Genomic DNA, 144,179 nt, shown 5'->3' with positions numbered 1-144,179 from the left:
CTTTTTCCTTTTCACCCATTCTTGACTTGGTTAGGACAAGATGAAAAAGTAATTACTCATGGGTTCTTTATTTGTGATAAATAATGAAAAAGTTATATCCTATTCAATTAAAACAGGAAAAGAAATCATATATAGCAGGGATATACTTGATTGTTATCCTGTTAAAAAAACATAACTTGTAAAAGTTAAAACTGTTCATTTTAAAGATGACATATTTACATCAATATTTCACCATGTTCATGATGTTAACCATTACTTTGTGAAGATTACCATGAAAATAATTAATTTGCTTAATATATAGTATGTGCCAAACACTGTGCTAAGAACTTTACTTGCATTATTTTTTACCTTTTTAAACTTTTTATTATGGACATTTTCAATAATACACAAAAATAAAATGATGTAATGAGCTCCCATGTACCTCATAACCCATTCTCTACAATTACAAAATCATGGCCAATCTAGTTATTTCTATATCCCCACCCATGTCCTCACACATGTACTATTTTGACGTCAACCATAACCTTCATGTGACCTCATCCGTAAATCCGAATGTCTAGAAGAGAAGGATTTTTTTAAGCAGCATCATATTATATAATACTCAAAACAACCTTATGGAGCTGGTCATATTAATACTCCCATTTCCCAGATGAGAACCTTAAGGCTTAGAGAAGTGAAGTATCTTGTCCAAAGTACCCTGCTCATGCGTAGCCTACTGGGGATTCAAATACAGCTCTGTCTGAAGCCAAAGTCAAAGATCCTGGACCTTACATTGGTTCTCTGATGGAAAACAATTTCACTCTCTAGAAATTTTTCTGACTTTTTTAAGATCTCAATACTGACTGGGACTCCATGGTGACAACACCAAGGAAGTAAAGATTCTCCTAATCTCTTCAAGAATTGAGAATTTGACTCAAGGCACTAGAGGACATGAATTTCTGAAAACCAAGGTGGTCACAGAAATCATCACAGGCCTTTCTTTCCTCTCTTAAGTTCATCAAAACTTGTGACTTCAATACACAGACTCCTGAGATTCTGGCTCTACAGTAAGAAAAACCTCTGGTCATTGGTACTCAGAGTGCTGAAGGTAAAGAGCCCTGACATATATCCAGGCAGGCCAGGCGGCGGAAGACTTCCCAGGAGATGGATAAGTCCCAGACGTTAATACTTCACTGTAATTTAATGTTCCTCCACAGCATTGCACATGCTTTAGGTGGGGCAGGGTGGGGCCAGGGGGAGGTGAGGCATAGGTACTGCTGGCTGGTGACACTTTTAGTTATTGTTTGTTTTTAATGTTACCATTCTACACAGATCCTTATTCAAATAAAATATACCTTTGAAAATAATTTTCCCGCCTAGATATTCTTCCCTGAGATGAGTCACTTATGTCACTCTACTACTTGTAAAGCCAGCATGGAAGTATAATACTTTCATGTTCAGCTATATGAATAATAACAACTATTACATGACATAGAATTTCTCAGTTGAAATAGAGCTATATCATCACAGTGATTTCCATGCAAATTATCCTAGACATCATTCTGACCTAAAGAAACCTAGACTGCAATTTTCAATTACCAGATCACATAGAAGTAATTGTCGCAGAGGCAGCCTCATGGAATAGTCAAGGATTCGGCAAAAAAGAGTAGTTTCCTTGGGTATGTGGTGATGGGATGTCTGAGGAGGCTGAACTGAGAGAAGAGAAAACGGAAAAGTCTTTGCTTGGGATTCCTGGAAACCAACTTAACGTCCTTGTCTGCGTTAAATAAGATTCCTTTCATTTCAGCACATTTGGACCTTGACACAAACAAGTCAAAAATACACGATAATTTTTCACTTTCCATTTAGTTCATTAGCCTACTTCATTGTAGGATTTGATTCCATAAACAAGCACGATTTGCGTACATGGCGAACGCAAATAGGAACAAGTCATAGATCCGCCATTACAATCTGGTAGAGAGAGGAGTACGGCAGTGACTATGATATATTGTAGTATAAGATGTCTCTGCTATGAGAGGAAAGAAATTATAAGTAGAGAGTTTTGGGGTTGGAGATGAGGGTCCAAGGAAGGACTGATACTATTCAACTGAGATGGAATTTTAAAAGTCATGATATTTGGGCAGTGGACCTTAGGACAGCCCCTCTCGGCTTGTTTCACCCCTACTATTGCTCTGTCTCAGATGAAGGGTCACCTTCTCTGGGAAACCTTCCCTGACTCTTTCTGAATTCTTTCTTTATTAAGTCATTTTTCTACACTATCAACATTTTATTGCACTACAGCATTTTATTATACTACCAACGTAATGTGAAGAAGGAGGATGGAGCCAACCTTGACCTCAACATGCCACCCATGGCCCAAGACCCAAGCATATGAACAAATCCCATAAACCGTCAGGGTCTATGCAGGAAAAGCAGGTGACTTTCTCCTAAAGTTTCTCTATTGAGCTCTCCTCTTCACCCAAGGCATTAATCCAGGTACAAAGAGGAAGTCGAGAGCATAACCACCTGATCAGTGAGTTGAGGCTGGCCTGAATGTCTTCTAGAAGGGACCAAGGCGGTGTCATTGATCACTTTACTTAGAGTTAGGCACCAATTTCCATACCACCTTTTCTAAATGGATTTTTCCCAAGGCAGGGATAACTTCCCACAGTGTGTACATTGTAAGTCAATCATCCCTGTAGGATACCTTTCAAGAAAGAGTCATCTCATTCGGAGAGACCTTCCCCCCCCAACTGACGGCTGCATAATCTACTGGTGGTGTTTCTTCAAACCCTTGAAGGACACTTGTGATCACCCTGATGATGCAACTTACCATTTTGGGAGGAGAGAAGCAAGTTAATGCCTGGCTTTTGTACAATAAGTATAAAAGTATTGTTCCCAGTAGTGCATGTGTTGCCCCTGGAAAGAAAGTGTTGTTTACAATGGTCAGAGCTCTCCAAGTGGAACCTAGGCAGGTCACATAGCACAGGGTGACAGTCCTCCAAGGCAGCCCCAACACATGAAGGGTCGCAATTTTAGATAAAGTGACAGGGAAAGACTGAGAAGTTAGAATAAGGCCTGAACAATGTAAGACTGGAAGAAACTTTTTGAATATCTGGAGTTGTATCATTCTCTTATTCGTGCAGAAACAGAGTGAATAAAAGATTGCTAAAAAATACTTGACTGAAAACTAGGAAACCGGGTTAGAGAGCCAGCATTGCTCCTGACCATTTGTGTAAACTAGGATACAGTCAACTGGAATTTCCTGTTCTCAATGTGATCTACAGAATGAAGGGGGTAGACGAGGTACATGTGACGACCTTCCTGCCTCTGTGATTCCATGCTGATGTACACCTGCAGAAGACTGTGGCACATATGAGCAAATCTTCGGATCCTCAGCATCAATAATGTCTGTACCTGAGAATCTGGACCCTTCAAGATGACCCCCTTGGCTAAAATGGCTGGTTCCTATCACTATCACCTCATCAAAAGCTGTCAACCCCCACTGATTTATTATTTCTCATAGTAATCTTTTCAATCTGAAAGGACATTTTTTATTTCCCTCAGTAGAACGTAGGCTTCATGAGGGCAGGGATTTTGAGTCTTTTTCGCTTCCATATTCCTAGCAAATAAAATAGTGCCTAACAGATAGATATGTGCTGCATGTTATAGTTTAATTATGAAGATACTTGATTTCTCAGATTTCCTACTGAGATGCACGCTTACCTACTTAGAATCCATTTTCAACTCAAATGGATCCCAAGAGTATTCCCTACCTATAATTTAAATATCACCCATTTCCTGAATTAAAGACATTTTGCTAAAGATAATGTTATTTTTAATCATATTTCTAACTAAAAGAAAACACATAAAGTCATTTGACTGTATTGCTTTCATTGCTTCAAACAAATACACTAATTTTTAAATTTGCTAATACTTCAAAAAAATTACCTGTTTCAGTAAGGTGACTTGAGGAGGAAAACCAGGTTGGATCTCCTAGATAATCTAATGAAATAATATATTAGTTCTTGGGATGATTGAGCTATTGAACAAGGAATTTATTTTAACTATCTACTTGTATTCACATTTTCCCCCTCAGAAAAACATCAGCTTGTTGATTTTGAGAATTAACCCGAATTAACAGATGTCTTCTTTTTATATAAATTTATTTATTTATTTATATTTTATTTTTGGCTGTGTTGGGTCTTTGTTGTTGTGTGCGGACTTTCTCTAGTTGTGGCGAGCGGGGGCTACTCTTCGTTGCGGTGCGCGGGCTTCTCATTGCGGTGGCTTCTCTTCTTGCAGAGCATGGGCTCCAGGCGCACGGGCTTCAGTAGTTGTGGCTCGCGGGCTCAGTAGTTGTGGCACGTGGGCTCAGTAGTTGTGGCTCATGGGCTCAGGAGCACAGGCTCAGTAGTTGTGGTACACAGGCTTAGTTGCTCCGCAGCATGTGGGAACTTCCAGGACCAGGGCTCGAACCCGTGTCCCCTGCATTGGCAGGAGGATTCTTAACCACTGTACTATCAGGGAAGTCCCGAATTAACAGATGTCTTATTCGTTAATTGTGATAACAACATTTATCATTTTTTGATATCTCACAGCTGTTCAATGTCAAATGGAATAGATTTTTTTCAGCTTTCCATAACATGACCAACAAAACAAAATAGAAGTATACAAACAAAAATAAAACTTTGGACAGGCCGTATAATGTGTGGTCAAGAACATAAATTCTGGAATTGTATAATTTGGATTCAGTTCTGACACTAACTCATGATCTTAGAAAAGTTATTTAACCACTAGGAGCTTCACTTTCTCCATATGTAAAAACTGGGGTAATAGTAGTATTAACCAGTTGGGAAAGCCAAAGGAGATAACATTTGCAAAGCATTTATCACAGTATCTGGCAAACAGTAAATTCTCACTAAACCTTTGCTATCATTACCATTTTAAACTTCAGTTGGCTAAACATCTTAATCAAAATCTCTTCTGGCCAGTGTAAGTCTTTAATAAATATTCCACATGTGTTTACCAAGAATCTACTAAGTTAGCGATATCACAGTCATAAATATTCATGATGTTGCTGATACACCCTGTTTTATCCCAGTTCCCAGGAAACAGAGCCCCAGGCCAAAGCAGATGTACTGATGTTTGTTGAGGACTGCAATCCAGAAAGGCAGGCGTGGAGGAGATCAAATACAAACAATGTTGCACACAGCTTCATCGTGAGCTAGTCACCCATTTTCACAAGGTATCTCCAGTGGGCATCTACAAAGCTACTGAGTCTCTACTCAGTCTTTCTTTTAAAATTTATTTTATTGAAGTATAATTGATTTACAGTGTTGTTTTAATTTCTGCTGTACAGCAAGGTAATTCATTTATACATATATATATAATTCTTTATATATATATATATATATATATATATATATATACATACACACATTCTTTTTCATATTCTTTTCCATTATGGTTTATCACAGGATGTTGAATATAGTTCCCTGTGTTATACAGTAGGACCTTGTTGTTTATCCATCCTATATATACTAGTTTGCATCTGCTAATCCCAAACTCCCAATCCATCTTTTCCCCACTGCCCTCCCCCTTGGCCACCGCAAGTCTGTTCTCTATGTCTGTGAGTCTGTTTCTGTTTCGTAGATAAGTTCACTTGTCTACACAGTCTTTTTATGATGGAGGAAGAGAGTAGCATTTATCCACTAACCTTCCCATGGTTCAAAATTTGCCCAAGGTCATTGACACTTATGTGTAGCACATGCATGGGCTCCCAGTGATGCACTGGTGTCTTGCTTCTCAGTAACAGGGAAGCCACAGGGATAGAGCAGGAGGAACCGAGGAAGGAGGGCAAGCTGATGCTTTAGGGGCACATCCATGAACCACACGGGGAAGCAGGGAGCAGCTGCCACTGTAGGCCTATTTGCTTGAAAAGCAGGGACACCTCCTGTCAGAGTCGTGCACAAGCTGACTCTGATACACAAACTAGCTAAGGCAGCTCAGCGTTAAGGAGCTAGGGCTGAACATTCCTAAATTAATCAAATCATGTCTCTTTCCCTTCTAAATTATCTGGGCCTGGGGTATATCAACTTTCTCTGAATATCTAAAGCACACCCCCGTGGACTCTATATGAGCATCTGCATTAGGCTCCAAAAACATCTGCTACTGTAATTAAGCTTCAGTCTTTTCAAATGCCACTTCATTCTCTGGCATGTGAATGAGCAAAATAACAAAAAGTCAAACACAAACCAAAACCAAATTAGCTGAAACCGTCTATAGCCGCGCAGCTAGAAAATATGTTATGTGTGAAGAACAAAAACCATGTCAATTATTGTTTTCAAGAGTGATGCTAAAAATTGTTCCTATTAAATCAAGTGTAGAGAAAAGTATATTTAAGCCTTCCATACAAGTTAATATTTGACACATATTTTACTGAGATACTATGATCCCAAGATATAAACCAGAACTATTTGGGGGTGTATCATATCATTCTCTATGTATAAAGTAGAGAATATCTACTTTACCACAAAGAAAATGTAAAATGATGGGAAATTTTTGAGGTGTATTCTGGTTAAATTTGAATGGAAGGATGGGGGAAGGATGAAGTGGGAGTTTGGGGCTAGTAGATGTAAGTTACCATATATAGAATGGGCCAATAACAAGGTCCTACTGTGAAGCACAGGGAACTATATTCAATATCCTATGATACACCATAATGGAAAAGACTATAAAAAAAGAATGTACATATGTGTGTGTGTGTGTGTGTGTGTATATATATATATATATATATATATATATATATATAAAACTGAATCACTTTGCTGTACAGTAGAAATTAACACAACATTGTATATCAACTATACTTCAATAAAAATAAATAAATAAAAAATAAAAATTTAAAAAATGTGAATGGAAGTTGGAGGGTGAAAAGGGTGAAAGGGTGAAAAGGTGAAAATAAATAAAAAATAAAAATTTTAAAAATGTGAATGGAAGCTGGAGGGTGAAAGACATGAAGATTTTTAAAAGACAATGCTTAGCCCAGAGGGATTCTGCTTTACTCTGTTAGATCAGCTTCAACCAAAGGTAGATAAGTTGCCACTCTATCGAGGTAAGTTTGATTATAAAATGGACAAAAATAACGTCAGTTTTAGGAATTATAAAGAATTAAAGGGAAAGTGGTAGGCTAGATAATTTAGAGTAGTTCTCTGCTATGTATTAGGAAAGGTGGGCCAAACATATAAAACATCTGCTTTAAGGCATGGGAGAGCGAACATGTGAGGGAAAAGTTACTGCTTCAGGATCTTGAGGTATAAAAGGGAACCAGAAAAGTGAGCACAGCTCTGTGACCACTTTTCATCTTTTTTTTCTTAATTTGAAAGAGGAAGAATGAGAGTGAGAGGTGCTTTTGACAGAACAGAGACAGTCCAGAGCCTGCCAACGGGAGTTCCCAGTTGAATCCCGTCCCTTTTGGTTGGAAGGACCACACCTTCAGGTGATAAGGGTGAAGAATAAGATAAGAGTGAGGGGTGGGGTGTGGCCATTGCTGGATCTACAGCTCAGCTTAAAATCATCTCCATACATGAAATTGGATTAACATGATCCCCACCTCACAAGTGCTCCCGGATGCCTGTTGGAGGGAAAAGTAAATCCTCTCTGGCCATTGCAACATTATCTTTTCCAGAATTTTTTTTTTTTTTTTGGCTGCACCTCAAGGCATGTGGAACTTCCCTAACCAGGGACCAAACCTGCTCCCCTGGAGTGGAAGCGCAGAATCTTAACCACTAGATCACCAGGGAAGTCCCATTTCCAGAATATTTTAAAAGCAATCTATAAACATTATGGGCAGGGGTTATGCAGGAAGCAGGCACAGAAAAGTGACACTACTGAGAAATAACAAAAATAAACAATAGAAACAGTCCCACAGGGACTCCAGACTTGGAGTTAAGCTTATTCTGTTCAAGGACATAAAAGATTAAGACTTCGAATTTTAGCAGAAAACTAAAATCAATTTTTTAAGATAGAAGTTCCAAAACAGCAACAGCAAAACAATTACCAAAGTTAAAATTTCAATGAGCAGGTTTTATAAACAGTAAACTAAAGACATTGAACAGAGAATTTGTGAACTGAGATGTAGGTCAGAAGAAAATTTTCAGAATGAATCATGGAGAAACTAAAGAATGAAAAATAAGAAAATAAGAATTATAAAGGGATATAGTATAAAAGCCTAACATAAATGTAGTGGAAGTCCCCAAATAAGAACAGAACGAGAATGGAGAAAATAAGAACAGAACGAGAAGAGAAAATGACTGAGAATGTTTCCAAACTAATGGAATAAATCAAGCCCATATTCAAGAAGCCATCAAAGTTCAAGTAGAAAAAGCTGAAAAGAAATCAGTATCTGTTCACAGCCTGATAAAACTGATGTTGAGAACCAATCCTAAGAGAAATCTTAAAAGCAATTAAAAGAAAAAGGAAGCAACAATTAGACTGACATCTGACAACTGCCTTCTCAGCAGAAGCAATATAAGCAAAAACAAAAAAGCAAACAAAAATCCAGAAAGCTATAAAGTATTTAGATAAAATTAGTTCAAATTAAAATTATATGCATGGCAAAAATACCTTCCAAAACTAAAGATGAAATTAGGGCATTTTTCAGAAAACAAAAACTGAGAAAATTTATCTTCTGCAGACTTACATTTAAAATCTTTTTCAGGCTGAATACAATTTACCTCTGAGGGAAACTCAGATATTCAAGAAGAAATAAAGACTACAACCCAATAAATATGAGGATAAATCTAAATGAATTTAGCACCTGATACTCAGCCATAAGAAAGAACGAAATAATGCCACTTGCAGCAACAGGGATGGACCTAGCAATTGTCATACTGAGTGAAATAAGTCAGACAGAGAAAGACAAATATCATATGATATCGTTTATATGTGGAATCTTAAAAAATGGTACAAAAGAACGTATTTACAAAACAGAAATAGAGTCACAGATGTAGAAAACAAACTTATGGTTCCTAAGGGGGAAAGCGGGGAGGGGGGAGAGACAAATTGGGAGACTGGGATTGATAAATACACACCACTATGTATAAAATAGATAACTAATAAGGACCTCCTGTATTGCACAGGGAACCCTTCTCAATACTCAATGACCTATATGGGAAAAGAATCTAAAAAAGAGTGGATATATGTATATGTATAACTGATACACTTTGCTGTACAGCAGAAACTAACACAACATTGTAAATCAACTAGACTCCAATAAAAATTATAAAAAAAAAAAGACAAGAGAAAAAACAAAGACTTCTGTGGTGAATGTCTTTATGCTTTTGCTCTCCAAGAACTAAAAGCTAGAAGCATATATCAGTTTCCATCGTGCATTTAAGCTGGCACACGTGATCATGAGTTCCGCTCTCTCACTTGAGTACACTGCTAATACAGTGGCCACTAGCCACATGTGGCTAGTCTAAATTCAGATAGGTTGTAAACATCAAATGCACACTGGATTTAGAGAGCTTAATTTTTTCAAATATATATATTATTAATATTTGACATTGATTAAACGTTGGGATAATATTATGGATCTATTCGGTTAAATACAATGTTATTGAAATTAATTCCACTGTTTCTTTTTGCTTATTCTAATGTGACTATTAAACCACTACAAATTTCAAAATGATATATATGACTCTCATTCTGTTTTTGTTGGGCAATGCTGCCTGAGAGCATGAATTCCATTACTTCCAAATGGAAAGTTTCCTATCTGATATCTACTCTCTGAAGTCCCTGTATGGAGTTTATTCATAGCAGAGACATAGTAATTCATGAACACTATGACTTCTCCTCTCTAAGATAAAGTCGTTTCTTAAACTTATTTATCACTTGAAGAGCTACCTCCATCCTTCAAACAAGAGTCCTTCACAAACTAGACCTGCTTGCTTGTAAGGACATAGTTGTACACAAATATGCAGATTTGCAGGGGTAGGTGCATCCCCAGCACCACAGAATCTCTCCCTTGAATCGCTATGCCTGGTGGGAGTTAACCATATCCACACTGGTGGAAGCTCCAGTCACCTTTGGAATTATAAAACATTCAACCACTAAAAAAGGAAAGCAGTTATGACTTAGGGATGGTTCATGTTTCTTATTTATTACAGTCTCTTGGTAAATACTTCAAGGTTTTGACATGTGAACAGCACATGGGAAATGAAATGAGAAACGAAGACCAGCCCATAAACTGTGACTGTGAGTGTGCCCCGCGCAGAGAAACCAGACACACAGCCCCAGGTGCGTATCTACGTAAGGGTATGTATATTAACGTATATGCACAAGTCTCCCGTCCTGAATTTGAAAGGACGTTGAATGTGCTCTTCCTCACAGAGTGCTCAGTGATCAGCTGTCTGAGAGGCAGCTTGGTGTCCCTGACATTATCTTTTTTATCTACATTCCAGACTCTGTTCCCTTGGAGGTCAGTGTGTGCCCGAGATAAAGCAGTGATGCTATAGAAATCTTACCAACTCTTGGTGGGAACAAAGTAGTTCTGCGCTTCTTTCAATTCATACCAAACCTGAAGCCAGGGAGATGATGCAATGGGCACATCGTCATCTAAACCTGGTAGAGGAAGAAGTTGAAGGGAGAGAAGTGATTGAGAAAACACTTTCATGTGCCCATAAATTAACCCCTGGAAGTATTCCAATGTCATTTCTTAAGATTACGAGTCCTAATATCTGTGCTTCTACTTTGCATGTTAAGGTCCTTCACAACCTGACTCTTGCTGCGGTGACCTCACCACTTCCCCTGGTGGCTTACATCTATTTATTCCATATAAGGAAGCTCAAACCTCACAGCTCAGTAAACCTTCACCTCATAAAAAAATGATTTTTGAAATCCATTTTAAAACAGGGTAGTGGAAAACAGGGAGAAATAATGTCATTCGATCTAGAATAATTTTTTAATTTAATTTAATCCGTTTTTTAAATTTTTATTGGGGTATAGTTGATTTACAACGTTGTGTTAGTTTCTGCTGTACAGCAAAGGGAATCAGTTATACATATGCAAAGAAAGCCAAAGCCAAAGGAGAATTATAGAATAATTATAACATAGTATCATTATAATATTCTCGTTCTTTTTTTTTTTTGGATTCTTTTCCCATATAGGTCATTACAGAGTATTGAATAGAGTTCCCTGTGCTACACAGCAGGTTCTTATTAGTTATCTATTTTATATATAGTAGTGTGTATATGTCAATGCCAATCTCCCAATTTATCCCACCCCCCAGAATAATATTAACAATTCCATTAACATTTATTCAAATGCAATGAGTTTGTAAAACAACAAAACAAAACCCCTAGACTATGCATACACACATCTATTAATATATATATACTTTCATAATTTCTCTCTGAAGATGATATGAGGGATTCAGTGTATATCCGTACAATATTAATGTTAACCAAAAGGAAAATTTTGCCACTGTATTTGTTAATGTTTTGGAAACAAAATCATATTTAATAGTCACTGGAGATATATTTGCTCTTCTTTTGTTGTTAGAAAATTTCCTCACTAAAATGACTAAAAATGTGAGCTTATGATGAAAAAATAAATGGCGCAGTATGCAAAGGGACACCAAATTAAAATCTCAACTTCAGTCATGACAACAAAAACATGTTTCTCGGGCTTCCCTGGTGGCGCAGTTGTTGGGAGTCTGCCTGCCAATGCAGGGGACACGGGTTCGAGCCTTGGTCTGGGAGGGCCCCACATGCCGCGGGGCAACTGGGCCCGTGAGCCATAACTACTGAGCCTGCGCGTCTGGAGCCTGTGCTCTGCAACAAGAGAGGCTGCGACAGTGAGAGGCCCACGCACGGCGATGAAGAGTGGCCCCCCACTCGCCACAACTAGAGAAAGCCCTCGCACAGAAAACGAAGACCCAGCACAGCCAAAAATAAATAAATTAATTTTTTTAAAATTCCTCCATAAAAATACCACTAAACTTTTAAAAAAACAAAACAAAACAAAACAAAACAAAACATGTTTCTCTTCAAATTTAATTTCCATGAGAAACTATTCTAAATTAAAACCTTCCAGTGCAGTGTCCTTCCATTTTTTGCATTTTTACTACCTAGAGATCAAACAGTTTGACACTGCAAAAATTCTGGTAAGTTAGGAAGAAATGCTGATTGGTTTGTTGGCTGGTGGCCGGGGGAATGTTATGACCGAGTAATTATGTGTTCTGGACAGATGCATTAACCAGGCTTGGGGCTGGAGCCACTGGATATTATTTTAGTCATAAGGGTAGAGGAACTGAATCATTTTCAAAGCATTGGCTGGCTGACATTGTCTCACTGATGCCTGTTCCAATGACTCTTTGGCAGTAACTTCCAATGCTGCACTTATGACATGGTAAACAAAAACTACATTAAAGGTTTGCTTTTTAATCATGAAGGAGTTCAGCATTTCCACTAAGCTCTCTTGCTATTCATCAAGTCACATTGAAGGCCATTGCAGATTTTCACAGCCCTGTCTTCCTACGGAAGAATCTTAACAGTGTAACAGGCAGAAAGGCTTAGATTTTTCATAGCAATCAAAAGGCCCATGATCAAACTTCAAAATTGTGATACATTTTTTACAATTGTTCTCAGCTATTAAATAGACTGACAGTTGACGATAACTTTCACTTTTACCAATGACTTATTTCAATTCATAAATTGCCATTCCTTATAAAGCATCTATGTTTAATGATTAGAAAAATATACATAATAAGAAAATCATACAGTCAACATGGTAACTTTCTGCTTCTAGGAGAAGACAGTAAGTCCCATAATAATCAATTGGTTAGCTTTAGGCAACTTTTCTTTTTATGCCATCTAGACTTGAAATTTTACTTTGACATCTGGTACTAACTATACATTTAATAATAATTTAATTGGAATATTTTCATAATGATTATTTTAAAACAATCTTTTTAACATGATTTAAAATAGAAGAATTTTTACTTTTTTTAATGTGTTTGAATTATGAGCGCCTAGTGACATTTCTCTCCAATGTAGCACTACTGAAGTAAAATGCAAATAATAGTCAGGTTTCATAACATTTGAAAGACTTGAATTGTTTTTTCATATCAGCAAATGATTGATTTTGATAGATAGCAAGGCAGGTGATAGATGGATGAATGGATGAATTAGTAGACAGACATAAGTAGGTGAGAGCCATAGATAAAGGTGGGAGTGTTTCATTGGGTTTTGTTTTTTTTTTGTTTGTTTGTTTGTTTTTTGTATTTTTAGAATATAATGACTACAAACTTTAAAACTATTAAACAAAAGAAGTATTGGAGGATATTCTCCAAAATCAGATGTGCTTAAAAACATTCTTTGGAGATTCATCATTTTGTTTCAGTTTCATAATATTATTGTGATTTTTAAAATTTTGATTACTCACAAATAATCCACCTGGGGAAAATGAAAAATCACTTGCTGATAGAATTTTTTTCTTTAATTACACATAAACCCTCAGCAAATTATAGTATTCGTGCATATGCTATAGCTAAGTTATATGTCTCAAGTAACTGCAATGGAAATTTCTCAGAAAAATACTTCATGCAATAATTATAAATTAGCAAGGAAATACATTACTGTGATCATTGCAATCATTGTAACCATCTTATTATTTTTATTAACAAATTTCACTATTTAAAACGTTGTTTGTTTTAAATGAGCTCATCCAGGAAATGCTATTCCTTTTTACTAAAGAGTTATCAGAAGTCTGGAGGCCTCGGTTAATTGGAAGGTACTTAATTAACTTGTTAGGAAAAATTTAGAAAAACTCCCTCCTAAACAATCAAGCAGCTCCAAAAATATGAACTGACTCTTCTTGTTATATCCAGGAAGAATTTACTGAAAGAAAACTTTAAAATATATCTGAAAAGCAAAAGACATAAATGAAACCATGATGATGAAAACTGTATTTCATAGAAAATGGAGAATGCAGAAATAAAAAGGAGACAACTAGGTTGGTGAAGAAAAGGCAGAGGAAAAATCACTAGTTGAAATGTCTTAAGTCAAAATTATACCATGTTCTAAGAAATGGTTGTTTATGATTCAAAAATACAGGATATATCAAAATACAATAAATCTAATTAGATTAAAATTTGAAATATATAATGAAATATTATAATGATACTATGTTATAATTATTCTATAATAAAACATTTTAGTCCATTATAATTTAACACATAACCAATCTAACAGAAAAGCTTTTACAGGGAAAGAATATGTGCTATAGCCTAACATCAAGAACACACTGTAGAAACATCTCATTTAAAAATTTCTGTTTCCTTCTTTGCACTAGGAATCAAACATTTGCATAAAATAAAGGGTTTTTTCTTACTATTTTAATCATTTTAATAAACTTATTTTGCTCTGAATTGTTACTAATTTTACTAATAGTGTTAATTGGTGGAACTAAGTAATTGCCAATCATTGGATAAATGAGTAGAATATGAATTAGTGCTATTTTATCATATGTGGCATATTCAGTTCCTTTCTGAAAAACAAAAAATCGAAATAGTTTGATAGTGTTGTTTAGGTTGTAAAATTAAAATACATAATGTAACATCTACCACATAACAACTATTTACAAAATATCACAAATAAGTAAATCTGTTCTTAATAAATGGGTTTTTGTTTGTTTACAAAGTCTAGTATTCAGGACTTGTTGAACCACTTACTCTTCCCTCATGTATTGCTTTCATTCAGTATATATATTGGATATATGCATTAGTTATGATAATTCCTGTTCAAAAGTTTTTGTTTTTTGATTTTTAAAAAAGCTATACAATCAGACGTTCACCTAGTTGAAGTATCCCCACCTACCCCCACAACAAAAAAGGAAAGAAACTTTGAAAAAAAAGTCTTTGAACAAGCAAAGTATAAAATATGGTGAAAATGTTGAAAGGTATTTTATTACCACAGAGTGTAGTAAATGTGAATTTAGCATAGAGTGACCTAAATTAAATACAGAAACTTATACAATATATTCTCTGATGGACCTAATGAAAATACAGTTTTTAAGTAAGATTTTAGAAAGAATATCAAAATTGCATGTTAATGTGAAATGATCCTTCACTAATGATTTCCTTTAAAAAAAAGAAAAGAAACTTTCTATAAAGCCTGAACAAGGCAGAAAAGACACACAGACACACATCTGTCATACGTTTGCTGCTTTATAGTTACTGCTTTAAGAAAGGATGTGAGTTATGAAGTGAGTCCTTTTGTAAACATTCTAATAAACTCTGGGTAAGATATACAAGGCATCAGAACCCTTCAAGCTGCTGTTCTTTAAATAATACTAAGAATTATATGAGAGTCTCCAAGTTCTTTATATAAATTGCTACACCAACTCAAAACACTAGGCTGCTTTATCATTTTTTCAATCTTTTTAAGAAACCTGCATTATTCTTCCACTTTATAGAGAGGTGAGAACACAGCAGCGAAGAATCTACATTTTATAAGATGCTTTTTGGAGAAAGGTGGTCAGTACATTTAATTTCTGAGCCCTATTTCATTCTCTGTTTTTTCCTCCTAAAACCTCAAGTCTTAAGCTCTATTGAGGGAGATGGCATGGGCACAAGCACATTCTAGGCATTTATTCTTAAGAAAGAGGTTCCTAAGGGGACACAGAAAAGCCAGTTAACCTCTGATTACTTTATTAACCGTAGTCTTCCAAAACTAAAATGAAAAGACACTAGATTTTAAAAGCTCAGAGCGAACAGTAGACTATCTCCTCTTGTTCTCACCTGTCTTTTCTACTGAATACTTCTGAATCGAATCACTTAAATCCTTTGGGATTAATTTCCACAAAGACTGTTTGAAGAACTTATACCCCTTCCTGTCTTCAGACTGTAGTAATGCTAGTTCAGCCCTATTCCTAATGACTCTTTCACAGCTTATTCTTATCATTCACTTCCAAACTAAAACCAACTCCTAAAAAAGAAAACGTTAAAAATCTAGTCCACTAATTGAAGAAAAGAATTTTTTTCTTGGTTTCTAAAAATACCTAGGGAAGGCAATGTGAATATTGTAAGAAAATCTGAAGCTAAAAAACTGGACCTAACTCCAGTGAACAAGTTATTATCAAAGTATTGATTGTTAACAAGCTTTCACTGTTTCATGACTAATTACAGTGTTACTAGTTGAAAGCAACAAAGAAATATAAGCATAATGGCGGAAAAAATAAATTTAAAAAACAACAACTAACAGATTTGTTTATGAGCTCATGTAGAATGTGGAACTGTAATCAACTTCCTAAGACATTCTAATTAGTGTCTACTGTTATTTCGTAAGGATTTATGTTCCTTAAATTTACTGTTACATTGAGTCTGTGAATCTAACATCACGAATTTATTTCTCTTTTCTTCAATAGGAATTCCCTGTGGATAAGTGTGGCTACTGAAAAATTAGATGTTAAGAAAAATAGAGAGAGCAAAGAGTCTGAGATGATAGAAGTTAGAAGGATATTTTAATTCTTACTTTCCTTTCTGTTAACAACACCCAGAAACTCTGGGACTCACCTTCTTTAACTGATGCTATGGAATATTTATGCGTGCATGACAACAAAATATGTTTCAATAAAAATATATTTGAACGAGCAAAGCAAAATTGCTTTAAGCTTTTGATCTGTCTCATAGCTCACATGGCTGAAAGTCTTTTCCTTTCAACAGTTACATTCAAAAAGTCAAAGATATACAGCTGACGATTCAAGCTGAATGACAGCACGATAAACTATGGTTTCTCCTGAAGATAAAATACATCATAAATCCGTGCAACACTTACCTCATTTTAAATATTACTGTCTCCTTTTATCAGGTAACACTATATGACCTCCCCTTACCTCCCTTCTTCCCATATTTTACATGGGATTTTAATTCTAGGCAATGATCACAACCAGAATTTTTTTAATTAAAATAGGATATATGGCTTTAAAGGCTTAGGTTATCTGATAGACAGATTTAATTAAAAAAAAAAAACAAGGGCAGTCTGACTTCTGATGCCGTATAAAATGTGGCAATAATGGAATTATATCTATTTTTAAACGGCAATAACGCTTTAAACTTAGCTGCAATTTATCACATGATATAAAATGATAGGCAACACGTTTTAATAAAATAGAAATGCATTCACGACTAAATGGCAAAGAGATATTTTTTGCAGGGAGTGTTATGACAACATAACGTGTAGTTTTTTCTCATTAATGTATCTACTCATGAACTATCGCGACCTTATCAACACCGTATTTCCAGTGAACTGCTTGGTTTATACTGTCCGGTCTCCAGCCAGAAGTTATCCTTTCTCTGGATACTCAGATCTGGATTACACTCCCCGAACTATTCAATGCATTCAGTTACTAGTATAAATGCTGATTTTCAGCTGCACAGCTTCACGATCGTATGCTGCATCCTCCCAGGCCTGTGGAGAGGTGGGCTGTCTTCTCTGGCTGCAGGGGAGAGGAAGGGGGGCTCCCCTGGTCAGGAAGGGGGGCCCCCAACAGCAGACAGTGGGGTAACCAGGCTGCCCTTTTCCTTCCACAGCTGCTCCAGAGCAGACGTGAGCACGGCCCTTCCAGTCACCTCCACCTTGTCCATCACTGGGAAACATCCGTCACAAAGACTTTTCCCATTTTCCAGTTGCTCTTATCTGAACCTGGGGTTGGGCATAGAGACCTGTGGACTCAGGCCCCCAAACTACTCCATCTTCTGTGTTCTTTTCCTTCCAGAACACCTCAGACAGAAGCCACGGAACGCACTCTTAACCATATCCTTTCATCAGGAGGGTCATGCCACCGGTAGCTGAGGATTATGTTAATATCACACGTGGAGGGAGATGCCCAAGCTAGCTGAAAATCTCTTTATTGATTTCACCGATCCATTTTAAAATGATTACCTTTTTGTTCCTACGCAAGGACTGCTGACTACGTGAGACCTTTGCATACACCAGTAAGTAATACATCCTATTTTCATACAATATGAAAAAGAAAGAAAATGCCTTTGATTCCATTCTATAGATTTTAACGGTTTCCACTGAGGGCATGCTCTGTGGGAGATTTGTGTTGATGGATGTCAGAGTGTTTCACACCCCAGGCTCTGTGAACCGTTCGCCTCCCCACTACCTCGAGCTGACATGGGCTTGACAGTGCAGCCTTTACCCTTGCCTCAGAATAAGGCCAGTTAGTGCCAGCATACTCCCCCAAGGGCTTCCCAAACCCATATTCTCGAAGCCCCAACTTTACCCCAAGGGTGAGGCACCCAGTCTTGAACCCTGCCAGCTCTGAACAGCATTATCTCTATGCTGTAGTTTTCTTCCCCTTGCCTCAAAAAATCGACGTCCCGTCTTCTCCACAAGTAAACATCTCCACCTGGGCTTAATTCCATCTTCTCTTTTCTCCCTGAGGACTTTGCACCATCAATTATCTGCCCTTGACCTCCCCACGGACCCCTCCCAACGTGTCTTCCAAGACACATGGATCCAACTGGAAAAATAAAATTATTTCGTGTGTTTCTACCACATTCCTCCAGTTATTTTTCCGTTTCTATCCTTTTCACTGCTATAAACTTCCCAAGCACTCATTCTTCTTCTATGGCACATAATCTATACATCATTAATGACTGGTTTCCTGTGTATCTTCACAAGAGATCTATAAACTCTGTACAGGCAGAGATTAAGTTGTCTTGTTCAAGGCTCTACCCTCAATGCCTAATACAGATTCTAGCACATGGTAAGCATTCAAAAACCATTGATTATTTTTTGGATTATTTAACTTTAATAAGTGCTGCTTTTTTCCTCTTACCAATTTCACCGTAAATCTTGAAAATCTGGTTTCCACCCCTCCACTCACATGAAAATGTACACTCATCAAAAATACATGGTTTATACTTTCTCAACAGTTACTTAAGAATCAATAAAAACAAAAGCATTGTCTCAGCCCTCTCTCTTTATGACCCTCAAGAATCGGAGGTTGATGAGCACTGTCTTTGGGGACCCTCCAGTGCACTGGCTCTCCCTGCATTCCAATCGCTGGGGCTTCATCTCTGTCTCCTTCGTCAACTTTACAAACCCTGGGAATTCCCTGGCGGTCCAGTGGTTAGGAATCCACACTTTCACTGCCGAGAGTCCAGGTTCGATCCCTGGTCGGGGACCTAAGATCCCATAAGCCGCATGACGCAGCCCAAAAAATTCAAAAAATGAACTTTACAAACTCACCCCACTGTTTCCACCACAACCTCCTTGCCTGGGATGTTGTCTTAGACCCCAATCTCCCTTGTGTCAATCCACACTGAACATTATTAGGAGACATTTCCCCTGTTCAAACTTTTCAAAGCTTCTCTCTGCTTGTATTATTAAGTCTAAATTCCTTATCCTGGCATTCAAGGCCCTTCACAATCTGTATCTTAATCTCTCCAACCCAAATTACTTATAGTCACCCGCATCTACTTACTAAGACCACAAATATCTTATGTTTTCCTCTGTAGGACTTTCGCTTAATGTCAGTTGAATTCAGAATGCTTCCCCCTCCTTTCAGACTATCCACATCGTATCCATCTTTTAATATTCGGTCCAGATTACTATTTCTTCATTAAGAAGAGTTCATAATTTAAAAATTTCAAGTACAATGGTGTCCATTTGCACCATTGTTTTGGAAACCAACCATGTACTTAAATATCGATTTTCTTTTATTTTTTTAGTTTTGGAATAATTTTGTAATACATGCTCGGTGTTCAAAAATCAAGAGGTGCAAAAGCATATACCAAAAAAAAAAAAAAAAAATGCCTCTGTCTCTCATCCCCATCCTTCAACCAGCTAGGCTCCCTCCTGGAAGTAACCACTGTTGTCAGCTTCTTGTGTAGCCTTCTCGAGATATTTTATTAGAAGCAAATAAAATTCACTGCCTTTTAATATGTTTTACATTTTGTACCAAACAATATGTATCTACTTATCTCCTTTTATAGATATTTAACATCTTATTTACTAATGTATTATCTTCCTGCTTATGGAGACTGTGTGTCTTGGCGTCTTTATACAAAAAAACTCTGTCACACAAATATTCCTTGATTGTGCAATTCTTTCTTTCAAGTTTGGGATAGAGTATTCAATGGTAAGACTGAATCTCCACCACCTCCTCCTCAATTAAGGATAAAAATGTAAGCAATAGGGTTTTTTTAAACACTTCCTCCCCATATGCCGCCATTAAAGGAAAATTAAAGCATGACTAATCACATATGCAGATGTGCATTGTTTTACTGCGATAGTTTAATGCATTCCAGATACAAGCACATATTATCATATTTCCTTTGGTTCTGATACATCTGCTGATACAAAGATTAACAAAATCACTGATTTGCAATGGGTGATTCTGTTTCATTTTAGAAATCTTTCATTCCTGCAGCATTCCGAGTTCACCAAAGGTATGTTTGCATTGAAATTTTTGTTTCAGAATTGCGTCCATCTCCATTTCACATTGCACATATGAGAAATGACATGAAAGCCCACCCACCTTGTTACTGCTTCCTAAGTGCCCTACAGTTTCCTATAATTATACTAAACATTTACACCAAACTGTGAAATGATAAAGCCCCCAAATTTTTAAAATACAGTTATAAAATAATACCTTAGGAGTCAAGCATTGGAATCAAAGAAAGTTTCACTCATAGCTAAACATTGTACCTAGCAGTACTAATTTACAGCATTACCTAGTACAGAAGAAAGTACATGTTTGTAATCAAATGGTTTGTTTGGTCAATACGGAGACAAAGCAGATAAGCCAGAATCCCTCAGAATCCATTAGGTAAAGAGTCTTTAACTATGGAATTGGCTGTTTTTAATGGATCAAATTGAATAGATAGTTTCAGATACTCACTTTAGTTCACATCATACCAAACAGAAACTTAATGTATACCCCACACATGTCCCTTGAATTACGATATTTCTTTCTGATTAATCTTGTATTTAAATCAATATCCAAGGTTTAAGTATTAATTATAAAGCCCTAATTTTTCTTAGAAAAAAAGTGTCTTGAACCAATAAATAAAATTCTAGTTTTAAAAAATTAATCTAGATTATTTTTATCTACACTAGTACTGATGCTTTTTAAAATTTGAAATTGTTTTCCTCAGAGCTCTATGGAAAACACTAGCATCTCAGGCTTAAGAATTTTAGTAACTCATTAAATCACATTAAATCACCCTAATTGTAACAGTTCTGGTTCATGTTTTTTTTTCTTAATGGCATATGTCCTTCCCAACTAAATACATACAAATAGTCATAAGTTTGCTTTTATTCCTATGGACCTTCTACCTAGGAGAGTCTCCTAAGTATGAAATTCATAGTAAGTGATGAAATACTCAGGTGTGAGTGAGATTAAGTGGGATTCAATAATTCTGATCATCCTCAAAATGATTGAGTTTATTTTTTTATCCTCAACTTGGATACATTTTGGGTTTTATTTTAGGACTTTTGCCAGCTAAGAAATGAAGTAACATTTAACAATTGAACATAATGCTCAAGTGAGATGTTAAGACACTCTGAACTACTTAGCTTTGATAGGCATGATATATAGCTAGGGAAGTGAGTGTCCCCAAATAATTACGCTGTCTTTGAAAGAGTGGCCTATTTATAAGTCAAACAGCCAATGAGACTGAGGTAGTAGTTGTCAACTTCACAGGAAGTAATTAAAGGAGCAGGATTCTCTTCTTTTACTGGCTGTTTCTGGATTACATAGAGCTTATGAAGACAGACAAGAAAAACGACAGAGGAGCCTAAACAGCCCATCAAACTTTCTACTAAGAAAATTGTTTTTCTCCCCAGATAAACTTTGTAATTAGCAAACACTTACAGTTTTTATTTGATACTCTATCATGATTTTTCTCACACAAAAAATTTGATTTCTACATTTAGCAGAAAACACAGGGATGTTTATTCCTCAAAGGACTCCTTCCCTGTTTCACCAGCATTTTGTAATCTTCTCCATCCTCCCTTCCTTTGGTGGCTTGCCATGGGCATTATGCCTTTGATTTTATGAATAAGGTCCCCAATTGTTTCTGCAGCTGCTATCTGGGCAGTCTGACCTGCTGTGAATGGGGATAACAGAGAAAAGCACCTCCATGACTTTCACAGTGTTTCATTCCCGTGGCTCTCTTCTCAGACTGTGCGTTGTGCTTTTCTCATGTTCATTCCTCACCACAGATGGTGACAATACTAGACCCTGGGTTCAAGGAAAATATAAAACTGAACTCTAAAATGGGCAGAAGACCTAAATAGACATTTCTCCGAAGAAGATATACAGATTGCCAACAAACACATGAAAGAATGCTCAACATCATTAATCATTAGAGAAATGCAAATCAAAACTACAATGAGATATCATCTCGCACCGGTCAGAATGGCCATCATCAAAAAGTCTACAAACGGTAAATGCTGGAGAGGGTGTGGAGAAACCTCTGCACTGTTGGTGGGAATGTAAATTGATACAGCCACTATGGAGGACAGTATGGAGTTTCCTTAAGAAACTAAAAATAGAGCTACCATAGGACCCAGCAGTCCCACTACTGGGCATATACCCTGAGAAAACCATAATTCAAAATGAGTCGTGTACCAAAATGTTCATTGCAGCTCTATTTACAATAGCCAGGACATGGAAGCAACCTAAGTGTCCATCAACAGATGAATGGATAAAGAAGATGTGGCACATATATACAATGGAATATTACTCAGCCATCAAAGGAAACGAAATTGAGTTATTTGTAGTGAGGTGGATGGACCTAGAGTCTGTTATACAGAGTGAAGTAAGTCAGAAAGAGAAAAACGAATACCATATGCTAACACATATATATGGAATCTGAAAGAAAAAAAAAGGGTTATGAAGAACCTAGGGGCAAGACAGGAATAAAGACACAGACCTACTAGAGAATGGACTTGAGGATATGGGGAGGGGGAAGGGTAAGCTGTGACAAAGCGAGAGAGAGGCATGGACATGTATACACTACCAAACGTAAAATAGATAGCTAGTGGGAAGCAGCCACATAGCACAGGGAGGTCAGCTCGGTGCTTTGTGACTGCCTGGAGGGGTGGGATAGGGAGGGAGGGAGGGAGGGAGATGCAAGAGGGAAGAGATATGGGGACATAGGTATATGTATAACTGATTCACTTTGTTATAAAGCAGAAACTAATACACCATTGTAAAGCAATTATACTCCAATAAAGATGTTAAAAAGAAATTTAAAAAAAAAAGGGAACCCTTCCCAGTAGTCATTGTTTATAAGTATATTTTCGAATCTATGACTGTGGAACCTGTTCATTCTATACATAGTACGTACACATACAGGATTGTTCACATTCATGGTCGCTGATAATCCTTCTAACTATACAATTTCTCTCTCCTTCCAACCAGCTGTTTCTTATGTCTATGGCTTCCATATCCAACTCAGGCAAAGTAACCATTTTCAAACTGTTCTCCCCAAGAGCCCAGGGAGAAGAAGTGGAAGAGTTGTGAGGGACGGGCTGCTACCAGTCTAGTCGTCAGATTATGGGTCCAGCACCACCCTGTCAACCAGGGCAGTTCTTTTTGAATGTATTTCATGTATTGAGCTTCCAAGTAAAATTCCATGTGGAGAAGGGGTTTCCCTACTAAATTAGAAGGTAACTGAATTTACTCACTACTACAGGTGTCCTCGGGCCAGTTCAGCCCACAGATGGACAATATGTCATTGTCGTTGAAAGGGTCTTTATTAGCAACCTCCCCAGGGACATCTCCCCTTGTGACAAAACTGCCTAGAATCTCTACTTCTAGGCCCACCCTTTTCTTAAGGCATTGAAAACATCAGTTTTAGGGGAACTAGACTAGATTGGCCAGGAGAACGCATTAAGTCATCCATTAGCACTTTCATATGTATAAGGTTGTTTATTAATTCATGGGACCTAATGGGGTCTGGAGAAAACCTGGTAAGTTTCAGGGGAGGGGAAAAGAAGGAAAGGATTGGAACCCTGAGCAATAGAGGGCTGTGATAGGAAGCCTAGGCTGTGAAAGTTGACGTCTGTGAGCCAAGGAGAGAGGAATGCTGATGGCTCGTCAGGGAAGGGGGTAGTCTTCACCTGCCCCTCCCTTCCCCACCCCTGCCTTGGTCAACTGAGCTCCTGTCTCCAAATCAATAGAGTTTTTCTTCTTGTATAAAAGTACTTTATTCTTCTGATCGTGTCAACTATAAAAATGTTTGGTTTAATTGAATTTTATTCTAAAAGGCTTCTGTTGTCACCAATACCAATAATAATGCCTAACATATATTCATCTTGAATTCGGTTACTTTCATAAAGCCTGTCTATTCTTCTCCAAATTCAGGCAAGAAAAGGTCTCAGATCTGTGCACGAGGTTTATTATACATACTGATGTTTAGTGCCCCTATTTTTGCACAGGAAGAGACTGATAAATACTCATCTAGTGTACAAAGGTGAGATGTAATGCCATAAATTCCCTAAATTACATTCTCCCTGTAGCAAGGTATGGGCAGAGTCTTTACTTGCACAATTTGTAAAATGAAGGAAGGAAAAGCCTACCGGGTCTAGTTTTTACATTACGTTAAAGTGATAAGTAAAATTGAGTTATAGCCGCGACTCACTCCCTGCAAATTGCTAGCCCACATCTCCAGGCCTGCACTGGAGGACGTTTCCCTGAAGCATACCCCTGTACACACAGTAACGCTTCTGAATTGAGGGTGAGCCGTGGCTAATTCTAATGCCAAGTTTGCAGGCAGCTTAACTGTACAATGGAAGAGGAAGGTAACAGGATTGTATTTTGCAAAGACTGTGTAAAGTTTCAGTAAAAGTCAACTTCAGATGAGAGTGGAAGTGAAGGAGAGGTGGCAAAGAACTTCAGTGAAATGGAACCAGAACTCTACCGAGAATTTTCTTACCAATTGTCCCCGTATTTGTACATGAAAGTTTCAGATACACCTAGTAATAGCGTCATCTAATCCTTTACAGCTGAAGAAGTGCTTTCACGTGCATTTTCCCTTTTCTGCAGGCTGTAAGCCCTGGACATCAAAGAGTCATCCAGGATGCTACCTGAGGCTAAACAAGAGCCCTCTGGACCTCAACTTTCTTCAGGCACCACCTGTGGGAAGGGACACCCACCCGGAACACCCCAAGGTCCGCGGGGCCCAGGACTGCGCGTGTGTTGGCGTGCACACCATCTCTACGGCAGGTAGCATGGTCAAAGTCCAAGGAACAGCTGTACCTTCCTGCAGGTAAGAGCCCTCTCTTCTGCAAAGTCTACTGTCCATCACATTCAGAAGCCACACCGGAGTCCAAACACCCCTCTAAAGCTCTCAGCGCTACCTACGATGCAGACAGCGATGCCTTGCTGAGTGACCCAGTCCTCTGATGATCAGATAAAATCAAGTCCTGTTCCTCGACGCTGTTTGATGTGCGGCTACATCCAGGGAGCCCTGCCGGTCGTTCACGCCCAGCCTCCCAGTCCCCTGGCATCTGTGAAGGGACCGATGGTAGGATGCTCGCGGCAGGCTCTTCCTGAACGTTCTGGGTGTCTTTTTCTAAAGCTCTGTTTACATAAGTTACTTCTTCCTTTCATTAAGCAACCAGGATTTATTTTCTCTTCTCTCTGTATCAACCATGCACACACACATTCGGTGCTGGAGAACCAATCAACGTTTTGTGTTCTTATTTATCTTTATTTCTAATGAGGCAAGTTCAAATCAAACAGCAAAGACAGAGAAAATAATCACACAGCTCGAGGAGGGTTTTTTGCCTTTGTTTTTAGTCTTCTCCTTTGTGGATCATTTTCAACTCTCTTCTTCATCAAGGGGCAATTAAATCAGCATCCCTGCCCCCAGAAGGGGGGCAGGCCATAGCCCCAGGCTCAGGCAAAATCGCTAAGGCCCTGAAGCCTGCCTTACCTTGGTAGTAAATGGGCAACTTCCCAGGGGAGACTTTCAGTGGAGAAAGAGAGAGGGATTGAAAGACTTTCCAGCAAAATCAGACACTGCCTGGAAACTTGGTCAGTTCTGGCTGCCCATGAGGAGATGCTAAGTCTTCCCCAGGCAACACCTCTGTCCCCAGAGAGGAAGAGGCAGTGAGGTCCCAGGTAGGTAGAGGGAGAAAACCCCCTCTGTCACTGAGGGACATGACCTGCTTTTTGTCTTGGAGTTGGCCTGGTGTCACTGAAAGTCCATGGGGCCAAGATTCCATAGACGACACTAAAAATATTGAACTGTTGACTCCATGGCTCGAGTCAAGACCAACACTAGTTGAGAAGCAACACCCTTCTCCCACTGCCTCACAGATGGAAGTGGGCTTATCGAGGGGAAAAGTGTAGAGGGTGTTGCTATCTGCTCTGTAACACGGCAGGTACGCGTTGTGGAAAGGCTGGGGAAAGAAAGGCAGTGTGACTTGACTTATTATGTAATAGGACTGCACACAATAAAGAAACCTCTTAGGTGACAAGGAGATAGGTTCCAACCAGATGGCTAGGTCTGTGCCTTATGCTGCTATTCAAAACTACATCCTCTCAGTGTCCAACCCAAAGTGAGTCCTAATATAAACCTGATCCTCCCCCCTAGAGTGGACGCTCTAGAAAAGGGTTTTGTTGTTGCTGTTTTTTAATTGCTGCGTCCGGAACACCTGGACCAGTAGGCATCCAATACATATTTGTTCACTGAGTGGTAGAACAGCAGAAGTGCCCCTCCCTCCCCACCGCCGTGAAACAATGGGATTTACAAACCAAAACCAGTGAGAGAAGGAAGACTCGGACTGAAGTGCTCTCTACCCACAGTTTTGGGAAGCAGTGGCCACCCAGGAAGATAAGGTCCTGACTCAACAACACCTTCCCCTACTCTTTACAATAAAGGGAAGCAAAATCACACGTGGGAAATGAACACTCATAACGACCCTTCCTGGGATTCTTGGAGAAAAGCGATCCCGGGAACCAGGGGGCCCAGATGGAAGGCAGGATAAACATCAAATGTATAAACGCAAAACTGCAGACCTTTCAACTACGTAAAGGAAGTGTATTCATTCAAAATACAGCTAACTGGTAAACGCCTTTTGGAAACGGCTCTGGTAAGAGAATTGTTGATCTTGGACCTTCCGGTTTAGACTCTTTCTCGGCTTCCCTCCTGTGGGTCTTTACGGAAAGGGGATCCTCCGTGGCCAACACCAGTGTCCTCTCGGCCGCTCAGAGACCAAACTAGACAGTCTACTCCCTCGACGCAAGGCCCACGGAGATGCCAGATTCGGTTCCCGGCCCCCCGTCGCCATCGTCACAGCCCCTGGCCCCAGCTACTGACCGAGGCCGCGCGCAGCTGCCATGTGTATACAAGAATCTCACCCCAGAGATTGGTTTCCTCTGTTCTTGTGATGCTCTTGGCAGATCATCCACGGTTTCCGCGTCTCTTGGGAGTCTGAACAGACATTTTCTTGATTTCAGACGAGATTGCAGAGTGTTAACTAGCTCACGCCCTTCCTACACCCTCCCTCTCCTCCTTCCGGCTGCGGTCGCGCGGGGGCGCGGGGGCGCGCGCCCTGGCCGACGCCAGCCTTTTGCATCTTCCACGGGCACAACCTCCTTCAGAACCAGGACGATTCAAACTGCCCGTGGGTTGTGCGCCGCCCGAAGACAGAGGGGCCGGTGCGGCCACATTAGAGCTGCTGCGGACCCAGCGCTACTGTCTCCGGAGTGCGTGCGCCCAGGCCCTGGATCTGCAGCCAGCTTTTCAGACGCCAAGAAAGCCTCCGTTCATTGGAATTCATCCCTTCCACCGGTGGGGAGAGGAACGGGTGGAGCAGAGCCCTCGTGGAGGTGGGCTGCGGGGCACGGGAACTGGGAAATGGGAACTACGCCTCTGCTGACCTTGGGGTACTCGGCTTTGATTTGGGGCGGCGGTGAAGTTGGGTAGTCTCGGTCCTGGAGCTAGTTACGGGCGATCAGCTGGTGCGCGGTTGGGGCAATTCATTAGGCAAGAAACGGATTCGTTGCTTATTATCTATAAACATTCTAACCACAGCAACCAATCATAAAACCGCGGAAGGGCCTGTAAAGTAAGGCAGCAGCAAGCCTCGGTGTGGGCAGTGCGGGCTCAGCCGTCGTTCCTGGAAACGAAGGGTCGATTAGAGAGAGAGAGAGGAAGAGAGACAGAGAGAGAGAGAAGGGGTTTGGGGGGCGTGGAGTCAACAACAAAGCCATTTGTCGGGAAATCACTTCCTAGATTGGGAATCACGATTTTTTCTTTGACTGAACGGGGTAGCAGAAAATTTAGGGTGAGTAGGAAAGGGATGATGAGAGTGAGGAAGAAATAAGGCGTGGAAGGCAGCATTGGGTCATAAGTGGGGTTGATGCCAACAATATAAGCTATTGATTAAGTGGGGAGAGCAATTTAGTCTTTGGTTCTTGGTGAAATCGTCACGCACCAGGAAAGCAACCGAATAATATTTTATGGAGGGAAATTACGTTTCAAACTGGCCTCTTTCTAGTGACAGAAATTCATTTTTGAGTATAGCTGAGATGCTTCTTAAAATTCTCCTTTGGGATAAAGCATTTTCTAATAAGAGTTGGTGTCAAACAATTAAATACCGTTTTAAAGTATGAAGTCTGGTGGTTGTTTTTTTAACCAAATAGCTATTTTGTTTCTTTAGGAATTTTCTTAAGACAAGCTTTAAACTCTCATTGCTTATTTGATATTTTACTATATTAGAAAGTCATCCGATTTTTATGCTGGTTTTCTAATAACTAATTCAAGTACATTGTTCTCAATCTGATTTAGAACCTATTACTTAGAAATCAAGTCACTGGTAAGTTTCTTAATACAGTTTAACAAATATATTGGTTTGGAAATTTATTAGAAATAAGTTTTAGAAGGTCTAGTGACATACACATATGCCAGAGGTTTCCTACATCTTAGATGTTTAAAACTTAATGGAAGTATAACTATCCAAAAAGGGCCATGAATCATACGCAAAAAGCTTGATAAATTATTAAAAACAATACAGCTTATGTAACTACCTAGATCAAGAAAAGGATTACCGGAAACCCCAGAAGTCCCCCTCACTTAAAAGAAAAATATGTTAGCTTTTTGTTTGGAGATATGCTATTTTTAAATAGTTGCTCATCGCATGCTCAAATTTCTTTTCAGGACCAGTATGGTGGATTCTTTTTTTCTAGGGGATTATCTTCTGGAAAATAAAAATAAAATGCTCTGCACTTTCCTGTGTTGAGGAGGGAACAAAAACAGGCTCCAAATCCATTTTCCCCCCTGGCAAGCCACAGCCCTTCCCCCAGCTTTCCTGAGTCCACACCGGGAGACATAACAAACAAACGATTACATGTTGAAAAACACATCTGAAAACAGAAAGGTCACGTTACCACTGAGTCCTGGGGAACATTAATCTCGTGTTTGGAAAACAGTTGACAGTTGAAGGTTGGGGGTTCTCTCTCTTCTACTGTTGGACTAAAACAGAGAGAGAGAGAGAGAGAGAGAGAGAGGGAGGGAGGGAGGGAGAGAGAGTCATTTGAATGAGAATAAAAGGGAAGAGATCATCACTGTGGCCTCTTCAGAAATAAATGCTTTGGGGGACTACCAACTTTTCAACAGATTTAAATGAATGAATGGATGGATGGATGAATAAATACATAAATAAAGCCACAGGGACAAAGAATCTGAAATGGCTCGCCTTTCTCAAAGTGTGGAGGGGTGTGTGTGTACTTTGCTAAAACAATTAATGCGAATAGTGAGAAATAGTCACGAGAGCGTCAAGCCCAGAACGCCTAAGGGCAGAGTTTGCTGGACGAAAACCAGTCCCTTCCCTAATAGCTTGTGGGACGGTGAAAGCTGACTGCCTGACCACTCGCCTCGCTCGGCATTTCTCTGCGCCCGCGCCCACCCCTGGTCGCCCACCTCCCCAGTCCTCTGGCTCTGCTCGGAATTCCTCTTCGTGGCTTTGATGGGTGCCCGGAAACCACTGCCCGGGGGCCAAAGCGGTGGGGAGGTGAATTGGGTGTCTAGCACCCTGATATCTAAGATCGCCGGACATTCCTCGTATCTGAATTTGTGAAGTAGAATGAGGAAAGATCTGAAGTACATTCCTGGGACGATAACTGGAAATGTCACACTGAAAATTATACTGATCCATTGCAATGACTGCAAATAGTGATTCCCCTTTTACAAGCATCCTTACATCCTGCTATGTCTAAAACAATGAACTTGAGAGGCTGGACGGTGGAGGGACCAGACAGTGATAGCGGGAATCAAGGGACTTAGGATCAAGCATCAGTTTTCCTAGAGCTTTACGTGACCTTGAGAATGTCACTATAACCTTGATGGGCTCAGGCTTCCCCGTGCACAAAACGATATCTGATGATGCGCTCTCGCGCTCTCTGACTGCTGGACAGCAGTCAGGCCCTGGCGTGCTGAGGCGGTCGGTTGCTAGAACCATCTCCCCGCGCCCTTTGCCTGTCTGATAAAGTGCAAGCGCGTATTTGGAGCCCAGGAGACGCGAATGGGAAGTCTGGGGGCAAATACCGCGGGTCGGGGCATTTCGCGCAGAGCCCGGGCAGTGACCCAGCCTAGAGCTGGCGTGGTCAGGACGAGTGAGATAGCTGTGCCCGCTCTGTCCGAGCTGACAGTGATATATGCGCCGGTGACACAAGCTGGCCGTGAACCTGGACGGGGGTTGCGCGGAGTTAAGGCAGCACCGCGCAGCACAGGGCGGAGGGAGATCCTGCAACCCGCACGCCTCTCCCAGGCCTTCACGCCGATGCTCACAGCTCCAGGGCGCGGAGATGGCAGCTCTTCCTGCTTCGTTCGATTCAGTGTCAAAGCCCTCGGTTCACTGAAGGCATTTCCACTTCTGGACGTGTCGCCCGCGGGCCCCGTGGCTCTGGACCCAGCTCGGGATGCAGGTCCCGCGCCGATGGTCGGAACCAGTCGCCCTAGAGTTCAACGCCAATTGCCTTGATGATGGCGGGCGGGGAGGGTGAGTGGGGAGCGTTTGCCTAGGGGAAGAACTATCCCTGATCATCTATTTTAAGATGTGAACTCCTGCGGAACCCAACAGCGGCTGTAGCCTTAGCCCCAGCGCCAGGCAAGCGGCCAAACCTCGCTCTCTGTGAAGCAGCGAGACGGTTCCATCCGGTTGCAAATATACCGTTTTTGTTTTTTGTTTTCTGTTTTTTTCTTTTTTTACAGCCACCGTCCACAGCAGCTGCAACACCGAGGCTGGCGGCGGCCTCCCTGGATCATGAAGCGAACGCCTCTGCCGGGCAGGCCTCCAGCGGGGCCGCGGGACACCTGATGAGTTCCTTGGATGCTGGCTTGACCCTTCCCGGTTCCTTTACCAATCCAGGGATTCGAAAATTCATTTTATAACCATCTCCGGACAAAAGCGCGCGACTAAGATTGCCAAGAGTTCAACTAAATTCAGGCACCCATGTTTCGGGGAGATTTTCCCTTGAGACCGGGGCAAGGGGCTGTCCCCCTTTACGAGTCGCCCTATTTCTTCCAACTCTGTGGTCCATTTGGTTCCAGAGAGAGACGTGGACACGGTCTGGAGCCAGACAGGGCGGAAAGTGCGGCTCCTGTCCCTCGCTCAGGTGTGGAATCTCGAACCCACCCCCATCCCCCCCACCCCGTCCCGGATGCAGAGATGCGGGAGAAGCGCGCATCTCCGGGCACCGGTGGGAAGATGGAGAGACCAGGATGCGACAGTCAGGCCTTAATGCTCTTCGGGGATGAGGTTTGGAATCTTGGAGGAGTTGCGCCCTGCTTCCCTGCTGTGCCTCTTGTTTATAGCGCGCGCGCGCGCGCGCGCGCACACACACACACACACACACACGACGCACACACCTAGAAGTGGATGGAGAGGGGGCTGGAGAGACACCCCCTCCCCCATCCCCACCCAAACCCCACCGCCGCCACCCGCAGGCGATCAGACTCTCCTAAGGCCACGGGATTTGCCCAGTTCTGGTGGAGGTCACAGAAGATGTTAATGAGAAGATTCAGGAATGGTCCGACGCGGCAAAGCTCAGAAGGAGACAACCCTCCTTCATTCATAAATATTTTACTCTAATGTATTCAAGACCCTAAATGGCTTTTATTCTGTTTGGAGTCTTCGCGGAAAGGGACCTGGTACGGTTCATGCTCGTCAAGCGCCAGAACACAGTTAAAGTGAAAGGAAAAAGGCAACTAAAAGAGTGTTTAAAAAGATGCACGTAACATTTTAAGATAACCACATACAAAATGCTCACATAATTCTTATGAGAACAGTTACAATGAAGAAAATCCATCTCTGATTTAGTAAAATGTAGTCCTTTTAGTCGTTTCCACAGTCATTCTAAGCTGATGCTGTTTGATTATACAACTTGACTTTGCAGAAAAAATAGTACCTTTGGCTTTTTAAACATACACAGTTATTTTGAAGCAAAATGTTTTTTAACTATCTGGCACGTACACGAAACGCTAAAAACACGGTCACTGTGTTTTAGAAATTATCATAATAAGTTCTTCTCTATGAAATCAGAATTTGCCCTATTTAAACCAAGAAATAACAACTAACTCTGGTTTCAACAGGTTTTTCTTCTTAATTCCTAGGTGTGGATTGAAAAGTAGTAAATGAATATTTGCAAGAAATCATTAGAAAGCAAGATTAAAATGGTGTATAATCTTCCTAGATTATAAAACATTAACATATTAAAACATAATTTACGTACATTTCACCTCTGCCCATATGAAACTGTCATTTATAAATTTTACACTTTTATGAAACATAATTCACTTACGTTATATGTATTTTACAACAAAACAGAAGTCGTTTAGTTTAAGCACAGATTGTATTAATTCTTTTCTTGATTTATTTTTGTCTTTAAAAAACCTCTCTCCCAAATGAGAGGACTTTTTGTTTAAACAGCAACTTATATCAAAATATAAAATCTGAAGGAATTGTCTATTTGAAAGGCTTTCAACAACTTTAGAGATATTTGTTGGGTTTTTTTTCCCCTCTTTCTTTCTAATTTCCATAACTTCTCTATGTGAACATGTGTTTGTGTGATCTTCACTATCTTTTCCCACATAAGTCATGCATATCAAGCAGGAAAAGTTAATTTTGAAACTCTTATTTGTTTTAAAAATGTTACACACTGTGTGTTTGAGGCGAATAAGCTAAATTTAGAATATTTCTAGTCACAATGATAGAGCAAATGCAAGGAATACTATATTATTGATGTTAAAAGACAAAACCTCTCAGGTAGAAAATCAGCTACTTATCTTCTTTTAATTAAAAAAAATATGTACATTGAATTCTTTGGTCAGGCTCTATAAATAATGTGTCCTCAATAGCTTTGATTGTCAGTAGTAATGTTGAGATTATGAGCTAGCTTTAAACCAATTAAAGAGAACTTCTGAACAACACAAACATAAAAGGGAAAAGACATCTCCCCCCCCCATACCCACACCCCGAACTTCTATCCCCATGCAGTAAGAATAATCTTTTTATTCCATTAAAATTGTCACTAACCTTATAATGATAAAAGAATGTTTCCATCTCTTACCTGAAGGAGACTTGTCAGTATAACAGGAACTGAAATTGGGACTGTTTTGCGTTGTCTATTACAGTACAGGGCTCTGTACTGCTTTGCCTCTTTGAAGGCTGAAGTAACAATATATGACTATTGCCTCCTGGGACCTTATGAAAATGAGAGAAATAGCTGGTTCCAATAAATGCTATAGACCTTGACCCTGGGACAGAGATGAGAAAAACAAATTATTTCACGTACACTAAAAAATAATTAAAATGTTATTCTAAACTTTGTTTTCCTTGCATGTGTTATTTTGTATGTACATCTGATGTTATACTCAGTCACCCAAATATGTAAGAAATGATTTTACTTATAAAAATACTGCTTAAACCTTTTCAAGAGGGGCAAAAATCACCTCAGAAAGCAGCTGCATTGCAATTTCCACTTTTAAAGTATGTAACATAAATGAGTTTTACATAATGAATATACATGCTTTCAGCTAAAAGAGAAAACAAGCTTTGTATCTCAACAGTATATTATGAAAACATGTTAAGATATTGTCAACCTAAGATCAGCCTGATTTGAAAACAAAAAGAATAAGTTCTTTTAATGAACTACTAGCATATGTTATATGTATACTTATTTTGCTGATTTCCGAATGGAAATTAATTCTCCTGAGAAAGAAACTTGAGGCGGATTACCTATGAATTTTTTTAGCCTAAATGTTAAGGTACTAAAACATAGTCATATGTTTTGCTTTTTAAAATATTTTCAAAAGACAGTCTGAAAAATCAAAAAGACATTAGAGGAATACTGAATTTAAAAGTTATGATCATTATTCTGCTTTTTTAAATTACCAATCTTTATGCCAGGAGAAATATGTTTAAGAATCATTAACACTTCAGTCTCATTGAAGTAGAAGCATGGAATGTTATTTTGAAAAAGAAAAACATATTTATACATATGCATATGTATTCTTTTTATAAAAAGAGGGCTAAATGGGTTTAATAATTTTTGGTAACAAAAAAGGGAATAAGAAGTATCACAGCCTAAAGCAAGAAGAAAGCCAGTCATGGTTTTTAGTCAAAGGAGAAAGGCCATTTTCCAGGGTAAATTTAGTTTTATTTGGAGCAGTTGGGGTGAAGGAGGGGTAGGTGTTTATATCAAGTTGAAACACCTGGATATCTGTCTACACAGAGCAATGACGTCCAGTGGTAACTGATCCTTTATTAAACAGCTGTCTACTGACGGCTTACTAAGTGCCAGGCACTGTTGCAGGAGCACCAATGCACAAAACAAACAAAATCCTTGCTCTAGGTTGACTCAGGGCAATTCTTCCTGGAGAGTATGGAAATTAATCATTGGGTGGGGGGAGGGGAATCTTGTAGTTTTCAGGTTGTCCACTAGGTGGCAAAATGTGAAAAACCGACCGCAACGTGGAGCAAAACTTGGTGCAAAGAAGACAGTATTTTTCTGAAAATCTCATTCATATTTTGTTTAAAATGTCTCGTTTTGAGCACCACGGTTAACGGCGAATGGTCAGAATACATCTTGTGTTCAGTTTACAAAGCATTGCCAGCTGCTTTCCCCAGACTCCCGTCTGCAAGATCCCGAAGCTTATCTTAAGAAATTTTGCTCTTTTCCTTCCCATATTTCTCAGTGCCTTCAGGTGGGCGGTGTACAGAAATTTGCCTAAGGATATGAACATCTGGCTTTGCCTAGGGCCCCACGAAGGCTTGGATCAAGTTCATTCAAATTTACATAGATAAATTCAGGCATTAGACTTCAGTTTGCTAACTTGGGGAGTTACTGTCCAAAACACTAACATCTTAGCATAACATTCATGCTGACAAGTACCAAACACATTTGCTAATATATATACACGCATGCAATCATGCATAGATTTTGTATTCAGAGACCCCTTAAGTAAGACCTCACACTTACATTAAAGAAATACAATTACTTCATTTAATCAGATCTGTTCTTTGGCATAGAATGAAGATATTAGTTCAGATCTGCATTCATTTTTAGATCTTCCAAAGACATGTTTAAAGAATCTTCCGTTCTTAGAAAAATGGTTTATACAGGATGTAGAAACACTTGTAGAGGGGCTTAAATGAAGAATTCGAGATTTTGCTCTGCTTTTGTACTTCTGTGAAGTCAGGATCTTTGTTTCCAGATGAGTGTTCTTTCGATCTAAAACTGAAATGTTAGAGATAAACATGTCTATGTGGAAAAATGCTCTCTCCAACAAGTCTGTGTGCTCTTTTCCTAAGGACAGAATTAGTAGAACATTCACATTTTAATAAGTGTTGTGGAAAATTTTCTCCTTGCATTTTCACTTTGGCCTTGGGAGTTCTTCATGCATTTGAAATGCATGGATCACAGCAGAATTTATCAGTTTGGTCATCGGGTTTGATAACAGCTGTGAATAAGAAGGAAAGCTTATTTTATACAGAAATTGGAAGTGTGGGTAAGTTTTCTGGCAGATGTGGCTGGTTTTGAATTCGTGGAGTTCTAGGGTAACTGCTGTTTAAAGGGAAGTGAAAACATGCACGTGAAGCTCAGGGTTTTCAATACACACCAGGCACCGATTTATACCTGCTCTGCTTCCCTGGGGGTCCCACAGAAAGTTGAACTGTAACAACTTCATTATTGATCATGATAATTTCATGCAGAAACCATTTGTATAAAATCCATTTGTAGCTCTCAATATAGCCAAGCTAAGGATGTGCTGTGGTATTACTACTGAACAATCTCTTCTTAATGTGCCTTAGCATGGTAACAGGATTTACCTGTCTGAACAAAAGAAGGAATAATTAAAACGTGTTCAAATATATGAAGCGCTCCTCACTGAAGCTGACGGTGAGTTGTAATCCATTCCCACTGACCGCAAAACAAGAAAAAGCCTCGAAGTGAAACATAGGGAGACTGGGGCCCTTATGTTAGAAAAAGGTGGGAAAATTCTAAAGAAATTAAGGTTATAATGTATATATATATATGTGTATAACTGAATCACTTTACTGTACAGCAGAAATTAATGCAACATTGTAAATCAACTATACTTCAATAAAATAAATACTTTTAAATAAAGAAATTAAGGTTATAAGTCATGGAATGGATTATAATGGGAGCTCACGGAATCTCCTTCTCTTGAGGACTTTATCAGTAAAATTTTATGTCAATAATCTAGGTTTGACTTCTTTGTTTTGTTTTGTTTTTGTTTCTCAGTCTCCCCAACTGTCCACATTAATTCTGCTTTGGATCTCAAGACCTGGGAATACAGCTTTTAATGGTTTTATAATAATTCCATTACATTCTTTAATGAATTTATTATAATGAAATTTTATTCTGCATTGCAATCATTTTAGACGTTTCTCATAGACTTAGAGCCTTTTACTAGAATTTTGCTTTTTATATTTCACAAACAATATTATAACAGGAAGAGTAAACCTTCAAATGAAAATGTTTAAAACACAAAATTCTCAACAAATCAACGTCTTTATGCAACCATATTTTAAACTTATCTTTTTCAATATACAAATATATCCTCTTCATAACTGTAATTATTGTATACATTCTGACTAGGTTTTTTTTTTTTACTTAATATTTTATTATAAACAGTCCCCTCTATTCTTAACTAGTTTTTATATTTTTCTAGGTTAGTAGCTAAACACACTTGAATTTCTTTCCTAAACATATTCTTCATCATAGTAAGTGGCACCATCATCTATCCAGTTTTTAAAGCCAAATATCTCGGAGCATTCAGTTTTTTTGTATCTCTGCGACCACTGCCCTTTTCCAAGCCTCTGTGACTTTCCATCTGAACAACCTCAAAAATCTGAAAACTGGCCTCCTTACTTTTATTCTTCTTCCAGCCTATTGTCCATTCTTCACACAACAGTCAGAATGATTGTTTTAAAAACATAAATCACATCACATCACTCCTCTTTCTAAATCCTGCTGTAACACCCCGCTGCACTTGAACAGAACCCCATTGTGTTACTACTGCCTACCAAGATCCACAAGCTATGACCTCTGCCTTCAACCCTAAGACCATTTCCCTCTATGCGTTCTCCTATTCATTCATTCATTCATTCATACATTCCTTAAATATTTACCGACTTTTTCTTATGCTTCAGTGACTTTTTTAGGTGCTTGGAATAGAAAAGTGAATAAAACGTCATCTTCCTTCCTGAAGCTTCCATTCTACGGTACAGGGACCAAACTTGTTCTTGCCTCACAGCCTTTGCATTTGCTGCTCCCTCTGCTTTGGCATACCCTTTTCCAGACCTGCTCAGGGATGGATGGATATATTTGGATAGATACAGATGCGCAAATACATCACTATAGCCAGTATATCCAGAACTCACTAGCCTGTGACCTCTAAGTAAAGTCACGTTTATGTTCTCAGCCTGCACTTGTGAAGATTAAATGAGTCAGAGAAACATTATCTGTAATTTTGATTTTATTAAGATCATTGCCAAATAAATATCTCCATAATCTTTCCAGAGATTTCTGAGACACAGTTCCTTAGGGTTTTGACCAAACTACAAAATGCGCTCCTCTGTAGAGGGATTCTAAGTTACAAAATGCATTTCCAACAAGCTGAAAGATTATTTCCCTCCAGAGCCAGAGCTCTGCTGTGTAGCCTGGTGTAAATACCCCCGGCTTAACGGTGTGGTTTTTATCATGGATGCTGACTGGAAAATAATTTAGAGATGTTTTCGATTGGAAACAAATTTGGACCCATTGGTGCATTGCATCTAAAATGTTTCCCCTGCAAAGTGTTTAAACTTTTATTTTTGCATTTATCACATTGTATTATAGTCACGGGTAGAGCGACCACAATTCCTAGTTTACACCTGTTGTCTTGAGTACCATCTGGTTTAGCATTTTAGCACTCTCAGAAGTGTCCTGGTATAGACAGTAAACTCTAGTCCCCCAGGTTATGAGGCAGGTGCCTGGCTGGAGAAGCTGAGGAGTGCTGGGTGGTCCTAAGCCGAGTGTGGGTCTGTTGGAGAAATTGGTGAGGCTGGTGACCCAGGGATGTCTGGCCGATGTGCATGCAGAGAAGGGCTTTGAGGGGAAACTGACATGCTGGAGGCTGAAGGCAGAATCAGTGGAGGAGAGTCAGGAGGGCCTCAGAGATTATGTCTAAGCCTGTGAGGAGAGAGTTTCTCTTCCCGTTTCTGCTAAGAACACATCATAATCTAAGACAAGGAAACTGCAGGGAAGAGTACCATTTTGGCTAGTTATTTATTTATTTTTAAAGAGGACCATTTTTAAAGTCTTTATTGAATTTGTTACAATATTGCTTTTGTTTTATGTTTTGGTGTTTTGGCTGCGAGGCATGTGAGATCTTAGCTTCCCGACCGGGGATCAAACCTGCACCCCCTGCTTTGGAAGGTGAAGGCTTAACCACTGGACCTCCAGGGAAGTCCCCATTTTGGTTGTTTTAGAGCTTAGTTATGCTTGTATCAGGAACAGCATCCTGGCGGAGGAAATGAGGGCAATGAGACATAACCCGAAGGTACTTTGCAACCCTGAACCTCAGAGAGCTGTGAAAGCAACTCAACCTGGGCTTCTAAGGATTCTGAGAAATAATCAGGTTGGGGATGGAGTAATGGATTTGCGTGGGTCTTAATCATCAGTGCAGGATTTAACTTGGTTTGGTATCATTTTAGTTTTGAGTTCTCCAGTTATAGGGCTAATTGTAGTCTATCCATTAAAAAAAAAAAAGGCTATTTGATAAATAGAGCCCTTCTTATCCTAGCAGGGACATGGATTGGCAAGAGGAAACTTTTCTGAATAGATAGGACCTTGGTGATTTAGGGAAAGGTTCTTTCCATTGCAACAGGATGCTTTCTTTCTCTATCCAAGGCTTGTTATTAAAGTACTTTGAGATTTTTGGATATTTGAGAACACTTATCAATATCAACTTTCTCATTCAACAAATAGTTATTTAGACCGTACTATTTTCCGTGCCCTGTGTGAAGTGATCATGACAACCTCAGTATATTCCCGTGGTTTCTTCTGTCATGTGTATGCAGAGGACTCTCCCGAAATGTAATCTTAGCATCTATCTCCAATCTCCACGCTAGATTACATTTCAAACTACCTGCTGAATTCCTTCACATAACTGTCCTGTCTGCACTTTAAATCTACTGACCTAAAGGGGATTCATCCTCTCCCTCTCGTCACCACCTTACCTCCAACCCAAGTCAATTGTCCTGCACTTGTGTTCTCTCTGTTTATAACAGCAACGCCTTCTTCAGACCATTTGGAGTCATTTTTTTAAATTTTATTTTATTTATTTTTTTATACAGCAGGTTCTTATTAGTTATCCATTTTATACATATTAGTGTATATATGTCAATCCCAATCTCCCAATTTATCACACTTAACTCCACCTTTATGGCCAACATTCAGTCTTTCCCCAAGAGGGTTTACTTCCAAAATGCCTCTCAAATCTTTCCTGTATCGTTTCCACTCCAACAGCAATCCTAAAATTCAGATTTCCACCTTATTTCACTTGCCTAATTCCAGTAGCCTCTTCACTGGTGTCCTTATCCTACAATCTGTTGCATTTCTGTTTGACATTTTAGATTGGCTTTAGAAAGTTCTTCCCAAATCACAGATCAGAAATTACATCTGTGTTCATGAACATTTCCAATTGCCTACAAAAATAAAAAGTCCCAACTCTCCATTTTAGCATCTCCTTTGTGCAATCTATATTTTCCAGCCCTTTCCTCCACTATGTCATTGCTCAGACCTTACCCTCCAATTCCAGCAGATTATTCACTTCCATGACCTCAGACACTTGTATGTTTCCAGGCTTTTGATTATGCTATCGCCCTACTCGGGAGGACACCTGCTGAAATCACATTCCTCCCTTTATACTCAGCTGGTTAGTACTAATTGATCGCTCTCCTCTTCCTAAAATACTAGGTTTTGTTTTGTTTTAAGCTCTTTGAACACACTTCTTCTGCTGTACATTACGGTTAGTAATATACCAAATGTACTTGGGGGTCTGCCTCCCCTGATCCCTGTACATGGTCATGTGAACCTCCAAAGCTCACATAGCATCTGCAGACCTCTGCAAAGTTGCAGTGGTAGATATAAAATATTATAGAACTGTATGTGATTGCGGTTGCCTTCCTCTCACTGAAGTCTTGAATGACAGGGCACAATTTTTTTCATTTTTGTTCTCTTTCGCCACACCTGGTTAACTCCCTCCTTGCACAAAGTGAGCCATCTTTGAAGACTTACTTAAATATTTATGTTAAAACTTCACTGTCATGTAAGATGTAATGCCCTAAATTTATGTCCTATTATAGGTACTTGGGGGCTATAGTAATCTTGAATATGTGAGAAATGAGATTTCTCTGAAATAGAAAAGCACAGAATGCATCAGAATAACTTCAGGAGAGCAGGCCATGCCCGAAATGTGATTGACTATAGTAAGGTTTTAAATAAGTCGATATAATAATAACAAAAGTATTAGAGACATTCTGAGTCGATGACAAGGGAAATTGCTGAGAAGGTCAAAACACTGTTCCACTTAACAGCATAAAATAAAGAGACACACAGCAGCAAATATTGACAATACCTGGTGGCCAGTGACTTCAGTTATCAAAATTTATTTATGCATTTATGTCTATTTATTTATTTATGGCAGTAATCCCATTCAGAAGGGCTCCACCCTAAGACCTAATCACCTGCCAAAGACCTTACCTCTGAATACCATCTCACTGGGGATTAGGTTTCAACATATGCACCTGGGGGGGACACATTCAGTCTATAGCACTAGGAAGTTTGACTTGAACTAGTGTAGCTGGCTCTTTGCTGCCCTTCCTAAAACATCTGTGGCTCCCTCCATCCCATTCTTATCACAAAACCCACGGCAGTCAAAATGCAATTCTGATACGGGTTGGAGTCGTTCTTCAGTCTCAATGATACCCATCTCAGGTTGCCAGCTGCCTGAGAGATACTTCTTTTGGGGGTATTATAATGCGTGAGTATTATTTTATTAGTGTATTTGTATAAAGCAGAGGAAACTGCTGCTGTTTACCTGGTCTGCCATCTCCATGACGTACGCATCCCAGTCTTTGAACAAATACATGCATTTATACACACACACACATTGAAAAAGGCAGGGCCACTAGCTCCAAGCAGCTAATGATGGGGCCCTGGAAGTGGGAGGGGATGGGGGGCGGACAGGGTCCCCCCTGTCATGTCCTTTATACTTTTCTTACAATTTTTTCAATTTTACATTTTTAAATTTTAATTTAATTTTTTTTTCAACTTTCAACTGTGCAAAACTCATCTCTATTGAGAGAGAGATGCATTTGGTTATTTTGGTCTGATGCAAAACACAAAGCATTTGATTCTGGTAATTTTCCTTGCTCTGATTCCATGACCATCAATCAACTTTCTGTAGGCTGGTAAAGAGAATGTACTGATCACATTCGGTAAGTCATCACAGTAACATTCCCTTTAGTTCTGGATATAAAAATCAAAGCCACAAATAACCAAAGTGAAAAAAGAGAGAGAGAGAAAAAAAAAATCACTCAAACAAAAAATCAATGCCATGAAAAATATATTTTTTTGAGGTGAGTTGATAAAACCAGATTTCTGAGGGGGTAACCAGACCAAGAACACATAGAAATTCAACCTGGTAATAAACACCACCTGCGAGAGCTGTTTGCATGGGCCTCACCTAACCCAACAGGAACTGGGCCTCAAGAGTTTCTCATTTCTCTGGTTCATTATTGACAATGGCCATAATCTTTTTTGGATGTATTATTTTCTTTGCTCCAGAAAAAAGGAAGGAGATTAATTGAGGGAGGGAGAGAAATATATATTTTTTTAATTTATGAAGTCAGTAAGAACAAAAATCTCCAAAGTTAACTAAAATAAATCACTGTGAATTCCTTCATAAACGCAGTTGTCTACATTAGAGGAAAAATATGCAATGCAGCACCCAAACTGCAATAACACGAAAATTCACACACCTTGAAAATAGTGTCTATAGTTTCTGAGAATTTTAGAAATGCAATAAACTATTCGATGGCCTCAAGATTGCAAATACTCTGGAAGAAACTCACTGCAGGGCAATGTGATAGGTGACAGTGGTGCTGGTATATACACACAGGGACTTATTTTGTTTCTTGTGTTGTCTTCTCGGTAAGAGCAGCAGCCTCGATCAACTGTTCTAGGTCTCTCTACTTTTCTGTGGTTTTCTCAGATTTCCTAGCACGGGAACGAAGCCAACAGTCAATGGAAAGCCCAGCTCTGGCTGAGGGTCTTTCTCTTCAGGTTGTGTACATGCACACAGCTCAGAAGAGACCACCATCCTGATACGGTTTAACAGGAAAGCACTCTTTGCTAATTTTTGGCTTTGATAAAAAAAAATTGGCAAATACGCATTATGTTACATTTCTACAAAGATAGTCCTACATTAGTATGGTTTCCTTATGTGGTTAATTAAGCAACAAAGCAAAAATACATATTGTATTTACACCTGATAACTGGCCACATTCAGTAATTTTGTTTTAGCTAATCATATCATTGAACATTTTAAAATGTAAGTTCGTAAGTACGAAAGAGTGTATTATGTCAGATCACAAATTTATAGCTTATTTTAAAAACTTGATGACAAAATTAGGTCATGCTAATGGTTAAAAAAAAGTATTTTCGAAAGTAAAAAATAATTTTACTTTTTAAAAAAGCTCCACCTTAATTCTTTAAGTAAAAAAAGAAAAAGAAAAACAGCAAGTGAGCGGAGATCTTGGAATTCCTTTCTTGTTTAATTTTTAAAATAATTTAGGGAGAAGGGACATACTGGTAAAGATTTTGTCTTTAAATAGTTTCTTTTGGAAAACATCAACAAGCTGAAATATTTAAAAAGTGATTAACCACTTGCAAGAGACTGAAAACATCCTAGGTATGTGCATTCCCAAAACATACATTTTCCAATTGAGACTTTTAAACTGTCGATACCCAAGAGACAATGCCATTGACGTGTACCTGGCACTAGTTCTGCCAGTTAATTTTTTCCCCAGAGAGTACTTTTGGGCGACAGAGTGGCGTCCTGGCTTCCCAGGTTGTTGCATTGACAAACTGCAGTGGAGTAAAGTCAAGGGGCCTGACAAAATCTCATTAATCATTTTAAATTAAATCCAACCCTCCTGTCCAACCAGGCCGAGAAGAAAGCCAATTTTTTTTTTTTAAACAAATGAAAATTTCCTCTGTAAAGATTTGGTATCTTTCTCTTGTTGGTCTTTAATTTGATTAGACAAAAATAAAATAAAACAATCCACTTCTCTAAGCTTGAAAACAAAACATTTGTCCAGATATGATTTAACAGATCAGCCAAGTGTCTTTTAAAAATGAAACAAATTTTGAATAAAAATACCTGGAAACATTCTGAGGGGAAGCGATACTAGTTAAATGAGGAACACTATTTATCTTTATTTTCTGAATACTTCAATGAATTTATTTTGTTCTATCTAAAATACATCATCCTTAATAACATTTGAAAGAAGAAATAAGAGAAAAAATCCATTATCCATAATATCTTGGTATATTGTATCCCAGTCTGTTCTTTCCATTCATAGGTTTTTGCTTTGTTTTACATAGTAACCATAATGTGTGTATATAGGCAATTTAATCTTCTTTTTAATATTTATCATTATTTATAACTGTTAACTCACATTATTCATAAACATCATGGCATCATAATAACAGGTCATGAGGATGCGTTCTGGTCTACTTGACCAGTGCTTAGCATGCTGTCTGGTACCCCGTGTGTACTCAAACATTGGTTATTTTTTAGAATAGCCCCAGGTTTGGGACATTCTGGTGGTTTCTATCTTTTTCTTTTTTTGAAATTAAAAACAATGACGTGACTAAGAGTGTACGTACTGCCTTTCCTCTATTTGGGATTATTTCCTTAGGATGGCTTCCCAAAGTGGACATATTCACTTACAAATGCTTGTAAACAACTGTAGGCAGTTGAGCTATTAATAGCGATATTAAAGAAAAAGTTCACTTTAAACACAGGAAAAGACTCCAATTAGAATAAATGGGTTATTATTTTAAATATATAGACTTCTGAACAAGCTAACTGTCATTGAGCACCATATTAATAATATTGCCAATCATGTAAGAGATCAGTTTAGAGAAGTAACAAGATCAATGGCTTAAACTCTCAAAATTAAAAAAAAGACAATCAAGTAGCAGTAATTTATGCAAATATTTGAAATTAGAAGACCCAGAGAAATGAATTTACATCCAGAACAATACATAGGTTGAATCTGTATTCATTTTTTTAAGAGTTTACTCTAAACATTCTGATTTGTAAATTGTGTACACCAGAAAGGTCTGGTTATATTTTTTTGAAATGCAAATAGTAAAGTCATCTTTCTATATACTTATATATTAGAAACTAAACCAGGGCTAAAATAATTCAGTTAGGTTTACTGAGAAACTGCTTTGGGCCAAGGTCTGTGTTAGGTACTGAGGGAGACATAAGAAGAATAAAGTTTCCACCTGCAAGAATTGAGAAAATTGCCCTGGAAGGGAAAGAGTCTGAGGGGACTTTGAAGGACAAATAACATTTCAACAGGCAAAGCAGCGGAGGGGTTACAAGCTTTCCAGAGGGAAAGCACCACAGATGAGATTCGAGAGTGTTAGTTTGAACAGAGTGCGCTTAGAAAAAATCCTGTTGATGATCAATTTGGAGGACTCGTAAAAGTTTTCGAGCATTTTCTCTTTTCCTTTTCTTAAAAAAAATATAATCTGTACTGTATTTTAAAAACATAAGTAATGATGGGGTATAGAAAGGATGCACTAGCAGTATGCAGTTGGTATGGTGTGTTCTGGGCTTGAAACAACATGGCCCTTACCGGGAAGGAAGGTGTAGACAGGTCTGAGTTGCAGTGGACCATAAGTTCTCTTGTGGGTTTCCGCAGAGCTCAGATTACACACTGAATAAGGAGGTATTTGGGCAGAGACGATATAAAAGCCATTAGCGCTACTATGACTTTCTAGCCTCAAAGAACTCAGCCCCAAGTGGAAAAGGTAGACTCTCGAAAAGGCCTGAGTGTAGATGAGAAAGGAACAATCTACTTGGGCTGCAGCACATGCAAAGCTCAGCGTCCTTCTTGAAACTCCCCTTCCCTAGCTCTCGGGATGCCATTCTTCTCTGGTCCTTCTACAGTTTTTTTTGTTTGTTTGTTTTTTGTTTTTTTTTTTGCGGTACGGGGGCCTCTCACTGTTGTGGCCTCTCCCGTTGCGGAGCACAGGCTCCGGACGCACAGGCTCAGCGGCCATGGCTCACGGGCCCAGCCGCTCCGCGGCACGTGGGATGCTCCCGGACCGGGGCAAGAACCCGTGTCCCCTGCATCGGCAGGCGGACTCTCAACCACTGTGCCACCAGGGAAGCCCCCTTCTACAGTTTTAAAGAGCACTCATTTTCTTTCTTCTTTTTCTCTACAAAACCTGAAATGCTGTGTTTCCCAAGTATTTCTTTTTACTCAACATATTCCCTAGAGGAGGTGTCTTTTCCCATGCTTTACCTCGTATAATGACCCCCAAACTTACATATCTAGTCTTATTCTGTACCTGCAATGTTCTATTGATTCTTTCAAATTCAAAACATCCAAAAATTGGAAACATCATCTTTTCTATTTCATCCCATTGGTTGCTTCCCCTAGTAGCTACCTTTGATGATAGGACAACCAGATCCTCATATTAGAAACCCTTCCCCCAAATCACTAAATCCTATCAATTTTCAGTTGTTTTTAAAAATTCATTCCTCCTCTGTAAATCCTCTGCCACTTGCCTAGTTCAGGCCTTACAATAGAATCTGACAGGCTGGGAGCAATCCTTGACCTTAAGAAGATCACATTTTGATAAAGAAGTTGGACATGTAGAAAATTAATTAACACCAGTAGTATGTGTGATAGAGACAGTCTTTGATAGCTTTGACCAAGAAATTAGATTTGAGGTGGATCTTAGGTGATAAGTTGGGGGACTTTAAATATTTACTTGGTTCCACCGGGTCTTAGCTGAGGCAGGTGGGCTCCTTGGTTGCAGTTCACCGCCTCCTTAGTTGTGGCATGCAAACTCTTAGCTGTGGCATGCATGTGGGATCTAGTTCCCTGGCCAGGGATCGAACCTGGGCCCCCTGCATTGGGAGCGCGAGTCTTAACCACTGTGCCACCAGGGGCACTTTAGATACAGGAGGGAGAGGAGGATGCTACAGAAAGAACAGCTTGTAAAAGGCAAAGACAGACCAGACCACATTTGAGGAATGTTGCTGGAGATGAGGCTTTAAAGGTAAGCAGAGGCCATGGGCTTCCCTGGTGGCGCAGTGGTTGAGAGTCCACCTGCCGATGCAGGGGACACGGGTTCGTGCCCCCGTCCGGGAAGATCCCACATGCCGCGGAGCGGCTGGGCCCGTGAGCCATGGCCGCTGAGCCTGCGCGTCCGGAGCCTGTGCTCCGCAACGGGAGAGGCCACAACAGTGAGAGGCCCGCGTACCGCAAAAAAAAAAAAAAAAAAAAAAAGGTAAGCAGAGGCCAGATCGTGAAGGGTCTTACATGCCACACTAGGGAGGCTACACTTAATTTTGTAGTGAGAAATGAGACATTGAAAGACTTTCTCTAAACTCTCCCTACTGATCATCTAAGAGCCACCTCAAATATAATGATAATGTGGGTAAATGCAAAACAGCTCTTTTTCTTATTTAAAATATATATGACTGTCCACAGCAAATTATACCATTATATTGTGGAGTTTATAACATACGCTATATGTAAGACAGATGACAACTGTAAGATAACCGACAGGGTAAATACACCTCTATGGTTACAAAGTTTATATTTTATATTAAGGGATACAGTGTTAACTGCATATACATTGTGTAAGGTTGCATATCTTGATATGGGTTTGGTTTACACAGGTGTATGCATTTATGAAGACACTGATTAGTACACTTATTAGAATTATTTTGTCATAGAATTCAAAATTATGCACATGTGAAATATATTTAGATATCTGCTTCAGAATCTTAGAAATTGTTTACTACCAGTCTGAAATTCCCTTTGATTTTCAAAAGTTGTTTTGGTTATCTTATGTTTTGTCTTTGAAAATTCTGTAGTACATCGTTCAGTTATAATATCAGGGCTAGATCTGGAAGTCAGGACTACTCACTGTTGTGGCCTCTCCCATTGCGGAGCACAGGCTCCGGACACGCAGGCTTAGCGGCCATGGCTCACGGGCCCAACCGCTCCACAGCATGCGGGATCTTCCCAGACCGGGGCGCGAACCCGTGTCCCCTGCATCGGCAGGCGGACTCTCAACCACTGCGCCACCAGGGAAGCCCTACACTGTTCTTTATCATTCCAATGTTAAGTGTTTTAATGATTAAATAGCTGTTAAGATATACATCACATGTTTGCTCTCCATTAAGTGGTAGTTTTCCTCTCATTACCCAATCATGTAACTTCTGTGAAGGCAGAGCCCATGTCCAGGTATCACTAGTACCTGGCACAATGCTTAGCACATGGAAGGCCCTTGATAAATATATACTGAGTGAATGAATAAAGACTGTTTACCATCATTCACAATATTCCTTTCCCAACTAATTCTGAACAGAAATCATCAAGATTAGGAGAGGGCCTCCCTAGTGATGCGGTGGTTAAGCATCCCCCTGCCAATACAGGGGATGCGGGTTTGAGCCCTGGTCCGGGAAGATCCCACGTGCCGCGGAGCAACTAAGCCCATGTGCCACAACTACTGAGCCTGTGCTCTAGAGCCCGCGAGCCACAACTACTGAGACCGCATGCTGCAACTACTGAAGCCCGTGTGCCTAGAGCCCGTGCTCCGCAACAAGAGAGGCCACCACAATGAGAAGCCCGCGCACCACAAGGAAGAGTAGACCCCGCTCGCCTCAATTGGAGAACTCCTGTGCACAGCAACGAAGACCCAACACAGCCAAAAATAAATAAATAAAATAAATAAATTTATAAAAAAAAATTAGGAGAATAGTAAGGTTTGACTACTTCAGATATAAGTTCTAATGACATTTTGTTCTTATGTGTGGAAACAGATTTTAACGTGTTTTGCTATGGTTTAAAGGACTTGAGACTTAACTAACGCAGAAATTTAAAAAATGAAGTGATTAATTTCTGTTATAAAAATAAGTGCCTGTTTTGCATAGTAACAAATCAATACTCTTTTCAAAGTTCAAAGGAAAGAGAAGCTGGTATTGCTTTCTATTGAAGTCAGATCCAACGTTTATGAAGACAGTAATAATTTCATATCAGAATCAAATAAATTTCAGAACTCAGTTTGAGAGAAAAAGGAAAGGCTTTAGTTAAAATCTTTACAATAAAATAATTATGATTATAAATCTTTTTAGTTAAATATGTACACATTACATGGTATTTTAAAAAAGAATGGAAATGAATAAAGTTTTTCAGGCAAATCTAATGCACAAATATACCGTCTTTTTTTAGAGTATAATGTCAGTTTAACATTCTTAAACAGCTGTGTCAGACAATGGCTCTGCTTTGTGCAAAACATGATAAGCAAAATTAAGAAAAATTCTGCAAAATTCTTTAGTTCCCCAAGGAAATTACTAAAAAAGAAAAGAGTAAAAGAAAAAAAGGTTGTACACTCAAGCTTGATTGTATACAGAGGCTAGAATGACCAGCACTAATGTAACCCCCATATCCTCTAAATAAGTCCTTGGGTAGTTTTAGTTTGACGTTAAAAGTTAAAGTCCTAGCAATTGTGCTCTTATGCAGCCACATGGCCAATAAGGTAGATGTTGTCATAAAGGTGCCCCACAAAATCTTCACTAATGTTCTGAGCAGCACGGCGGGTATTTCGAATAAATTCTCTTTTTGACATTTTATTCTTCACATGAGGGCTAGTGAGGTCAATAGAAAGTAGAATCAAAGAGTAGCACAGTACATAGACAGCATCTGGAAGGAAAAAGAAACACCTTGAATTACTGGCTGGTTTTTAAACTGTGGTCTCAAAGGCAAAACTGTTCATAATTTCTAAAGCTCAAGATTAGATTATAATTAAACATAATCGCCTGGGCCTTCCCCAGTTTGGTGATGAAAGTCCTGTGTCCTAGGAAACTCCTCTCCTGGGTAAACAGGGATGTCGATCATCCTAACTGAACACCAATTCAGTGAGCATTTTCTTCAAATAGTTTAGGAGTTTATAGTAAAAAGTCATTCTAAATTTAAAAATTTCAGAATTGGCTTTATTTGTCTCTTGCTTTCAAATGTGATATTCCCATTCAACTACCCATTAAATACATTTGTACTGTCAGTATATCTTCCCATTAAAAAAAAAGTCGGGGGGCTTCCCTGGTGGCGCAGTGGTTGAGAGTCAGCCTGCCGATGCAGGGGACAAGGGTTCGTGCCCCGGTCTGGGAAGATCCCACATGCTGCGGAGCGGCTGGGCCCGTGAGCCATGGCCACTGAGCCTGCACGTCCGGAGCCTGTGCTCCTCAACGGGAGAGGCCACAACAGTGAGAGGCCCGCGTACAGCAAAAAAAAAAAAAAAAAAAAAAAAGTCGGATGCTTATTTTCAAACGCTTTTACAAAAACCTAATTTAATTAGAAAGCATTTTTAATGACAATAAAATGTATTAACTTGGTACTAGAAAATAAAACGTAAACATCTCACAAGCTTATTAAATTACCCTTGTCATTTAAGATATGTATTTAAAAGGTCTATGGAATTTACATATTAATCTCAAAAGTAAATCTTTAGGGAAAAAATTGCTAAACTTGAGCCCACGCAACAAAAACTTTCTTCTTTATATTGTTCAGGGCAATAGTTGATGTTTACTGTTAAAACAGTAAGAAACCTCATGATACTTGCTACTAGTACTTGCTACTACTATGGTGTTTATTTTTCAGAATATTGCAGTCTTAATAAAGATTGTCTTGCACAAGCATGCTCAACAAATTTCATATGATAGGAAAAGGCTTTGCAATCTCTGTAGTAAGAGAAGCACAACAAGATTTTTTGATATGAAGAGAGAAATAAATCCATATCACATGAAAAAAATACATAGGTGACTCAGGCTATACCATGCCCATATACACATACACACAAACAGTGAAAACTAGTTGTATTAAAAATAAATTTTAGTAGAAAAATTCTAGGTGTTACCTATGTAATATGTGTATTATTAAAAGCTTTAAAAGTAATCTCTCAAGTTTTTGATTAGACTAGTAAAAATATCCAATGCTTAAACAAGAATTTTAAAGAATTAATATACCTAAGTCTAACTTTCCTCCTAAAACAGTATATTTACTACATGTAAATAATAGCTATGACAAACTAGTTATTGCTAGAAGCAATAAGACAAGTATTTGTAACTACAGGAAGCATTTTTCCCCATAGTGAGAAAAATATCTCATCTACTACTATTTTTACCTAGAGATGGGAATGGGAGAAGGAAGGAATTCACTATATACATTCTTACCAGGACTAAGGCCAAGTTCCCTCATTAAATCAGGGTTACAAGCACAGAATCTATGTGAGAACTTTGTTATAAGTGTTTCAAGATACTCTCCGCGCTCTTCAGGGGCATGGATGTGACGAAAAAATTCTCTCAGTGCATTGGGCAAGAACTGATTTCTAAAATTATGCAGTGTTACAAGGTCATCCAAGACATCTCTCCTAGTAGAAAAAGAAAAAGGTACAGCTTTAGTTAACTTTTCTCTATTAAAAAAATGATGGGAAAAATCACAGATTATTCATTTTTTGGATGAAAATACTTTGTTGATTACCACATCAGCAATCCTATAAAGTATATGTGTCTTAAAATTTTAAAACATCAAAGTATGATTATTTATAAAATTAAGCAATTTAAAAATCTTCATGAATAGAATAACAAAACAAGGTGAAACTAGAAATTCTAACTATAAAATGAATTTTTCAATATTAAAAATGGTAACTTTTTTCAAGTATCTTCTTGGCTAAATCCAAATGACAAACAGAATTCTTTATTTTTTTAATTATGAAAATAAGGAGAATCTTCACTTTCCATACCAATCCACATCACCAGAGGTAACAATTGTTTATGTAGACTTTTTTTAAGTGTCTACATATACCCTATATTGTTCTAGAATTTGCTTTTGCTTGTTTCATATAGTGTATTGTGAGCAGCTTTCTGTGTCTTTACACAAAGATCTAACTCTTTCATTTAAATGGCTCCACAGTAGCGTATCTTATGGATATAAGAATTCTAATGATATAGATTTAGGTTGTTTACAATTTTATAAATATTTGTGTACATATGTGCATATATACTTATTTTTTATCAATAGCGTTCTAATAGTCACACTTTGTTATAATATGCTTCAATCCTTACTGAACTCAACTGTGATTATATGACCATGATTATAGAAATCTTAATTTCTACCAGTTGCTTATGGCAGGGATAGGCAAACTACCGCTAGTGGGCCAAATACTACAGCCCACTGCCTGTTTTTATAAATAAAGTTTTACTAGAACACACCTATACTCACTTGTTTACTTATTGTCTATGTCTGCTTTCATGACAGAATGGCATGTGTTATAAGTTATAAGTAGCTGCAATAGAGAGCATATGTCCTTCAAAGACTAAAATATTCACAGAAATATCTGGTTCTTTAAAGAAAAACTGCTGATCCCTAGGTACCTAGCATTTAAGGACAAAAAGAGTTAATGACACCGTCTTTATGTAAGAAATTTCTTTCAATGACCAATATGCTGAACTATAAACGCCTCAAGGACAGGGATTATATTTTAATCAACTGCATACTGCTACTTCTAGCAAAGTTCCTGGAATATAATAAATACAAATTGTTGTTGAAAAATCCTGAGAAATAAAAAAAAAAAAGAGAATTACAATGAAAAGACAAACACATTTTTGAGCCATTCTTTAGATTTCTATGAGATCTATAATTTTTAAAATGGTAGTTCGGTGATGTCACATCAGAATATTTTCACAATATTTTTCTGTCTGTTGATACCCAGAATTCAAGAGTACAAATGAATGACTATCAAGTCAAAACAGCATATGAGGCACTGTCTCTGTAAAGCACGCTATTAAATCACACTTCCGGAATTTTCAAGCTTTTACATGACACTTTTGTGTAGTATGATGCAAATATACACACCTTATAGGGTTTGTGTGTATGAGTACTATTTGTCCATTTGATTTGTATATGGACAATTTCAAAATTCAGAACTTTTAGTTACCAAACACTTAGATTTTATGTCTTGTTTTGGTCTGCTACCACAAAGATGCTGGACTTCCATTTTGCGTCTGTGCTTGGGCTTTTTTTTTTTACCTTTACAATGGTAAATTCCTCATCAGCTCGCAAGAGAAATGATTTGCAAGGTATAGGAATCTTTTTCCTGTCTTCACTCAATTTTGCAACTAGATGAATGCTACGTAGTACAGTTTTTAAGGTAAAACTTAACTCATTAAAAGCAGTATTTAACTCATGTCTGATGAAAAATTAATTTTTTTTTACCTTTCATCAAGATAGATTCTGAGTTTTTTCCAATTTAGTGTTCTTGTACAGAAGATAAACTTTGCTATTTCCTTTGGTGAATCATCTAGGATGCCCTTGGACATAAAGTAGTTCACTCCCTAAGACAGAAAGACAAGTCTACATAAATAAAATCAGTCTTCCTTTGTAAATTTAACAATTAGGCAACAGCAGAACAATAGCTATAGATTCTTTCCAGCATTAATAGACTGTTTATAGCTTTAACATGCAAAATACAAGCTAGAACTTGAACTGAAACTGTTATTTGTGGTTGATAGTTTACATGCAATGAAAAGTAGGAAATTCAAAGTTAAGACTTCTAAGGACATCCTAATTCAATTTTCTGGCTCAGGTCAGTTAAAACTAACTATCCAGAAATATGACCTAAATTGGGGGTGGGGGGAGTGGGGAAGAACAATTACACAGACTTTAAGAATAAGCCTTACAACAAACACTTCAATTGCCTAATGGAAAACATGATTTCTAAAGCTCAGACACATATTCTAACACACTTTTCAAGGAAATAGCTTCTTGAGAAAAAAGCATTCTCCAAATCAAAGACTAACAGGTTTTTTCTGGAAAGAATAATCATTAAATTTACTTAAAGTAAAAGGAGCAGAGTTCCAGACTGGTTTATGGGTTGTATACACTTTGGCTTCAAGCACTGCTATCAATACATTCTGTAAGAATTTAGCTCCAATGCACACTGAGGTTAAACATAATAAGACAAAACAATTTCAGTGTTTTTCATAGGGTTTATCTTTGAATTTCCTTTTCTCTGCATGCAAAGTTTTCCAGAGAAGCATTACCCGTAAGGTTGTACCCTACTTTAGATTTAAACCACCAACAACAAAATAGCAACAAAAAAATCAAACACTGAAACCAATGTTCTCTCATGTATATGAAGGTCACATTCAAATAAATGCCTTATGTGGATTTGAATGTGCAGTTATTGAAATAAAAGCAGGTGTGTTTATTTCAACTCACAGTTATCCAGATACATGCATTCCCATGAATGCTCATGTCTGGATAATAGCACAATGTGTGCAGTTAATTGGTAGAGAAAATGACATATTATATACACACAACATACTGTTTTCACACATAAATTCCTTCCGCATTTCTTCCCTTTACAAACACTTACATAGTGATCAGAAATATTGCATACATTAGGAATTCAAAAAATTGGAAGAATTTTTATAAAAACTCTCATAAATTTTTTATATTACATTTTTTAAGCAATTTGGTACCATGAGGTTATGCTTTTGAAAGGTTATAATGATCTATAAAATGTAATTCAAAGATAAGGTTTTTATATAAAACTAATTTTATGAGGATAACAGGCTATTAGCAATGTTATCAGATTTTCATAAGAATTTGAAAAGTATAAAAACAATCCTAAAGCACTGATTTTAAAAAGCATATAAAGAGCAGAATGTGAGAACGTGAAACTTCGCCAACTCAGTGGTAAGCCATATTTCAGACTGCACCCTGGATACAAGGCTAGAGCACGCAACATGATCAAGATGAAAAGCCAAAGAACTTGTTTGGAATGAGGCTCTCAGCAATTGTCTGAGGGGGCAGGAACGAGAGAAACAGGAATGCTTGTTCCATCCTTTCCTCCATTCGTTTGAACAATCGAGAGTTGACTGTATATTTAACTGATCTACTCTGCAAAATTAAACCAGGTTTTGATTTTTTTTTCTAAAACTCCTCCATTTAAAAAGCATAACAACATATTAGAAGTATCACCAGTGCTTAATTTTAATCCAAGTGATTCAAAGACAAAGGAATGTCAATTAAGTAGTAATTAATAGGTTCTTTATTCATGCTTACTTGTAAATCAGTATTTAAGAGACACAAAACTAATTCTAACTTACTTTTTAAAAATTTACAAAATGTAAAAAAACACTAATGTGATCTGTTAAATAGCATGTAATTCTCTAATTATATGATATATGCCATTGTTAATATGGTTTGATTCTCCTCAGTTGTAAATTAACACTGGCATTTGCCTTATGCAAGCATCATACAATTGTTGGTCATTTCCTTTTTTAACGGAATACATGTTTGAGAATTTAATATGTAACCTCACTTGAGTTCTCCAAAATCAATCAGATGCAGAGGAGTAAGCAGATGGTTTTCAACCCAGTCCTGAAAACCGGCTACACAGGCTTGAAATCAGCCAACACTGCTGGTTTTGAGGAAAGACAGCATCAGTTTCAAGCCCGGGATTCCTTTGGAAAGGAAGATTACTTTAGCAGGGCTTTCAGAGTGAAGAGTAAGGGATGACAAAACAGAAAAGGACATGGGACCGGATTATAATTGTCTTCAATAAGCAAGCTGGCCACCATCCGAATTTCTATCTTGTTTTGTAAAAAGCAATAAAATACGAAAGAAACCATAGCATGACATCTGTTGAATAACTACGTATTTGTTTAATATGTGTATGAGTATTTTTGATGTTTAATAATGTTTTACAAGAATGGTACAGAGGAATCCCTAGATCATATAGCATTAATTATAGTTATTAATCAGGACTAAAACTCTCAGCAGTATATGTGTGTGTTTCTGTGTATGTACGTGTGTGCATGCACGTGTGTCTCACAAGCAGAGAGGAAATCATGAACATTAATATTAGCCTATATTAACATAGTTTCCAGAAAAAGGAAGGTTTTAGCTCATTATCATCTACATGATTCATTAAAAAGTGTCCAATTCTGGATGTCACATTTTATGGGGCATACTGACAAATTAGAACTATCTGAATAAAGGAAACCAGGGCCTGACTGGATTGTTGGAGGGTCTAGACTTCATGTTATGTGAGGAAGAGTTGAGGGATACAGGGATATTAGGTCTAAAGATGAAGCTATTTAGGAAAGAAGAAAAGATTAAGGCATTAAGACATCTGAAAAGATTAAGACTTATGACATCTGTGTCACAAGGAAAAAGGAATAAACACTGTGTGTGGTTTGAGTGAAGACCTTAAGCTGATGAAAGCTATGGAACGTCTTCCCCAAATAATGCACACTGCCAGGTTTACAGTGAGAGACACAAGTAGAAGAGTTTTGCTTTAAGAAACTTTTAAAATAATGTCTTTCAAGAGGTCCCTTTCCACAGAGTTATGGGAACTCAAGTCCAAGTAGAAAGCTAGGGGATGAGCAAGGTAAGGAAACTGAGTACAGCCAACTCACTTGAAAAATGTATTCATATATAGGAGGGAAAAAATTAAAGCGCAAAAAGATAAGAAAGAGAAGATAACTGGAGCTGCAAGTAGAGAAGAGGAGAGCAGGGGAAAGGAATGAAAACACAGGTGGGGTCTAACATGCTTTCTCAGCCTGGAAGACAGGATAGCGGTACTGGTTTGGAGACAGGTGCTTGAAGAAAATGTTAAAAGACAAAAACAGAGTGCATGTTGGTTTTCTTTTTAGGGAGGATGAGCCATCTGGAGAGAGTTGAAAAAGAGAGCTGGCTTGGCTCCTTGAGCAAAATGGTAAAAATTTCTACCAACAGTGGTGCAGGGTATAACAGGGAATCCACTAGGAATAAAGAAAAGGAGGGCCAAGCAGCAATGAAAACCCAGGAGAAGTTAAGGTGAATTCATCTCATCTCATGCTACGGTTTTCTTTAATAGAACTCATGCTGTCAGTGATTCAAATACAAAAAAAATCAAGAAATTCTGTAAAGCATTCTCCATGGATTATGTCACTAAAAATTGTTATGCAAATGACAGCACCAAGACTTAAACACTCCAATTAGAGCGGTAAGCTGTTTAGGCACAATGTTTATTTAGGTGGCAAACACAAATAATTCAAGAAAACATATGCAAATAGCTAAAGCCAATATTAAGAAGGAACTCAGAGTGAAGAAAAGGATGTGTTGGAGCTCAGTCCCCTACCTAATGTATCTCTCCATTTGCTTACTATGATAAGAATGGCTCCTTTCACACAGCAATTCCTGTTTTTATATCTACTTTCTTCTCTTTTATTATATAAATACCCATGTTTTTCTCTCCTCTTTTAATAAAACCTATTTTTTGGAATCAAATCATTATTATTTGTGCTTCAAAAGTAAAATCTACCATATCAGAACCAAAAAATATGTATTTGGGGACAAAGTGAATTCTAGTAAACTAGGCATGCAAGTACTGACTTCTGCAGTGAAGCTAAAACTGCTCTTAATAAAAAAGTCTTAATTTTTTTTTTTTTAAAGTGCTGACTACTAGTACTGAAAGTACTGGCAACTGGCCCAGACACTTGGCAGACACACTGTGTAACAGTTGGTATCAATAAAAGAAATCACTAATAAAACAAAACTGACATGCTAGGGAGTACCCTTAATTTGTTTCCCTAAAGAACAACTTAGGAAAGAAATTTAGTTTAAAAAAATTTGCTTTAGCTAGTTTTGTTCAAATTTGCCGTTGTATAAAATGTAAAAATCAAGTACCATGGCTACTGCTGTTCAGGTAATAAATCTGTGCTTTGAACATTATACAATAGAAAGCGAACTGGACACTGCATTTAATTTTCTTCTTAAAAGGACATTTGAAAACTTTAAAATAACTATCCTTAAATTTTAACAATAAATATTTATAAAACAAAATACTTCAATCTAGATTTCTAATCTATTAATATTCAAGTGTACATTTTAACCACAGTGAAATGAACAATTGAAATGTAACATTTTCGTACTAAAAATACTGTAAAAATAAGATACAATATATATTGTGAAAGCTTTTATTTTAAAATCTTAATTATTTCTAAAAAGTTAGCACATCAGAGTGCAGCCCTCTACAGGTCAGAGTACTCCCATTGTCTTGTTTGATAATAGCAGCAGCAGTGGTTAAGATGACATCTCTAATACTATTTCTCCTTTTTATAGTGCTAGCAGAATTGCTAATGAAAATGTAAAATCTATTAATTTTTATCCAGTCCAGCAGTTCTCACTCTTCCTATTTAATTAGAGAACATGTGCTCTACAGTTAGAGGAAAAAACACATAGACCTTGAATAGGTGAAATTCTTCTAGGGATACGTATTCTGCAAATTAAAAAAAAATCAACACCTTGCTTTTTAGCTGAAGTGAAATAAATGCAGAAGATTACTTAATGAGAAAGGTTAAGCCTAGGTATCTATGCTTTTACGCTGTCATTTCATTTCATTCTGCCCACTAAGCTTTACCATGCAACTCTCCTATGTATATAACACTGACCTTCAGCACACAACTTCAGAAATGTCACACAATACTTTTATTCATGGTAATTTTATTCATGGGAATTTACTCTAATTATTCCTAATCTAGTCACTAGATTGAAAAAACTAAAGCAAAAACTATGCCCAAGTTTTTTAAGTCATCTACGTAGAAAGATTATTTTATAAGAGTAATAAGTAATGCTTTCCTCTGACTGAGGTACCCACAACTAGGCTATTCACTGGAAGGTTCTATGTGACTTATAACTAAGAGGAAAAGGGGGGTAATAAATGTTGGGAAAGATACGTAAAGATAATGTTGATGTCAGCTTCAAATCTGAGCTGCAGATTTCAGTCTTGTCAGTTCCCTGGGAAGAACAGAGCGCACACGCTGTCCACACTTACATGGAGAAGTGACAGTTGTGGAGAGAAGAGAGAGGGCCCATGTAGCCAGTTCCCTCTGATTCAGTTACTGAAATTGGTCAGAACACCACATTCTATCTGGAGGATAATGAAAAGTCATGAGTATGGACTGAAGTCAGCTTATTCATGGACCTGTTTGCATTGGCAAGACTTTCAGCTTCCAAGAACAATTTATGGAAGGCTGTTCGTACGTGAAAGTGCACAATGCTGAGGAATTGCTAAGAACAGTCACACATACGCCCTACATTATTTGTAGCTAGAAGATGTCAATAGGAAACTCACAAAAAGGAGGGATAGTTCAAAAAAAAAATCGAAAGAAAAATGGAAAATCATCTCTAATGGAGTCCAGGAAAAATGGAGGAGAGGCGTGGGACAGATCTTCTGCTTCTTTTTCATAGGAGAGAAAGCAACGACATCGGACAAAATAACATGAACTTCATCATCTAAGGTTTCAAATAACAATAAAAAGTCCCTATTAATTGGTTCTAATAGCCTCAAACAGAAAACGAGTCATGTCTGTGAGTTCTAACAGTCTCCAAGGAGTCACACCCATAACTGGGCTAGATCACTGCATGAAGATAATGTTACTTGTGATAAATTACTACTAATAATTAAATATAGCAATCATTATTGCAATTAGTATTGACAATTGCTGGTAGGTGATGTAAGCTTCTAGAAAAAGCCCCATCTCTAATCTGTCTGTAAATTAGAAAAACACAGCATCCTAATCAAAATATGGAGATAAAACTCTATTAGGTTAAGGTATGATAAATAACACTTCAAACTAATGATAAAGTGACACATTTGAGCACAAATGTTAGTTTAGAATTCCTACTTTATAAAAACCACACACAAATATTGCATTTGTAATATGTGCATTTATAGATATACACATACATATCCACATATATGGCTATTTAAATGACTGACTCTACTTTGATAAATAAATAAAAATTACAATTTTATCATATTACCTAAATTCTAGAATGTACATTTATGTTTTAACAGCTCTGAATCAATTTTTAAATAAACAAAATTCTTTTTAAGTGTTCTCCTAACAGAACATATACTTTCAAAAGGAGGTTAAAATTAAAAATTTTTTTAAAAGCCCAAATCTTAATAGTAGACAAGCAGAGAAGTTAGGATTTAAATGGTAGTTTCACTGCCAACACATGTGCATACTTCTTCATGTAATTAAAGTATCTGTTCATCCTACCACCATTTCAGCCAAGACACATTTTAACTTGAACATAATTTTGGACCTCGATTTATTGCTTAAAATGTCTTCAAGAAGATTAAACCAAACAGTACCACTGAACTAAAAAGTTATTGTATATGCAAAGATTGCTCATCACATGTCAGAAAATGAAATTAAAGGCAAAGTGTATCACCATCTAAAGCTAGAAGATGTTGTTGTGACTGATACATACTTCATGAAGGACCATTACTCAGGTGTCAAATATGTATTTACTACAATCCAAAAGTTCCAGGAGAGGAAGAACCTCCAAGCCTAGAGCAGTGCCTTCTCCTGTGTGTGGTGTGTGTAGCTCTACTTCTATTATAAATATAAGACTACATTTTAGTGAGCACTTAGAAGCACTAAGCATTTAACACATATAATTTCATTAAATTTTCACAACACTACCATGATATAGGTACTATTATTGTCCCCATTTTTTTTTTTGGTCACGCCGTGCAACTTGTGGTATCTTAGTTCCCAGCCAGGGATTGAACCTGGGCTCTTGGCAGTGAGAGCTCAGAGTCCTAACCACTGGACTGCCAGAGAATTCCCCTATTGTCCCCATTTTAGAGATGGGGAAACTGAAACATGGAGAGTGTAAATAATTTGCCCAAGGTCAAAGTCATATAACTAGCAAGTGGAGAGATACTTAATAAGTATCTGTTGAATGAATATTTGAATCTCTCTGTATAAAGCTTCCAGATGACTTTCAAGAGAAGCTGTAGATTTGTAAGGATTATATAATTCAAATAGGGGAAAAAAGAGAAAATAATAACATAACAAAAGAAAAAAATAACATAAAAACCTATGAGTTGGACCAGTACACTGTAAATGCCTCAAATTATAAACCCCCAAAGGTCGAAGCAACCATTCCAAAAATAAAAAGCAACATGTCATTCTAATGATATATTTAACTGCTAATAAGTGATTCAGAAAGATGTTAAGACTTTGATTATAAAGAAGGCATCTCTAAAAACTTTGATATGAAAGAAAAAAGGTTACATAATCTTATGGATAAATGTACACTACAATTAGTTGGTCAAAAAATTGCATTTAATGTAGTGTTTCCTTCGAACTTCCATATTTCAAAGCTGTCATTAAATTGATGGATGCTGTACAAGTGATGACATCCAATAATTGAGGAAATATTGTCTTTTCAATTACTGAAAAAAAGCACTCATTGTGACACTGGTAGCAGCAATTTCAAATTCAGGAAAGAGATGTAGGAGAGACAACTACCTTGGACATTAAAGCTGAGAACTTAAATCTAGAAAGTGATGTCAAGTTTCACTGAAAATGTGGTCACATCGATAAAGAAGAACATGGTGGAGATGCCAAGGTGGTCAGAGAGGGTAAAGTAAGGAAACAAAAGGCAAACAGATTTTTCTTTGAAATGTACTTAAAATATTCATACAATACCACAAAGTCTCTAGGTACACTTATCTAAATTTGTAACAAAACTCACACAAAGAAAAAATCTTGCTCATTTTAGCATTTCACATTTTTAAATTTGCAGTATGAGGGTTGTGGTGCTAAGATATTACAATTAAAATATTCTAATTTTATTCTTTCCTCTAGACCAAAGTCCTAGATCAGTACATTGTGCACTAATTTCAGTATGCTTTTACCCCAGACAATTTACACTTAAATGAGGTAGCAAATTAGTATTTCCTATAACAGACTTAGGAAAACAGAATCAAAACCCATCAGGTGGTTTGAGTGATGAATAAACTATGGAATACTCCAGGCCTGAATCTTTTTCAATTAGATACAGACTAGCAAGCAGCCTGGGAAATTGATTCTCTTTGAAGCTTCTGAAAGGTTTATACTGAGTCTACCAGTGTCTTTCTATGGACTGATTCTAAACCACATGCTGGAATGCCTCTTGCAGACAAGGAAGGGTAAGGGAGGGTGACCACAGATATAGTATGGTCAGGGCAGAGTGTAAAATAAAGTTGACCTCATAGACACAGGATAAAGTTTTCTTCTTAATCATAAAATCAACACACGACAGATCAGATTGAAACAGACAGAAACATACATCCATATATACCCACACATATATCATGTTGCCCTGAAGAGAGTTAATGGCCTCTAGTTTAGTATGACTTGACCAGCTGTACCTGGATGAAGGTTATTAACTTATCGAGAGGATAATATTCAGTGTCTGAGAGGCATAATTTTGCCCTTTGACACTAAGGATGATCAAGGTAAAGGGACTTTGCTGATGAACGTGAGTGTTTTAGGTCTTCGGGGTAAATAATCTTTATAGAGGAGAAGCTACATTTGGTGAGGGACTCCTCTCATTGTCAACTAGCCCCTTTTACTCTAAACTCTCATCAGCAATCTAGAGATAAAATTAACTTGCTAATGAGAATTAGCGATGCTTATTTTTATGAACAAATTTTTGTTCAGGATTTCATATCAAACTCCTACGAGTTTGGGTAACAGCAGTGATGATGATGATGATGATGCAGCGTTAGGATGTTTTGATGACAAACATAGGAACCTCAATTCAAAAAAAGTACAGGGATTTATTACCTTGTATAAGGAATCCCATGTACTAAGGCTCCAGGTTTTTAGGCTCACACTTGGCATCATGGGACCCAATTCTTTCCTTCCAATGTGCTATTCTTGGTGTGTTGTTAACAACCTGCATGGCTTCAAGGTGGCCGCAGGTGTTCCTGTCACTGCATCCTTATATACCGATGTCCAGAACTGTGCGTGTGCATATACAGTACTCTTCTGTCACAGGGTCTGTGTCACAGGTCAGAACTGGATTACATGGATGTCATGGAAGCCAAGGGGAATGGAAGTAACATGATTAGCTTGGGATAATCTATATTTAGCTCTTGAGGAATGAAGCCAGCCTCTCAGCTGGTCGAGATTCTTTATCTAGTGATGGGATTTAAACCCTGCCCCCTACAGGACTACTGTGATTTTTCAACAATAACTTTCACAGTTGAATATAATGGAATTAGAAGAACTCTAGACATCTCCCGAGTTCCACTTGTATCCTTTTGTTTTTCCACACTGTGTAGCAGTAACTATTTCCTTCTGGTAATCAGGCTCAGTCACTTAAACCACAACATAATTATCTACCCTCATACCTTTTTAATTTTTTCCTTTTGGTCTGTTTGCTCAGTGGCAGGAGGACTAAAATGGCAAGAAGGTAGCCTCCGCCAGCAGTTTGAATTGTTGTGCCTCTGGTGTCAATATTCCTGCCTTGAGTATTAAGGTGTCCAAACCAGCAGAGCCGCAGAAATAAGGGAAGCAAAATCACACATTTTTCAAGTGGCTCACTAGTGAAAATAGTGTTGCAGATGCTTGGATGCCTTCCCAAAGGCCGTTTCGCTCCTTCACTGCTTCTACCATATCAGCCACAGTTGCTAAATCATGTTAAGTCTAAGCCAATCACATAACCCTTCTATCCTGTTTTCTACTGGTCTACGGGTGTTCATGTGATTCAGTTCTCGTGAACTGAAGGCTCCCGGAAAGAATTTTTTCTCTCTAATAAGCATAAGGAATTTGAGGAGGGAGTTTGCCCCCTTTCTTTGTGCTGAGGGTACTTTCATATGAGAATGTGATATCTTGAGCAGTGGCAGCTACTTTGTTATCAAGAGAGGGCAAAAGTCAACACACTGAGGTCCCATGATGAGATCACTGTATCACTGAAATAACTCTGGGATACCCATTCTGGGTGTCTTCTGAAGTAAATAAATTTATATGGTTTAAGCCATTATTAGGCTCTTTGTTCTTTCAAGCCAAAAACACCCTAGATGAAACATACAGGGAAGGTGGGTACTATAGGTAGCAGATCATACTGAGTGGAGCAGCCTGGTGCAGGGCACTGAGGACCCAATTATCCCTATATATTTTTTATTTTTTAACTTTTTTAAACATCTTTATTGGAGTATAATTGCTTTACAATGGTGTGTTAGTTTCTGCTGTATAACGAAGTGAATCAGCTATACATATACATATATCCCCATATCTCCTCCCTCTTGCATCTCCCTCCCACCCCTCTAGGTGGATACAAAGCACCGAGCTGATCTCCCTGTGCTATGCGGCTGCTTCCCACTAGAGTTATCTATTTTACATTTGGTAGTGTATATAATAAGTCCATGCTACTCTCTCACTTCGTCCCAGCTTACCCTTCCCGCTCCCCGTGACCTCAAGTCCATTCTCTATGTCTCTGTCTTTATTCTTGTCCTGTCCCTAAGTTCTTCAGAACCATTTTTTTTTTAGATTCCATATATATGTTAGCATACAGTATTTGTTTTTCTCTTTCTGACTTACTTCACTCTGTATGACAGTCTCTAGGTCCATCCACCTCGCTACAAATAACTCAATTTCATTTCCTTTTATGGCTGAGTAATATTCCATTGTATATATGTGCCACATCTTCTTTATCCATTCATTTGTTGTTGGACACTTAGGTTGCTTCCATGTCCTGGCTATTGTAAATAGAGCTGCAATGAACACCGTGGTACATGACTCTTGTTGAATTATGGTTTTCTCAGGGTATATGCCCAGTAGTGGGATTGCTGGGTCGTATGGTAGTTCTATTTTCAGTTTTTTAAGGAACCATACTGTTCTCCATAGTGGCTGTATCAATTTAAATTCCCACCAACAGTCCCAAGAGGGTTCCCTTTTCTCCACACCCTTTCCAGCATTTATTGTTTGTAGACTTTTTGATGATGGCCATTCTGACCGGTGTGAGGTGACACCTCATTGTAGTTTTGATTTGCATTTCTCTAATGATTAGTGATGTTGAGCATCCTTTCATGTGTTTGTTGGCAGTCTGTATATCTTCTTTGGAGAAATGTCTATTTAGGTCTTCTGCCATTTTTGGATTGGGTTGTTCGTTTTTTGATATTGAGCTGCATGAGCTGCTTGTATATTTTGGAGATTAATTCTTTGTCAGTTGCTTCATTTGCAAATATTTTCTCCCATTCTGAGTGTTGTCATTTCATCTTGTTTATGGTTTCCTTTGCTGTGCAAAAGCTTTTAAGTTTCATTAGGTCCCATTTGTTTATTTTTGTTTTTATTTCCACTTCTCTAGGAGGTGGGTCAAAAAGGATCTTGCTGTGATTTATGTCATAGAGTGTGCTGCCTATGTTTTCCTCTAAGAGTTTTATGTCTGGCCTTACATTTAGGTCCTAGATATATTTTAGTTTATAATACAGCTAAGAACTTAGGCATTCTCTCTTTCTTCATGCTATGAGGCACTGTTCAAAGTACACCCATTTTATTGTCAACCTGGCTCAGGTTCTACTACCTACAGTTCAAGTTTATTCCTGAGAGACTGATCTAATTTCGGTGAAAGATAAAGTCAAATTTCTAGACCTGTAGAACTAAGGATAAAACCTCAAAAGGCTGTACGTTTGCCGAACTAAAAAGCATCTAGCGGCCTGTCAACCTTCCCTGGGAATACTCCTGTGCTTCAGGAGATGTAATAGAGTTAGTGTAGAGAACGAGATACCAAGAATATAATGATGAATGATCTGTTCCAAGTTATTTGACACGGATACTTAATCAATGTCTACATGTAGTTACTTGAATACAATATTGTTATCAGGTTTGTTGTCCTACTCTTACTTTCCAAACTAACGTTTTCCTTAGACTACAATCAAAATACAGAACATGAATAAAGCTCTTGGTTGTCAAGACTCAACTCTGTTTTATTTTATATTTTTGTAATTAATACTCTCAGACCAAAGGAAAGAGAACAAATAATTATAGATCCATAGACTTCCAATAAAAAAGAATATTACAGGTAAAATAAACATCAGGTAGCTGTCAGTGAACAACAGGATATTTCAATCATTCAAGCCAGGTGTCTATTCATTTAAGAACACATATTCATTTACACATAGAAGACTGCAGATAATCTACACTAGCGTATCTCAGAATGTGTTCCCGGGAATGTTACTTTATACTCCCCCCACCCCACCCACCTGCCAAAAAGACACTATGTCAAATAAACCTGCATAATACGGCATACAATATCCTCCTCTTAGATATTCACAATGTGCATCAGTATATTAGAGGCTTTGACAGGTTATTCTGTAAATGAGCCAACTAATCACAACCTATCATGGTCAAATTTATTAGACTTGGGAAATCCTTTGACTATGTCCATTATCCTGTGGAATAATTATTACAAAGAATACATTTGGGAAATGTGTAAATTCTGATGATATCAGGGTTTTGTATCTCCAGGAACAAAAGTTATTTTTCATCATTGTTTCTATGCTATGAAGTAATGGCAATGAGCATTTTGCTGCAGTATACTGGAGCAAAAAGTTAAGATTTAATATATGAGATATTGTAAAATCTGAGTATAAACACCTGAGTTCTTTTCTATAATGGAGAACTCCTCCAAATTTCCTGTTTATATTTTAGCTGGTCCAACAACAAAAAGAAGATGATATCTCAAAAATGGTTTGTGCATACATTTCCATCTAAAACACATGCTTAGGTCAAATTTAAAATGTTTCTTCTAATAGATTCTATTCCAGATCAATCTAGTAGAATGCATACGATTGTATGCATGTGGGTCTTTCTATATGAACACAGGAAAAATGTGCTTACATAGTTTAAAAAAAGACTTCTTTTACCTGACCCCAATGAGGATATAATTTTAAAAATTTAAAAACATATTTATAGAAATATGAATAAAAATAAACCTATAATATAAAGTTAAACCACATTCACTACCAATTTCAGAAACTCCAGTTTTAAAAATAACTATGTCAAGAAAAAGTTTAATACTAAATGGAGCACAGGGAATATAGCTTACTGGTTGATAAGTAAAATTACTTTATTGTAATACTGCTGTGGAATAAAATCACACACGTAACTTGTACATGCAGGGGAAATACAGCCTAATGTAAACAGATGGTTTTTAGCACATTCCTTTACTAGAATGTGGTCACCTGCCACAAAGTACACAAGCTCATGCATAAGATCAAGACTTTACATACAGCTGAGATCACAACGTCATGCATATAACAGCAGCGTGCTAGACAATCGTACCACAAACTGTGCGGAAGTTCTCCCCCACCCCATAAGCCACTGCCAGCAGCTGCTGTGGAGTTTGGTTACCCATATCCGTGACATGAACGATGTCCTTTGGAGAATCTCGTTCCCTGTGGCTGTAAGTATTCTTATTTTTATAATATTTTAATGATGCTTGCTATCAAAATGTTAAGTACAGAACTAGAAATTATGGAAAAGTAGACTTGTTACAATACTGAACAATTATATACATCTTATCTCAGGTACTTAAAATAAACACCACTTACATTTAAACATATAATCAAAAATAATTTACTTCTCAGGCTTAAATGAACCCAAATAACACATCTGATGACAGCGTTCCAGTGAAGGGGGGAAAAAAATCAACCTTCATAAAGTATTTCCTGACTGCTAGCACTAAAAAATCATGGCAAGAGTCATTCTAAGACCTGGCTAAAGTATGACTCATTGTAGGTAAGTTCTATATAAAAACACCAACTAGGATAATCTTTCAATTATATTTTGGTTGGATAAACAACCAAATTGATATTGATTATTTATTAGTCAATGAAAGCAAGTGTGGAATAGTTATCAAAATACTTCTCATTTCCCTGCACCTACAAGTGTACTTCAATGTCCTTCCACGCCTATTTATGTCCTAAGTATATTCTGGTAAAGAGAGAATTGTATTTTGTTATTAGGCGACAGCTGCTTGCTGAGTTACTGATGTTCATAAAAGCGTAGAAGCAGAATTCTGGAACCAAAAGTCACTTTGAATGGTTCAGTTCCATGCCGCCTGGCAGTAGTATGTGCCCCTTTCAAAACAGTAAATTCAATACTTCTGGAATGCTCCAGGATATCCTTGAATCAGGCCAGGGAGTAAAGGAAAAAATACAGCCAACTCTCAATAACAATGGTAGGTAGGATGGATAAGTAAAAATCTGAAGATCTAAAAATCTTATTTTAATTAGTAAATTGAATCCCCTCTTTAAATATTTGACTGAAATTTTAAAATATTTTTTTGCCAGATAAAAAGAGGACTTTAATTTTGCCTCTTTTCTCTGCCCCCACCCCCACCCAAACACTCTAGAGGAGGTGAAGAACTCTATAGTCTGATATATGTAGTTGCAAAGATGGAAACATATTTTGACATCTAGCTTTTCCAATTTAGATATTTAAAACTACCCATATCATATTCTAGTATATAAGGGCCTATCTACAGTTTCATCTTTGCATAATAAGGATGCTTTATAACTTGTTTAAAAATTAGTACTCCTTTAGCGAGGAATGACTACTTACCATAATCAGCATGAGCAGTCACATCCAACTTGTCTGACTTTGACAATCTATAACTCAGTACTTACCAAGTTACACTTTCCTTAGAATGTAACATTTGCAAGTGATATGAATTGAAGATGACAGTTTTACTCAACATTGGTGTTAATTCATGACTGGAGCCAGTATGCCTTGATAAACTGGGCATAAGACAGGGCCTGTAATAGCTGCCTTTCCTGATTCCTGCGTATCTGGAGTAAAACACTGTACTACTCTGCCCCAGTTCTTCTCCAGTAATCATCATTCAATTAACTCAAGATACTGATGTGAAATATTTCTTATTATAACACTAGTCATATAACTGTTTCAATTAGCAACATCCATATTATATTGGTTTCAAATGTGTAATTTTAACTTTAACTTCTTATAAATCATTCTACTTTCATTAAAAGTGTCAGTCTTCTATTCACTGAAAGTAAAAACTGGTGAAAGAGAACAAATATAACATATTTGTTGCTTATAACATATTTGCTTTATAACATATATACTTTGTTGTATTTGGGCTAAGACTTAACTGATGATGTATATGTATTAGTAAACCTTTGTAGCAGTGTTATATTTTTATTCATGTACAAGAAAAATTTAACAGAGAAATATATAATAAGCAAAAGTCAATTTAATTTCAAAATGTCATTTGTATTATTATGTGCATATTTATAAGATCAGTAGTTCTTTAATATGAATTAATATTAATTAAAGAATATTAATATTAAGGTAACTAGGGAGTCCTTAATACCTCTACAACATTGGTTTTTGAAAAGTAAGTAAATTAACATAACTGCCAGACAAATTTTTCCACAGAAAATGATCCACCCATAAGTATTAGTTCTGAGTGTTACATAATTTCTATTAGATTTCTAAGAGTAAGTCTAGTAGATACTTAAACATTTCTGAAACTCCGAATCTTTCCAGAATATATTAAAATAAGAACAGGGGTAAGGGGGAATCAGAGAAAGAATTGTCTTCACATTTTGATCACTCATATGTTATGTTAGGAAATAATTAAATAATTAATTAATTTCAAACAGTTCTTTTTGCTTCTCCCACTCTCCCTGCTCTCTATTCGTGTTTGCTTATTGTCTTAAGAAAAAAGAATTAAAGAATTAATGCAAAATTATTCAGTTTTATAACAGAATCTATAAGTTGTTTCTATGCCATCATGTATTAGATTGTTAAAGGCATTATTTAAAGACATTCTTATGTGTCACAAACTAGAAAAATGTCCTTTGTGATTATCTCTGATAAAAATAGCATTGTTAGTAAATGGAAATGATGAAACAAAGAAAATGCTGCAGATAAAGTTTGATGAACATATTTTGTGTTCTCGACTTATAATGTAGTAGTATCTCAACCAAGTCCAGTGGCAGGCTGCATACATGTCATGGAAGCTGCCATACAAAGTGAGCAGGTAGCAAGATTAGAACATGACATGGTAAGGTAAAAAGAAATGACTAAGTCACATAGCAATAACTTCAAATACCAGGCTTTGCAATGATTGAAAAGTCATGTTCAGTGACTTGTAATTTACTTGCAAGTTTATTATGTTGGAAAGCTGCAGCAAGACAACAATAAAGTTCGCAACTGTTACAAATATTCAAATTCTTCACTTACCTCATCTGGGTTGGCATTAAAGGTGAGGCTGCCTTCATCCAGCTGCATGTACAATTTTCTAAAAGAAAATCCTAGAGGTGGGTTCTTATTGTATATGGAACAGTGACCCCAAGTGGATTTACACAACCTGTAAGTAAGATAAAAGCAGACGAGAAAACATGACTATATTGAATTTTTCTAAGTTAAATATGTATATATATGATAAAATAGTGATATGAAATAACATAAAATTGGATTTTACAGCTCTGAAGTATAAAATGTTTACTTTTATACTTGTTTTATTTGTTTACCAGAGTAAGATAGACAAATGTCTTCAATTTAGCAATTTTGACAGCACTTAATAAATGTGAGTTACAAAGATTAGTAATATTTGTGAGTCCTACTGAAGTTAAACATAAATAATGATGATGATGATGATAGCCAATATTTACCAAGTGCTCACTCGATGCCAGGCACTATTTAAAGCATTTTAATAGTATTAACTTGCTCAGTCTTTACAACAAGTCCATGATTTGGTGCTACAGATAAAGAAACAGACACCATCAAAAAGTTGCCCAGGGAAACACAGCTTGATCTGAATCCAAGGAGCTTACTCCTGAGTTTGCAAACAGGCTCCGGACGCGCAGGCTCAGCGGCCATGGCTCACGGGCCCAGCCGCTCCGAGGCATGAAGGATCTTCCCGGACTGGGGCACGAACCCGTGTCCCCTGCATCGGCAGGCGGACTCTCAACCACTGCACCACCAGGGAAGCACCTGAGTTTGCAATCTTAACCAAGAGTTTAAACAGAATTAAGCAAGTATGTGCTCTATTGCGAAATATAACCGAATTGGTGGAAGGAGGAAGGTTGCTGGGCAGAGGGAGAAATTGTAATGCTATAACTTCAATACTTAAATGAAAAGTTGCAACATTAAGTTTAGCAGTTTTTAAGATACTGCTTCAAAACGCTGGTTCTTTACTATCACAGCTATATATGATTGTTTACAAAATCTGTAATACTTAAAATGCTAATGGTTCATACCTCAAAACACTGTTTCTACACATTGGTATACCTGTTTCCAACTCTGTTTGAGGCATTAGCTACTGGTTGTTATTTGAAAGCTAACGTTTCATCTTATTACAATGCCTGGAAATTCTGGATGTATTCATCCAGAAAGTGAACCATAGTTTCACTTTCTGATATTCATCATTGATTTTTGGCTCAAACTTCCTTCTTTTCTCACACACACAGCTTACAAGAAAACAAAAAAGTTACCGTCTCAGCCTGTAACATCAAAATTTCTGAGGCTAGTGGGTAAAATACCTAATTTTGTATGGGAATATCTTCTTAATAGTTAATTTATATCCTTGCATTATTTTTACCAACCAAATGAAATCACTGATTTCGTAACAATGAGTTTAGTAACTTGTTTAGAAAATTATCAATATTTTAGCAGTCTCTTTAATCTAGTCCCATAGCTTTCGATTTTATTACTAAGCTACATGAAAGCAACAGAATCTCTCAATATCCAAATTAAAAAAACAAAAAACTAAGCTAGCCTTTAATTTATCACTAAGAAAAAAAAATCCAAGCATCAGATATATAGGCATAATTATGTGGTAAACACTAAAGGAAGCATTTCTTTTAAAAATGAACAATCCAAATTTAAATCCCAAATGAAAACCACATTCTGATTGAGTTCATATAAGCATAGAAATAAACTCTTCTACAAAGTTCAAATATAGGATCATAAATTAAGTTTGATGGGAATACTAAAGTGTAGAAAAGAGGTTATAAATAAAAGTGAGCCAGTTTTAAAGTACTTTTTTTTTAAGAAGATGTTGGGGGTAGGAGTTTATTAATTAATTAATTTATTTTTGTTGTGTTGGGTCTTCGTTTCTGTGCGAGGGCTTTCTCTAGTTGTGGTGAGTGGGGGTCACTCGTCAGCGCGGTGTGCGGGCCTCTCACTATCGTGGCCTCTCTTGCTGCGGAGCACAGGCTCCAGACGCGCAGGCCCAGTAGTTGTGGCTCACGGGCCTAGTTGCTCCGCGGCATGTGGGATCCTCCCAGACCAGGGCTCGAACCCGTGTCCCCTGCATTAGCAGGCAGGTTCTCAACCACTGCGCCACCAGGGAAGCCCTAAAGTACTTTTCTTTCCTCTTACACTGAACAATTAAAAATTAATAACTATACTTTAAATATTACTAATAGAATTTCCTCTCACTTCCACAGTAACTTCATTATGATAAGACAAGGGAAGAATAACAAAATGATATTGATGATTTTTGGCTATTTGAAGGTTGAGAAATGAACTACATAATTAATACTATAATTCTGTAGCATCGGGAAGCCTGAGTTAAAAATGTCATGTTGGTAATACATTTTTACTAAAGTTTGGCTATTTAGATAATTGATTCTCTCCATAGATTTTCATTGAAAAATGGTTTTAAAGTCTCAAAAAACTTGTTTTTAGACATGTTTTACTCCGTTCAGAAGTTTCATTTTAAAATAATGAGACTTAAGTAAACTTTGGTAAAGAATGCTAGAAAACCCAAGATTCAATGATTCTTTCATTTTCATGACTCATGTATACAATCTGTTAAGGAGTAACTTAGGTTCCATAGATTCTATTGCACCAAAAGTTCTTAGATTTATAGCTTAAATTTAACCTGGTAAAAGAGCTGCTGAAATTTCTACAGTCTACTTTCACTTCAGCAAGTAGATTATCTCTTTGCTTTCCAATATTTGCCTAATTCATTGAACAAATAGTGGTTAGAAAATATAAAAAGTAGATGAAATATTCACCAGTTAAAGTTTATGCTAACAAGCAGCACCAACCCCCCCAAAACAAACAAACAAACAAACAAACACAAAAAAACAAAAAACCCACAACCTGTAGGCAAGATTCTACTTAGAGCTATCTGGATCCAACATGGTAGGCTGAACTTACCCTTGCCAGAGAAGTTCATCATTGGCCAGGTCCTGCCAAACACAGGAAGCTAAGCAGAGGTCTGTTGCATTCAGGTAGGACAAGATGGTAAAGCTTAGCTCGGGAGGCAACATTTCCAAATTAATGAATCCTTCCTGTTCTTTCGATTTCCTTGTCTTCAAAAGATGATATATATCAATGCCCCCTTGGACTTGTTTGCGATGACTGGTGTTAGAAATGCTGCTGGCAGCCATCCTCCTGCCCTGCTCTCTGCTGAGGTAGCCTTGCTCACTGTAGCCTTCCTGCTGTAGCTGCTGGTTTCTGGCGACTCTCCACAGCCCCTGACCCATCTGCAAGCCTGGGAGAAAGCCAGAATGGAGTAAGAAGGCGACATTACAAAAGTAATCCACCTTTCCCTATGGTACAACAAGTCTACATGAAGCATTCATTTATCAGAATGAACATTGCTCATTAAAGCGTATTAAATGGAGTAGGAAATTACAAATAGTTGGAACGTAGTAAGTATGAAACTTGGATGGAGAACTATTTAGTTTGATTATCACCTTTATCTCAGTTTGCTAACCACTTTTAAAGTCCACAGGTGACATAATCATTTTTCACAAGTTAAGATTTAAAAGTTACTGACGTCTTAAAGACTCTTACAAATTATAATTATGTGGACTTATGGGCCAGTAATAAATACAACTCTGATCAGAGCACAGGACTTCACTTAAAAGACCTGTACACCCTGCTTTTTATCACAACCCAGGCTAAGCTAAGCTAGGCCCTTTTAACCAAATTCCCAGATGCATAACAGCTGTGAAACAGGCTTTTCGTTTAATTCTTGCCTGTCTGCTGTTAAGTTGTAGGCTGTAATAAAATGTAACATAGGCCCTGAAGTCTAATTCAGAAACCTTATAAATTAGACACGTAGGACTCCATGATAAAGAACTCAGTAATGACTATTTGGTTCTGTTGCTGCTTTAAATACAAATCATAATTTAGACTAATTTTCCAGTTCTTCTCCAGGAGCCCTATGGACTCCTCAGAGGTACCTGGGAAAAGGCAGGAGAAGGGATGGGAGTGCTCTAGCCTCTTCTCTTTCCACTTGACCTCCAACCAAAGTAGCTCTACATTTATCTCTTACAAATATCAGACTTCCTCATATACAAATATTTAGAAGACTATTGGCCTAGACTTTCTATTTCACTTGGTTTTGCAAATAAGTAACTTTTCCTGGGCAAATAAATTCACTGAGAAATATGAAATCAGGAAGAGCTTTTAACTAACACAAATAATTATTTTCATGATCTCTTTTACAAACAAAATATTCTTGTTTTAAAAGCCCAAGTTGACTACTGGGACGTGCGTGTTTTAAAAATTTGGAGGAAGAAATGGATTTTTGTTCAAAATCATTAAAATAAATTTCATAGCTTGACCTAAACTTAAAATATGGTTTTGTTTTAATTGGCTGCTTACAATAAGGAGTAATAATCAAAAAATAAAAAAGCAACCCCTCTCCAAGCCCACTGGTGACCAGAAATTCTGAAAATTATTAGGAATAATTTGAAAATTGAGTCGAATTTCAAAGAATGTCACCGAGTATTTTTTCAGTATTTAAAAAGCATGGATATTTATTGAATTATTGTCTGTTAGTTGGATAATGGCCACTGTAACAGGCTACTTGTTGATTAAAACAGAAAAAAACAGTCCAGGATAATTTTTCACTCTTTGTCCTTACTGTGAACTGCTTGGAAATCCACAAGCTTAAGCTATAAAGAGATGCGGGAGGGAGGATACAGAGAGAAGGAACATATTAATAATTTTTAAATGTGGGGAAATTTGTTTTTGCAAAGAAACCACAAAAGGTAGTAACTTTTCCTCCCTACGACACATACTACCATAATGGTAGCAGTTCCTGAAGTAGTGCTTAAGCTATTAATAATTAAATTCTTATTTTCTATTATAATGATTGAAATCCCAAACTGACAACACCAAATGCTGGCAAGGATGTGTGAATTCAAAATGGTACAGTCACTTTGGAAGACAGTTTGACAGTTTCTTACAAAACTAAACATACTTTTACCATATGGTCCAGCATTTATGCTCCTTGGTATCTACCCAAATAAGTTGGGAACTCATGTCCACACAAAAGCCTGCACACAAACCTGCAGCTTTAGTCATAATTACCAAAACTTATAAGCAATCAAGTTGCCCTTCAGCAGGTGAATGGATAATTTACTGTGGTACATCCAGACCATGGAATGTTTAGTGCTAGAAAGAAGTGAGCTACCAAGCCATGAAAAAATATGCAAGAAACTTAAGTGCATATTACTCAGTGAAAGCAGCTGATCTGAAAATGCTATGTAATATGTGATTCCAATTATAAGACATTCTAGAAAAGGCAAAACTACAGACAGTAAATTAACACAGAAAAAAATACAGAATATCAACAAAAATTTGTAAGGAGCTATAAGTTTCCTTAATGTTTAAATATGCTATGTCATGTTACAACATAAGTACAACTTAATTTTGACACAAAAGACTCATAAACATTTAAAAATTTTTATCATAGCCATTTCTCTGTTTATCTTAGCAAGAAAATATCTAGAAATTGAATTGATTGCTAAGCTCACCCAGTATATCTGTCGTCATTTTAGATAATTATATTTATTCTTCTCTTTTGCATTTGTAGCACTAAAGGTAAATAATCAAACGTGGTGACTGTGATGTCTGAAGTCTCAAGATTTAAGGCACTTAGTATCAATTTTGTATGTACTTTCCCTACAACATCTTTCTAGGGACATATGGTTAGGCAGCTGTTATTACTCTCAGGGATGTTGCTAGGGGACACAGAATCAGGGTGATTTCCCTAGGCTCTGGACTTTAATGGGGATCACTTAAATAGAGCACTGGATAAAGTGATTCGGAAAGCATCCAGCAGGTAGAAAAGAGGTTAAGCCAACAACTGGTTCTTAGGATTAAAACAAGTTGATAGGGAGGGTGGAGGTTTGAGGCTCATCTACACGTGCTTCAGACAAAGAAAACTGCATTTTCTATTCTTCTACTGCTAAATAAATATTCTTCTATTGCAAATTACCCTTGCGGGATGTCTTTTTCCTCTTAAAGCAGCTCTTGATACGGAGCACGAACACAGTACGATAAATCACTTGAGAAGGTTTACTATCATATATTTATCCTTCGGAGAAAGGAAAGGGTGTCGACAGTGTTCCACCCCACTCCCAGTCTTCCTTAGGGTAATAGTGGTGTGGAAGGTGGACAGAACTGTCAGAAAAGTGATAAAACTCTCAGAAAGACAGGAGATCCACTACAGAAGCTGTGAAGCAAGTCACGGAGGGAGCATAGTGCTGTGGACTCTGAAGTTGAACAGACTCGAGTTCAAATCCTGACTTCACTGACGAGCACTTACAGGACCTTGGGGAATCTACTCGACTAGTCTAAGCTTTGGTTTCCTCATATTTAAGGTGATAATTTGCATATAATATAGTGGTAATACATATAGTTCAGAGGGCTGTTGTATTAAACATTACATATAAAGTGCACTTCACAGCTAATAATAAAATGTTAGCTCATTTGTTTTGACAAAACCATATTTTCACAGAGTGAAAATGATGAGCATTTCAGTAAAACTTATTGAATGACACTTCAATTATCACATAAAAAAAGAAATCCATAAGTGAGTCTACACTGATGATCACTAAATATTACATGAAGAAAGGAAAGCTCTTCCTTATAGTAAAATTCTGAATAATGAGTTAGAAAAATCATCATTTAACTACCATCATAGAAAAACTAATTCTTAAGGCAAGAATTATCAGTGGGTGCTGAATCTGGAATTTGATAAAGAATGGAAGATTTACAGAGTCTCAAATATATTACTCATTAATTACAAAAAGAAACTAAGAAATCAGACAATATTTAACCAAGTGTTCAAACTTAACATTTACCAATAAGAGACAAACGGACATATATGCCTCTCTGGACGTGATACCCTGAGAAGGATATAACAATTATACAGTACTCTGGCCAAAAATATATAACCTTTATCTAATCATGAGGAATATCAGAGAAACCCAAGAGTCTATAAATAACCTTTTTTTCCTTCAAAATTGCCAATGCTGTCAAGATAAAGAAAGGAATCATTCCAGATTAGAGGACATTGAAAAACATGATATCTAAATGCAGTGTGTGGACTGGATCTTAGCGTGAAAAAAAAGTGCTAGAAAGGACATTATTGGGATAACTGAAAAACTAGACATACGGGCTGTAGACTGGATAAAAATACTTATATGAATGTCAACTTTTCTGAATTTGATAATTGTACAGCGGTTTTGTCAGAGTATATTCTTGTTCTTTAGGGAAAAAATTGAATTATTGAGGCATAATGTATAAGACAGTCTCAAATGGTTCAGAGAAACAGAAACATCTGTCTCTATACAGAGAGAATGTTAACGCAATGTTGCAAAATGTTTAAAATTGGTGAATCTGGGTAAAAGGTACACACCAGTTATTTTTATTAATCGTACAACCTTTCTGTAAACAGAAGTCTCCTGATTGAGGAATCCAAGCATGTGAAATTTGAAAATAACTGAGTTTGATGTGCACTAAGTATAAGAATTACTGCCCTAAGAGCTTAGCGTCATACAGACTGAAAACCATCACGGAGATAAATGCTCAGCATCACAGTTTAAGAGTAGTAGGAGACCCCTGTCAAGGCAAACATCAAAATAGTAAGAATTATTCTTGCCAGTTGTGATAGAAAATTTTCTTTTAAAGGCTGAAGAAGTATTTTTAAAGAAAGTAGGGGAAAAAAATACCCCTTTAACTTTGCGTGTGCAGATTTAAGGCTTGGAATTCCTGGCTGTGTTCCCTCCTTCCATACATAATATTATGTGCACAATATTTTTAACATAATATTTAATAATATAAATATTAAACCATAATATTGTTTTTGTACTATAAACCACAATTTATTTAGTACTTACTCTATGCCAAGCATTGTGGACGTTTTAATACATTATCTCATTTTTGTCCTCAAAACAACCTTCATAGGTAGATATTATTCTAATTTTATAGCTGAAAAAATAGTGACTCAGAGAGGTTAAGCAACTTTGCCCAAGATCTCAGAGCTGGCAAATGGAAGACTTAGGATTCCATCTCAGGTCTATCTGAGTCCAAAGGTTAGTCTTAACCACCAAACCTTATGCCCAGAACTGGCAAAGATGATCCACCATCTGCTTCTTCATCACTAGCTCTCATCTCTTCTCCCTCTGTCACTGTTTATTACCTCCATGCTGCTCCCAGCTGCGGCCTCTCTTTAGGCTACTGTTCTTGTGGAAAGCACATACACCTTGACGTGAAAAAAGATCTGGTTCAGACTCCCACACAGAATCTGTTTAGCTTATAGTCTGTGGTACTCATTTTCCTCACCAGATAAACAGTGAATAAGTCTTATTCCATGGAACTTATAGGGGTTAAGAGAACCTAAGCCACAGGGACTTTATCATAACAGGTAGTTTTGTAGTCACCACTCAGTCCCCTTTAAATGATAACTCTTATTTATTTGGTTCTCCCATTTCAGAGTACACCTGGTTATTCTGGACCTAATGATCTGAGTAGTTATAATCCTGGTTCCAAATTCCATTAATTGAGGATCTGTGAATTCGGAGATGCCATTTACCTTCGCTAGGAGAAAAAAATAACAACTAGTAAATATATAAAGTTAGAAGAAACTAACTTTGCTTAGGCTGACACTCTCAGCTTGGCAAATAAGGTCAAGTATTTAGTTATCAGTCAGTGATAACAGAGATACCTTTTGGCAGTTAAGTACTACCATCATCTTTAATCACTATAGACATGTTTCTAGAAATGAAAACTTTAAGACTTCATGGGACGATTCAACATATCAAGAGTCCTTATGGCGGTATCACAAAATAAATCGATTAATAAGAAAGTTCTACTCTAGATCTTTATGACATCTTCACATCCCAGGAACTTGAATTATAAAGAGCTTTATGGATAGAGTGTCAATTTCTTGGATCTTTGAAATCAATGTTACAACTGTTGAGATCTATATTTTTAAAGCATATTTCTTGATTATAAAATACGAATTAGGGGCTTCCCTGGTGGCGCAGTGGTTAAGAATCTGCCTGCCAATGCAGGGGACAGGGGTTTGAGCCCTGGTCCGGGAAGATCCCACATGCCGCGAAGCAACGAAGCCTGTGCGCCAAAACTACTGAGACTGCGCTCTAGAGCCCGCGAGCCGCAAGTACTGAGCCTGCGTGCCACAACTACTGAAGCCCACGCGCCTAGAGCCCATGCTCCACAACAAGAGAAGCCACCACAATGAGAAGCCCACGCACCACAACGAAGAGTAGCCCCCGTTGGCCGCAACTAGAGAAAGCCCACGCACAGCAACAAAGACCCAATACAGCCAAAGATAAATAATAAATTAATTAATTAATTTAAATAAATAAATAAAATAAAATATGAATTACTCAAACGTATGTTCCTTAAGATGACAATAATTTTGGAACTCACCTATCATACTGTGCTTTATTATTGTTTATTAAAAGAAATAAAAATTTAAAAATATATACAGGTAGTCCTTGCCTTGTACAGTACCAAGCTAACTACTGGCTGACAGTTCCATGGGACTGTGCACAGCAAGGCCACAGTTCTAACACTCATGCATTTCAGTTTACATGGTACTGTGCAGAGTAAGAACTGCCTGTAAGCACTAAGATGGGGGACTAATTCAACACAATAGGCTACATGGAAAAATCCAATACCAAACACAGTGCCTTAGGCCTACAAAGCACTCAGTAAATATTTGTTGACTGCAAGAATGGATGAATGGTAAACAATAAGAAAAACTGAATTAGATGAACCTCGACCTAAATATCACATCTTTCAAAAACTCATCAGAATGGATCATAGACTTAAATGTAAAGCATAAAAGAATAAAACTTCTAGAAAAATACAGAGAAGGAAATCTTAGGGATCTATGTCTAGGCAAAGAGAGTTCATCAAAAGTATGATCCATAAAAGTAAAAGTTGATAAAGTCAACCTCATCAATATTAAAACTTTTGCTCTTTGATAGCCCATGTGAAGACAAAAACACAAGCTACAGACTGAGAGAAAATATTTCCAAACCATATATCTGACAAAGGACTAGTATCGAGAATATATAAACAATTTTCAAACTCAAAAGCAAAAAATTAAACAATTCAATTAAAAAATGAACATAATACTTACAATAGCCAGGACATGGAAGCAAACTAAGTGTCCATCGACAGATGAATGGATAAAGATGTGGCACATATATACAATGAAATATTACTCAGCCATAAAAAGAAACGAAATTGAGTTATTTGTAGTGAGGTAGATGGACCTAGAGTCTGTCATACAGAGTAAAGTAAGTCAGAAAGAGAAAAACAAATACCCTATGCTAACACATAATATATGGAATCTAAAAAAAAAACCTAGGGGCAGGGCAGGAATAAAGATGCAGACATAGAGAATGGACTTGAGGACACGGGGAAGGGGAAGGGGAAGCTGGGACGAAGTGAGAGAGTAGCATTGACATATATACGCTACCAAACGTAAGGTAGATAGCTAGTGGGAAGCACCTGCATAGCACAGGGAGATCAGCTCTGTGCTTTGTGTCCACCTAGAGGGGTGGGATAGGGAGGGAGGGAGGGAGACGCAAGAGGGAAGAGATATGCGGATATATGTATATGTATAGCTGATTTACTTTGTTATACAGCAGAAACTAACATACCATTGTAAAGCAATTATACTCCAATAAAGATGTTAAAAAAGAAAAATTGAACATAAGACATGAACAGATATTTCGCCAAAGAGGACATACAAATGGTACACAATCACATGATAGACGTTCAGCATCATTACCCAGGAGGGAGGTGGGTGTAGTTATAAAAGGGCAGCACCAGGGATCCCGCTGGTGTTTGAACTGTTCAGTGTCTTGACTGTGGTGCTGGATATGTGAATCTGCACAGAATCTCATACACACAGATACACATTTGAGCAAAAATAAACTGGGGAATTCTGAATAAGATAGGTGCAATGTATTAATGTCAATATCCTGGTTGTGATAGTATATAATGGTTATGCAATATGTCACTGCCTAGGGAAACTAGGCAAAGTGTACAAGAGATCTCTTGGTATATTTCTTGCAACTGCATGTGTATCTACAATTAACTGGAAAAAAAAAGGACAGAGTATTGTACACTTAAAATGGGTGAATTTTACGGTATGTAAATGATACCACAATATAGTCTTTCAAAGAACTAGAGACTCTAATAAACACTCTAAAGAAGGTGACCAAGGACACAGCAAGTCTAGTGTCTATGACAAATAGTAACTATTTTAGATTTAAGGATAGCCAACTAATTATTAAAAATCTATGACCTATGAATCACCTCTGACTTCGTGGAATGTACTGTATAGATTAAAAGAAGACAGAATCAAGGAATACGAATACTTAAGGATACAGATCTATAATAATGTTTTGACTATTTACCTAGGAAGTATCAATAACTGAGTAACGGTATAAATGCAAAAGGATTGATGTGTGCCTGTTACTTGGTCTAATAAAAAAACCCCCAGCATAAATGCAAAATACATTAAAGAAAATTGGTTTAACTACTCATTAAAAATCAAAGTACATAAACTAATGTGATTTAATTTGGATTGCTTCAATTCCAATTTTATAATATTTCTGATTTGTGGGAATAATGATCCAATTTGGTAAAAATATTTTAAAAATCAGTAAGTTGTTTAATCTCCTTACTACTTAGATATCCTTGTTTCTATGAAAATAACAGCGGCAATAATAATAGTACTTTTTTTACACATTGACTGGATAATTTAGAAGTCTGTATTTTTTAATCTAAGTATTTAGGCCTTTTGGTTTTTAAAATTAATATCTAGCTTTATTATGCTGAGACTAGAGAATGTGGGCTCTATGATGTGTGCTTGAGAGAAATGTGTAGGTTTTCTTGACACTGCTACTTTGGAGAGTGCATTTAAAGTTGGAGTTCCAGTTATGCCATACGCTGTAAGACCTTAGATATTTCAAACGAGGTTTCTGATCTTCGGTTACCTACAAAATAGGGGAAATCACTCCTATCTATTTTACAGGATTGCTATACGCCTTAACTGAGATAACATACATAAAAGCATCTTTTAATTGGCAAAGCAGTATGTACGCCCTGACTCATTTCCTTTTTTCTAATGCGAAAATCTGAGAAACAGCTATTATTTTTCTGACATATTTTGGATGTACTTTTCTCATTTTTTAAAAAAGAAATACAGTGGTAGTCTAAACAAATCTGTTGTAACATAGCACAAAGGCACTTCCACTTAGGACGCAGCATAGATTAGATTAATTACCAAGAACTCTATCAAGTTAATTATTAACGTTTATGAGAACAATACTTTTCTGTTATTGTAATGTCTTGTTCTCTTTTCAAAAGAGTAGAGTATTTCCACAAAAGAATAATAGAGATTACTTTATTAATACCTGTTGCTATATCTAATATAAAATTATCTTTAAAATATATTAAGCAGCTTTCATCAAAACATCCCTATGTAACAAGTTAAACATCAAATAAAGTACTATTCTAAAAGAACACACTGTACCACTGCTTTTAGCAATTTTATGGCATTAAGCATTCAAATAGCACATGCTGTGGAAACAAATATATGTAATAAAGAATGGATTATGCACCATTTAGATGGATGGATGACATGCAGTGGAAGATGGTAAGAGCACAAAGCAGCCTGGAGGTCTCAGGAAAGCATTCTGCTTTAAACACTTTTGTCTGAAGCAAACGAGATTCCATAAAGTCTCTTCCTGAGCAAGCAGTGTTAAATCATGGGTTTAACATGAATGGGCTACTTTACGAGTGACATGAATGAGCTACTTTAAACACTCATTATAAATGGTTAGTTTTTTTCAATATTTCTTAAGTGTCTAAATAGTGGGGTTTACAAATAAGAAATTTCCTATCTCAGATAAAGATCTAAAATGTGTACCAAAAGAATTATCTCTAACATGCAAATTCTATTGCCTTAAAGATGAGGAAATTCACTCATTTATATCTTCTTAGAGATTTTCAATTTTTTTTCCAATGAGAAAGTAACAACTAGATTTTTGGTTACTTTAGGTTTTAAAAATCTTTTTAAGTGTTATCATGTGATATTACTCAAAGGCATAAGAACATGGGAGATTCTATGATAAAATATTTTATACATATATAACCAAATTGGCAGCCCAACATTTACTTCTCTACTTCCAAAAGAGCAGACCACCAAAGTAGTTTAGAACAGACTGAGTAGAGGGGAAAAAAAGAAAAGAAAAAACCTGATAACCAATCACACTTCTAACATTGAAAGGCAACAACTGTAGAGAAATGAAGGAAGGGTAAGTCCACAAGGAGGCCTTTTTCAGGAGAAAAGGGAAATAGCTAAGTACTAAGAGGTCACAGGGTACATTAAAAACATAAAAAAACAAAACAAACAAACAAACAAAAAGTCATTAAATTTAAAGATCTGGTCCTGCAAGAGCAGTTTTTGCTACTAAAAAGCATACCATTGTAGGTTTTTTTTTTTAATTCGAAAAAGATTTACAATATTACTTTGTTTTCTGAAGGTTTTTTCCTGTTCTTTGATTCTGTAATGAATGTTACCAAATGGCATCTAAACAAATGTAAACATTAAGATGTCATTTAAAATGTAACCAAAAAGCAGAGAATTGGGGGCTTATTTAATTTCACTTATTTCTTCAGCTTCTTTTGCAAGAGATGTTCCACTGTCTGTTTTAACTTTCAAATAAAATAAATTTATTAAATTTCTCACTGGCATTATTTTTAATTACACTGATTCTTTAACTGCACTCTTTACTCAACCCAACTGCAATCAGCAGTGGTCATGGCAGCACATCCCAACCTACCTCCTCATGGCACACCACACTCCATGCCCACCGACTGCAAAGCCATTCCTATGAGAGTTGTGGAATTAAAAAACAAAACGATGTGTTTATTAATGCCACTGAACTGTACACTTAAAAATGGCTAAGATGGGGCTTCCCTGGTGGCGCAGTGGTTGAGAGTCCGCCTGACGATGCAGGGGACACGGGTTTGTGCCCCAGTCCGGGAAGATCCCACATGCCGCGGAGTGGCTGGGCCCCTCCGCAACGGGAGAGGCCACAACAGTGAGAGGCCCACGTACCGCAAAAAAAAAAAAAAAAAAAAAGCTAAGATGGTAAATTTTATGTTACGTATATTTCACCATAATGAAAAAAAATGGGAAAACAAAACAAAAACTGTAATTCTCACTGAATTGCTTTTACACAAATAAGACAAGGTATTAACATAAAATAAATATTGACAGGAGCCAACAGGAAAGTCAGAAGTGAGATGAGAAAACATCTAACAATGAAAACAGACTGACACAAAGCATGAGCTTGATTCAGGCTCCTTCAACTAGTTGTGAGTAGAGGGCACAATACTCAAAGCCTCACTTTCCTCACCGGTAAAAAGCAGGTTTTGAACTTGATGATCCCCAAGTTCTCTTTTTGCTATAAAATTCTATGATCCTATAAAAATGAGAAAATCCTAAAAAATTAAAATAAAAGGAAGAGGTGATGGAGATGGACGTATGTGTGCCTGTGTATGTGTATTTAGCATCTGTCCTTTCCATCTGTTTCCCCCCATGTCCATGACGTCTACAAATCACTGCTCAGGATGAGCAGATAGGGGCTCTCCAAGCATGGCTCACTTGCTAAAATCTTGTTCCTTCTTTCAAATAGCTTATGAAATCCCCTGCAATCTGCTCTTGCAGAATACACAAACTGCTGATCACAGAGCTAAATTCCCAAACAGCCTAAACTTGAAAGCAAATATCTTTTCTCATCTCTATCTACATCACAAAAGCACTTGCCCTATATAGAATTTAAACTCATTCAAGTTTCACTGGATAATCTATGTCAATAAATGTCAGTAAAACAAAATCACGAGAAAAAAATAAAGAAATGGAGAACATAAATTTCTAGAAGTGGATGTATTTCATTAAAGTTGTTTTAAAATAGTAAGTAATGGGCTTCCCTGGTGGCGCAGTGGTTGAGAGTCTGCCTGCCAATGCAGGGGACACGGGTTCGTGCCCCGGTCCGGGAGGATCCCACATGCCGCGGAGCGGCTGGGCCCATGAGCCATGGCCGCTGAGCCTGCGCTCCCGGAGCCTGTGCTCTGCAACGGGAGAGGCCACAGCAGTGAGAGGCCCACGTACCAAAAAATAAAAAAATAAAAAAAAAAAAATAAAATAAAATAGTAAGTAAAATAATTCAATGGAAATGCAACGTGAGTTGATGTATAATTCATAGACTTCATGTTAATGATTTTGACACATTATCATAGGTCAGCCAATGGATTAGCCTCAGTTTCCAAATCTGAATCAAAATGTAGGAAAAAAAGAGAGTTGTATCAATACATAGCAGTTGGTTAAGTAATGAACGATAAAATCATAAATTTGAATGACTAATTTCAATGCTTTGTGATCAAAGAAAAGGTAATTTCTTGGTAATTCATGTTTTTGTATCGTGAAATAAGGAAAATAACTATCTTTTAATTTATGCAATTCTAAGCACAATAAACACACAAAACATTCCCTATTAAACTGATAATAAGTGTAATAAATTACAAGGCATGGTTTAGCTTATCTAGTTATTACCATAAGATATTTTGTGAATGAAGTATTTCAACTGTGTTATTTTAGCAAGCACCTGTTTAAAATCTGGCAGACATCTAAGGGGCCAAAACTAAATTTAGCAGACATCTAAGGGCCCAAAACTGCACTAGTTAATTGGTTGTAACCTACTATAAATGAACTATGTTAACCTGATAGGGAGTACCTATTTAAAAGCCAAATCTACAATTTGAGGATTGACACAGTCGGGCTGGCGTTAAGCACCTGAGGTATAAAAGATGACAACATCTTTCAAACCTGGAAGAAGCATAGGCAATTTTACAGTGGGTCAAGGCCAAAACAGTGTCACAATAAACCCGGAAGCCCGTACCTTTCATTTCCAATAAGCTCATTTGGTTCACTGACAAAAGCTGTGCTGGTGATGTGCGCCCAGGTAATGCTGAAAGAAGGTGGTACCTGACATCTAATAATGCTTAAAAACAAACACACAAACACATTTCTGTTCTCAGACAGACCTCTCCCACCCCTATGTGCTCTCATACCAACATAGAGACTGCCACATTCTTTCTACACTAGAAAGGCTTACCTCTAGCCTTTCCTAACTTCTTTCCACCTTTAAAGCTATCTTCGCTCATGTTTATTTTGAAACCATTTCAACCATATAAAATGGCAATGGGTAAGGAATACACAGTCTCCAGTTGTGATATGCTCTGTTCACGTACACCTTAAAAACACAAACCTTCCTCTCACACATGTCATTCCTCAAGCAAAGCTTTCCAAGAAAAATAATTAGCCTCTCTTCAGGCATTTAGTAGAAAAAAAAAGACCCGCCCCAGGAAAAAAAAAACAACAACTCTCCAAGAAATAAAATCCATGTATAAGTTTGTCTATTTCATTACAATCAGGCATATTTTTGCTCAGTTATTTCTATCTATTAACTCCTAAAAGTTATTAGCCAGGGTGTCTGTGTTAGGACGCCTCTAAGATGGCTCCCATAGACCCTTGCGTCTTGGGACTCACGCCCTTGTGTAATCCTCTCCACAGTGACTGAGTTGGATTTATTGACTCCTATCAACAGAATATGGCAGTAGTGATGGAATGCCACTTCTGAGATTAGCTTATAGAAGACTAGAGAGAGTCTTGGGTGCTCTCTCTTGGATTGCTCACTTGAGCGAAAGTCAGCTGCCATACTGTATACAGTATCTCAGACAAACTATCAAGTTAACTGGATAAAAATGGCGAGTTTCCTACTCAACCCGAAAAGAGAATAAAATTTATTCTTAATTCTGATATCTGCTCAAGTTTGTGAACCATTTTCTTAGGGGGTAAAAATTCTCCCTATCCCAGAAATATGGTCACCAGCTGCAACATTAAAAAAAATATGGAAAGCTGAAATGGAAAACATAAATTAGCTTCACTTTGCAGTAATAAAGGTCATAATCTATTGATATGGAAATACCTGGGATCCTTGAAAATAAAGACTCCACTTGTTAAAAGAAGTAGATTCAATTATTAAATTACTAAATACATACAGAACCTAAAAACAAAACAAAACCCTTAAACGACTGAGGATTGGGATCCATTTGTGATTTCACCCAATTTTAATAATAATTAAGTGAGCACCCACCATATAAGAAACTAGAGCCTAGTCACAGAGAAACAAACAAGAGACAAGTTAAGAATCTGCCGAGTTTATAACCAAAGTTTAACAGCTGAAGCAACTGGCAATCTATCGTGACCTTAACTGGATGTGTTTGCATTCACGTTACTGTAAAAAGTATGTTAAGAGCCAAAAACTCTGCCTATGCACCAAAAACACATTCTACTTGGAAAGCAACACCTGGGCTTAGAAGAGCGTAACCTCTGCTGTTTCCCGGCTTTATTTCAGAGTAAAGCCGGGTCCTACCTGGGATCCCAAGCTGACCTAGGGGTCCCCAGTGACCCAGGAACAGAAGGAGCACACCTACTCCCGCCTCCTGACACGGATTCCTCATTTTAATTAGCCAACACCGCTGTCACTCAAGGTGCTTCGCACAGCCATTGGCCCCAAAGTCTCGCTGGTTGGCAAGTTTCTGCCAACTGGAGCACCGGTGGTCATCATTTCCGAGAAGAAAAGTAGGGGTGTACAGGGAAGAGAGGCAAGAACTCTGAAATATCTAGGGTGACACCCTTACCTGAGCGACCTGCGATTCCCCACCGCCGCCGCGACGAATCGGCCTCTGGGCGGGGGCTTTCAGCCAAAAAGAAAATGGCTCAGCCGGGAAGGGGTGCCCAGGCCATGGAGAAGCCGGTTCAAACTTTATTTGTTCACGCTGGTGGAGGTGAGGTCGGGGAGAATTCCAGAAACAGCACCTGATCCCTCCGAATTCAGCGTGCCCCAGGCTGCAGCAGCCTGAGCGGCCGACTCTCCGAGTTTTGACGTTTCCTATTGTTGCCGGAAGTGACGTCCGTATTCGGGGGCGCTTCAAGAGGAAGTATTTTTATCCCCTCGATCTACGATTCGCCACAGAGTCCCGGTCTCTCACTTCGCAGTCCGAGCCCCTCTGAGCCTCAGAACCAGGCAGACTTCGAATCTGCACCTTGGGATCGGACTGGACGTAGAAAAGACTCTCGGCAGGGTCAGTCTTCCCAGGCCTCTGTACGAACGTGCTGTGGAATCTGCAGCGGGGAATCCAGGAGCGCAGGGGACCCGGTAGCTTGGAAGATCCTGCCGCGGTGCGTGGCGGGCTTCCACCCGCTGCTCAGAATACAAACGGTCGGCGGGAGAAGCGCGTCCCGTCATCGGCGTCGGGCCGCAGGGAGTCGTTGCTGGAGGCTGGGCTCCCGGGGCTCTGGGATTGCACATGCTACCACCTCCTCTGCCCGTTGTGCGGGGCCGGAGGCCTTTGGAGCCCGTTCTTTGCTCGGCCGCTGCTGGGTGAGCGCGGGGGTGCCGGCGGGGGTGCAGGCGGGGCTGCGCCCCGGGATGGGCTGGGGTCGTCTCTCTCCGCTGCCCTAACCGAGGCCCCGGCTGGGGCGAGTGACCAGGGCTGCCTTTTCATCCTTTTAAATCAAGTGCAGGGGAGGAGAGCGCTAGACGTACCTTGCCCATGAACCCGACTGGGATATCCTTTTTATAACGAAGAAATGGGAAGAGCTCATCTTCTCAGATCAGGTTGTAACTTAGGGTGGAAAGTCCTAGACGGACCGATTCCTGCTGTTGGAGCCTCTGAGCTGAGGGGCAGTCCGGCTCCTCGGAAATACTGATGAGAAGGAAGAGCTGAGAATAGTTGATGTTTTCCTTGCTTTACATTTCCCTAGTGTTTCAGTGTTTCTCCACTTTCCTAAGGACTGTAGCTTTTTCCCTTACCGTAAAAAACAAAATCAATCTTGAAATTTGGCTTCCGGAATTAGGGCTGTAGTAGACTGTTTTTCTAAAAGTATCCACAAACCTTTTAACGGTTTTGTATATGAATACAGCAATCCTACAGAGTTATATACTTGACCCTTACTCCCCGTTTTCCCCAATTTTTTCCCTATTTTTTTTTTGTTTTGTTTTTTAATGCGGTACGCGGGCCTCTCACTGCCGTGGCCTCTCCCGTTGCGGAGCACAGGCTCCGGACGCGCAGGCTCAGCGGCCATGGCTCACGGGCCCAGCCGCTCCGCGGCATGTGGGATCCTCCCGGACCGGGGCACGAACCCGTGTCCCCTGCATCGGCAGGCGGACTCTCAACCACTGCGCCACCAGGGAAGCCCTCTCCTCTATTTTTGATAGATAATATTTAGCGTTATGAGCTGTCACAAACTCTTAGCCATCGACCGTCATCTTTACACCAGTCGGTGTAGTTGCTTCATTCTGAACAAAAATCACTGAATTCAATGGCATTCCATTGGGAGGCATCATTTAATGACCTCTAACAACAGTAAGATTCAACTAGATTAAAAATCTTAAAAATGCTATTTTATACCATTGCCACGATGTCTCCTGTAATAAATTCAGTGGGGCAGACCTAACTAGTAGCAGAGAACTCTCTGGAGGAAGCTAGGAAGCAATATTGAGACCATCTTAATGGTTGAATCTGTGCTACAAGCTGAGTGATATATGCTTTTGTCTTTTAATTTCTTTTTATAAGGGTTATAAAGCGAAAATGTTAAGCGATTTATTAAAAAGTTACTTTTCATGTCTGAAACTACTATGTTAAAATGTGCACAAGTGCTAAATTAGCTTTTTTTAATGTCTTAATTTCTAGGGTTTTTTTCAGTTTTGTAATAGAAAAGTAAAGCCTTTCGTGAAAGTGTAGAGCAGTAGCTGTAATTTTTTTCTATAATACTCAAAAATGTTTTAACCCCTTTGTTTTTTTCTATCCTGTTTATCACTTATCTCCTTCACCTACAGATCCCAGCTGTACCTGTATCTTACTCTTCTTCAAAATATTTATTCTGCTGGTACTGAAGAGGATGTGTTCCAGGGACATACTTTGTTGACAGAAATTCCATTACCAAAGGTAGAAATAATGAGATATTGGTATATGTTACAGGACTTCAGAGAAAGGAAGGACGGAAAGATACCATAAAGTGTTAAATGAAACAAAAATTCCATGTACCGCAAAGATGGGACATACATCTGAAAGGATTAAAGGAAGTCTGTGGGAAGAGATAAAAGTTATAGAATGTCTTAGGAGAAAAGGTCCCCCTAGAAGAATTGTGTTACAATACGTGGGTCTGGAACTTAAAACGAGCTAACACCTACTATATTGGCCAGGGGCAACACCCAAGAATATATATTTTTTTGCATTCAACAACCGGATTAGTTCCCACTTTGTCTTTCCCAGGAAAATAAAGGCTGGTCTTGGGAAGTCATCTTCAACCGCTTCCATATGCACATAAATCCCCCAGTTATCCTAAAAGATGTTAAAGAAGGTTTACCCTTCTTGGCCAGTATATTGTAGAATGTAATTTTTAGGATCACTTCCTCTTTTCTCTAGTTCCCTCCCATTTGACACTACTTGAAATTCCCTCTGCCTAAAAATGTGTTTAGTTGAAGTAATTGGTTGGCTGAAAAATATTGACTAAAACCCACACGTGAGCATTTAAAAGTACATTCAATAACGTGTTCTTTACCATGTTGATAAAGGAGAGGAAGCTTGGAACAGGAAGATTCTATGTTCTTTAAGAGGAGGAAAGGGTACAGAGCTGGGTGGCCAGTGGCTTAAAATAGAAAGCTTACTAAATTTAGGATTTTGCAAATTGCTAGCCCACCTCTGGTTATGTGTAGATATAGGGAAGGTGTGTAAGAAGGTGATTTGGATCCTAGGCAGCTGCTGGGATGTTGACTAGGGGGAAATGACCGTACTAACTCTACTCACCTGATTTATGTGTTGTTCTGTTTTGTTTTTAATGTCAGTGAACTCATTTTAGAGGAGCTTCATTCCCAGAGAATTCAATACTCAAGGTATTGTTATATATTATTCTCCTTCTATGAAGTGTCCAGGGACAGTTACAAATACTAGCTATTTTTAAGTGCGTTATTGAGCTTTGCCTCACTGGCTGATTGACTTACAGTTTAGAAGCCCTTTGTCTCTTTCTAGCAAAAGTCCTTAACCATTTATTTACCTGTTTAGTTTAGGAAGCTCCCTTGGGAATAACCTCCTTTGAGAATCTAGTGAAAGCCCTACACCGTGCAATAAAATGAGTCATTTAAAAATATAATTCCATGGTATCATTTTCTTTGAGATTTAAAAAAATGAACCATTTAATTTAAAGTCCCAAATATTGTTCATGTCTTTTGGCGCACATAAATGTACACACGTATTCTGTTATTTGTATTCATTGGCATCATATTCCTGTTTCATGGGCCCTGAGTATGTTAGTAGGTATCACTAATAAGTTTCCCAAAGTAATTGTACTAATTTACCCTTTCACACCATTGTGGTTTGTTTCAAATGCTCTGCAACCTCACATTTTGGATTTACTTTGTGATTTCCTAATGATTAATGAGGTTGCATATCTTTTCACATTTACTCTTTTGTACAGTTCCTGATCAGATCTCTTTATCATTTTTCTATTGAGTTGTCTTTTTCTTATTACTTTGTAGGATTTTCTTTTAGCTGTGAATCTTTTTGTTGGTTGTATATATTGACAGTATCAACTTCCACTCAGTGGCTTTTCTTTCCACTCTCTTAAGGGTATCTTTTGATGAACAGAAGTTAGTAAGTTTAATGTGGTTCATTTTATCAGTTATAAGACAAGAAATATTTTTCTGCCTGAAGATCATAAAGATATTCTACTCTGTGATCTCCAGAAAGCCTATTTGTCTTACATTTTACATGTAGATCTTCAACAACAAACCTGGAATTAATTATGAAGGATGTGAGGTACCCTTTACATCAGGGGGTCAGGATTTATTTATCCCATTTGGATATTCAGTTGACACAGTACCATTTCTTGAAAAGGAGCATCTATTTTCCAGGGTTACTCTGCATCAACTTTGTCATAAGTCTAGTGTCATTGTATGCATGGTCTATTTCTGTACGTTATTCCATTCCATTGTTCTGTTTGCAGATATTTTCAGTAATTCTAAATTTAACTTTATAATGAGTCTCATTATCCAGTGGTTGAATTTTCCAATTTTGATCTTCTTCAGCATTGTGTTATTTATTGTTTATCTTTTGCATATCTGTGCAAATTTTGGAATCAGCTTGTCAATTTCCACCTTTAAAAAACTGCAGGGAGTTTTGGGGAGGGATGGCATGGAGGGAATACATTGAATTATGGATCGACTTACTGAGTCTTTAAATCCTTGCTCAAGATGTAGACCTCTTATTTAGGGCTTCTTTAATTTATCTCAATGAAGTTTTCTGTTTTTTTTGTTTTGAGGTCTTACAGATCCGTTTTAGATTTATTCACATGTTTATGATATTGGAGGCTAGTGAATTATTTACACATATATTTTTTAACATATTTAAACATAATTTAGAAATTATTTGGGTAGTATAGAGAAATACAATTGATACTTGTATATTGGCCTGCTATCCAGCAGCCGTGCTAAATCCATTTGATTTCTTTTGGATTTTTTCAAATACAATTATGTTGTCTGTGACTAATGACATTTTTATTTCTTCCTTTTTAGTCTTTATTCCTTTTATTTCTTTTTCTTGTATTTTTGTACTGTCTAAGACCTCTAGTACAGTATTGAATAGAAATGGTGAGAGTGGATAAGCTTGCCTTTTCCCAGTCTCAGGAAGAAAGCTTTCAATATTTCACCTTTACATATGATGTTTACAGTAAATTTTTTGTAGATATCCTGCAGATAACTGCAGGCAGTTCCCTTCTATTCCTAACATACTAAGAATTATATCCTAAATGTTGAATTTTATCAAATGCCTGATTTTGTTGTTTTTGCTGTTCAAATTGTTTCAGCTTTGACCACTGGAAGCTGCTTCATTTGGTTCCTGTGTCCCTATGACATACGTGTGGGATTGGTTTGTTTGTTTTGTGTGTAATTTCTTACTTTCTAGAATTATATAATGCCTCAGGCTCATCTCATATTTCCTGACCCAGTTCTAGAATTGGCCATTTCTCCAGGAATCCAGCATTACACATATTCTGCATCTATATTAAGCTAAACATGAGTTCATACTTGCATGTCTAACTAAACCATGAGGTGTGGCTCATTCCAGTCCCCTCCCCTTGCTTATCTGTAAATTCTCACTCCAGCAGTGCGAATCCTGGCTTCTACTAGTTAGCCATCCATTTGCTTAATTGTTTAATTGTTTAATTCCAGCATATATGTGGAATTAACTCATATGTACATGGGAATTGTTTAATTCCAGCATATATGTGGAATTAACTCATATGTACATGGGAAACAACTTTATACGGTGTTTCTGTGCAGCTCATTTTGCCTTTAGTCTCACAGGCTCCACTCATTCCCAAAGTTACTTAGCAGCTTTTCCATCCACCCGCTCTGTGAGGTAGCTTTGCACATTACCTGTATGTGACCCTCCCTCTTACCTCTGAATCCTTGCAGCCGTGATCTCTGTAGTTTTTATTGTCTCTACAGTTTTGCCTTTTCCAGAATATCATAAAATGGAAACCAAACAATATGTACCCTTTTCAGACTGGTTCCTTTTACTTAGCAATATGCATTAAGGTTCATTCATGTCTTTTTGTGGCTTCATAGCTCTTTCTTTATTGCTGAATAATGTCCTGTTGTATGGATGTGTTAATTTTTTAAACTCATTTGGCTATTGAAGGACATCCTGACTGCTTACAGTTTTGGGTGATTAGGAGCAGAGCTGCTGTAAACATTTACGTGCAGGATCTTGTATGTGCACTAAATTTTCAAGTCACTTGGGTAAATAACTCTAAGCACGATTGCTGATTGTATGGTGTTTAGCCTTGTAAGAGTCTGCCAAACTGTCTTCCAAAATGGCTATGTGCTTCGCGTTCCCACCCACCAAAAATGAGAGTTCCTGTTGCTCCGTATGCTCATTAGCATTTGGTACTGTCAGTTTTTTGGATTCTAACCATTGTGATAGATATGCAGTGGTATCATTTTTTAAATTTGTAATTACTTAAAGACATTTGATGTTGAGCATCTTATATGCTTATTTGCCATCTGTGTATCTTCTTTAATGAGATTTTCAGATATTGCCCATTTTTAAATTGGGTTGTTTGCTTTCTTACTCTTACATTTAAGAATTCTTTGTATACTTTGGAAACAAGTCTTTTATCCAGTACGTGTTTTATAAATATTCTGTCTGCAGCCTGTCTTTTCATTTTCTTAACAGTGTATTTTATAGAACAGAAGTTTAATCTTAATGAATTCCAAGTCAATTTTTTTATGGGTTGTGCTGATATTTTCTAAAAACTCATTGCTAAACCTGGGGAATCAGAGGTAGTTGCCTATAGCTGAGCAAGTTATATGTGTCTGGGGGTGGGGGGTGGGAGGGGAAGCAGAGGGAAAGTAAAAATCTAGGGTTTAGCACCTTCTTATACGGACTTTCAAATAATCGTTCTTATTTCAAGGCCATGGCCTTACCCTTCAGCCTTTCAGAAGTATCAGGTCCCCTCATTTCTGAACCTGTTGCTGTTGTTGGCTTCCTTCTAAACAGGAGGATGGGATTGAACTACCTTTGCTCTGCTAGGTTGGTTATCACCCATCCATCCGTTTTCCATCTTCCAGAATTTTGTTGACACATCCTTTGTCATGTGGAATCCCCTCTAGTTTTCTTTACCCTGATGAGTATATATGGTTTCTAATCATTTACTTTCATTTTAGTGGTGTTTAGAAAGGGAATGAAGGTAACATGCATTTAACCAGCTTCCATATTTAACCAGCTGAATTCTGAATTTGTTTTAACTTATCTATTTTTATTTTTTAAGCAAACGATCTGATTTACAACTATGTAAGTTCAGAACCCTGCGAATACTGACCAAATCTGTGCTAAATTTCTTTGTCTCCATTTCTTACTGATTTTTATTATGTACCCTTTATAAGCATCCACAATACTCATTGATGGAGATTATTTTAGGGTGATATGTCTTCCCAAATTGTACTTTGTTGTACCATTAAGTATTTGGGAGAGTGTCATATAATATCAGACACACTGTTAGAAGATGAACATAAGGCAAACGTATTTTTTTAGTGAAAAAATATTGAGGGGGAAAAGTACACCTGACATTCAGGAATATATGGAAGATACAAGACAGTACTACACCAGTAGTGAAGATGAATTAGGGGAGAAATAGCTAAGATAAATATGGTAAGTGTGTATGAGATTGAACAAAAGATATTAGAGAAGCTTCAAAGATACAAAGAGTTGAGCAGTGTTTCATGGATTTTTTTTTTTTTAGGTGAAAAATTAGATAATTTCCAAAGCTGGAGCTGAATCAAATGTTAAATATGGCAACAGGTGACTTAAAAAGAAGCTTACGGAACCTAGAACAAGTGCTTCGCTCGCTAAATTATCCTAGAGAGGTGGATTGTGTAGGGTGAGCTACAATATCAAACTTCTTTATATTATTTTCAGTAATGATGTGAGGTAATGCTTGAGGTAATGCATGAGGGGAGTATCTAAATCAAAATCTAGATTTTATCTGGGTCCTTTAAACTTTTTCCTTGAAATGACTAAGAGATTTTTAGAAAGCAGTTAGGAGTTTGTTTCTAAGTAGGAATTAATGAAAAATTCCAACTCAGGAGATTTAAAACAACTTTTAGAAGTAGAAGCACAATATTGTTAGAATCAGGTGTGGTCTCTGTACAACGTTTAATCTCACGGAAGTGTAATGGATTTCATTAGTTCTGTAATTTACCACCCTCGCACACTTAGTTGGGTGGTATTCCTTTTTGATTTGGGAGATACTAGTTAATAGATTTCTTGTGACAATTTATACCATGCTTGAAGATTGTTATTAAGCTATCTCACTTAAACCTTTTGCTTTAGTTTCCACTTTCCAAATGTGACTTACTCGCCTTTGTAGAATGTCACAAGGTACATTTCTTCTCTAATTCTGCCAACCTAATACGGTACTCCCATCATCCTCTTATCGTTTAATACCTCTTTTTCTTCCTCCCTGGGATGGCTGACTGGTTAAATGTTTCCCCCCACTAGAATGCAGCCTGACATCTGGGGCGTTTTGTTTAGTTCACTGCAGCCCCCCACATCTAGAACTGCCTGGCACATCTTAGAAGCTAATTAGACATTTATTCAATGACCGTGTCGAAGGACAAGTCCAGATTAGGCATATGTTCAAGAAGTGAGGGAAACTGGGTTGGTTTAACGCAGTAGAATCCTAGATAGTCTTGTAAACTAGGGAGAGCTAACCAAGAGAAGGCTGCGAGTGAACGGATACTGAGGAGACTAGGGAAGGTTTAGCTCTGATGACTGTTATTACGAGCATCATATGTGAGAAGCAGAAGGCATTCCCTAGTCTGCTCCCACAGTGTGTACCAGTCATATACTGGTTCCTGAAAACAGGGAAATCTCTACTATCCAGACTGGCAGGGGCTCAGTCAGTTTGAGTAGCCAAGTTTTCTTCTTCCCACTTTAAGTATTAACATTTTAACAGATATTTTGGATAGGAATAATTCTAAAATATACTGATGATTCTCCTGTCTTCTGAATACAGCATTCAAACATTTGATTTTCTTATTGACCCAAGAGTATCATTAAGAACAAGTTTAGATTATCTTATAAGACAGTAATGTCTGCAGGGTTTATTGAGACGGGTAGTGCTACTTGCTGCTGCTTCAGGTTGCGCTCCCCGATCCGACATGCACACATACACGTACAGATACACACTCCGCGTATTTTGATTCTGTATACTTTATGCCATTTTAAAATTTTTTCCTGACATCTGCTGTTTTTCGTGTTGGCCTGTCAATTTATAATGTCTGTTTCTCTTACTGTTTCTAGTCTAAGTCCTTAGAAACTAGGTAACCAAGATTTTTGAGATTGTTTAACTTAAGAGGTATTAAATGCAGACCTGACTGTTTTCTATTCATAATGTGGATAAAATGGACACATTTTGCTCTAAAAAAGTACTTTTTCAGTTCCTGTTTTGAACTGTCTTACAGAGAGACAAGGTTGCTAGAGCAGTTTTCTCATTGGGTAAATTATAATTTTACCCACGAACATAAAAGAGAAACAATTTATGTTTGTCCTGCAAAAAACAAAATATAATCTTATCATATTTGTTCTCTGCCTTATTGAAAAAAATTGGGCAGGGATGGGGAGATTTATGTATGTGTTTGAATTTTGTGGAAAACAAATGTTCTAAGTAAGTACATTATCACATCAGTTGAACAAATACTTTCTGTGCCTTGTTGTGAGAGAATCAGTGAAGGCACTTCTTGAGAAACAAGATCTGTGTGTGGAGACAGTTAGACAACAGTACAAGGCAGAGCATCAGGTGTCAGATCCTGAACACCTGGGGAGTCGTTCTGAGAGAGATCCTTGTGGATCAGAAAGATGGCTTCACAGGAGGCTTGAGATTTGACTGATGATGCACAAAGAATGAATGACAGATAACAGAAGAGTAGGATACCTTTCTGGGCTGGAGGAATTAGCGTAAGCTAATAAGGTAGATTCCAAATGGGCCTGATGTCAGGGGAAGATAGTAAACTGGTCAGCCTGGTCACAGTTGATAGCTTTTCCAGCCCTGTTTTCCTCATCTGTAACTTAGAATTCCTAATATTTTCCCTTTGCAGCTTTGTGATAAAGAGCAAGTGAGGTAATGTGAGAAGTGTTTGCAAAACCGTAAAGCCTACTTGTGTACTGTAAGACCGTACATTTGCTTTATTAGTAGGAGAAAATGGACTAGATCGAGTAAGGCTAAGCTTTGGAAAATCAATAAATACTGTGGTAAATAGACTGTTGGTACTAAAGAGTTTTTGTTTCATAGTTAATTTGCCTACACTGGTTTAGAGTAGGGGATGGACTCTAAAGGGTCTTGTGCATCACCTAATTATTATGGCTATTGTGTTAAATTATGAGTTTTTGACAGCATTTCTTTTATATCCCTGATTATCCAACTTTGTGGCATTAAGCTTATTAAAAATCTTTTTCTGTTTTTCCTAACAGTTTGGTAAAGGGAGACACAGCAGCCTCTCTGCCCATCATCAGCTATTCCCTTACCTCATATTCACCATATGTAGCAGAACTTCTGGTGGACTCCAATGTAGAGCTCATAGCAAAGAATGACTTACGCTTCATAGATGCTGTCTACAAGGTACTTTGAATTTATGAAACAATAATTCTTTTAGAAGTCATTGAATGGTTTTCTTAAGATTAATGTTATTATAACTCAAATATATGCCGCATACATAGTTGACAGAGTATTTTCAGATGCATTTATCTCCTGTAAATGCAGTCCCTGTTATAATCAAGATGCAATTCAAGTTTGCTGTATGTGTCATACTCTAATGAATATGAGGACTGGTAATTGTCATTGGTAATCATTTGCCTTTTTTATATCAAATTTTAGTAAAATATGGTATACTGGCAGAAGTTAGAGAGAAATGTGGTTTTAGTGAGTAAAGTTTGTGGTTCAGAAAATTGTGAGTTAATTTAGTTGTTTATAAGAAGGGACTACAACTTATGTTGGAACAACTTGTGTTCCTTGAGGTCTGAAACCATGTCTTATTATCTACTCTAGTACCTGCACTTGTACTATATGTATCCTGAACTTAATCTCATGTTTGATTTTTCAGAACCCTACTTTGTATCATTAATTTTTGTTCACGTACTGTGGTTTTCTTAACCTTTTTAAAAAAATAGTAAAGCCCATTTATCAAATCAAATCTTGATTTTTTTCTTTTTTAGGTAGAGTTTGATGAAATGGTAGCCTTTAAATATAGTCTCTGTTTAATCTTCCCTTTCTTTGTCTCTCACCCCAGAAAGCTTCCATGGAAGCCTGAGAGGCACTTCTAGGAAATCCCAGGGTCCACAGAGTAGGTTTTGAAAATTACTGGTTTAATCTGTATCTCTCATTTTATACATGAGAAATCGAAACTCAGTAGCCTACCAACTTGTCTAAAAATCAAGTCATGATTTCTATAAACAAATAGAACTGTGGTTTTCTGATATCTGCTATAGTAATCTTGTTCAGCGAGCTAAGGAGTTTTTTGTTTTTTTTTTTTAGTACCTATGAGGATATTTGAACTTTTTATATATTTTTTCATTTCTCTGGACAGCTATCTATACTCTGATACATCCCTAGCTAACTGTTTCCTACCTGTTCTCCTACCTGGTCAGGACTCACAGCACCCCTACAGGTTTCTTTAGTGCCCTATATATAATGGCTTAATCCTCCCCTCTTGCCTCTCAAAAATGGCAGTACATCCCTGACCAGGTGGTCATTTATAATTTTGGATTTTTGAAAGAAATTGCTCCCAATTATTTCATTGATCTGTTTCCTCTTTACAGCTTCTTCGTGATCTATTTAATTATAAACCAATCTTGACGAAAAAGCAGTTTCTCCAATGTGGATTTGCAGAATGGAAAATCCAAATTATATGTGATATTTTGAATTGTGTGATGAAAAAGCACAAGGAGTTGAGTGGTCTTGAGAAGGTAATTTTATTAATAGATTTTAACTTAGGCTAAGTTGCTATATTTTAATGTTAAGTCAATACCCTAGTCAGCAAATTAATGCATAGTGCAATTACTGCACTATTCACAGGTCTGGGTAACCTTACAATGCCTGATATTTGCTTTAAATACTAGTGACTTGTTTTTGCACATTTGTGACTTGGAGCTACTAGTCCTAAACTAATAGTTCAAACATAATACATTTTCATCACTTTGTAATTTTCAAGAGACGTGTAGTCTCATTAGACTAGGCATTATTTGGCAGTCACATTTCATATGAAAATTTAAGTGATAGAGGAATTTAATATATACATCATGCTTTCCCACATAATTTATGACATCTTAATACCTTTTTTTTAGGCTCCATCACAACAAAGAAAAAAAATCAGTTCTGCTAAGTCAGAACCTTGTTCAAGCGCTGAGAAGACATCAACTCAACCTGTGGGCATTGACATCACTGGCAGGTTTATGACTTCGGGAAAGGTGGGAGAATACAAAGAGAATGCGTTGTGTAGTGTTGAGAGTTACCTACCTAGTCAATCCAACGTATAAGGTTCACTTTTCTGACTGCATCTGGTAAAATATTCTGCTTAGACATTAGAGTGTAAGGATTTTTAACAGTGCATATCACATATTATCTGGGAACATTCCTAAAGTTATAAGAAGAGGGTAGAAACGTACAACTGAACAGCCTTTCTCTTTATATTTCTAATCTTTAATTCTGCCTCTTGCGATCATGAACATTTGCACTTAATTACATATCTAATCTTCCTAAAGACCCTCCCTTTACTTACAGTGATAGGTCATGATTTACGTACATTCATATTTCTATACCAGGACTGTGAATTATCCAATGATTGACAGTTCCTTAAATCTATAATCTGGTTTTGGGGTAGTGTTTTGAATATTTTCTCTTTGTTGGTAGATATCTTCCCTGCCCTTGTCTGCCTCAAGCACCTGTGGCTGAATGAGTCCAATGCCTTTAGGGATAGTTTTTCCATCTCCAAGGGAAAATGAAGCCAAAATATTATTTTATAATGGTAAATATACTTTCAGCTGTCTTCCACCTTGGGCAAGCCCTTTGAGATTGAAGGATAGACTACCAGATGAATAACCGATGTGTCATTAGATAAAGGAATGTGGGTATTTTTTGGCTGAAGTAAAATCTAGGGAATTATTTTTCCCCAATTCAAAATATGAGTTATATAAACAGAATCTGTGAAGATATTTATACTTTACGCTATTATAAAAAGTAGTGACATTTAACTGTAAGAAAAAGGCTCTTATGTCAGTAACTTTAAAAAAAAATATGCCTGTTTTGCTTCAGGTGATGAGGGCAATATGAAAAGGAATATAAGTGTCTTGTATCCTTTCCCAACTAGAATTTATCTAAACAGGGATTTTCTTACACTGATTTTTTATATTCATTGTGCTTAGCACAGGATTAGGTCCACTGTAAGGACTTACTAAGTATGAGTTGATAGAACTGGATGCATTTTTCAATCTTCTATTTCAGTATGGGGGCTGAGGGGTGATCTAAATTGTCCTAACAAAGAAAGATACAAAATTTGAAGACATTAGACTTTTTAATTTTCGTAAGATAAAGTTTCCTTTGTTATCCATCAGAATTTTGTAAATTACATCAAATTCTTAATTCTCAGAAATTTGAATAGTTATTAAAAGTATTCCAGTTTAGAAAAGTTGGAGTAGTAAGTGCATTCCTTTGTTTACATGAAAAACTGAGTCAATACTGAAGCAAGTTGTCTCCTCCCCAGTGCCTTCTCTGGGGTGGTAGTTGTGACTTCTATGTCACATGTGCTGAGTTCATGTTCATACGTGGATTGCCCGTAGAAAAGGAAGTAGGCAGAAGAGTCCTACGTAAACGCGGTTTGACCTGGTGCCTTTACTCTCAGGACTTTCCCTTAGTTTGAATTGTTATTGACAGTCTTATGTTTTGTGGTTTGTTTAATACAAAAAAAAAAATTGTAATGAGTCCTACTCATAAAGCCAGTTCTTGATTACCTACATGTGAATAGTGTGTTAACCTTTTAAAAATAACTTCTTCTTATGGAACATTTCAAACCTGTACAGAAGTATCCATTCTGTGATTCAGCAATTTGTCAACTCTTTGCTGATCTTGTTTCTTCTTAATTGTAACCACTTTTCCCAACATCTTTTCTCCCAAACCTGAAACCATTTGAAACAAGTCCCAGACATCATTGAATAAATATTTCAATACTTTTGTAAAATATAAGAATGCTTTTTAAAAATCATGACCACAATTGTATCATCACACCTAAAATAATAAGTTTGTAATATTTGGTATATGCATATGTGGTAATTTAAACTTATGTAAATCTTAAATGGAAGATTGGATGTTTCTTTTGAAAAATTACTACGTGTATGTTTAAAATAATTGTGGAGAACAGGGAAGCATCTCTGACATGTTTTTCTCTGTGCAGAAGAAAGCTGTGGTGATCCGGCACCTGTACAATGAAGATGGTCCTAACATTCCTGAAGATACAGTAACAGATGTTAATGAAGCATTTGATATTTGTGACTTAAAGGCTGCTGAAATAAAGATTCCTGAATTACAGGTTCCTGAAATTAAGTGTGAGCAGCAAGTAAGAATCTGGGACTTCTTTAACAGATGCCGATAGTTCTTGCTTTGATATACGTGATTATTTCCGCATCTAATCTTTGGAACGTTTCTAGCCTTTTAAATTATTGATCGTGACATGTTACCTTTGTTACCATTACTTAAGAATCAATAAGTCTTATTGAATATAATTCAAAAGATATTATTTGCTGCTTATATTTAGGGTACTAGGAGAGATGTCATGGGTAATACAAAGATGAATAAGACATAGGACTTGACTTCAAGGAATTGACAATCTGATGAGAGATAGAGATATACTACTTTGTTTAGTGAAGGTTCTTTATCACCTCTTCCCCATATTGATGAATGGAAAAAAATGGTGCATTACCACCTTTTCAGTTTCCTTTTGGGGCCCTTGCTGTCTTTTGCTCTCTTTCTCTCGGAATATCGTTGCTATCACTTTATTGCCACAGACCCCATTATAGTGTCTCGTCTCTACTGCTTCCGTTAAAACTTCTTTTTCTGTCCGTCTTCTATGTCTTGTGACTTCTGTACATCTTGGTATACAGTTGGCATTTAAAAACTACCAGATGGGGCTTCCCTGGTGGCGCAGTGGTTGAGAGTCCGCCTGCCGATGCAGGGGACACGGGTTCGTGCCCCAGTCTGGGAGGATCCCACATGCCGCGGAGCGGCTAGGCCCGTGAGCCATGGCCGCTGAGCCTGCGTGTCCGGAGCCTGTGCTCCGCAACGGGAGAGGCCACGACAGTGAGAGGCCCGCGTACCGCAAAAAAAAAAAAAAAAAAAAAAAAACTACCAGATGACCATTAGGCTTACTTCCCGTTTATAGCAAACGGAACAATCTCATTTCTCGGTCATTTCCTCTTAGCTTTCTGCTAGATCTAGTTATAAGAAGCTAGTCACTTATAGTTTTATTGTACAAACTGATACTGTTCTAAGAGCTTTATACAAATTAATCCATTTAATCTTACAAGACCCAAATGAAGTTGGCACTCTTGTCATCTTTTTCTTTTTAGATAAGGAAATTGAGGCATCAGGCATCTCGCATGAGCTAGTTTAAGTGTCCAAGGTGCCTGCTCCAAAAGTAGCGCTCTTAACTCTCATGCTCTCCTGCCTGCTGTACCTATTGAAACAACACGTGGAAATGGGAATACACTGAATTACAGGAATTTTAATCTGTGTAATATTTTTAATCTTTCTAATCATTTTAGGATACAGAAGTCAATCCTGAGATTATTGCACTACAGACTATGCTTGCTGAATGCCAAGAAAAGCTGAAGAAACTGACTTGCATAGAAAGTAGATTAGAATCTTTGGAAGAAAAAATGAAAGGGAAAGTGATGGTGAATGAAAAAACCTGGGCTGATCTTCTAAGTCGTGTCACTCTTCTTGAAACAGAAATGCTTTTATCTAAAAAGGTATTTTCTTCCTTTACATTTATAGAATATCTCAAGATACAATAAAGTAATTCCTTTGTTCATTATTAGTCTCTTATTTGGAATGTTAAATAAGAGAATACTTAGGTAATGGGAAGTGTTCAGTTGGGATGAAGGCCTGTTTAGGAACACCCTGTTTGGTGATGGTTGTTGTGACTATTGCTTTTCTCTTCATCAAATAAGATAATCTGACAAACTTGTAAGCTGAGCTTTTAGAGACAGTTATGTCATTTCTGGTCCTAGCCTGTTTTTCCTTCCTAGAAAGTTAGTAGATTCAAGTTTTCTCTCTCCTTCCACATTTAAGAGATCATTTTTTTATATGTAGGGATTTTATGTTTTGCTTGTAAATAAAATAATCAAAAGTAAGTATTATGTCATCTATATATTTTATGCTTAGCAGTAAGAGCATAAAAATGAGAACATGTCTTTTTATTTTATTCTAAATACTAAACCATATCATTCCAGAATGATGAATATATAGAGTTTAATGAGATGAGTGAAGACTGTGCTTCTAGTAGCGACATGGATAATCTCAATCCGGGTAAGTTCTTGGCGTACTGGAATTGGTGATATGGTAAGGAGTTTTCACAAAAATGTTTTTATAGTATTTGGTCATTTTAATTATCCTCAAACCTTATTTTTTTAGAAATTGCAAAGCTCCTAAGAACAAAGAAAATATCAAACTTACAGACTATAAGTCAAGGATTGCTAGAAAAGCCAACTTACAAGTCTTACATGTAGTAGTTGAATAAATTCCAGTGTACAAAATTGCAAACTTTTAGAGATGTTTTACTCTTTTAATTGCAAAGTGCTTTAGAATAATAAATGGACCTCCAAAGTTTCTAATTTAAACTTAAATAGTAGCTTTTGCATATGTAAATAATATATGTAAGAGAAAAAAAACACATTTGTCAGTAACCTGTAAAGTGTTACAGACCTCTTGCATTTCAACAGTTCACTGATGGTGATAAAATGAGAAGGACCTAAAATTAGGACAAATCTTCTCCGTGTCACTTAACCTCACTAGGCTACTGACGTTGTCATTGTGACGGAGCAGCAGGGATAAGATTTCTGAGCTGCTTTTCAGTTAAAGCTTTAATTTTTTTGATTCTTACACTTTTTGAAAAGACAAAGGTCTAAATGTTGTCGTGTTTGTAATTAAATCATATTTGCAGAAGAGATATTTTGTCCAGTTGAGAATTCATAATGAAGCTAACTTTTTAAATCTGTGGGTGTTTAACCTCATTAAATCTTTCAGCTACTATGTGTATAACAATTTAACAACAACACATTGTAGTGGTAACTACAGACCTGCACTGTTGCAACTGCGATAGTAAAGCATTTAATTCTCAAAGCAAGATAAGTGCTATTATAACGCATATTTTACAGATGAGGAAGAGAGATTAAATAACTGCCAAAGGCCACACAGCTGTTGAATGATGGGACATTTTGGAAAAGAGGCAAACTAGCTTTGACGTTTTCTCTTCAACACTACATATTCAGTGCACATGCCAATTTCATTGCACAGAAAACAAGTTCAATAATTAGGTTATTAAATAAAATTATTTGAGATGCATTAAATAAAATTATTTGAGATGCTGCTTCTGGCAGTAGATTTATTATAGACTACAAATTTCAGATTTGGTAGAAAGTTGACTTTTTTCCATTTATCCTTCATTCATTACTCAACAAATTTCAAAGCTCAACTCTAAGATCCTTGAGAGCAAGAACTTTATCTTACGGTCTGTCTAACATAACGTCTGTGCTTCTGTCACCAGTATCTATCTGTATATGGTAGAAATCAAGTTTTTATGCATTGAAAGAATACTGAAGTCTGCTGTTTGCAAAACATTGCCTTTTCCAAGTTCGATTTCACCTGTTTGGGCTTAGTACTTTTTAAATAACAGGTTGCAGAACATATTTTTAACACATTAGTCCTATGCTAGGACTTAAGAGTGATGAGCAGATAGACCACTATCTGAAATGGATTATAGATTATGAATGAGTTGAATACCTAGTCTCAAAAAAATGTATAATCTGACCCTGATCAGTTGAGTCAAATTTATGAAGCCTGACACATTACACCTTACCTCTCCATGCTACCTGGAAGCTGCGGGTTTGAATTCCTTTTGATGTTGAGAGTGACAGTTCACCAGTCTGATCTGAGGATCATGTTAAGTTGGGAATGCTTTTGGTGAAGTTCATGCCCATTAGTAAGTAGAGGAATGGAGCAAACAGGCAAGAGAAGGAGACAGGAGAGACTGTGGCTCCATGAGAGACCAGAGTCCTCACGTGCTAACGCTTTGTTCCCTGATTGAGGTTGTCTGTGTAGGCTTACAGTTAAACTATGTAAACCAGTTTAAATGGGTACCTGATTTTTTTTTTTCGCCTTGTTTTTGCAGCCAAGTGTACCATGACTAAAAACATAGGGCTTATGAGATTGGTTGGACAGGAACTTGTTTTATCTCTGATGTTCTATATCCAATTCGATGGTAGGAAAGCCTTGCCATCATTTTGTTGAATAATATCAGGATACTGGAAATGGAAAGTTGTTCAGTTCTTTAATAAATCTGTGAACCTGAATTTTAAGCAATTTTTTCCCATACATATCAACTTAGGGTGGAATGTTTCCTGATTTTTAGGAAGTACATATAGTCAGTTTTAGTAATAGTTGCCACCATTTTAAGAAAAGAATATACACGGATCAGTAGCTTATTTAAAAATACATTAACCTGCATATTCAATTGATTGCTATCATGATAAAGATAATGTTACTTTTTGTGATCTTTATTGACCAGTTTTTAATATCCAGATCTCCATATGCAGGTCATTATCCTAAAAGAATATTAAAAACTCATCTAGACCTATACCAGTAGGCACTTTATATTGAGAGGTTTATGTTTCTTCCCTCTATACATAAAATTTTAGATATTTGATTCTACTATGAAAGGAAAAGGTAACCTAAAAATTAATTTCTCCACAGATAGAAAAAGCAAAGAGGAAAGGCAAGCAAATATTCCTTTGTCCTCTGGTTATCGTATGGTATCATCCGATTCAACTCCCAGAACCTCAACTATTAATTACTGTGGTTTGAAAGAGATTTCTGAGGTAAGAAGAACTGGCAGCTACTTAGGTGATTTCCTCTGTAAGGTCAGGAGAACAAGCAAGCATTAGATTTAGTTGCAGAAGCCATGGGCAAGAAAAACAGTGAAACTGTAAATCTTAATCTCATAAAAATTCTTTGTGATAAATAAACGGTACTTAATGCAATGTTTTAGACTGTGTTCTATATGTTCACGGTCCATCTTTGATTATGGTTTACTTTGAGAAATGGCCTAAATTTGTTGCTTTTTAAATTAAAGGAAACAACAATCCAAAAAATGGAAAGGATGAAAAAAATGTAAGTAACAGAAAGGGGCAACAGAAATTCATTTCTCTATAGGGAATTGTGTTGGATTACGATATATAAAGAATGTGCATGTGTGTTTCAAACCTTGAAGGTCTCTCAATCAGGTGTGGAATTTCCTTCAAGACTCCAGTGGATAATAAATCCACCTCCAGTTATGTGTTTGTGAGATAAGTCACTGTTCTTGTTTCCAACAAGTGATGTAAAACATTGTTAATGGAATTAATTGGAGATTAAAGAGTGCAGTGATGTTTTTGGTTGATAATCAAGAAGTTATCTATTTTTAATAACTACTTTATCAAAATATTAAATTGTGTATGTAGATGGATGGTTCGGAGACATTTTAAGTATTGTGAAAGTATTGCTAGTCCTTTTCAGAAAATTGTTGGTATGGTAGTACTAAATATGATACTTTTATCTAGTACAAATATGAAATTACCTGATTTTTTTAAAGAACAGTTGAAAGAAAATATGAAATGAAATTGTGTAAGATTATCATGCAGCCTACTACTTTAAATGACTATATATATTTTTTTTTTTTTGGAAATTGAGATGCGCCGAAATAACTTATGCTTCAAGAATTAAAGACACATAATTGACTCCAGTTGTTTTTCCTCCCCTTCTGGCCATAGTATACTTATTAACAGTAACTACCTATAAATAATCACTGAAATTTATTTAAGGCTCAAAAGCATAACTGCAGCAACCTAGTTCCTATGCCTCACTATGAATTTGTTGTTTACTTAATATATTATTTATGTATTATATTCCAGGTTTGAAGAAACTGCAGAGTTACTGAAATGTCCAAATCACTAATTATAGAATTTTCTGCATGAACCTCTCTAGGACTTTGGCTCCTGTACATAGAGTTCTCTATACAGTTTTAATATACTGTAATATTTTTATTAGAATTTGAATTCCATTTGGTATATTAGCTTTTTCATTCAATGTTGAATAAATACTTAAATATTTTTGTGCTGTGCTTATACCGCTTTACAGTTTTACTATTCTTAGGAAAACTTAGGTGCCAGTACATTTCTTTTACAGCGTGAAGTCATTCCAGCACTGTATTTTTGTGTTGACCTTTGTTGGCAGCGTGCTAAGTAGTTTTTTCAAGTACAGGCTTGAGGACCATGGTTTACATCCTGTTGGAAACACTCCACCTGGGACTTGCATATTGTCTCCAGGAGGCTCTCATACATACCATCTTGCCGTCTGTACTGACAAATATCTTGCAATGAAAAAGTTAAATATGCTCATTGAGATTGAAATACAACAAAAATACAGCTATTTCACGCTCAGTCAAAAGGCAGCAACACGCTTTCAGTTAACGTTGAGGAAGTTAGGTTCTCCTTTTGTATTTGAAAGCAGGTTGGACAATGGTGAAAATGTGCCGGGTATTTTAGTGCTCTACTCTGTAACACATTTTAAGAGCAGCAGCTCAGACCCAGATGGTGGCCATTCCTGTATTACAAGATACACAGTGAGAGTTTTTTTGTTTCTTGTTTTTTTAAATGATGGGAAGTTATATTATCTTTCTAGAGAGAGAAAAAGTCTTAGAGGAAGTTAAATTAAAAGAAAAATGAAATTCATTTTAAAATACTAGATAAATTCTCTTATTTATTCCTATGCTTATATAAATGTAATTTGATATTTGTCACCTATGGAACATTAACAGTAAGTTAAAATTCTAAGTAGAGATAACTTTTAAGAAGGCATTTTTAATATTCTACTACAGGTACATGTGTAGTCATCATACTTTAAAATTATGAACTTTTGAAGTTAGCATACAACTTTGACTTTAGTAGTTTCAGTAAATATTTCTAGAATTAATGAATCCAATTAGCTTAGTTTTTTCAATTGTAAAAAATTATGAATCGAGATTATAAAAGAAACTACTTTGTCCATTAAACTTCTAAAAATTCAGCATCAGCATGGAATTGTAGCACCACCTTGTGGTTTACATGCCAGTATTTTACCTTTTATTAAGATAACGTGATTTCCTGTAAAACATAGGATCATATTTTCCCTTTTGAAAAACTCAATTCCAATTTTAAAAAGAAGTGTTTTTGAAATTTTCTTTTTTGTGCAAGAGAGAAGAAAAAATCGTCTTCTTTTCTCACGGTCTCTTTTTCCCCTCCCTCTCCTTTTTCCTTTATGTTAGTGTACGTATATACCAATTAGATGATTTTAAACATTTTAAATTTCCTGATATACATTAAGTGTGCCAAGTATAAGTTTCTATTGAAAATACAGTAAAAGATGTCTTATATTATCTAGCGGAAATTTGGAATCCAAATTTTTTTTATACTTTTATCTAACAACTTAAACAGGAACTAATGAAATCAACACATAACGCCACCAGACATTTATACTTACAAAGAATCTCACTGTACTACTTTGACAACGTAATCTTTGGGGAAAAAGAAAGCAAATTTGACTTCACTGAAGTTATTGAAGAGAGAACAATTATTTGTTATTCTAATTCTCTTAGAAATAGTAGAAAAGAAATTTCCCTCTTAGGTAATTAGTAGTTGGTAACCACAGACCAGCCCCTTTTGATTAACTTGAAGGTCTTGAGAAGGTAAGGGAGGGGGGTCCTGGAGAGATTTGGAGCTACATAATTAAACCCGTAGTTAACTGGAATTTTCGCTAACTCCATCCCTTTAATTCTCCCGTAAGTGGGATGAAAGGTAATGTATTATACTGAGCACAAAGGCATCAGCAGCCGGTGTGGCCCTGTTTGTACTGTGCGCTGTGAATACAGCTGCACAGAGGTCAAATAGAAACACTAAGAATGCATAAGTTGAAGTAAGAAGAAGTAAAGTCAACCGTATGAAAATTCTAGGCAAAGCCAAGGACTATTAAGTTGGAAAAAGTAGTTCTATATTTGTTTTACTTTAACGCTTAGTAATGTAATGTTTTAACGTGTAATACATTCCCTAAAAAATGGAACTTCAAGCCTTTGGAGCTGCATTTCATGCTACTCATTCCTCACAGCTTTACATCATTGACAGGCACTTGGAGAAGCATTAAAGAGAAAAAGAACCTTGTCAATTTTACAAGCTACAGCACTTTTCGAGCTCCTATAACATTACAGATTTAATTTTTACTTTTTAATAATCCCAAGGTTCCCCTAGTGAAAACGTCAGGTTGTTTATACTACTCATTCAAAGAGTGAAGAAAGCGGTAGCGACACTGAGAACGTGCAGATTTATTGGGGTGGGAGGGGATTTTTTAAAATCCATACTCATTTTATCATGGTTTTTATTTATTTCTAATACATGTAGGAATGGGTACTGTATAGAATGTATGTCGTATTTTTCTCTGAAGTCCACTAAATCACTAATAGAAATTATTCGATTAAAAACATTTTTAATGCAAAGTATTCAACTCAGCATTTTGAAATTAAGAACCAGAGCACTTATTCAATAAGTATCCCGAATGTATGTTATTTGAATTATACGTTATAGATGGGTGTTAAGAAAAAGGAGAGAATCATAATTTTAGTTACCCAGGAAGGTTGAAAGGTGGATATTAGAGTGATAGGAAGGCTGAATATTTTGGAACACTAACTGGCGCCTAGTAAGTCCTAATTTGTAGATATAATCCTTCGGTTCACTTAAATTGCTGTGTACTTGGAGTGTAATCGACTTATTAAATCATGGGGCAGAGCTCTTCAATTCGTTTGGTGTTGAAATCCTCAAAGACGTGTCTTGATTGTCTCTGTGAATTGGCCTCTCTTAAATCGTGCTTTTGCACACTTTCTTTTGCTGAGAGTGACTTCCCCTTCCATCTGGAAAATTTCTGCTTATCCTCTAAGACACTGTACCTTCCTTGGAAAGACTTTTCACAATTACAGAAGCCAAATTATATTCTCTCTTTGCTGCTTTATAGTACCTTGTTTATATTTCTTATTTTTACACCAATTACATAGCTCTTACTTGTTTATATGAAGTTAATATCCATTACTTCTGTTTTTGAGGGTTTTGGTTTTCAATCTTTCTTCCAATGTTTATTTCCCTTAGTGCCTAGCATTTGTTCAAAGTAAGTGGTAGTTAATATTTATCTGGTGACCAAATTAATATCAAATTATAATGAAATTATAAATTATAATCAAGGTTTCCTGATAAGTAAGATTTTATCAGGTTGAAGCTGTGGTCTGGTCAGTCCTGCTACATCCTTTCTATGGAAGGAATGTGTTGACAGAGGAAAGATACAATCAGTATACGTTCTAGACAAAGGTTATCATACCTTATATGTATGCTGATGAATACATTTACAATGACGCTTCAAGTGTTTACTAGGTGCCAGTTAGTGTTCCAGGCACTGGCCATAAGCAGAGTACAGGTATAAGCATGATACCTGTTCTCCTCAACTAACAGCTGAGCAGGAGAGACAGATAAGCAGTAACAGTGTCTAGTAAGTTCTAAAAGGGAACTGTCATGCATCTGAGAAATCTGGGGTAGAGGAAACGGCGTTAACCTGAGTCCTGAAGGATGAGTGATGGGGGCGGGTAGCCAGGGAAGAAGGGGTAAAGCAGAAGGCCTAGCATGAAAAAAAATCAAAGGCCGGAGAGGAAGGCCGCTGGGACGAAGTCCACTAGGGCCGACATGCGGAGTGTGTGTGGGAGGCCACACACATGCGGTGTGGGAGGCGGCGGTACAGTGGCTGAAGATCAGTTTACCCAGGCCCCAGCAGAATATCAACCAGAGTTGGGTTTTTGAAGGATTTGATTTAACGCTTCGGTATGGAGAATGAATGAGAGGTGGCAGGCCTAGAGGGAGAGTAACCATTTAGGAGACTACTGCAGTAATCTAAGAAACGTGGGAAGCGGGACTCCAATTATGATGGCAGAAGAGATGGAGGGACATAATGGGGTTTGGGAGAATGTATTTTTTCCCTTGAAGGCTGTCTTACATCAGAAGCTCAATAAGTCCAATTTAAGGACTGTCCGATTTGGTATCTGCATTGGGGGATGGGGGATGATACCACGCTAATGTTTAGTTTAATACTTTGCCCAATTAGTCCTGGATCTACAATCTTATTAGAAATACAAAATCTTCAGCCTCTCTCCTGACCTACTGAGTCAAATTCTGCATTGCACTGAGAACCCAAAGTAATTTGTAGCGACCTTTCATTTGAGGAACTCTAACTTACATTTACAAAGCTCTTGCTTCATTATCATAATCAATATTTGGTCTGAGCCTTAAATTCAGATTCTTCTGAGTTGCTTTCATCTAAACATGACGTTTTATAGTCCGTGTTCAATATCTTGGACATTTTCCCGTTTGGATGGCTTTAGGCTTTTGAATGCATTCATTGAAATGATTTTTTAAAACTCAGTTGAATTACATATAACTATAACATATAACTATATATAACTATGAGTTAAAACATCCTTTCTCTAAAATTAGGTGTAAACTTTATACAAATTAATGTTTGGTGTCTCATCAGCTGTGGTCCCTCACTAAGCATGTGTGGGACATACCAGTATCTTCTGTCTGAAATACCTGCATGTATGCTGAGAAATTCCTAGTTTTTTACCTTAATTATGTTGCTCAAAGTATAATGGGCAATCTCCTTCTGCATACATAGAAACTTTTCAGTATTATGTCACAGAGTCACCTTTTTGAAATCATGGAAAGTGATTATTAGCGATCTATATTTTGCACATAAATTTATATTCAGTGATATATGGTCTTACGAATTTTTTTTTTTCGGCCGCGCCGCGTGTCTTGCTGGATCTTAGTTCCCCAACCAGTGATTGAGGCTGGGCCCCTGGCAGTGATGAGAGTGCCGAGTGCTAACCACTGGAACGCCAGGGAAGTCCCTTACAAATGCTTAAAAAAAGAAAAAAATTATTAAGTACAGCCCAATTTGAGACGTGTTAAAATGAGAGAGGAGCAAGATGCAGATTTAGATTTAAGAAACATATTTAGGAAGCAGTCTCAATAGATGGATCGGGCCTGAGGAGAGGAGAGGAAAGGAAGGTGCAAGCCGCTAGGAGTTCATCAACTTTACCGTGTCCTCTTACTAGTCTAGGATCTCATTTGTGTTTTCAAATTCTGTTAAGTGGTAGTCTGTTGATGTTCAGACTAGAAAACTAAACACCACAGTTGAAGACTTTAATGAGTGTTTAAAAGTTGAAAGCTTCTCGGTATTCCATTATTCTTTTCTCAAATTTGCAACTTTCTGGAATCACTGTGTTCTCCTCTACTTTACCTCTTCACATACTGTGCTGGCCTTTCCACGACCTTATCCATTCTGTTCCATCCACTTGAAATGCTCCTTACCCACCTCTCTGTCTCCTGCCCTCTGCACCAGGTCTAGCTTACTTCTTCTCATCCCACAGCTTTCAGATCAAACATAACTTCCTTCCGGTCACATCCCCTAATTCCCCAGCATGTTTTAGACTCCCTATGGCATACTGTTAAAGCACCCTGTAATTCCCCTGCATTTCAATTTGTACATTATTAAAGCCCTTACTTGCAGTTACTGCATGGGGTCTCTCCTCCCTGCTATGTTTCACGTGAGAAGGGATGTGAGTTTTGTTTACTGATGTGTCCTCCATCCCCAGCACAACACCTGCTACGTAGGACATTCTGAATTCATTTTGTGGTTTGTTACATGAACGCTTTAAGACCCCCCTAACCGCTCCCCCCCGTATTTATATAATATGAAATTGGAGGCAACTTTTACTGATTTCTAAATCCGACATCCTAAATTAATTTCATTAATATCAACTCTTTATTTAGATGTTAGATCACATTGCTCTATCTGGTAATATATTTAAATGTGGAAAAAAATATGTAGCATTAATTTCTAAGTTGGTAACTTATAACATAATTTCCCGTACTTTAAGCAATAATAATTTTGAGCCTTAATACAGGGAGTTTCTCCTAATAAAGGTGAGCAATTTTTAGGAACTACCACGTTTTTAAAAGTTTGCATAAAACTACCTAGGTCTCATTTAAAGCACTAAAAGCCAGCGAATTTTTACAGAAAATGAGATTTTTGCTTGCAGCAATACAGCAGACAGGCTATTAAAAAATTTTAAGAACTCCTGCAACAAATCATCAAATATTCTGGAGGAAATACACTAAATACTTATCATAAGAAATTAAAAAGAAATTCCTAAGGACCCAAAGAAGAGAAAGGAGAATTCCAAGTATTAAGCTTGCAGCTGCCCTGAGGTGGTTTGCTGACAGTAGGAACCTAAGGCCTTGAGGGTTTTTTCCTCCTGTTTTTCCCTCAGCCTTACTGTGGAATAATTTACATACAATAAATTCACCAGTTTACATGCATAATTCAGTGAGTTTTTACAAATACATAAGTTCATGTGAAGACCTCCTGAATCAAGATCTTGAACTGTCCCCTCTGCAGCCAGTCCCCCCGCTCCATCCCTGGCCCCTTAACAACCACTGATTTACATGCTGTCATTTTAAGGTTGCCATTTCTAAAATTTCATGTAAATGTAATCTCTACAGTATCTTCCTTTTGAGATTCACCCACGTTGTATTAGTTCATCCCTTTATATTGCTGAGCCATATTTCATTATGTGGAAATACCACAATTTCTTTATGACTCATCAGTTGATGGACATTGGGTTATTTCTGGTTTGGGAATGTTATGAAGAAAGCTGCCGTGGACATTAGGATGCAAGTCTATCTGAACATACACTTTTGCTTCTCTTGGGTAAATAGTAAATACCTAGCAATGGAATGGCTGGGTCATGTGACAGGTTATGTTTAACTCTACGAGGAGCTGCTGCTACACTGTTTTCCAAAGCGGCTGTGCTCTGTTAATTTTCCCAGCAGTCATCTGAGAGTTCCACTTGCTCTGCATGCTCGCCCACACTTGGTTTTGTCAGTCTCTGAATGGGTGTGTGGGGTGAAAGGTGGAAAGTTAAGGCTTAACATTATGTTCTGCCTTGACACCTGGTAAGATTGGGAGGGTCTCACACGGCCCCACCACAAGCTCCCCTCCCCATTCTGCTGCCGCGGAAAAGGTTCTCTAGCCAAACGAACCTCCTTATCAGCGGGGGGGGGGCAGGCACAGTTCCTGCTTGTCCCTGAGTGGCTGCTTTTAGTTCCATGCCAGCCACAGAGTTATTCAAAGAAACCAATCACATCTTCCTGCAGCAACCAGGGGTCACCTCACCCTCATAATGCTACAAAGCATGCTTCTTACAGCCCCCAGCTGGCCACTGTGCCCAAGTGCAACTCCCACATGGCCCTGCTTGGCCTGTAGCATTGTCCTCCCACAGGTGGTGAGTACCTGTAACTTATAAACTGTTCAGGGATCTCACCTGTCCTGTGTTCAGCCATCCCCGTCACCCTACGGTGGGACTCTGTGCCTCACCAGTGAATAGTGAATAGGAGGTGACAGTGTATAATGGTATCTCATGGTGGTGTAAGTTTACATTTCTCTAGCGTGTTGAGCATCATGTCCTTATTTGCTATCTGTGTATCTGCTTTGGTGAAGGTTTGTTCAGTGCTCTTCCCTATTTTGTGATCTGGGTTGTTTGTCTTCCTATTGAGTTGAAAGAGTCCCTTGTTGAATACACGTGTTGCAAAGATTTTCTCCCACTCTCTGACTTCCCATTCATTTCCCTCACTGTGTACTTTTAAAGAGCAGAAGTTTTAAATTTTAATAACATCCAGTGATCAACTTATTAGTTGTTGAAAGAGGGGTGTTGAAATTTCCAGCTATGATTGTAGTTTGGAAGCCACAAAAAATTCTGATTCTTTTTTTGAGTTCCGTCATGTAATTTGAATCTGTTATTAGATGCATAAACATTTTGGACTATTATTTCCTCATGATAAATTGACTCCTTTAACATTATGAAATGGCCCTCTTTATCTCAAATAATTTCTCTCTTCTGAAATCTACTTTGTCTGACGTTAATATAGCCACTCCAGCTTTCTTTCAGGAAGTATTATTATGGTATTACTCCCAATCTTTTTATTTTTAATATATCTGTGTCTGTATTTGAAGTGGGTTTCCTGAAGATAATGTATACTTCAGCCTTGCTCTTTCATCCGATCAGAAAATCTCTGGAGTGTTTAGATCATTTACATTTAATTTGATTATGGACGTGGTTGGGTTTAAATCTACCATCTTATTTGTTTTCCTTTTTCCTGTTTGGCCTTAGTTCTTTTTTTAACCTCTTTCTATGCATTATTTTGCATTAATTGAGTATTTTTTGTATTTCTATTTTATCTCTTTTCTTGGCTTATTAAGTACAATATATCTTATATTTATAACGCGGGTGGTTGCTACAGGTTTGCAGTATACATCTTTAACCTACCACGGGCTACCTTCAAGTAATATTACACCACTTCAAGTATAGTATAAGAGCATCGTAACATTATATTTCCATTCCCCCTGAAGCCTTTTTTGTTAAGCATTTTACTTCTACGTATGTTATAGCTCCACAAAACATTGTCATTATTTTTGCTTTAAACATTCCTTTATTTTTTTTAAAGAGGTTTCCTATAAGATACTTGAAATTATTCTAAAACTATAGTAATATAACAGTAATTACAATTGTCAGGCAGTTGCAATAGTGCAGGGCAGACAAATAGGCTATTGGAGCAGGGTAGAGAGCCTCCTACTGGACTCTACATAGAATAAGGAGTATGACAAATACTGCATTGCTGACTAGTGGGAAAAGGATGGATTAGTCAGTAAATAGTTCTAGGAATACCTGGGTGTCAACAGGGCGGGGGGGGGGCGGTGGATTAACTTAGAGCCTTATTTTACACCACTCGATCACTTACAGGTAGGTTAAAGACACAAATATGGAAATAGAAATGGAGAGGTCTTTGAGCCACAGCGCCGGCGTCACCCACGAGCTAAGTCTGCATTAAAAATACGCATGCGAACACTGGGGGAACACTGGCAAAGGAGATGATCTTTGGGGAAATAGTTGTCAACTCAAAATGCACAAGCCATGAAAGAAAACATAAATTTGGTATACTGTACTTGGATTACTGGCTAGAAAGATGGTGGCTTCCTGAAGGGTTGGCTGTTCACGCAGAAGGTAGCCCTCCCTGCGAATACGTCCGCTGGAAGGTGCTTGGAGAGCAGCCCCAGCATCCTGCATCTCCTGCAAAGATGGCTTAACTTAAACCGGCTTAAGCAGGAAAGGGCATTTGCTGGCTCATCGGTGTGATGGGTAAAGGGAACCGTAGACATGGCAGAGCCCAGAAATCTCACCAAGAAGGAGGAGGAAACAGCTGTGGCCATGCAGCCATTCCAGTCCAGAAGGGGATGAGAATCAGACATTGGGGCTCAGGCCAGCGTGGGCAGCCCCGGTGTGTGTGAAGCAGATGCAGCTGGGGCTCGTGACTGCCTCACCGCCTCCCCTCCACCCCCGACCATCCCACAGGACGTCTGCCCACAAAGCCCAGGTATGTATGCTGAGGAACAACTGTCTAGACCTGTCTGAGGAAATGTTGTCAATATTAGAGGGGTTTAACGGCTCCAAAGCCAACACCCTTTGTGTGTCTCAGAAGATGATTTCGATGTTCATGCGGACAAAACACAGGATGAGTTCAAAGAGGCATGAGTTAGTGCTGGTGGTTCTGGCCTGACTGTCAAGCCAGACCTCCATCCCCAGGGAGCTGTTCAGCTGCTTTATACCAACTGGAGATGCACCTGCAACCTGGAAAGCCTCTTCCACCTCACCCAGCAAGAGATCAAACTGGCAGTCATGGAGAATGGCCATTTCACATCTATATTGTCTGCTTTGTCCTTAGCCACACCGCCCACTCTGTGAGCCCTGATCGTCCCCAACAGAGCACGTTAAGTAAATGGTTCCAGTGCTCATATGTCTTCTCTGATGTCACTTAAAATGTCCACAGTGGAGCCAATGAGATTGCAAAGGTGAGCTGGCTACCTGGATGCCAAGGGTGCAAGGTCAGCTCTGGGGTAGCACTGGCTGAAACCCTCAATTTGCACATCTGGGAGCCAAACAACTGGAGTGGCCATGCTGGAGAAGGAGAGCAAGTCGTCCGAGACCGAGGCCACCATCCAAGCACCCTGCCACTCCAGAGTACTTCCCCATCCTTTCCTTCCTGATAGCAGTGGTGGAGGGGGCCCCCGCCAGGGTTCCTGGGGGCAAGTAGCTCAGCCTCTAAGCTTGGTTTCTCCCCCTGTGCAGGGAAGTTTGGCCCAGGGCGCTGGTCCTCAAACTTGGCACCACGGAACTTTCGGAGGTTCCAGAACTTACTGGAGGGCTTCGGTAGGAAGCATGGAAGTTCTAAGAGGAACCCCAGGGGCTCTGAGCACTCACCCCCCATGACTCCCAGCCTCACTCTCCATTTGTAAGTTTTATTTTTATATGATTTATTCCCATGTGATTTCATCACTGAAATAAGCCGTGGGGACCAGAATTCCGTTTTCTGAAGATTACCCTGGTGGTGTTTTAGAGGGGAAGTAGAAGAGGACAAAGCTGGAGGGAGGGGTACTGGTTAGGGAACCCCATAGGGTCCAGGAGAGAAACGAGGCTCAAGGTAAAGAAAGAGCATCGGCGATGAAGGGGGGACAGAAAAGGAGAAAGAAGGGATGTTTCTGTCTCAGATAGATGATAGTCACCAGAGGACGTTGACAGTAGTCCCGTGGAGTCACTTTAAAGAGCCCTATCTTCAAATGGTTCCAACAGGATTAATAACCTCCAACCTAGAATTTCAGATAAATAAATACATTGACTTGTTGGATGGACTGTTTATACGTGGTTGATATGAATTTAGTATAATGTCGAGCTCAAACAATGAGTAGCGGGGGCTACTCTTGGTTGCGGTGCATGGGCTTCTCATTGCGGTGGCTTCTCCCGTTGTGGAGCACGAGCTGTAAGTGCGCGGGCTTCAGTAGTTGTGGCATGAGGGCTCAGTAGTTGTGGCACACAGGCTCTAGAGCTCAGGCTCAGTAGTTGTGGTGCACAGACTTAGTTGCTCTGCACCATGTGGGATCTTCCCGGACCAGGGCTCAAACCCATGTCCCCTGCGTTGGCAGGCAGATTCTTAACCACTGCGCTACCAGGGGAGCCCCAAACTTATTTCTTTACTTCCTTCCTCATGGCAAAGAAGAACTATTCGATACACATTCTTTAACTGTAATATTTTGACACATGTAAAAGATACTATTATACAACTCAAGCTAATTAAATTCTACACAGAAGGTATTAATTGTTCTTAACTTTCCAGGTCCAAACCATCATTTAAGAACAACAAAAAAATTAAAATGGCTTTTAAGATCTGAAGTTATATAGAAAAATTTACAGCGAACCATTAGCATTTAAGGTTAGGATGTAAAGAGTAATGGCAACTATACTTTCCCATTTTATTAGCAAAGTGAATCAGGATGAGTAGGAAAATACACAGGAAATCACTTTGCTCAAACACAAAAAAATTACATTTTAACAAGAGCTGGTCATAAGAATTTTCAGAAAAGTCGCTACCTCTTCCCCTCTTAGTACAGTTTTAGTTGATTTTTAAGTTGTAAAAGCTAAAGTTAAAGGAGACATGTGTTTTTAAATTGTTTTTGGTGTATCTTCAAAGTTATAAAAGTTATAAAGTAGTCAGTGTTAAAATATATTTGGTAGTTTAACAATAACATTTTGCTTCCAGGATAATGTTCTCACACTTTATAGCTTTAAGAATGTACTTTACTCATGGGAACTAAGGCGGTTATGAGAAACTGAAGGGAAAAAGTTCAAAAGGTAGTCCATGACTTTTTTTTTTAGGTTCTGAAAAAGGATAAGACTGTTTGGATTATGTTGTTCTCTGATTTAGTAAAAAAAAAAAAAAATGCTAATGAATATATGTTAACCTTGAGGTTATCAACATTCTGCTCCAGATAGATTTATGGTAAAAATAGACTACTGAACTGTCTTGTTAAATTTTAAAAGATGAGTTTGGAGGAGTTACAAATAACATCCTTTACCCTGAGGTCAAAAAGAATATGTAAACTCAAATTTTTTAGATAAGAATACTTATTATAGTTTCAACTTTCATACTTCCTATTAAAATGACTGTGTAAGAATATACAATCTTTCATGGTTTTATTCTGAATATATACCACTCTCCCTTTTTAACAAATTCAAAGTAACACATGTTCATTTTATTTTCATTTTGAAATTTTTTAAAAGTACAAAGAGCACATTGCACCCAGAAATAAACTTTGTTAATAGTTTGGTGTTATCTTTTTTATTTTTCAATCTACGTGCACATTTAAGTGGGTTGTGTGGGTTATTAAAAAATGGAGATTATATTTTAGACACAATTTTAATTTTTTCATGGAACTCGCGAGCATTTTCCATGTCATTATATACGTTTCCGAGTGCAAAATCTGGATTTTGATAGCTACACTCTATTCTCTCCTAGAAGTTTAATAATCATTTGACCTTCTTCAATGTGTCAGGCATAACACCATAATCTTTTAAATAATTTCTCTATTGTGCATTTTACTGGTTTATAAAGTTCCTAAATATAAAAAGCACAATGATAAACATTCCTACATGTAAATCTTTGATGATATGTATTATTTCCTTAGGATATGTTTTTAAAGTATGCACTGATTAAGGTAATTGGCATCTATTTCTGATTTTATGTCCACAAAAGTTATATCTTCTACAGGAGTCTTTAAGTATACACTTGCCACAATTGAATATAGTCACTTTGTAAATTTTTACTAATTTGTACCTACATTATTTCATCATTGTATTTATTACTAATTTTTTGTTGTTAGATTAAGACAATTGCTGAGGTTTCGTATCCCCACAGCTCTTCACCTGAGTCCCACTCCCCAGAGGAAAAAATCTTGACCATTTTAACTGTTTGTACGGTGTCTAACTGTGTATTTCAAAATAATATGGTTAGTTTTTTTTATTTGGTCTATTTTAGGCATTATCTCACTACCTGTCATGGAAGAGTAAGAACTAGCACGCTAACTCCTATGTACCCATCCTACTAATCTGCTTATATACTATTGTAATCTATCATGTTGTGGTTTCTTCCTAGAACCTTCCCACGTGGAGTGTCCCATCCTCTTGTTCCCACCCGGGCCGGCTGCGCTCTAGGCCTGCTCCATCCCATTCATCCTGGACTCTCCTGGGCCCCTCTCCTGGGTTCTGTCTTCGTTTCTGGGATCCCATGTCCCCCTTTCCTTGCTGCACGCGGATGTGTTAGTGGAGCCCCTCCACTAAACCCAGAGTTCCTCTTCAGCTGCAGCTCTCTCACTGGGTGGATCTCCATCCACGGCTTTTCCTTCCTGCTGCATTGCACTTGTCCATCTGATTTCCATTTCTCAGCAGTTTGTTAAAACCTCTGCTGACAACCCCTCGCCCATACTCTTCATGTGGGTTTATAACGTTCACATCCCTTTGTCATGGTACATGGGGGCTATAGAGGGCGGAAAAATACATGCTTTCTGAAAATAGAAGACCTGCTTCATTCACTTAAATATTTTCCTTGACTTTAGAAAAAAAACCCACAAAATTAGTGCAAGATCACTAGAGAAATATTCAGACGTTGCCAAAGTAGCCCATCCCTACTTTCCTCCCATCACTGATGAAGTCCACAGAGAGGTAAAGTGTTATGTACCCAGAATAGTGAAAGGGACAAACATGGGCTGAGGAGGTAGGAATTAAGACGTAGCTCAACAGTGAAAACTAGGGAAAGAGCTGGGCAGGGCAAATAGGACAGTTTTCTGTAGGGTTGGTAGCCTAAGGGCGCAGTGTTCACATAAGCTGGGGCAACAAGGAGAAGACAATTGAGTTCCTGTGTCTAAGATCCCTGCTCCTGGGTTGATAATATGTTCTAAGCTGCACCATCTCACTGGTTTCAGTGGAGCAGGAGAAAGCAGTGGCAAAGGAAAGAAGGGAAAATTATGGGGGTAGCATCTGCTCGTTGTGTGAGCCTGCAGCATCGGCAACACGCTTCATTCTATTAATTGCATCAACCGCATCTTGTAAATACATTTCCAGAGACCACATGTAATGGGCCTTGGTTCCATTCAGCCCTTTTTTTTTTTTTTTTTTGCGATACGCGGGCCTCTCACCTCTGTGGCCTCTCCCGCCGCGGAGCACAGGCTACGGACGCGCAGGCTCAGCGGCCATGGCCCATGGGCCCAGCCGCTGCGCGGCATGTGGGATCCTCCCGGACCGGGGCACGAACCCGTGTACCCTGCATCGGCAGGCGGACCCTCAACCACGGCGCCACCAGGGAAGCCCCCAGCCCCTTTTTTGACTCCTCAAATAGTTAACGTATAATTTGTTTTTCCACATCATTTTCATCAAATAAAATTCACTTTCATTTTTATGACCATTTTTAAAACAGCAAATATCTCCCCAAGCAGTCTTGGGTTTCAAAGTGGCAGTGATTTTATGTGCTGAAGCATTTGAACTGCCAAGGATCTCCCGCGATGTATGCGTTAATGACGACCACTTGGAGTTCTTGTTCAGATGTTTGCTCAAAGCGTAGAGCTACCGTCAGAGAGTGCCTCAGCCTAAAGAAACAATTCTTCCAGTTATGCAGATCCATAAATTCCAACTCAAGCAATGCATTTTGCGGGTAATAAACACAAGTGTGTTCCTAATTGGAGAGAAATAATGCTTAGGCTTGGACCTGTTGCCTTCCTGGCACTGAAGTCTAGCACACATGGAGACATTCCTCTCTAAAGAACACAGTCGCTAATAGAAACAAGCAGTCCACCAGGATGTCGAGCCAACACTTCCTGCAGAGGGCAGAGTTCTCTGGAATTTACTGAAAGTGGAAAATTGATTACACTGGGCACAGAGGACATTTATATTTATAGAAACACTTTAGATAAGACAAGACTTTTAAAAGCCAGAAATCACTTTTAGGGAGAGTTCAGAAAAATGTTGTAATCTTTTTTTATTATTAATAGGCATAAAAAGGATTGTTATATTGATATTGACAGAAATTAGGTGATTAATTGAAGATTTTAACTTGAAAGGATGAATTGCCCCAACATTGGTTTAGAATTTTTCATTATATACAGTTCAATCTTGTGGTCTGTCAAATGCCCAATAGCCATTTATCTAGTACACGTACCTTTACAGCTGGATTTCCAAATATGATTATTAAATTCATAAGATAGAGTGTCCTGAAAGTAAATATGTCAGCAGGCTTTGCTTTATTTTATGCATTTATTCTGGATGTAACATAACTTGATGTTACGTAACACAGATGATGCTCTAAGACATTTTGCCAGAGCTATTCAAGTACAGCATTGTTTGAGATTGTGGAAGGTGATTTAGAAACACCTGGATTGAGTATTTCTATCCATGCTTTAAATCCTAGAAGCCTTGCAGTTTTATAGTCCTTTCAGGGAAAGACAGGAACTACATTAACACTTGTTAGCATAACAGTTAATATACTTCTGAGAAAGATTTTGTAAAAATTTTGAAAATTATGCCAAAAAATTAAAGGGAAGATTAAAAAGGATTAGTGTTTGATCAGCCTCTGTAGGTTTAGGAATATTTTTTAGAATATATATTTTTAGAAATATTTACAGCTTTTATACTTGGGGGCTTGGGAACATGAAGGCAACACGCGTTGGAACAAAATCCTAAATCTTACATTCAGATGAGCATCATCATTTGTGGTAATATTCATGGAATGGAGCTCAGCATCCCAGCTAATGTCAAAGCAACAGTCGATGAGATTATTGTATTCAAGTTGCTCTGTGTGGTCCACTTGGAACCTCTGTCTCTTTGATAGTATTTGGACCCTCTCCTCTCTCCCTCCCTTACACCTAATTGGTCCAGTGGGACGTCACACAAGACAAAAAGCTCACGTAATTTGATAGAACAGGAGCTGATAGATTAGTAGGGAGAAGAACCATCACGTTTCTTCCTCTCTGAACCAGCAACATATTTGTATTAACAGCCGTGGTCTGGACAAGCGCCTCCACCTTTCTTGTCAAGAAGGGTTATTTTCAGCCAGTGTAGTAGGAGGGCTACACTGTAGCTCATGATGTAAATATTTTTTCAAAGTAGGAAGTTTCATAGGCTATGAAATAACATATTAGCCACATGAAGTGTCAGACTTTTGAAAAAGTCCCCTCTCCCACAAGCTAAAGATTATGATAATAACAGTAACTCTAATCATGGCTAACCTATCTGAGTACTCACTCTGACTGGCCAGAGTGGATTATATATATTATTTCATTAAATCTCCCAGGAATAGATAACCAATAAGGACTTACTGTATAGCATGGGGAACTCTACTCACTACTCTGTAATGACCTGTATGGGAATAGAATCTGACGCACTTTGCTGTACAGCAGAAACTAACACAACATTGTAAATCAACTAAACTCCAATAAAAAAAAAATTCATTAATAAAAATAAATAAATCTCCCAATAGTCCTATTAGGTAGGTAACTTGTGTTATCCCATTTCACTGCTGAGCTATCTTATCTGTTGTGATTAACAAACTCCCTCCAAAATTATCGGCTGAAACTATCAACCCTGAATGTGATTCTGTGGATAGTGATTTAGGCAGGGCTTCGCTGGCTGGTTCTTGGTCTTGACCTGGTCTAGGTGATCTGGCAGAGCTGTGAACTTGTGATCACAAGTCACTTTGAGGCTTCCTAGTCTAGAAGGGCCTTAGCTGAGACAACAGGGCTCTTCTCTAGCCTAGAAACCCAGGCTTGTTCATGGGATGCCCTCCAGATTCTAAAAGCTGCAGAGTGGAAACTCCAAGACCTCCTGGGGCCCAGGCTTGGAACTAGCTCAGCCTCATTTCTAGTGCATTCTGTTGGTCAACGCAGGTCACAAAGCCTGCCAGGTTTCAAAGTTTGGGGGGAAAGACTCCACGTCTTGGAAGGAGCTTCACTGTGACTAGTTTTGCATTCTACTGCTGTTTCTGAGTCTGAGAGCTGTGTCGCGACTTGCCAAAGATCACACAAGTTAGTAAGTGACTTTCATACACTGCAGGGGGGCTCTGTACGCCACCTTGGGAAACAGTTTGGCATTTTCTGAGTTGTTTGTCTTCTTGTTATTAAATTGTAAGAGTTCTTTCTATATTCTGGATACAAGTTTTTCGTCTGACATATGTGTCATGTATATTTTCTCCCAGTTTTTGGCTTTCCTTTATTTTCTTAATAGCGTTTTTTTTTTTTTTTTAAGAGCAAACGTTTTTCATTTTAATGAAGTCTAATTTACCAATTATTTTCTTTCATGTGTTGTGCCTTTGGTGTTCTGCTTAAGAATGTGTGAATGAGAAGTGTAGCCCTAGAAGTCTAAGGGTATAGCTTGAAGCGGTCCAAGTGTTTTATTTAAAAACGAATTTCGGCGAGTTCCCTGGTGGCACAGTGGTTAAGAACGCGCCTGCCGGGCTTCCCCGGTGGCACAGTGGTTGAGAGTCCGCCTGCCGATGCAGGGAACGCGGGTTCGTGCCCCGGTCTGGGAGGGTCCCACATGCCGCGGAGCGGCTGGGCCCGTGAGCCATGGCCGCTGAGCCTGCGCGTCCGGAGCCTGTGCTCCGCAACGGGAGAGGCCACAGCAGTGAGAGGCCTGTGTACCGAAAAACAACAACAACAAAAAAAAAAAAAGAAAAAAAAAAAAAAAGAACGCGCCTACCAATGCAGGGGACACGGGTTCGAGCCCTGATCCGGGAAAATCCCACATGCCACGGAGCGACTAAGCCCGTGCGCCACAACTACTGAAGCCCGCGCGCCTAGAGCCCATGCTCCGCAACAAGAGAAGCCACCGCAATAAGAAGCCCACGCACCACAGTGAAGAGTAGCCCCTGCCCGCCGCAACTAGAGAAAAGCCCGCGCTCAGCAACAAAGACCCAAAGCAGACATAAATAAATAAGTAAACGAATTTTGCATTCTACTTAATAATCTTACTTGCCTTCACATAAAAATAATGCCTTACACAAGAGAGGGCTTATCTAATGCTTCAGGATAGAAACCCACATTTATTCCATGGCACAGAACTGCACATCTTCAGAACATAAGCACTCTAGGTGCCTCAGCAACTAACAACATTATCATTCATAATAAGTTCTAGTACAAATAAAAGCGATAAGGCTACAAATAAAAGGAGAAATTGCCATATATATATATATATATATATTTGTATACACACACACACATATAATAAACTCTGCATTAACCTTTTCCCATCATTGACTGTATTATTAGCTTTCCATATAGATTCAACTATTTAACTGCTTATATATGTCTAAGCTACTAAAAATCCTTCCTGAATGAATAGCAGATGAACAACTGAATGTAAATGAAAACAGATGCTTCAAAGAAAAGGATCCAGAATTGTCATCAACTCTTCACAGTCACTCCATGTTTTCTCTAACAAGCACATATGCCCACAGCACATTGCCAAACTCTATTGACGTCTTCCAAAATTTCTGTACAAAATTATGATTATGATCTCATAGAGTTCAGGACTTTTGGCTAAAGAGCCTGCCTCCCCAGGATGTTTTTTTCAAAGAAGTTGGTACCCCCAGGAGTGCTGGGGGAGGGAAGCACACACAGGTATTGGAGGATGTCCCTAACCTAAAGCCTGCTGTATGATCTCAGAATCTCCAAAGTTTGACTTCTTTCAAATCTGAGAACCTGGAGTCACGCCAGATCTAGAGACACAAGGCAAGCAGAAAAGGAAACCCACTGACCCTGTATTTAGTATCCACATTCTTGTGCCTTTAAAGTATGTATTTTCAAATGTAACCTATTGAAATATCAATAGTCCTCTGAATATACAGATACTAGCACAATAAATGCATTCATGCTGTATAAGAAATGATGGGTTCTTACACACCATAAAACACAAAATAACGTAAAAAATGTAGTTGCTGCTCTAGAGGTATTTGCTTTAGACTTAAAGTCTGTTTAAATGTGTGTATAAAATATGTTTAAGAAGTGATAATAGGACGAAGTGAGAGAATCGCATGGACTTATATATACTACCAAATGTAAAATAGATAGCTAGTGGGAAGCAGCTGCATAGCACAGGGAGATCAGCTCGTTGCTTTGTGAACACCTAGAAGGGTGGGATAGGGAGGGTAGGGGGGAGATGCAAGAGGGAGGGGATATGGGGATATAATGTATATTTATAACTGATTCACTTTGTTATAAAGCAGAAACAAGCACACCATTGTAAAGCAATTATACTCCAATAAAGATGTTAAAAAAAGAAAAAAAAGGAAGTGATAATAGATTAGGCGGTCAATTACTGAATGTGGCATCTAGGACTAAGGAACATTACCGAGTTTTTATCCTCATTGGACAAATCCTAGAAGACAGAAAATTCACTTTATACCTCATTTCTGCGCACACATCAGATTTAACTGCGAAAAAAATCTCATGGCTCTATAGCCCTGATTCCATCTATCTCTTTTGTCTGACTCCTTTTCTGACAAAAACTGTTGATTTTCAAAGGTGCCTTAGGACAGGAAAGATGTGTTCAGACACGTGTGCACACGCAGATGGTGGGGTAAGGGGGTTGTTGGTGGTGAAGGAAGCGTGGGCTTGTGAGAAGCATCCGTCATATTTTTCTTTTTTGCATAGAAGCAGATACATGTGTTAAAATATATGCCTATGATAACAACTGCTAAAATTATGGTTCGTTTTGATAGAAAGACGTCCTGCTCAAAATCTAATTTCAGGCAACTATTCAGCAAGCAGGATCGGAATAACTATCTTATCTGTACTTTTTATGTGCATAGTTTCTGACAGGTTGTGCTAGGTATAGTAAGCCTTTACTAGCGCTGTACAGAATGTATCACAACTTGTGACTTGAATAAGAACAAGTTATTCAAACTTGCTTTGCTCTGTTATTCAAAGTATTTGAAACTTCAGAGTGCTCATTCCTTCCTTTGCAGTGATTCCTGGCTTCATCTTATTTATGCCATTGGCCCTAGAATCAAGCAGCTCACCAGATTTGCAATAAAGTTATTCAAGTTTATGTATTATGTAAGAATATATTATCATTGCATAAAATCTTAAAGCACCAGATTTCTTGGAAAAATGCCCATGAATTTAAAAGCAGTAGTTTTAAAATTATGTATATTTGGAAATATCCTTAATTCTGAAAGAATGCACCGCATAAACTGCTAGATTTTTTTTAAGTATTAAAATTTACTTTGCTTTTTCTCAGTTTAAAATATAATAAATAGTTCTACCTCCCAAAAACAATGTCTTTTAATACAAGTTCCCTTCTAAGCTTTTTTTTGGATACGCTTTTACATAATTGGGACCATACTCTCTATAGTTTCTATCCTACATTTTTTTTTAACATCTTTATTGGAGTATAATTGCTTTACAATGGTGTGTTATTTTCTGCTTTATAACAAGAGATATGTCCCCATATCTCTTCCCTCTTGTGTCTCCCTCCCACCCTCCCTGTCCCACCCCTCTAGGTGGTCACAAAGCACTGAGCTGATCTCCCTGTGCTCTGCGGCTGCTTCCCACTAGCTGTTTTACACTTGGTAGTGTATATATGTCCATGCCACTCTCTCAGTTCATCCCAGCTTACCCTTCTCCCTCCGCATGTCCTTAAGTCCATTCTCTAGTAGGTCTGCGTCTTTATTCCCGTCTTGCCCCTAGGTTCTTCATGACCATTTCTTTTTTTTTTTTAGATTCCGTATATATGTGTTAGCATACGGTATTTGTTTTTCTCTTTCTGACTTACTTCACTCTGTATGACAGACTCTAGGTCCATCCACCTCACTACAAATAACAATTTCGTTTCTTTTGATGGCTGAGTAATCTATCCTACACTTTAAACTTAAACATAAGCTTTTCTTATACTATGACCAAAACTTCACGTGTAGACATCTAACCAGTGATTGTGCCATAATTACATCAGTTGAACTCACAATAGTGCACGTTTAGGTTTGCTATCATAAAAATGCTCTTGTGGTCACCTCATTACATGAAACTTTCACAAATTTCAGATTATTTCTTTTTCGAGTGTCAGTCAGGGCTCACCCAGAGAAGCAGAAGCAGTAGGAGATGTATGCTAAGAGACAGAGTGCAAGGAGCTGGCTCACCTCGTGGAGGCCTGCGAGGCAAGCATGGAATCTCAGGGCAGGACGTTCGGAAGAGCCGGCTGGCACCCTCTGGGCTGGCCTGAAACTGCCGTCCGTCCACAAGCAGAATTGCTTCTTCTGAGAAGCCTCAGCCGCATTTCAGGACTTTTAACTGATTGAGTAAGGCCTACTCAGGATATCTAGGATAATCTCTTTTACTCACAGTCGACTGAGTTTTTGCTTTAATCACATCTAAAACAAATATACCTTCATAGCAGATAAGTGTTCATGAATAACTGGGACTGTAGCTTAGCGAAGTTGACCCATCAAAAGACCATCAGGGTTAAATTTTCAGAAGTAGAATTACTGAGTCAAAGGGAATGGAATTTTTTTTTTAAAAATCTGATACAAATATTTAAATCCCTTTTCTAAAGGGTGGTCACAATTTTCTGTACTTTGCCACTCTATCCCTGCATTTTCTTGGGGGTAGGTACCAGACTGCCTACCCTACGATACTCTGAATCAATAACACAATCGAGAGGGCCCCTAAAATAAAAAAAGCACTCGGGTCTCAAGATGAGCACAAGGTTCCTGGCTGTAAGTATCTAGGAGCTAAAGATCTGCTTTCCCAGGACAGTTATTCTGCCCTGAGCCCTGTATGAGCCTCACTGAGCAGCTGCCAGACCTACTTATAGGTGGGAATATAGATTCCTATTTATTATTTACTCTTTATGGGGAATGTGTTAGGCATTTTGAGGGGAGATAGAAGTGTTTACCCTGTCCTCAAAAAGTCTAAAGTCAAGGCTAAGTTTTAAATAAATATTTGATGTTATTATATCCATGTTAAACTTCATTTTCATAGATTTCTCTGGGAAATGGGGCTAATCATGTCTTTAAACTCTACATAACTATAAATAAAATGCAGACCTTTCTGAAGCCTCTTGCTGTTTCAGTAGATCTATGTAAAGGTCCATATTATTTTATCTTTGAAAACTTATCATTAGGCAGAGGTTAGTAGACTGATTAATTGGGTGGATTTGGGGATGAGGTTTTTTAGTTGAATTCTTACTTTTATTATGTACTATTTTTTTAAAACCTGGACAAATAACTTAATCTCCCAAAGGCTCAGTCTTCTCACTTGTAAAATGGAGATAATATTCTCTCGTGTGGTTGTATGAGGTTTAAATGCGCCAATACATGTAAAATGTTTGGTATATGTGCTGGCACACGATGTGCATGTGTGCTTGCGTGTGTATGACTGATCTCCCCTCTGTATCTTCTACTTTCTTTCGGTCCTCCACCCACCACACCAACATTTCAAGCAATTTAGAGCAGGACAGAAAAGTGCAACTGGCTTGAAAATCATTCTTTTATTTCTTCAAAGGCTCAAACCTTCCGAGAATTTAGGTTTCGAAGGAAGCAGGAAGTGAGGTCGGGGCAGGGGCGGGGGGAGAGGTTGTAATTTGAAGACAGAGATAGATTGCCTTGAAAAAACATAAAGGAACACATGCTCCTCCAGAGGACACAGAAGGTCCCCAAGCAGAGGGAGAGGAGGAGGGGGCTGTGAATCCTGAGAGCAGAGGGGTCTGCCTGCTTCGGGGCAGAGCCTGAAAAGCTGGGAAGACCCCCCAAGAGGAGGGGCCTCACAGAGCCTCGGGCAGGGGGGCCTGGACAGGATCACAGTGGACTCCTAAGGATGAGGAAGAATAGTAAAGATCGGCCAGAGCTAAAGGAGGCACACCGACAGGCTCAGGGGATCACTCTCATCATTGGGAGGATGGTCGCAGATGGCCAGAGCCTGTAATATCATTTCACGTGACCCCAGAACCAGAGCAGTACTCTGTGTGGGGCAGGGAAAGACTCTCAGAAGGACCGGTAAGTTTCACAATAGCCCAGTGGGGCTTGGAAACTGAAATTAAGTTGATTTATTAAAAAAAATAATGAAAATAAATAGAGCAGGTGCAACTCAGCTGGTAACATGAGATTCACATCCAATACTTACTCAAAAAGTGTCATCAGTGACAATTATTTAGCTCTTACTGATATGGAAGAAAGAGGAAAACGGAACATCCTCTGGCTGACGTCTCTTAATACTTCCTGCCTACTTGTGGGCCTTGCTTGACCAGTTGTAGCCAATCTCAAGAATTTTGGACCTTTCCTTTCCATTGGCATCTGCCTGCAAACAGGCTAAAAATTCCTCTTATCCTTAAACAACCACCACCAATTTCTCTCGATCCAGACATTCCACCAAGTTCGTGTAACCTCCCTTCTCTTCACGATCACGTTTCTCAGGAGTGCAGCCACACTTGGTGTGCCCACGTTCTGAACTTCCAGGCTCCCCTCAACTGATTACAGTTGGGCTTCTTCTCTCCCCGTTGAGGGAAACTACTTTCACGAGGAAGATAATGAATGATCTCCGGCTGCCAAATCTAAGATTTGTTCTGTATTCCATTTAATCTTTTTTTTTATCCTATTTAATCTTTGAGCAGCGTCAGACACTGTGTGCCTTCCTAAATGTCAAAAAGATTTGTTTTTTTCAAAAGACTTTATATATTTTTTAGAGCAGCTTAAGGCTTACAACAAAATTGAGAGGGAAGTTCAGAGATTCCCATGTACCCCCCGCCCCACACATGCACGGTCTCCCCTGTTATCAACATCCTTCACCATATGGTACATTTTACCAAGGATGACCCTACATAGACATGTCGTAATCACCCAAAGTCCGTAGTTGACCTTAGGATCCACTCTGTGGGTTGTACATTCTATGGTTTGCATAAATGTCTAGTGAAATGTATCCATCATTATAATATCAGATAGGGTATTTTCACTGCCCTAAAAAGGATTTGTTTTTTAATCCAGCATTGTACAGGATGTTTTTTAAATTATCTATAAAGCAATATTGCTCGGGGACTTCCCTGGCGGTCCAGTGGTTGGGACTTCGCCTTCCAGTGCAGGGGGTGCAGGTTTGATCCCTGGTCGGGCAGCTAAGATCCCACATGCCTCACAGCCAAAAAACCAAAACGCAAAACGGAAGCCATATTGTAACAAATTCGATAAAGACTTTAAAAATGGTCCACATCAAAAAATATCTTAAAAAAAAAAAGCAATATTGCTGGAAATAGAAGTCACAGTATCCCTCCTTCTTGAGACCTGCTCCAGTGTTTTATATTCTATGCTTCTGTTAATGCCTCTATTATGCTCCTGTTCTCCTGGGCTAAGACTTACTTTGTCCTTCCTCATTTCTTTCTTTATGGCGACTCTCAAATCCAAGAGGATGTCCAATCCTATTGCTTCTACCTAAGACATATTTCTTTGCTTTATTTAAGTTTCTACCAGGATAGGAAGCTCTCGGGAGTTCCCTGGTGATCTAGTGGTTAGGATCCGACACAATCACTGCCATGGCCAGGTTCAGTCCCTGGTCAGGGAACTGAGATTTTTGTTCATCTCCCAATTAGAATATTTAGTAATCCCGTATTGATTTTCCCATTACCAGATTTTCATACTTGGGCAATACGCCACACAGTAAACCAAAGCCAATGATACACATGTCTCTCCATTCATAGTGCTCTATGATCTGTCGTTGTGGTCGCTCCATCGCCCTCAGGATGCAGTCAGAACACCTGATCTCAGTGTTACATGGCAGGGTGGTCCCTGGCTCTGCAGAATTAGCAAAGTCTTGCCTCACCCTCATCCTCACCTCCAATCCAAACGCCCCATCTAACCCCCCATCTCCCACCGACCTACCGAAAGCAAAACTCTCAGTTCCCCCACCCTGTGATGGATCAAGCCCTCCTCTAGGTGATTCAGATCCAAGTGAAAGCTGCAGAAGCACTGCCTGGCTGGGCAGGCTGGGAGAAGGGCCTTTTGCTCTGGCTCCTCGCAGACTTGGCAGCCTCTCTTGCGTTTGTACCTGCCATGCACTGTATACTCTTCTCTCATTGACTGTCTCATCCTGTAAATGCCAGCCTGCAGCACTGCTCTTCCTGACTGGAGCACCACACTTGCATTTTTCTTGCTTCTTGGAAAACTGCTGTTATTTCTTCAATTCCCATCTCAAATGCCGTGAGGATTCCGACCTTGCCCTGTCCTCCAACCACGTTTTATCTGCATCTCTGTAATAGCATTTACCATGTTACATTTTAATTTATTTTTATAATATTTTCCTCCAAAGACTGTGTGCTCTGTACATACACAGACCTTTTTTTTTTTTTTTTTTTTTTGTCTTTTTTACCCTTGTGGCCTAGCTTACCGTTTTCTGTTTTTCTCTTCTTTTTTTGCTTCCTCTTTACACACAGGATTTAAGACAGTCGGGAAAATATCTTTGAAATGAAATGTTTCTACTCGGTACGGTAATGGTAACCAAGAAACCTGGCCACTATTACAACCTTGTAAAGGTCTTTATCACATATCAGAGGAATCCATTTCCTATTTGGGCCACTTGAGTAATAAAAGGACAGTAATTTTTTGAGTGGCAGCCTGATTCCTCCCACATTCTTGCCAAATGTTTTTTTCTAGTCCTGCTTTATCCCTGAATCCCAGAGGCCCCTTGATACAACTTCCTGTGTGACCCCAAGTTTCTGACAACAAGGATAATAATATTTCCCAGTGATTTCTCTCTACTGTTCAAAAATCCTATTGCTTTAGCTGCAGCTATTTTAATTCCCTTTCCTGTTTTTTTTGTTTGTTTGTGTGTTTTGTCTTGTTGTAAATCTGATTTCTGTTCTCAGGTGAGGGGACACTGTGGGTGAAGAGAAGGAATTGAGCAAAGGAGGCCTTACTGCCCCACCTCAGGGTTTGGAGTCTGTTTGGTGACCTCTTTCCTCAAAACACGGCCCTCCCCCATTTCTCAGATTTAATTCCTTAAGATGAACATTTGGGGAAAAAAGAAAAGAGGCAACTTTAGTTGTGAAAATACATCAGTTTTCACAAAATGGGAGCTGAGATTTGCTATTTGCAGGTCAGCTGGGAGGTGGCTTCGCCAATACTAGTGATTCATTGTAAATGTCTCCGTGTTTCCTATAGCTTGATGTTAAACTGTTCAGTCAATTACTGTATCAAAGCACCTAATTTAATTCAGTAGCTTAAAAACTTAATGCAGTTGCAACTGGTAATTGAACTTTTACAGAGAAAATCATGTGCCTTGTTTCCAAGAAATGAAATTAAAGAATTAAGTCAAAATAGATGATATCAATTATCAATAAAGCAGGTTGGAATTTTTTGATTAATATCTAACAAAAAAAATAAGCTAATAATTCTTGAGTGATCTTTTTATTTCATCACTGGGTAGTGGATATTCCTTGATTACTTCCACAGATTCATTTTATAGGACATGGAGGAAAACACACCTGCAAAGGCAGAAGCAGAGTGACTCCTTAAATGCAATCTTCACCGTCATTGAAAGTGACAGATTTTTGACAAAACTCAGGGTTCGCTCTGAGCTATTATAGCAGTTTATTTTCCAACAGCAAGTCATCCCGACCCAATACATGGTTAGTGTGGACTTTTAGCTCATGAGCTAAATCTTCGAAACCCCTGACTGTTCAATGCACTTACTTCAAGTTGGGAAACCTCAGGGTCACCTGCTGTGATTTCCTACAGAAAAGAAACAGAACTGTTGCAATACTTTGAACTCCAGATGAGTGAGAGACATAAAACTGATGTGTTTCTGATGTTCCATTTCAAGATAATAACAGGGGATCTGTTCTTAAAGAAATACATAAAACCGAAGCTATTGGAGCCACAGCAGCTGGGAAGAGGACGCATTTGGAGATAGCTGGAGGTACTGATTAAGATCAGTACGATCACCACACCAAATGTCAGCTGCTCATGTGTCTGGACCTGCCAGGGTGGCCCCTGAGGCCGGATAGCACAGTACTTCTTTCCCGGCAGACTCTGAAGCATCCTCTTCCGTCTGTCAAAGGCAGACAGAACCTCATCCCACAACAGCTCTTCACTTGAGTTCCTTGCCTCCCCCAGGGGCCAATAGTTGTTAACCAGTTATCATAAATGTGACTTCTCTCAGCAGATTCAAATGTTTGCCCCAAATTTTGCCTATTCTCTTGGTGTATCTATTTTTTTTTTAATTTTTACAATTTATTTACTTATTTATTTATTTTTGGTTGTATTGGGTCTTCGTTGCAGTGCGCGGGCTTCTCATTGCGGTGGCTTCTCGTTGTGGAGCACGGGCTCTAGGTGCGCGGGCTTCAGTAGTTGTGGCACACGGGCTCAGTAGTTGTGGTGCATGGACTTAGTTGCTCCGTGGCATGTGGGATCTTCCCGGACCAGGGCTCGAACCCGTGTGCCCTGCCTTGGCAGGCGGATTCCTAACCACTGCGCCACCAGGGAAGTCCCTGGTGTATCTATTATGATTATTCTGATGCCGGAGAAGAATCAGCCTCATTCCTAACCTTAAAAAATAGAGGTAGGAATAGGCTAAGACGGTCTGCATGGGAAGCACAGAAGGCGGCAGCTTCTCTTTTCCTGGAGAAGCCTTGTTCATGGCTGTCTTTTCCAGCCTTGGAAAGAGGTCATCAAAGTCAGTGATGAACGTCAGCCCAGAATCCTGCTCTGACTCGTTTCCTCCCAGTGGTGCTCTGAGAGGGGTGCATTCCCCAGACAAAGCGCACACCCTGGGGAAAAGGCAATGATGTTGGCAGGAGGCTGAGCTCTGCTTCCTGTGTGTGAGGTGGGGCTGAATGTTTCTAATCAACAGCCTTTCTCCGTTTTCATCACTTGCTCTGCAACCCTCGCAGTTTAGCTCAGAAAATCAGGTGCGGGTAAGAGAGCTCCTTGTGGTCTTTTTGTAAGCATCGGGGTGGCCCAGGTGTCGTCCGGTGCCCTGCGGCATGATGGAGGAGGTACACGTCCTCTGCTGATGAACAACCTCCCCACGAGGAAGACTTAGTGGCAAGTGTTCACTGATGAGATGTCTGGAGTCAAAATTATGGAAACTGGCCACAGTTAAAAATGATAAGCTAGGGACTTCCCTGGCGAGCCAGTGGTGAAGACTCTGGGCTTCCACTGCAGGGGCTGAAAGCCCCATCCCTGGTCAGGGAACTAAGATCCTACGTGCTGGGAGGTGCAGCCAAAAAAATAAAAAAGACCCAGGTAGATAATCCATCTGTTTTGGCCTTTGTTTTAGAAAAAAGTTACTCAGAGAACTGCCTATTCCTCTCCTTCATAGCTGGTCAAAGATTTGGGGTTGATTCTGATCGACTTTGACTAATTCTTATCACTGTTTCAGGGAGGATGAGGCCAGATTGGCTTAAATGAATGAAAAAGTGTTTGTATTTTTAGGAGTTAAACCCCTCGTGCTTTAATTTGTTCATTTATTCATTCAGCGCATTTTAAGTAATCATCAGCTATGTCCCAGGTACTCTGGCGGGCACCAGGGATGCTCTTTCTAGAGAAGCTGAGCATTATTTTGATAATCATAGTGATGAACTCGGAAGCTCGCTTTACTTCTCTGAGCTGCACATCAATCAAGGAAATTATTGTGAAGACAAATTGGTCTAACCCAACCAACGCAGACCGTTTTTGTGGCTATGGGAGCATATGACAGGATTTAGGGAAAAATTATTACTAAATAATGAGGATTCACATTCCTTGGGGGTAAGTTGATAACACAATGAAACATAAATGTAAGAGTATGAGATAGACATACTCCTCCATTTGGACTCAAGATCAACTCATTCTGATTCATTCAACCAACGACTTTGGTTGAATATTAAGCCTATAGAGGAAAACTGAGGAGTTTTCTTTAGTAATTTCACTAAAATAAGATTGCTACTTACTTCATTATTCCAGAAATATTTTTTGAGAAAACAATTGTGCGAGAAGATTACAGTCTAGTAGTAGAGTATGTCTAAACCAGTAAGTGCACTACAGGTTCTCAGTTACTGAGCCCAGGAGGGTAGAGGAAAAGTTTTTCCTTCCCTACACTTGCTAAGGATTAAATGGGGTAAACTGTTGAGAAGTCATGTGTCCCATTCTAATGATTTTCAACATCACCACACCAAATGTCTTTCATTCAAAAACAGACATAACATAATCCAGTTAGGAAATATAATCCTAACATTTGGTCCAGAATTCTTCTCTATGAGCCCTTTCTGCTCAGAAAACAAGTTCATAAACGCTGGGAGTACTCCAGCTGGTGACCTCAGAGGCCAGGGAGGTTGCTAGGCATGAGGTAAGGGAAGAATGTGCTGTTTCCTAGCGAGAAGGACAGGGTCGGGGGAGAGGGAGTAAAGAGGTGGGCAGAAGAGGAGAGACAAGCCTGCCAAACAGAGGAGCAGGTGCTGCAGAGAAAAAGCCAGGAGAGAAACTTCTGGTGCTGAGTGGTGAAAATGGGCCTGGAGAACAGGACAATATAATAAGTGATGTGTTTTTGTCCCCCAACCTTTCCGATCATCAGTAAAATCACATGTTTACAAATGCTTTGGTTCAAATTTTGAGGCAGACAATACAGGAGCAGTTTGATATCCAGGTCAATTGGAGGGGGCACCCAGTCAGCCTGTGTGGGACAAGAGCCCAGTAAGCCATGAGAGAGCAAATGTCCAGACATTCGCCAACAGTCATAGAATGACTTTGGACTTCTTCAACAAGTGGAAATGTAGGGTTCAAGTCCAGGTTTACCCAGCTCACCAAGGGTCAGATGAACTCCCACATGGCACATGACTTACACATTGGTTCGAAGTTGGCTCCATTACCGGGCAGTTATTTTTAACATCTAATCGAAAACCTTCCCCTTAAACCAATCGTATTCCAGATCTTCTTTGTTCACCTACGCTACCTCAGCTTGACCTTTCCTAAGTCAAATACATCCCTGTGGATCTATGATTCTCGCCTACATGGTCTTCAGAACAGAAAAGTAAAATTGCTCTACCAGGGATCACGATGATATAATATTCTCTAAATGGAGATGCCTTATAAAACTATTTTTTCAGCATTCTCACACAGGTATTTTTAAAGTTATAATTCGCTGGTCTGTTCTTTGCCACTTCAACTATAAAGTCAAGTGTTGTCATTTTAAAAAATTTTATTCAGGGAAAACTTTTCTTCCTGCATCCAATGATGTTCTGTCTTTTATTTAGCCTGCTTTCCTCCCTTCTTCTCTGAGATCTCCCCGCTGAATTTTGCTCCGGGCTCCTGATTCCTCATCTGACAGTCTTTGTAATTAGAATTGGAGGTGTGGGAGAAGCTCACATTCAGAGCAATTCCAGACTGAGCCAGCTGCAACAGTGTAAGTCTTAACTGTCGTGAGCAACCTTCACCCGTGGACAGTCCTGTGATGATATTGCAGTAAAACGCCCACACGCCCTTGGTTGAAGCTGGTCCCTTCTCTTGCTTTACGAGCTATTTTCAAAATGCCAAAGACAAACAATACCCCTTCATCCCACAGAAAAACAGCAATCTTGGATCCAATTCCTACATCCCTTCTCCCTCCAAATTGGTTATGATCACGCTTCCTCAGGTCCATAAAGTATATTTAGGTGGAAAAGAAAAAGAGAGACAGGCTGTCACTGATCAAAGGAAACAGATGCACGGGCATTTCAGGTCACTCCCAAAGTGTTTCAGGACAGTTCAGGGTTTGCACTGCGCCACTGAGTGAATTCTCTTTCCTGCTCCCATGTTGAAAATGGTTCAGCTTCAGGGAGCCATTCCAGTCTTGGCTATGTTACTGGGACTTTCTTTTGAAAAGACGTGGACATGATCCTGAAAATAAATAAATAAATAACAATGCTAAAACTTCTTGTCTTCAAAATACTAAATACACAACAAATTAATCCATAGGAAAAAGTACAGTGTTATTATGATTTTTCAAAAAAAAGTTAATAGACTAGGATGGAGAGAGTGATGTTATAAGGTCAAGAGGAGACGTTGATTTCCAAGTTGAATCTACTTACTTATTGCAAGAATACGAACAACTCTTTTTTTTCAATCCAAACTTGCTAAGCCACTTATGCTTTTGTTGCAGTGACTGCTCCCCTGAGCGGGCTATGGCTTTGCTTACAATGAGTTCCGTTGGCTTCTCTGAGACCGCTTGCTTCTCTGGACGAGGGAGGTATTTGCCATCAGCGAGGTGGGCTGAATCAGCAAGATGTCACTCTATTTGCTGAAAATTGTCAGGAGGCAGCGGTGGTGGGAACAGTGAGTGATTTGACTCACCCTAGGATGTTACCAGAGGTTCCAAGAACTTGCAGACAAGCAGCCTGTGCTACCTTTCTTTCAAAATAATGATATATTTAAAAAATAATATCATGTATTAGGTCATTATCTTCATGAGAAATAAGTATCCGCGGTGCTTGAAGGCACCATATAGAATTTTCTTTGTCGATGATTAATTCTCACGTACGCTAATTAAGTTGATCAAACTCTGCTGCGCTCCTGTAGCTGGAGATTTCCTTAATCTGTGTTTCTCTCTCTTAGGAGAGCAGAGAAACTTCATTTGCATTAGTTTTGCACAAAGTTGGTCCTGTCTTTAAAAACTAGGTCAAAAGCGTTGCTGGAGTTGAAATTCCCCAGCCCTCCGGCCACATTTGGGCTTGATGGATACTGAACCTGGTTAGTCTCATAAGCCTCTGGGAGCTGTAGCTTCCCTCCCTTTTCTATTTTGAATGGCCTACTTTTGCCTGTGAACCGTAAGATGCAATCTAGCATAGTGACTGCTTTTATTGCTTTTTAACCCTAGTAGCCACCACAGTACTTTCTATACACATCAGGGCTCTAGAAACACTTGATATTATTGATAACAGTAAATGATGATAACCAGTATTTTATTATTTTATTTTTTTAACATCTTTATTGGAGTATAATTGCTTTACAATGTTGTGTTAGTTTCTGCTGTATAACAAAGTGAATCAACTATACGTATACATATATCCCCATATCCCCTCCCTCTTGCGTCTCCCTCCCTCCCACCCTTCCTAACCCACCCCTCTAGGTTGTCACAAAGTACCGAGCTGATCTCCCTGTGCTATGCAGCTGCTTCCCACTAGCTATCTATTTTACATTTGGTGGTGTATATATGTCCATGCCTCTCTCTCACTTCGTCCCAACTTACCCTTCCCCCTCCCCGTGTCCTCAAGTCCATTCCCTACGTCTGCATCTTTATTCCTGTCCTGTCCCTAGGTTCTTCAGAACCACTTTTTTTTTTTTTAATTCCATATATATGCGTTAGCATACGGTATTTGTTTTTCTCTTTCTGACTTACTTCACTCTGTATGACAGACTCTAGGTCTGTCCGCCTCACTACAAATAACTCAATTTTGTTTCTTTTTAAGACTGAGTAATATTCCATTGTATATATGTGCCACATCTTCTTTATCCATTCATCTGTCGATGGACACTTAGGTTGCTTCCATGTCCTGGCTAGTGTAAACAGTGCTGCAATCAACATTGTGGTACATGACTCTTTTTGAATTGTGGTTTTCTCAGGGTATATGCCCAGTAGTGGGATTGCTGGGTCGTATGGTAGTTCTATTTTTAGTTTTTTAAGGAACCTCCATACTAGTTTCCATAGTGGTTGTATCCATTTACATTCCCACCAACAGTGCAAGACAGTTCCCTTTTCTCCACACCCTCTCCAGCATTTATTGTTTGCAGATTTTTTGCTGATGGCCATTCTGACCGGTGTGAGGTGATACCTCATTGTGATAACCAGTATTTTAAATCTTAGGAGTAGTCTTTACTAAAGCAGTAACTGACCATGGTAATACAATCTCCTGCTACTTTAGCTCATTTGTTCCTTGCAACCATCCCATTTTACAAGGAAGAAATGAACTTAGAGCAGGGAAACTGCTTTAGGATTAAGGTTAATACAGCTCATCCTGAAAGATAGATTTGACTCATGCCATTACTAGAATAATCACTTTTTATGTCAGATCTGATTCATGATAGCTGACATTGATTGCATTCCTAATATGTCAAATGCTGTTCTAAGTGTTTCACATGTATTAATTCAGCCTCACAGCAGCACAAGGAGAGACGTGGATTATTACTTATATTTCAAAGATGAAAAACGCAGAAATTGAAAGGTTTAGTTGCTGGGGCCCCGGGGTCCTGTGGCTGGTAAAGGGCCTCTCCAGGATTTAAACTATGGAAGCCATTGCAAAGCCCTGCTCTCTGCTGTTTGGTTATACAGCTTTTCATTTAAAATTAGGTTTTAATTCAGCTGGCGAGGTTAAGATTACATAAGATTCCATTCCTCATTTTGAATAATTTTCTGTGTATTTGTAGCCAAGGTCATTTAATGTTATTGAGCTTCCCTTTTCATTTTTATCAAATTGTCTCTTTTCATTTTTTTCGTATTAGTTTCACCAAAAGATTGCGCTTGGGAGTCCTCATGTAATATATTTAACTATAAAGCAAAATAAAAGTCCTATGTTATACACAAACTAACTGATTTTTGACGAAGGTGCAGAAATAATTCCATGGAGGAAGGATATTCTTTTCAGCAAATGGTGCTGGAGCAATCGAACATGCTAAAAAGTGAAGCTCAACCTAAACTTCACGCCTTATTCAAAAATGAACTCAGGGCTTCCCTGGTGGCGCAGTGGTTGAGAATCTGCCTGCCAATGCAGGCGACACGGGTTCGGGCCCTGGTCTGGGAAGATCCCACATGCCGCGGAGCAGCTGGGCCCGTGAGCCACAACTACTGAGCCTGCGTGTCTGTGCTCCACAACAAGAGAGGCCGCGACAGTGAGAGGCCTCCGCACCGCGATGAAGAGTGGCCCCAGCTTGCCGCAACTAGAGAAAGCCCTTGCACAGAAACAAAGACCCAACACAGCCATAAATAAATAAATAAATTTAAATCATATGGGCTTCTAAGAAGACCTCTGCTTAAAAAAAAAACCAAAAAAAAAAACTCAAAATGGATCAGAGATTTAAATATAAAATGTTAGAATAAAAAACATTTAGAAAAAAAGCGGGGGGAATATCTTCAGGACACAGGGCTGGGCAGGGCCCTTGGACATAACATCAAAAGCATGATACATAAAAATTATTTGCGGGGCTTCCCTGGTGGCGCAGTGGTTGAGAGTCCGCCTGCCGATGCAGGGGACACAGGTTCGTGCCCCGGTCCGGGAAGATCCCACATGCCGCGGAGCGGCTGGGCCCGTGAGCCATGGCCGCTGAGCCTGTGCGTTCGGAGCCTGTGCTCCGCAACGGGAGAGGCCACAACAGTGAGAGGCCCGCGTACAGCAAAAAAAAAAAAAAAAAAAAATTATTTGCGAAACTGGACTTCATCAAAATAAAAATATTTTGCTCCGTGAAAGACCCTGTTAATAGAATGAAAAGACAAGCTACACACTGGTAGGTAATATTTTCAAACTGCATATCTGACAAAGGAATTACATCTAGAATATACAAAGAACTTTCAAAAGTCAGCAGCAAAAAAAAAAAGAAAAAAGTTAGAAAATGGGCAAAAGATATAAATAGATATTTCACAAAGAGAAGATGTACATAGCATGTAAGCACACGAAAAGAAATTTGGCATCGTTAGCTAGGGAAATGCTAACGGGAAATGCACCTTAAAGCCACAACGAGACATCACTATACGCCTATCAGTATGTAAAATAAAACACAGTACTAAGACCAAATGCTGGGCAGAATGCCGAGAACCTGAATTTCTCACGCACTGATGGTAGGGATCTAAAATGGTACAACCACTCCGAAAAGAGTTTGGCAGTTTTTCCATGGGAATCTATATGCTATTATTGCAACATCACGTGAATCTCTATCCCATGACAAAAAGTTAAAGAAGCCACACACACGTTCAACATAGTAAGATGGGAATGGGCCATCACTGCATTCATTATCTTCTTGCAGTGGTAAACATGATATTGTTGATAATAATGTACATATAATAGACATGCAGAGTTTTCTTTTTAAAGTTTTTATCTCTAGTTGTTTCAGTTTAAAATATCTAAAACATTCTAGCAATTTAAGGGGAAGAATCCTTTTAAACTGCTAGTCATGGCTTGCTGCACCAGAGATGTTTTATTTGAAAAATTCAGAGCCACCACTAGATGGCAGTAGAGGTTCGTATTTTTGTTCCCTTGGTTTTTGTTTTTTGGGGGGGATGGGATGGGGGGAGGCGGAGAAAATAAGGGACAAATTTGGTTCTGCTCTCAGACCCAAATAAAAACAATAACTGTAATGATAGACATTATTGGTGATTAGCAAGGTTTAAGCTGCAAATACAATCATTAAAAAAAAATCAATATTGGTGTAAGATAAATAAAACCTGCAATAAATAACACACACTGTGAAAGACCATGGGCAGAGTACACTTTGTAAAATAAATCTTGGACTAACAGCCTGGATGAAAATGAACAACTTTAGAGGAAAAAAAAGTTTGGCATTGAGCTCTGTAATGGCAATTGGGATTTCCTGGTTCAAAATCTTAATGGCTTTCAGAAGTTTTAAGCAACTCTTTTATTTCTGCCTCTTCCTACTAATAACTACACAATATTCAGCTGCTCATCATTTCTTTTTAATTTAATTTATTAAAATTTTTTATTTTATATAGGAGTATAGTGGATTAGCTACAATGTTGTGTTAATTTCAGGTGTACAGCAAAGTGATTCAGCTGTACATATACATACATTTCAGATATTCTTTTTCAGATTCTTTTTCCATTTAGTTTATTACAGAACACTGAGTAGAGTTCCCTGTGCTCTGCAGTAGGTCCTTGTTGATTATCTATTTTATATATAGCGGTGCGTGTATGCTAATCCTAAAATCCTAAATTATCCCCCCCCCATCATTTCTAAACTGGGAAAGTCTTCCTTTTTTAGATTACAGATTAAAGCCATATGAGGCAGAAGAACAAAATTCTGCTGTTTTTCTGATATCACATTTCAAAATACTCAATATCTTTTCGTCTTGATAAAGCTGAGAGAAAATCTCTATATCATTTGCTGGATTTTCTGTGAAATTTACTTGCTAGAGACAAATTGAAACACTGACTTAATATCAAGTTTCAAGGGATGGGGCA

At 38.2% G+C, this 144,179-nt stretch overlaps 2 protein-coding genes across 4 annotated transcripts; one reads left to right on the top strand and one right to left on the bottom strand.

Moving 5' to 3' along the window:
- Positions 1–48,845: 48,845 nt before the first annotated feature.
- FBXO8 (F-box protein 8) lies at positions 48,846–88,030 on the bottom strand. 2 transcript variants are annotated; one of them, XM_082842275.1, is made up of 6 exons: positions 87,791–88,030; positions 72,887–73,223; positions 69,959–70,085; positions 53,121–53,239; positions 51,080–51,276; positions 48,849–49,553 (listed from the first exon to the last, which is right to left on the bottom strand). In XM_082842275.1, exons 2-6 carry the CDS (start codon positions 73,213–73,215, stop codon positions 49,366–49,368), a joined length of 960 nt encoding a protein of 319 aa, XP_082698401.1. In that variant the 5' UTR covers positions 73,216–73,223; positions 87,791–88,030; the 3' UTR covers positions 48,849–49,365. The 2 variants fall into 2 exon arrangements, with proteins under 2 accessions (XP_082698402.1, XP_082698401.1); XM_082842276.1 differs by lacking the exon at positions 72,887–73,223 and having other exon boundaries at positions 48,846–49,553.
- Positions 88,031–88,423: 393 nt separating this feature from the next.
- CEP44 (centrosomal protein 44) lies at positions 88,424–107,955 on the top strand. Of its 2 annotated transcripts, XM_082842273.1 has the most exons (11): positions 88,424–88,533; positions 89,992–90,100; positions 91,000–91,047; positions 95,454–95,591; positions 98,183–98,330; positions 99,527–99,673; positions 100,052–100,174; positions 102,154–102,315; positions 103,520–103,726; positions 104,210–104,285; positions 106,728–107,955. In XM_082842273.1, exons 4-11 carry the CDS (start codon positions 95,494–95,496, stop codon positions 106,916–106,918), a joined length of 1,152 nt encoding a protein of 383 aa, XP_082698399.1. In that variant the 5' UTR covers positions 88,424–88,533; positions 89,992–90,100; positions 91,000–91,047; positions 95,454–95,493; the 3' UTR covers positions 106,919–107,955. The 2 variants fall into 2 exon arrangements, with proteins under 2 accessions (XP_082698399.1, XP_082698400.1); XM_082842274.1 differs by lacking the exon at positions 91,000–91,047.
- Positions 107,956–144,179: the final 36,224 nt, after the last annotated feature.

Source organism: Leucopleurus acutus (genome assembly GCF_964270905.1).
Source record: "Leucopleurus acutus genome assembly, chromosome: 7".
NCBI lineage: Eukaryota > Metazoa > Chordata > Mammalia > Artiodactyla > Delphinidae > Leucopleurus > Leucopleurus acutus.
Note: the sequence above shows the minus strand (reverse complement) of the source record. Positions and strands in the feature narration are given on the sequence as shown.

Excerpts from the sequence above, each read along its gene's own strand:
- CEP44 (XM_082842274.1), top strand. The coding sequence starts at position 95,494 with ATGTTAAATATGGCAACAGGTGACTTAAAAAGAAGCTTACGGAACCTA. Across the intron at positions 99,674-100,051 it reads AGTTGAGTGGTCTTGAGAAG|GCTCCATCACAACAAAGAAA; the intron begins GTAATTTTATTA and ends CCTTTTTTTTAG. Across the intron at positions 103,727-104,209 it reads AAATGCTTTTATCTAAAAAG|AATGATGAATATATAGAGTT; the intron begins GTATTTTCTTCC and ends ATATCATTCCAG.
- FBXO8 (XM_082842275.1), bottom strand. The coding sequence starts at position 73,215 with ATGGGTCAGGGGCTGTGGAGAGTCGCCAGAAACCAGCAGCTACAGCAG. Across the intron at positions 51,277-53,120 it reads AGAATCTATCTTGATGAAAG|GAGAGATGTCTTGGATGACC; the intron begins GTAAAAAAAAAT and ends TTTTTCTACTAG. Across the intron at positions 49,554-51,079 it reads GGAACTTGGCCTTAGTCCTG|ATGCTGTCTATGTACTGTGC; the intron begins GTAAGAATGTAT and ends TTTTCCTTCCAG.